Source organism: Phyllobates terribilis, unplaced genomic scaffold, assembly GCF_046119375.1.
Source record: "Phyllobates terribilis strain yellow unplaced genomic scaffold, ASM4611937v1 Scaffold_33__1_contigs__length_13283291, whole genome shotgun sequence".
NCBI classification, from domain to species: Eukaryota; Metazoa; Chordata; class Amphibia; order Anura; family Dendrobatidae; genus Phyllobates; species Phyllobates terribilis.
The window spans coordinates 2,477,737-2,621,915 of record NW_027362793.1 but is presented as its reverse complement, the minus strand read 5'-3'; the positions used below and the strand labels follow the sequence as shown (position 1 = coordinate 2,621,915).

At 44.8% G+C, this 144,179-nt stretch overlaps 1 protein-coding gene across 1 annotated transcript; it reads left to right on the top strand.

The window, feature by feature from the left end:
* The first annotated feature begins 47,181 nt into the window (after positions 1 to 47,181).
* LOC141180567 (olfactory receptor 2K2-like) lies at positions 47,182 to 102,724 on the top strand. Its single transcript, XM_073660665.1, has 6 exons — positions 47,182 to 47,216; positions 47,368 to 47,434; positions 58,162 to 58,359; positions 59,261 to 59,531; positions 67,576 to 67,649; positions 101,798 to 102,724. Exons 1-6 carry the CDS (start codon positions 47,182 to 47,184, stop codon positions 102,722 to 102,724), a joined length of 1,572 nt encoding a protein of 523 aa, XP_073516766.1.
* Positions 102,725 to 144,179: the final 41,455 nt, after the last annotated feature.

The following is a 144,179-nucleotide window of genomic DNA, read 5'->3' as shown; positions in this document are numbered from 1 at the left end:
TTGGTTAACAGCAAATTAAATTGGAGTGCCCAGTGTCAGGCAGCAGCTGCGAAGGCAAATAGAGTCATGGCATGCATCAGAAGAGGAATAGGGGCATATGATGAGAACATTGTTCTTCCTTTGTATAAAGCGCTGGTAAGGCCGCACTTAGAATATTGTGCACAGTTCTGGGCTCCGGTGCTCAGGAAAGACATATTGGAGCTAGAGAGGGTACAAAGGAGGGCAACTAAGGTAATAAAGGGAATGGAGGGACTAGAATACCCAGAGAGGTTGTCAAAATTAGGCCTATTTACGTTGGAAAAGAGAAGGCTTAGGGGAGACCTCATAAACATGTATAAATACATCAGGGGGCAGTACAGAGATCTCTCTCATGACCTGTTTATACCAAGGATGGTGACAAAGACGAGGGGGCACACTATGCGTCTTGAGGAAAGGAAGTTCCTGCACCAGCATAGAAGGGGATTCTTTACGGTCAGAGCCGTGAGACTCTGGAACTCTCTGGGAGGGGAAGTGGTGATATCCAACTCACTTAATGAGTTCAAGAGAGGCCTGGACGCCTTTCTTGAGAACAATAAAATTACATCTTATGCTTAGTGATAGTTAATTAATCCAGGGATTTAATCTGACTGCCAGATTGGAGTCGGGAAGTGAATTTTTCTTCAATGATGTAAATTGGCCTATACCGCATGTTTTTTTTTTGCCTTCCCCTGGATCAACGCTGCGGAATAGCTGCAGTGCAGAAGAAATAGGCTGAGCTGAATGGACGCTTGTCTTTTTTCGGCCTCATAAACTATAAGCTATATATGTAAAGGATGTTGAAAAGGCCGAACTTTTTAATTCCTATTTAGCATCTGTTTTCTCTCAGAAATAAAATGTAACATCAACTGATCTTCACTGTCCTATTAAAGGAATTGAAGAATCCAAGTTATCTGCAAACAGAGAGATTGTGAGGGAATATTTAACTAATATAAATGAGTTCAAGTCTCCAGGTCCAGATGAATTACACCCTAGAGTACTGAAGGAGATCGTAGAAGAAATTTTAGAACAACTCTCCATAATCTTTGAAAATTCTTGGAGATCAGGGAGAAGTACCAGAAGACTTGAGAAGAGCAAATGTTGTTCCTATCTTCACAAAGGGGGAGAAGGTGGACCAAGGGAACTATAGGCCGGTGAGTCTGACTTCTATACCAGGAAAGATCATTGAACAAATTATTAAACCACATGTATGTAAGTACCTGGATAAGAATGAAGTGATTAACCAAAGTCAGCAGCATGGGTTTGCAACTAACAAGTCATGTCAGACTAACTTAATTACCTTCTATGACAGAATCATTGACTGGGTGGATCAGGGAAATGCTCTAGATATAGTATATCTTGACTTCAGCAAAGCATTTGACAAAGTATCTCACACCATCCTTATTGAAAAAATTAATAAGTATGGAATGGACAAGGCAACTGTAAGGTGGATTCATAACTGTCTTAGTGATCGGACTCAAAGAGTGGTAGTAAATGGTTTCACATCCTGTTGGATGAATGTCTCAAGTGGGGTACCACAGGGCTCTGTCCTGAGACCTGTATTGTTCAACATCTTTATCAATGATTTAGATGAAGGAATTGAGGGTAAACTGATTAAATTTGCTGATGACTCAAATCTAGGAGGGATAGCTAATATTAGAGAAGAGACAGAGAGGATTCAAAAAGACCTAAATAAACTGGAGAAGTGGGCTGTAACTAACAGAATGATTTTTAACAGGGAAAAATGCAAAGTACTACATCTGGGCAATAAAAATGAAAAAAGCATATACAAAATGGGAGGAATAGAGCTAAGCAACAGTACATGTGAAAAAGACTTAGGTATACTAATAGATCATAGACTGAACATGAGTCAACAGTGTGATGCAGCAGCAAAAAAGGCAACTACAATTCTGGGATGTATTAACAGAAGCATACAGTCTAGATCACGTGAAGTCATTATCGGACTTTACTCCTCTTTGGTCAGACCTCATCTGGAATACTGCGTCCAGTTTTGGGCACCACATTTTAAAAAAGACATCGACAAACTGGAGAAAGTTCAGAGAAGAGCGACCAGAATGGTGACCGGTCTGCAAACCATGTCCTATGAGGAACGGGTACAGGATTTGGGAATGTTTAGTTTGCACAAAAGAAGACTGAGAGGAGCCTTAATAGCTGTCTACAAATATATCAAGGGCTGTCACATTGTAGAAGGATTATCTTTATTCTCATTTGCACAAGGAAACACTAGAAGCAATGGGATGAAACTGAATGGGAGGAGACACAGATTAGATATTGGAAAAAAGTTTTTGACAGTTAGGGTGATCAATGAGTGGAACAGGTGGCCACGAGAGGTGGTGAGTTCCCCTTCAATGGACATTTTCAAACAGAGGCTGGACAGATATCTGTCTGAGATGATTTAGTGAATCCTGCTTTGAGCAGGGGGTTGGACCAGATGACCCAGGAGGTCCCATTCAACTCTACCATTCTATGATTCTATGATTCTATGATATATGTCCCCATCCTGATATATATGCCCCCCATCCAGATATACATAAATATGCCCTCCAATCTAGATATATAAGGCCCCCAATACAGGTATATATGGCCCCCATCCTAATTCTGGTATGCATGGCCCCCTCACCCCTATCCTGTTATGCATGGCCCCCTCAATGCCATCCTGGTATACATGGCCCCCATCCTAATCCTGTTATGCATCCCCTCCCCCATTCCCATCCTGGTATATATGGCCCCATCATCCCCATCCTGGTATATATGGCCCCCTCATCCCCATCCTGGTATACATGGTCCCTTCATCCCCTTCCTGATATGCATGGACCCTTCATCCCCATCCTGGTATGCATGGCCCCCTCCTCCCCATCGTGGTATGCATTGTCCCCTAATCCCCATCCTGATATGCATAGCCCCCATCCCCATCCAGGTATCTATGGCCCCCATCCCCATCCTGGTAATCATGGCTCCCCACCACTGCACACATGAAAAAAAGTAAAGGATTCTACTCACCTCTCCTCTGCTCCAGCGCTGCGTCCTGTACTGCTGCCAGCAGCAGCTGATCTCAGCCTGTAAGAAGTGCACAACGTCACTGCCATGCACCCTCACAAGCTGAGGTCAGCTGATGGGATATTCACTCCTCTCAACACCGGGACTATGGGCGTGAGGAGGAGTGAATATTCATTTTCTTTAATAGCGCACAGTGTTAGCAGCTGCCATGGCTCCTGCAGCGGCTCAGCGAACACGGTTGCCAGCTGCTAAAGAGAATGAATATTCACTCTTCCCCATGCCAATGGGAGTGGAGAGGAGTGAACATTCATTCTCTCTAATAGCAGGCACAAAGGATTGCCCTGCAGAAGAAATTTGGCGGCTGCTGCTGACAGTGTAGGCTATTAAAGAAAATGAATGTTCACTCCTCTCCATTCCTATGGGCATGGAGTGGAGTGAAAATTCATTATCTTTAGCAGTGGGCACACGTGGTAGCGGCAGCAGCCAGCTACTGCCTGTGCACCGCTCCTCTGCAGCCGCAACCCCACCCCACCACCACATTTTACAGCTGGAATGTATTATCCGGACCTTAAGACGCACCCCCCTCTTCCCTCCAAAATTTGAGAGGAAAAAAGTGTGCCTTATAGTCCAAAAAATACGGTAAGTGTTACACCCAATACTGCGTGTTCCCTGAGTTATGCGTGGTGGCTCCTGAAAATGGAGGCCTGGTGAAAGAGAAGGCTTGCAGAGTAAAAGTGATTGTGATGCACACCACACCTGGTAGCACATTGGGACTGGAACACACTTTTCCTGTAAAGTGCAAGGGCGTTGGTTGCAAAGTCCTACTCTGCTTATCACACCATCAACAGAGCGAGTGAACAGTTCCAAGGACCTTTATGAAATGCAAACTGAAAGGTCCATAAAACAATCTACAACACAGAGGATGAAAAAGTCCAGGAACACGGATACAGTTCAGTAATGGGATAAATGCCCCGGGAGATGAGAGTCAAAATCCTCCGCTTAGAGATTGATATGGCAGTGCAGCTCCAGAAACGTCTTCATATAGGCTCCTACAGCAGTATTTTACAGGGTAATCAGGGTTTTTCCAAGTATCTCTGGGGTGCTGGCCTTAACATCAGCATCTCACAAAAGATCTACCTTACTCATCGGAATGTCCTCCTCAGGCCCCCTTCAGATATGCAGGGGTAGGCAGGCAGTATGGATTGTTTTCAGGACCCCCAGAACTGGGAATGGTGCCTCAGAGATCAAGGCACTGCAAGGGGTGATTGGGGCATTTAAGGAGCAGAGGGGTCATGAATGGACAGTCAGGAAATGTCAGCAGGGGTTCATCAAGAGGCATGAACACATTCAGGCTGCAGATGGTGACTGAGCTAATTCATCTTACCTTTTGCTAGGTAATTAAGACTCTAGATAATCTGGGGAATACATCGACTAATCCAGAGCAACAAGACAACATTCCTAAATCAGTAAAATTATGAACATAGTCAGAATGATACCCCACACACCATATCACACCATCACATCTTCTCCCCCCTCTCCCTTTATGGAGCAGCAGCTAGTCCACGGCTATCGCCCTTGATCACTTTACAATCATATAGTTAACTTTCTTGGTTAAAAAAAAAACTAAAAAATCTTGATCAAGTACTGGGTACTGACCACCATTTTTACTTCTCTCAACTGAAAGTCTGGAGGTACATATTTTCTAATACTAGGATATTGATGACTAGAGTTGAACAAATCTCTCGAAATTTGACTCAGAGTCACTTAATTCAGAAAGAAAATTCCCTTCTTTCTTTGCTCTGGGCTTTTGGTCGTCATTGATGCCGTTGATTATATCCCAGGGGTCACGTAAGGCATTGTGCGGCACCTGGTTTTGGAGGATGTGACACACTTCATTGACGTGCATTTTGCCCCTATGCGATAGCTGAAAACTAGTCCTTGTCAGCTCCCACCATAAGCACAAAGTAAATGGACACTGGATGAGAAAAGAATGAAAAGAAGACTACCAGAAGAAAAATGGGGAGTGGGTCAGGATTGTGGAGGGCAGAATGGATGTGAGTTTATGAGTTTAATAGTTTAAAGTTTGCTTGCCCTCAAAATCTGAATTTTGGTGAAAATTTCATGGCAAATTTGATTATTTTAGAATCAATTTATTCATTTTAATTGACAATATTGCAGCTCCTGGGTATTCCACATCAGAATTTACCATGCACTGGCCTTTTAAAAGACAAGAGGCTTGCGTATAGGAATGGATAAGGACAGACCAGTGTCCTGCAAGAAGGTAGCAGTGAACAAGAGGAACATAGCAGCAGCTCAAAGAAGAACACTAATGGCAAAAAAGAGCTGTGTTGGCCATGGGAAGGACACTGAGATCCAGAGCAGATAATCCAGTGAACAATGACACTATAATAGGTTCCATCAAGATCAACAAAGCCTTTGTGGCGAAACACATCGGTCATTTTGTGTAAGGCAGTAATTTTTCTCTATGCTAGTTTTACTAGAATATGGTCATAGGAGATGTGTTATTGATGCATTTTGGACTTAACTTGATGGGGCTTGGTGTTTCCATCAGTTCTTTCTCATTGGTATTTCCATCAAGTTCTGCCAAGTTTTTGCTCCATTGGTGGGAGAAAAACTAAGCCCACAGCACTATTTTTCAACTTCAAATTTAGAAAATCCTTCATAAAAGCTGTGAAATGAACTCAGATGTTGATGTGATCATAGCTCTCTGGATATTTTCACCTACTCTTTGGATTTCTGTGGCCTCCAAAACTAAAAGAAAATCATGGAAATGAAATCAAAGGAAATGTGTCATCATGAATGCAACATCCCTGGCGGCGTGCTGGCATGGCTTACCATCTCCCACCATGCAAGACCACTAACTTACCTATCAGTCCAGGCTGCACACTTTGCTTCATTACTTGCTGTGTGCATGTCTCTTGTCTGAATGCTTAGGGTGGCGGCCCTGTTACTTCCTGATTCTTAAAGTTACAGTGTGTGCAGTCCTAATGTGTCCCCAGCCTATTGCTGTAAGTCACTGGATACTTAAACCCCCTCCACCCTGTAGGAGGTGCCTGAGATACACTTTCTTTCAGTGTGCTCTATGAAACTGAATTCCCAGGTCCTGTCCTGTATCTTGTCTGTTTCCGCCACCCTGGGGGCTGAGTACCCAGGCCCGTTACCTGTATCTGTGACTTCTAGTCTGTTTCTGCCACACTGGGGGCTGAGTACCCAGGCTCTTTCCTGTATCTTGTTCCAGGTTCAGTTCCTGTCTGAACTGTGTCCTAGCCCATTATAAGTTTGTCTCTATGTCTGATCCTTCCCTTTTCCTCCAGTGTCTGAACCTGCACCTAACTCCAACTCATTGTCTCTGTACTTCTGTTTGTGAGTTTTTTGTCCACTCGCTACTTCATTGCAAGCACTTTGTGTGTGTCTGGTTCTGCTTGTCCCATTTTCCTCCCCCCGTATCTACCTCCTGTGTTCTAGCTATCTTCCTGTGTTTCCCAGTCTGTTCCATGTGAACAGAGCCCTATCCTGTCTGCCAGCACCTGCGGCTCTGATCCACTCTGCTCTGCTCCTCTTGCCCACTGTACCTCCAGTTTATCTCTGCTCTGCTTTGCTTGTCCTCGGTGCCTGCGGTTCTGCTCTGCTCTGCTCCGCTTGTCTTCCGCGCCTGCGGTTCTGCTCTGCTCCACTTGTCCTCCGGGTCTGCAGTTCTGCTCTGCTCTACTTGTCCTCCATATCTGTGGTTCTGCTCTGCTCTGCTCCGCTTGTCTTCCGTGCCTGCAGTTCTGCTCTGCTCCACTTGTCCTCCGGGTCTGCGGTTTGGCTCTGCTCTGCTTGTCCTCCGCGTCTGTGGTTCTGCTCTGCTATGCTCCACTTGTCCTCCCTGCCTGCGGTTCTGCTCTGCTTTGCTTGTCCTCCGCGCCTGCTGTTCTGCTTTGCTTGTCCACCGCACCTGCGGCTCTGTTCCTTTATCACAGTGTGTACTGGTAACTTTCCAGCCTGTTTCCCTACCTGCCAGTACCCGATTGTCTGTATTATCGGCCTGTCTGCTTACCAGCCGTGCCTGCCAGTCCCCACCTGTCTGCATACCAGTCATGCCTGTCAGCACCCGCCTGTCTGCATACAAGCCGTGCCTGCCAGTACCCGCCTGTCTGCATACCAGCCGTGCCTGTTAGTCCCCAACTGTCTGCATACCAGTCGTGCCTGTCAGCACCTGTCTGTCTGCATACCAGCCAAACCTGCCCGATCCTGCATTCCCCGGTGTAGGTCAACAGGTGTGACCGGGGTCTGACCTGGAGTAGCACCTGGGCCACCTCCCATGTCTCTCCTCGGACCACAGAGTCGATTAAGCCGCCGTGTGTTTGTGGTCAGATCTGGAGAGGCCCCTAGTCATGCCCCTCAAGGCACTCCTTGGTTTGTGGCCCAGTGGGACCACTAACCACGCTCACGCCAGTCAGTCCGGGCCTGAGCGCAACAATGAAATGATTTATTATTTAAATCAAATTAGTGTTTAAAGGGGTTGTACACTATTCGCACAATGCGGTCTCAATCAGCATGTTTGCACTAGTAAAATAGCAACATCGACCGACACTGTTCCAGAGGTAACAGCCCAAGCTTTCCCGGAACGAGCGTGACATTGTTATGTCTAGTGAGTAGAGATGAGCGTTGTTCTACTCGAACTGTTCGCCAATCTCAAATTCGAGCTGTTTTGGGCGGTGTTCGAGCCGTTCGGCGAACACGAACAATTTGAGAAAAATTCGGCTGTTCGAGGTTATGTTCGATACCTGTTCGTGCACCAAAATCATAACTGGATTTTTTCTCAGTAATGATGAAAATTAATGTTAATACGCAGTTTGAGTGTACAGCAGGGTGGGGGGAGGGGCAGGGGATGGATCTCTGCAGGAACAATGAAGATCTCCATTTTTTTTTCTCTTTCCCGCATTTACAGTGGGGAGGTGCAATCTGTCAGCCTATCAGCAGCGCACACACGGAGCGAAGTGCTTTTTTTCACACAAGCAAGGGCATGTGTCATTGGCAGTGTATGTCACATGTCCTTGCCCTATAAGACCAAGCCATTTTCCCCGTCGCCACCATTTTCTCACTGCTGCAGCTGCGTGTTAGACGGCACCGCTGTTGCTGTGTGTGCTATACCTTGTTAATTTCAAGCCAATTTTCGCACAAATATACAGATAGCTTGGGAGTAGGGAATAGTTGTGATTGCAGTCCTTTTAAGGACTAGGTTACAGCATTTCCTACGACTTTTATCAGGGAGGTCTGTGCTCTTAAATAGATCGGTTGTGGGAGTAAAGACTAATTGTAATTGCAGTCCTTTTCAGGACTAGGTTACATGAGTTCCTATCAGTTTTTGCCAGGCAGGTCTGTGCCAGTGCTGTGCAAGTTTTTTTCACAGCATTTGGCTGAATCTAGCAAAGCTAATCCTTTTTGGCCTATTGCAGAGTGTGTTAGTCAGTGGAGTAGCCTATCTGTGTTGCAAGATATACCACCTGTGTATAGAATACCAATTTTTTTACTGCACCTAGTGAAGTAAAATCTTTTGGGCATAGCATCATTCTATTAGTCCATCTATACTGACCTCCATCAGGTTGCAAATTAAAACTAATTTTTATCTGCATCTACAGTACCTCTGAAAAAATATTTGGGCTTCTAGCAGTGTGTGGGACTTGTTCTATTAGTCCATCTATACTGACCTCCATCAGGTTGCAAACTGAATATATTTTTTTCTGCATCTACCTCTGAAAAAATATTGGGCTTCTAGCTGTGTGTGGGTCTTGTTCTATTAATCCATCTATACTGACCTCCATCAGGTTGCAAACTGAATATATTTTTTTCTGCATCTACCTCTGAAAAAATATTTGGCCTTCTAGTAGTGTGTCGGACTTTCTCTATAAGTCCATCTATACTTACCTCCATCAGGTTGCAAATTAAAACTAATTTTTATCTGCATCTACAGTACCTCTGAAAAAATATTTGGGCTTCTAGCAGTGTGTGGGACTTGTTCTATTAGTCCATCTATACTGACCTCCATCAGGTTGCAAACTGAATATATTTTTTTCTGCATCTACCTCTGAAAAAATATTGGGCTTCTAGCTGTGTGTGGGTCTTGTTCTATTAATCCATCTATACTGACCTCCATCAGGTTGTAAACTGAATATATTTTTTTCTGCATCTACCTCTGAAAAAATATTTGGCCTTCTAGTAGTGTGTCGGACTTTCTCTATTAGTCCATCTATACTGACCTCCATCAGGTTGCAAATTAAAACTAATTTTTATCTGCATCTACAGTACCTCTGAAAAAATATTTGGGCTTCTAGCAGTGTGTGGGACTTGTTCTATTAGTCCATCTATACTGACCTCCATCAGGTTGCAAACTGAATATAGTTTTTTCTGCATCTACCTCTGAAAAAATATTGGGCTTCTAGCTGTGTGTGGGTCTTGTTCTATTAATCCATCTATACTGACCTCCATCAGGTTGCAAACTGAATATATTTTTTTCTGCATCTACCTCTGAAAAAATATTTGGCCTTCTAGTAGTGTGTCGGACTTTCTCTATTAGTCCATCTATACTGACCTCCATCAGGTTGCAAATTAAAACTAATTTTTATCTGCATCTACAGTACCTCTGAAAAAATATTTGGGCTTCTAGCAGTGTGTGGGACTTGTTCTATTAGTCCATCTATACTGACCTCCATCAGGTTGCAAACTGAATATATTTTTTTCTGCATCTACCTCTGAAAAAATATTGGGCTTCTAGCTGTGTGTGGGTCTTGTTCTATTAATCCATCTATACTGACCTCCATCAGGTTGCAAACTGAATATATTTTTTTCTGCATCTACCTCTGAAAAAATATTTGGCCTTCTAGTAGTGTGTTGGACTTTCTCTATTAGTCCATCTATACTGACCTCCATCAGGTTGCAAATTAAAACTAATTTTTATCTGCATCTACAGTACCTCTGAAAAAATATTTGGGCTTCTAGCAGTGTGTGGGACTTGTTCTATTAGTCCATCTATACTGACCTCCATCAGGTTGCAAACTGAATATAGTTTTTTCTGCATCTACCTCTGAAAAAATATTGGGCTTCTAGCTGTGTGTGGGTCTTGTTCTATTAATCCATCTATACTGACCTCCATCAGGTTGGAAACTGAATATATTTTTTTCTGCATCTACCTCTGAAAAAATATTTGGCCTTCTAGTAGTGTGTCGGACTTTCTCTATTAGTCCATCTATACTGACCTCCATCAGGTTGCAAACTGAATATAATTTTTTTCTGCATCTAGCTCTGAAAAAATATTTGGCCTTCTAGTAGTGTGTCGGACTTTCTCTATTAGTCCATCTATACTGACCTCCATCAGGTTGCAAATTAAAACTAATTTTTATCTGCATCTACAGTACCTCTGAAAAAATATTTTGGCCTCTAGCAGTGTGTGGGACTTGTTCCATTAGTCCATCTATACTGACCTCCATCAGGTTGCAAACTGAATATAGTTTTTTCTGCATCTACCTCTGAAAAAATATTGGGCTTCTAGCTGTGTGTGGGTCTTGTTCTATTAATCCATCTATACTGACCTCCATCAGGTTGCAAACTGAATATATTTTTTTCTGCATCTACCTCTGAAAAAATATTTGGCCTTCTAGTAGTGTGTCGGACTTTCTCTATTAGTCCATCTATACTGACCTCCATCAGGTTGCAAACTGAATATAATTTTTTTCTGCATCTAGCTCTGAAAAAATATTTGGCCTTCTAGTAGTGTGTCGGACTTTCTCTATTAGTCCATCTATACTGACCTCCATCAGGTTGCAAATTAAAACTAATTTTTATCTGCATCTACAGTACCTCTGAAAAAATATTTGGGCTTCTAGCAGTGTGTGGGACTTGTTCTATTAGTCCATCTATACTGACCTCCATCAGGTTGCAAACTGAATATATTTTTTTCTGCATCTACCTCTGAAAAAATATTTGGCCTTCTAGTAGTGTGTCGGACTTTCTCTATTAGTCCATCTATACTGACCTCCATCAGGTTGCAAATTCAAAATAATTTTTTTCTGCATCTAACCCAGCCAATAGTTTTGGCCTAATACCACAGTTTGGCCACTCAGCTCTGCTCGGTTACCATCCATTGTTTTTTTGTGCAAACAACTCCAGAGTTGTGAATTAGTTAACCACCAAAATGAGTGGAAAAAGGCCTGCTGCTGGTGGAAAGGGGAATAGGCGTGTTGGGAAGGGGAAAAAAGGTTGTGTCCGTGGGGTAGGTGTTAAAGCAACAGTAACATCTGCAGAAGAAAGACCATCTTCCAGCCAAACTAAAATGTCTACTTCTTTTAGCGGACAATGTGATAAGATCCCTTTCTTACGGCCACGCCAATCGCTACAATTTCCAGATGAGGCACAAAAACAGCAGGTGCTTCAACGGATATCAAGTGCTCCTTTAAGTGGGCTCTCCTCCACATCAACTTCAACATCACAAATACTCCAGTCCTCAAAGGTGTCACCCAAATCGCACTTGCTTCCTCACAGCTCCCAATCTCCAGCTGCCCGTCTTAGTATGAGGTAGAACAGATGGTTGAGTCTGCAGAGCTGTTTACTTATACTATAGCCTGGGAATCAGAGGTCGACTCCAGCGCTTCTGTGAATCCAGACGAGGAAATGATCTGCACTGATGACCAGAATCTTTATGAGTCGGATCCAGGACCAGACGCAGAAGGTTCTGACCATAATGTAGACCCTCATTCCCAAACTGTAACTCCTGTTGGTGGAGACAATGAGGAAGACGATGATAAGACTCAAATACCTGATTGGAGCGACAACTTTAGTTTTTTGTCAGGGCAGGAACAGGTTGGCTCTGAGGACGACGGGTGTGATAACGCACAGGGTGATGATGATGAGGTCGGAGATCCCACTTACTGTCAACCCACAGTCAGCCAAGAGATGAGGTCAGCAGAGGAAGTGGAGGAAGATGCTAGTGACGACGAGGTCAGGTTGCGCCTTCCTGGACAGAGACGTAGTACTGGAAGCACGTCAACAACTGCATCCTCAAACACAACTCTGCCTCTCACCACAAGTCGTGGTGGCTCTTCAGGTCGCATGGGTGCTAAGCCTTGCATAGCCTGGGCATTTTTTCAGATCGATAAAGATGACCCAACTCGTGTTATCTGTAACATTTGTCAGCAAAAGCTAAGTAGAGGCCAAAAAATACATAGTTTGAGTACTTCATGCATGAACCGGCACATGGACATGAAGCATAAGTTGCAGTGGGAAGCTCAGTGTGCTACAATGCGGCCTAGCCGGCCGGGCCAACCACCGTCTGCCATATCTTGTGCATCCGCGGCCTCTTCATCCTCTGTGACTGGGGGGACAGCAGTCACACCTGTTTTGGGGCGCAGACCTGCCACCTCTTTACCCGCAACAGCCAGCGTGATTGGCAGGTCATCATTTTCTTTGGAGGTGGTAACACCAGCTGGTGTTGAGCGCTGTCCGACATCGATAGCACCACCTTTGGATGAAGGCAACCTAACATGTCCGCCTGCATCCTCCTCACAGACCGGCAGTTTGCCGGGGACACCCTTATCAACCCCGTCTAAGCACAATAGCCAGCCCTCGGTCCCTCAGATGTGGACAAGTAAAAGACCATTTCCTCCTAGCCATGAGAAAGCTAAGAGGTTGAATTTCACCATCTGCAAGCTCTTGGCTACAGAAATGCTGCCTTTCCGCCTGGTGGACACAGAGGATTTTCGAGACCTTATGTCCGTCGCAGTGCCCCAGTACCAGATGCCCAGTCGGCACTACTTCTCAAAGAAAGGTGTGCCTGCGCTCCACCAGCATGTCGCACACAACATCACCGCTTCTTTGAGAAACTCTGTGTGTGACAGGGTGCATTTCACCACAGACACTTGGACGAGTAGGCATGGACAGGGGCGTTACATGTCGCTGACTGGGCACTGGGTAACTATGGTGACAGCAGGACAAGGGGCTGCTGTCCAAGTCTTGCCGTCCCCACGAGTTGTGCGTCAATCCTCTTTATGTCAAAGTTCCTCCACTGCTTCTGCCTCCACAACCTCCTCTCAGTCTTCCACCTGCACCCAAAGCCTGTCTGGTCATGCCACAAGCTTTCTAACTGCGCAGAAGGGATCCTGCACACCTCCTTACTATGCTGGCAGTAGGGCTCAACGTCATCAGGCGGTTTTTACATTGAAATGTCTGGGAAATGTGAGTCACACAGCTGAGGAGTTGTGGTCAGCTCTGGAGAACCAATTTCATGAATGGTTGTCTCCACTGGACCTGAAACCAGGGAAGGCCGTGTGCGACAATGCTGCAAACCTGGGTGCGGCCCTTCGCCGGGGCAATGTCACACACGTGCCTTGTATGGCTCACGCGTTGAACCTGGTTGTCCAGCAATTTTTAGCCCACTATCCCAGACTAGATGGCCTTCTGCAGAGGGCACGGTCGCTGTGTGCTCACTTCCGCCGTTCGCATCCCGCAGCTCAGCGACTTACATCTCTACAGAAGTCGTTGGGCCTGCCACTTCACCGGCTAAAATGCGATGTGCCTACCCGGTGGAATTCAACTCTGCACATGTTGCAGCGACTGTGGCAGCACCGACAAGCCCTGGTGCAATATGTTCTGACGTATAGCCTGGGCCAACGAGATTCAGAGGTGGGGCAAATCACGCTGGAGGAGTGGTCTCAGATCAGGGACCTATGCACCCTTCTGCACAGTTTTGAAATGGCGACGAAGATGTTTAGTGCTGACGATGCCATTATCAGCATGACTATTCTGGTGATTTACATGCTGGAGCACATGTTAAACAGAATTCGGAGTCAGGTGGTGGCACAAGAGGAGGTGGAGGAAGTAGAGGAGGAGGAGTTGTATGCGGAAGGGCTAACATCTGCAAGGTCCAGAAGGTCGGCAGCACCAAGGCGGCAGGCATGTGAGGGTGGGGGAGATGGTTTTACCAGGGCGCATGGTAGCAGCCAAACTAGTGAGGAAGGAGCCCAGGAAGAAGTGGAGGACGAACTGATGGAAGACTCATCAGATGAGGGAGACCTTGATCACATTTCTGTTGTGCGAGGTTGGGGGGAGAGGACAGAGGAAGGAAGCATGATTGTTACCTCGCCACCAACACAACAGGGACTTGGTGCTCCTGGATGCGCAACACACATGAGTGCCTTCTTGCTGCACTACCTGCAACATGACCCTCGAATTGTGAGAATTAGAAATAATCCTGACTACTGGGTTGCCACACTGTTAGATCCCCGGTACAAAAGTAAATTTGCAGAAATTATTCCTGCCATAGAAAGGGATGCACGCATGCAGGAGTATCAGCAGAGACTGTTGCAGAATCTTACATGTGCTTTTCCACAAAATACCAGTGGTGCACGTAGTGAATCTCACAGTTCCAACTTGCCAACCGTGGGACCGTCAAGTGTTCAGCACTCAAACCGTAACAGAACCACAGTATCTGCTGGTAACATCAATTTTGCGGAATCATTTCACCACTTTTTTAGCCCATCTTTTGCAAGGCCACAGGAGACAAGAAGTCTGACACATAGTCAACGCCTAGAGACGATGGTACAGGAGTATCTCCAAGTAAACATTGAAGCCACGACTGTGTCACTGGACCCTTGCTCTTTTTGGGCTTCCAATCTGGATAAATGGCCGGAGCTAGCCACTTACGCCTTGGAGATCTTGTCATGCCCCGCAGCCAGCGTCCTGTCTGAACGTGTGTTCAGCGCTGCTGGTGGTGTGCTGACAGATAAGCGCACGCGGCTCTCCACTGATAATGTAGACAGACTCACGTTCATAAAGATGAACAAATCATGGATCCGAAATGACTTTTCTACCCCTGTGTCATCCTGGGGAGAGTAAAAGCTTGATGATTGGTTAAAATCACCCTACCAAACGTTTTAAGCTTTCAAATTACTAATCATGTTTATCTGTATCTTGACTGGAAAATAATTTGGGCTTTGTAGCAGTGTGCAGCACTGATCCTATTAGGCCATCTATAATAAGCTCCACCAGATTTAAAATTAAAAATAATTTTTAGCTGCATCTAGCCCGGAAAATAATTTTGGGGCTCCGAGATGCGCAAGACACATAAGTGCCTTCTTGCTGCACTACCTGCAGCATGACCCTCATATTGTCAGAATTCGAAGTAATCATGACTACTGGGTTGCCACACTCTTAGATCCCCCAAACTTTTCGATCAACCTTTTCATTTTAATAAAGACCAAAAAAATGGTCATTTTTGAAATTATAAGCATTAGCAGGTTGTTAGAAACTGAAATCAAACAGTTTTCAACTCAAAACTTTATTCTAGGTGATGTTACATTTTCACATAGGACCCCTTGTTCGAAAGGAGCTTCTGAACTCTCTCGTCCATTGAATTTTTCAGGTTTTGGATGGTTTCTGCTTCAATTGTTTTGCATGAGGACAGAATACCCTCCCAAAGCTGTTGCTTAGATGTGAACTGCCTCCCGCCATCATAGACACTCCTTTTAATGATGCTCCAAAGGTTCGGAATGGGGTAGAGGTCAGGGGAGCATGGGGGTCACACCATAAGTTTGTCCCCTTTTATGCCCATATCAGCCAGAGATGCAGATGTTTTATGTGCAGCATGAGATGGTGCATTATCATGCAGAAAAATGATCTTGCTGTGAAATACACGGTTCTTCTTCTTGAACCATGGCAGGAAGTGCTGTTTGAGAAAATCCACATGCATTATGGAGTTCATCTTTAGCGCCTTCAGGGATCCTAAAGGGGCCGACAATCTCTCTCCCCATGATTCCAGCCCAAAACATTACTCCACCTCCTCCTTGTTGGCGCTGTAGCCGTGTTTGCGTGGGGTGTCCATCAACCAGCCATCCTCCACTCCATCCATCTGGACCATCGAGCGCTGCACGGCACTCATCCGTGAACAAAACAGTTTTGAAATCAGTCTTCATGTAATGTTTGGCCCACTGGAGCCGTTTCTGCTTGTGTGAAGTGGATAGAGGAGGTCGACAGGATGGAGCATGCACAGCTGCAAACCTCTGAAGGACCCTGCATCTTGTTTTTCGGGGGACGTTGGAGGCACAAGCAGCTTCAAAAACTTGTCTGCTGCTATGACAAGGCTTTTTTGCCGCTGCTCTTTCAACCTGACGTAATTGCCTGTAGGAAAGAGTCCTCAATTTGCCCTTATCAGCACGCACACGTGTGTACTGTGAATCAGCTACATACTTCTTGATTGCCAAGACACTTCATCCTGATCATCGCACAATGTTGATTGTAGTCATGCCTTGACCTAAACACTCCACAATTTGTTGCTTCTCAGCAGCCGACACATCCTTTTTCTTTCCCATTTTGGCAGAAAATGTAGGCTGCTTAATAATGTGAGAGAGCCTTCTTAAGTAGTCTTGCCTTTCATTGGACACACCTGCCAAACTAATTAGCACAGGTGTCTGCAATTGCTTACAGTGATATAAAGAGCCCTGACACACATCACCATCAATGAGTTTAACTGACAAACAAACAAATTCTTCCATTATCACTCCTAAACACTTTTTGCATAATAATTTGGAACGCGGTGTACATGTGCTTTTCCACAAAACACCAGTGGTTTACGTAGTGAATCTTACAGTTCTAACTTGCCAACCGTGGTCTGTATGGAATTGTTCAATAAAGGGCCCAAAATTAAGATAACATAGATGGGAGAGGTCTCTATGAATAGGAATTCCTAAGTATTTGATATCTTGTGAGGGCCAGGCAAAGGGAAAGTTGGACTGGATGGAATCCTATATGGATTTGGGGAGGGAGACATCGAGGGCCTCAGACTTCGCTGCATTGATTTTAAAATTTGACCATGTAACAAAGTGATCTATTTCAGCCATAACAGCATGGATGGATATATGTGATTGAGTGATATATACTAGGACATCATCAGCAAATAGAGAGCACTTGTACTCGGTGCCTCCCACCTCAATCCACCTAATATTGGGGTTATGGCGAATTGATGAGTGTAGGTGCTCCGTCACTAGGATGTATAAGAGAGGGGACAGAGGACATCCCTGCCTTGTCCCATTGGTGATTGTGAAAGGTGATGAAAATGTTCTGACGCACCCCCTGGGCCTTGGGACACCCGGAGCCGGACCCTTTTTGGTGGATGCTGGTGGTTGTAGTCTTCGTGGCGGCGACCCGGTTCCGTGGCTCAGGGCGGTCAAACCAGTGGCGGAACTATTTATGTGGTTTTGATGTTTAAATGTCCGACTACGCCACCCGTGGATTTCGGTCAGAGTGAACCGCCGCTACAGGGCAGACCGCTGAGGCTGGTGTTGTGGGTGCAGCAGAGCGTAGCATAACTCCCCACGTGAGGAGTATAGCCTCAGGGCAGTGTATGCGGAGGATGGGGGTGATGGTGCAGGGCAGCAGCAGTAACGACACGTAGTCAGTGATGCAGTCCAGGGCCTTTACTCACAGTTCTTATTATCCAGACCACGTCTGCAGGTAACGGCTGCCCACGTCGTACTGTGCTCACCAGGTGAGGGGCTCAGACAACTCCCAGATAACTTTGGAGCACTTCACAGGACCCCCTTTGTGTGTCCTTTGTCTGGCCTTTCTTACCAACACTTCTGTCCGGCTGCCTCGGGCCTCCTCTTGGTAAACTTGGCGCCAGTTTCCCTGACCCTATGTGGTGCCTTCCTAGCGGGTGTAGCGAGGGGCTGCACCACATAAAATGTCAGAGCCTCCGGTTTCTAGCTGAGGGTCGTTTCCTGCCTCCACTAGTTCAGGGACCGGTCTCCCCCTTTGGCCTGACCCCTCCACGCAGGTGGATTCGGGCGTGCGGTGGCGACTCGCCCGTCCGCACCCCTGGGATCCCTTCATTCCTCGTTCCTGGAGCCTTCTCCGCTCCTCTTCCTTCCTTCTCCCTCTCCAGGCCTGGGCCTCTGTTACTAGGCCCGCCTCCGGAGCAGAGCTCATGCTGAGCCCCTGCTCCCTGCCACTTCTGCTCAGACTTCTCTGCACTGAACTAAGATGGTGCCCACCTTTTATACTCCCTTCTCAATGCACCCAGGAACTGCTTCCTCCTTGCTCCTGCACTACAGAGTTCCCCTTCCTCAGTGTTCCCTCCCCCCACTCCAGCCAGGGACAGGGACTGTCGTGCCCATCTCAGGGGCATATTGGTCACCCTGCCCCACGGCAATGTGGTGTAATGCATGCAGGTGTCGGGTCCTGATCCACACTCCATCCTTACCTGAGAGTGAGATATCACACCTCTGGGTGAGGTGCAATACGTCTGTAGCAACCGAGCCCTCAGGGTGCTACAGTTCCATTTATCTTCAGCCTAGGTGACGTATTGCGATACAGGGCCGTGATTTTGGCTATAAATGGGTCCCCTAGACCCCTACCCCAAGCTTTTTAAGAGAATCATATATGGCGTGCCAGGAGACTCTATGGAATGCTTTCTCAGCATCCAACGAGAGTATCTAATTACAAATTTTTAACTGCATCTAGCCGAGGAAATACTTTGTGCCTAGTAGCAGTGTCTGCTAGTCAGCGGATTATCCCGGCTGTTAAGCAAGCTACACCACCTGTAGTTTAGACACTTAATTTTTTCAAAGGAAATGCTTCGGGACCATGGGATACTCAGTGAAGAGCATCAGGAGGCACCCCAAGGCATAGGGGCTGGGACTGGCGGTAGGATGCCTTGCGGTGGACAGCCGAGCTCAATCCTTATAAAAGCTTTTTAACTGCAGCAGCTTTAGTGGACGCTACTGGAGCTGGAATTACGCGGCTGCTGGCATGAGACTCCAATAGATCCTTGTAAATGGATTTAAAGTGTATTCATTCAAATTAGAGAGACAATTTAAATTAAAAAGCTTAGAGCTGCCTCCACCACAGGGGGGCTCGCTCGACCCACCAGCGGACAGGCACCAGTATTGGGAGAGGGGGGCTGGCCATCAGGGTTCACCACGGCTCTGGCACAAACCCGGCGACACGGAGGTGGCACGGGCAGGAGCGGACTGGCCGTGTCGGCTTCTCACTTTTTGGATTTTAGAAGGGCATGACATGCCTATATCTGTGTCTCCCCCTCCTTTTACTCCTCCACCTCTTTTATTTTCGCATGACTATATGTACTTGTCACTTTTCCATGTGTTAGTTGTGTCTTCTGAGCAGTTTGTCAGCTTTTGGACACCTTTGAAGGTGTTTTCTATGTGTTTCTATGTGTTTTTGTTTGCCTGCCATTGGTTTTAACGGTGTTCGAAGGTGTTCGACGAACAGTTCGACGAACAGTTCGGCGAACACACGGGTGTTCGACGAACCGAACCGAACTCGAACACTACGGGGGTGGCTCAACACTACTAGTGAGGCCTGCGCCCAATAAGAACTGGCTTGATGTCTGATTCATCCGAAGGCGGGGAGAGTGTAGCCAGTACTGATTGGGCGTAGGGCTCACATGACATAAAAATTTTATGTGAGCCCCAGGAGAGCGAGTGCTGACACCACTGTTATGGTGCCGGCACCAGAGGTGACTATAGGTGTTGTTATTTTACTGTTACAAATATGCTGATTGAGACTGAGACGTGATTGTCCGAGTAGTGGACAACCCTTTAAAATATTGATATTCTTCCCCCAAAATTGTTTTTTTTTTTCAAGAAATTTCCACCATCTGAATTGTACATGAGACCTATATCAAGGAGTTAATGCAAAATAAAATGTCTTTGTTAATATCTAAAACAAAGATCTTAATTATATAATATTTCAGGACACTGGAGACAAGAATTCGGTGACATAATCATTGTATATTTTTCCTAGTAGTTAATTATAATTGTTTGATGATTAGGTCATAATTGTCCCAGCACAATATAAATCACCTGCGCAGATCTTTCTCACTCCAATGAAGAATTTTACATCCGGGAGAACCCTGTGTATACTGGTATGTTAACAAAACACTGGAATTTATATTATAATTTTATTTCATTAACTATTTATACAAGGGATCAGCTAAAACAGATTCTAAAAAATGAATTACTTGTATCAAATTTGGGATTTTATTAAATTTTAATGCAGAATATTATTAGGTCAGTTCTGTCTGTTGTAGGCATTTCCTGCAGTTGGTAATTGTTATAACTATTCATTTTTCATAATTTTTTTATTTGAATTTTTGAAGATTATATCTTAACAATAAAGCAAAATACTGAATATCTCAGGTCAATGTCTTCTTGGGATATTATCATGAATATAAAATGTAAGTAAATTTATTTCAAGCCTAAATGAGCAGCTAAAGTGTTCAAATGATGGAAGTAATGCTTGAAATATATTTATACAGAAAAACATATTTCCATATTTGAAGGAGCTTTTGGTTATATTTTACCATTTTTCTACCTTTTACTGTGCAGAAATGATGAGCTGAAAGCAATTGAAGAGCAGCACGGTGTATAGGAGAATGAATATCATAGCTTCATGATTAAGGACATTAAAAAATGTAATGCTTTAATTTTGCTTTAAAATAATTTCTAAATTTCTCATTTTATTTTAATTTTTTTTCAATTCTTTAATTCTGTCTTTTTAATTGTTTTCTTTTTTAGTGATATTGGCTGTATAATCCCAAATTATACAGTACTGTGCAAGTGTTTTAAGCAGGTGTGGAAAAAGTGTTGTCCTGCAAGGTAAGATATATTTTCAAAAATAGAAGTGTTAATAGTTTATTTTTATCAATTAATAAAATATAAAATGAATGAACAAAAGACAAATCTAAATCCCATCAATATTTGGTGAGAAAACCCTTCGCCGTCAAAGTAGCATCAGTTCTTCTAGGTACACTTTCACAAAATCAGAGATTTTGTAGAATTATATTCAGATTTATGAGTAACCAACTATACCAGACAGGTGATATTGAAATATAGTAATTAACTGAAACAGAGACAGCTGTGTAGGAAACTTAAAGCTAGGTAAGAAACAGACAACTCTGCTACAAAGATGAGGATGTGGAAGATAGCTTCATGTGACAGGTCAGACAACATGGCAAGACTGAGCACAGGAACAAGACACAAGGTAGTTGCACTACAGCAGCAATGTCTCTCCCATGCAATGAATTCAAAACAGACAGGAGCTTCAAGATGTACTGCTCACGGCCTTTTTAACTAAGCAACAAGAAATGAAAATCATTGGGGACCATAAAAGCTGTGGTTGGAAAAAGAAAACTTAGTCCAGCAGATGAAAGACACATCATGCTTACTTCCCTTAAAAATCAAAAGATGGCCAGCAGTGCCATCAGCTCAGAGGTGACAGCAACCAGTTGGACCATTCCTTCAGTATGGAAAAAAAGCAAAGCAACCCAACTATGCACAAAACATAGGAACTGGGGTGCAGAAAATTGGGAGTAGGTGCTCTGCACTGTTGAGTCAAATGTGAAATGCTTGACTGTAACAGAAGGCAGTTTGTTGCAGAAGGGCTGACCAGCGGCACAATAATGAGAGTCGGGAGGAACATTGACAAGCGGTGATGGGTCCTACAGATATGTGTCAGATTTTAGTAAATGGAGTTTGGGATTTGGTCAGGAATAATCGTGTCCTCAATGAAGAGAAATATAGGCAAGCAGGTGCTTATCCATCATGTAATACCATCAGGGAGGCGTCTGATAGGTTTTAAATTTATTCTGAAGCCAGAAAACAATCCACAACATCCAGCCAATGTCATTAAGAATGAGGAGTCCTGTTAGTGATGATCTGGCCCCACAAAGCCCTGATCTCACATTATCCAGTCTGTCTGGGATCACATGAAGAAACTGAAGGATCTGCACCAGCCTCATATATGGATGATCTGGGGTCAGTTCTTCAAAATGTTTAGAACATTCTCCTGCCGAGTTCTTTCAAAAACTATGTGCAAGTGACCCTATAATAATCAATGCTTTGATGCTGTTTGGAAGGTAATGGGTGGTCACCAAATATTTATATTTACATTTCTATTTTGTTCATACACTTTGCATTTTATTACCGTATTTTTGGAATATAGGACATACTTTTTTCCCAAAAAAAATTTGGGAGGAAAATGGGGGGTGCATCTTATGGTCCAAACGTAGCTTACATTGCGGTGGTTGTAGAGCAGGATTGCAGGAAGCAGGGTCCCTCCGTTCTCTCCATCAGGAATCCCGTGGCAGCAGAAGTGGTAAGATTCTACGTTGTAGGTGTCAGAGGAGAGGCAGCGCGGCATGTGCTGCTTTTCCGGTGGCCACAGCCATATTTCTGAAGCCATGATCTACAGGGAAATGGCCGCCCGAGCGGGCACATGTGCATACTGGTGTCAGAATTCCAGTTGTCCTTCTACAGTTTGACCACTAGTGGCTGCTATTGTTAACCTTAATAATTGTGCTGCGACCTCATTCCTTACCACTGGAGGCTGCTGTTGTGTTCTGCAATTGCCCTTTACTAAGATGGCAGATTCTGAATCTATGGGATCCATCTGTTTCCTGTTTGGGCCTACTTAAAGCCGCATGGATCTGTCAGTCATTGCTCTAGTATTGTGTCTAGCTGTTAGCCTAGTCTCCAGTCTCCAAGCTCCTGAACCTTCTTACTTAGATTGTTCTCACCTATCTACGGATTGTTCCCTACAACTCCTTTTGCTAACTACAAGAACTTCTACTAACGCTTGTTGTTCTGCTCATGCTCCTTCGGCCACTGGTTTCCAGCGGGACTATGCCACTATCGCAGCAGGATACTCAAGCAATGAGTGAGAGATTCATGCGGCTTTAAGTAGGCCCATACAGGAAACAAGATGGATCCCACAGATTTGGAATCTGCTATCTTAGTAAATGGCAATTGCAGAACACAACTGCAGCCTCCAGCGGTAAGGAGTGAGATTGCAGCACAATTACTATTTTGAACAATAGCAGCCGCAAATGGTCAAACCGTAGAAGGACAACTGATATTCTGACAACTGGGAACTCAGAAGCCATTTCCCTGAGGCCCACGGCTTCAGGAAGATGGCCACCGTGATCCCAGTCTCTGCATGCACCAACAGGAAGATGGCCGCAGTCGCTAGAAATAAGTGCATTCTGCTCTGCCTGACTGCCGACAGCCAGACACAGGCCCCACAGCATCTCACTGCATCTGCTGCTACTGCTGGGTTCCTGAGGAAGGGAACCTGCTTCCTGCCATCCCACTCGACCGCCTCCGCTGCTGGTGCACACCTTTCTCCCACCCAGGTTTCACAGCATTCCTCCACTTACGCCAACTTCCTGATGGACCATGCTTTCTGTGACCTACACTCCTCCAACCCATAGGAAAGATACCTATTTGCACTATAACATGGACCCCCATCTTATAACAAAAATATTTTTTTTCCTATTTTCCAGCGCAAAATTTTGGGTGCATCTTATGGTCCAGTGCGTCTTATAGTCCGAAAAACACGGTAATTGATATAAAGAAAGTAACACTTCTTAGTTTGAAAACATTCCTACCTTGCAGCATTTTTTTCACAGCTGCATAAAACTTTTTCAAAATATTGTATATTTTTCAAAACATCATACAAACTGTATAAATTGTTCTTCTATTACTTTTCTATTCTATATAGTATTGTTATATTGACTACGAGATTTATTGTATATTTTAGACGAAAAATATCACTAGTCCTGTGGACAACCCATCAACCAGATTGGTATGGTCTGATTCACTCTCAAAACTTCACACACTGAACAAAAATACAAATGCAACATTTTTGTTATTGCTCCCACCATTTTTCATGAGCTGAATTTAAAGATCTAAGACTTTTTCTATCTACACAAAAGGCCTCTTTCTCTCAAATATTGTTCACAAATTAGTCTAAATCTGTTTTAGTAAGATCTTCTTCTCCTTTACCGAGTTCATGCATCCACCTCACAGGTGTGAAATATCAAGATGCTGATTAGACACATGATTATTGCACAGGAATGCCTTAGGCTGCCACAATAAAAGACCACTCTAAAATGTGCAGTTTTACAGAAATGGGGGGATGAGGTCCTGCTGTACTTAAAAAGCACAGTCCTACACTTTGTACTTATACACATGACACAGAGTCTGTTAGGTGTCATTTTAATGTATGTCCCCATATAATCTAGCAGCATCTAGGTTTTACTATTATGTATTTATGCTATTCAACAATATTTGACAAATAAACATATTTGTTTTGGGTACAATATTCTCTAATGATTTGGCTTTTATTTATAAATTTTGATTTAAAAATGTTTCTATTATTGCCTGACTTTTTGCTTTTATTATTATATAGGTGATTCTATATTGAGATTTCTTTTGTGTGAACTAGTTTTATTAACTGTAGGTTTTAAGAAAAGTTATTAAGTAAAGACAGATAATTCTCTCTTTTAAAGCTATATTTGTCTTCACTTGTGTCACAGAAACTGTATGTATAATTGCTGAATTTGTATTAATTCATTTTAGTTTAATAGGACCTGTTAAATTGTAAAATTTGTCCATGTGTCACATGAGATTTTATGTAAAATAATTAATAACAAAATGAATACTTTCTCATCTCTTCAATAGACTCCTTTCAAAAAAAATAAAAATACAAATTTTAAAATGTAACCAAATGATTAAAACAAAATTAAAAAACCAAAGAAACCAAATGTTTATGCATGATTGATCAAACAGTAATCAATATAAATTAAATATTCTAAGTAGAATTTTTCGACTATTCTAAATAGAGCATATTTGCATTTTTAGTGATCAAATACAGAAAAAAGTCATATACTTTCTAATAGAGGGTATAAGAGAAAAACAACTAGTAATAATCACCAGATCACCTCTGACGACCAGTGGATCAACACCAACATTTCTATTGCTATTTTTTCAAGAATATCAAGAATATTAATATAACACTAATGAAAAATCAGACTTCTGTTAAATATTTTTATCTTTTGCCTTCTTTTGGAAAATCAAGTAATACACCAGTTATTTCTACTTTATTCTTCATCATATATTTGGAGTTCTCATCAATTCCTCCGTTATCACAGTCATATGTCTGGAAGTTCAATTACATAAGCCAATGTATCTCTTTATCTGTAATTTATCCATTGTAGACATATTTTATACATCGGTCACTGTTCCTAAATTACTGCACATGTTATTGTCTGGGAATCATGTTATTTCCTTCTCACAATGTTATACTCAGTTGTACTTTTTTGGAGCTGTGGGGACAGCGGAGGACATACTTCTATTCATTATGGCTTATGACCGATATGTTGCCATCTGCCTCCCGTTACATTATCATCAGATCCTAAGTCAGAGAAATTGCCTCCTGATAATTATTGGTATTTGGGCAGCCGCCTTTGTAAACTCATTAATTCTTATATTCTCACTTCTATACATGTCCTCCTGTCACTCCAACATCATCCATCAGTTCTTCTGTGATATTAAGTCACTAACACTGACTAGTTGCACAACCATGCAAATGTTTTTTGTAGTAATAGGCATGGAAATTTTGATATTGGTTTTTATCCCATTGACGGGCACTTTTATTTCTTACTTTAAAATTTTCTCCACCATCTTCAGAATGAAGTCAAAAGAAAGTCGAAAAAAGGCCTTCTCCACCTGCTCATCCCATGTCACCATCATCTCTATTTACTATGGGACAGGTATAGCAGAGTATCTGATTCCAGCTTATTCTGATATTTTGTATTCCTTCTTGAATTTAGTATTTGCCGCTGTAACCCCCACAATAAACCCAATCATATACAGCATGCAGAATTCCAATGTACAATCTGCATTGTTGAGGTTGGTGAGGTGATTAATTATGATGATGTATGTTTTAAAGGGTGCTCCGAAGTAACATTGTGTTACAATCTTACAAAAATCCTCATTCACCAAAACACAGATTTTTTTGTAATTTGTATCCACAGAGGTCCATCAAAATTGTGCCACTGGTCACTATTTTCCTGAATTGCAAAAGGCCATCAAATTGCTAAAAAAAAAATCCCTGTACCCACCTATCTAGCCCCTCTGTGCCACCTGTCTGGTCTTTGCCACATCTTCAGATAGTCTCTGCTTATGCTGAAATCCCCAAGCATCTCATGATCAGGGCCTGGGAGGTTTCTGCACAAGCACGCCAAAGGTCACAGCGCCATAATTCACTGTGTGCACCATGTCCATATTCAGGCATGCACAGAGCTCTTCTGGACAGAAGATGTGGCGGGGACCAGACGAGTGATGGTTAAAAGCGGAGCAGCCACAGAGGTGAGCGGTGTGGTGAGTATATGAATATTTGTTAGTTTTTACATATTACATTTATTATGCTCTAGGGTCTGGAGAGATCTCAGTGCATAATAAAGGATACTAAACTTGCAAATGACTACATCTCCACAAATCTAATTTCCCAGGCAAAATCATACAAATAGGCTATATAAAATTTTGCCTCATTAACTCATTTCTAATATCCGGGTGTGACGACACAGCATTTAATATTAATTATCCAGATGTCTATTTTAAGAAGGTGAAGACACATGGACATGAGTTTGAATGTTTTCCAGTAGGTCAAGAATCATAAAATCATAGACTATTGTGGAATCTTTGACTATTGAATTGTTGTTTCAGAATTGATGAATGGATGCTGCTTGCCTCCTATATCATCTGCTACAGGTTATTGTCTACTGTCTTTGCAAGACAGGGACGCAGCGTCATTGAACAACTGATGTTTGTAATTTGTTGATTGACCATTGTGTGGGTTGGTGTGGCTTGTTGACCTGAAGAGCAGAGGAGAACAAACTAAGCAGATTGATTTTATACTCAAACAATGTGAGTTAATCTCATCCCACCTACCCCCTGACCTGATGATGACTTGAACCACAGATGTGGATATAAAAGGGATTTTCTATCCTACTACTCTAATAGAGTGACTTGACAGAACACAGTTTGGACACCATGGCTCCATCAAGAGGGACACAGATTAGACATTCTGCAGGATGCCTGCCTTAAGGACCTTGACTCTAGCTGAAAGAATGCAGATCTGCTCCATTAAACATCACTGTACACATGGAGACATTTGGGGGAGCCAGGTTGGGACCTTCCAGCCCCCTGGCCCAATAGAGACATTTGGGGACATCAAGTTGGGACCCTCTAGTCACTTGGCCCCATGAACACATTTGGAAAAACCAGGTTGGGACCCTCTGGTCACCTGGCCCCATGGAGATGTTTGTGGATTCCAGGTTGGGACCTTCCAGTCACCTTGTCCCATGGAGACATTTTAGGAAGCCAGGCTGGGACCCCCTGGTCACCTAGCCCCATGGAGATGTTTGTAGAAACCATTTTGTGACCCTCCGGTCACCTTGTCATGTACCTCCATAGACTGTCAGCTTCCTAAGCTTGTCATTATCTCCTCTCTGTGGAAACCCATGAAAAGTGGGTTGCCACTGGTTGGGGTAGTTGTCCTTGGAAGCCCCGAAGTCACAGCTGCTCTAATTCAGACGAGTCAGCGGAAAGGTGAGACTCTGTAATTTGCACCATCTTGGGTATTTGCTGGGACTGTTCTGTATGTTTATTGTCTGTTTTTTGGTTCAAGAAAGTATTGTCACACTGTTTTACCCTGACCATGTGTTGTCTGATTAGTTTTATGTCCACAGGAAAGGAGAGCGGGCGTTTCAGTGGGATGAAATTATTCTATATCAAATATTACTTCAAAAATAATCATTCAATGGCGATTGCAAAATATGTCTCTAAATTTGTTCTAACACTAATTGTTACAAGTGTATTTTTTCCCAAATTGTACTAATTTCTCCCAAATATATGCACATGTATATGTGTATTGAAATGCATTCATTGTTGTGCCTTAGAAATTGCTGTGCCTTCAAAAAAAGTAGCTACACAAATGGAAAAATAACAGTTTTCAGCTTTGTCATTGCAGGTTGATAACACTCCAGCCCTATTTTCGCTTCATGTTCGCTCTTAGCTGGTCTTACCACCATCGCTTCCAATGAGTAGTAATATCATCAGCATTATGTACATAGTCGTGACTGAAACCGTGCCAGCGTCACCCCCATGACTGAAACTTGAACGTTTCCAAAAGGAATAAATTTAAATTCCTCCTTGCAGCGGGGCTCTAAGTGCTTGCACAGGGCAGGTTCAGAATGATATTAACCTGCAGATTAAACCCATATCTGCAGGTTAATAGCATTTTTTCACGCGCCAGGTTCCCTTTAATAGTCCTTGGAGCTGCACTTTTTTGCACAGAGACAGAAAATCCCACCATTACCAAATTAGAAGTTTGTATTTCGGGAAAATGGTGGATCAAGAACTGCTCATACAAATAGAAAAATTCATCATTAAAAATTTCAGTCACAAATAATCATGTTTCTTATAAAGTGATCAGTCCAGACAGATGAAAATGTATCCCTTTAGCCTGAACCCCTTGCATTTATTCAGAATATTGTCAGTAGTGGTCAATGCTATGACCATGTAAGAGTGGTGGACTGTACTATTTTGCTCCTTCCCCTGAAGACACCAATCATGCAGTGCTGTATATTATAATGTGAATAGTGTCATGTGATTTTTGATATGTTTTGTCATGTATAGTGTGGAACAGGTATTGAAGAATTAGGGAATAATGTAGTGAATATAGGGAAAGGTAGACTTAGGTAAGCATGATAAGTGTAATATGTTTAATGTATGTAAATGTTATGTGCTGTATAATGTTTGTGAAGGAGATCAGTCCAGTCACATGCTGTAGGAACAGAAACAGTTAAGGTTTGGGACTAGCCCATAGTGGGATGTGCAAGCACTAGTAAAAAGCGACTGCTACTGATAGCAGATCAGATAGAGAAGTACAGTAAACAAGGTCAAGTTTAGGTTGCAGTTGGCAAACATTTATCATTCACGGCAGTTGGAAGCACTACTGGAATCCTGAGAGGATATTTCTGCAACATCAGAAGCTCAAAGCTTGGTACAGGTACTACAAAGAGTGCCTTATCCTCTGGCGAACAGGGGACGATGGACGTTGAACCGCGTGAAGGGAAGGTAACTGATGCCGGGTGCACTGCGAGACTGGACGGGAAATCCTTGGAACCGACAGGAACAGTAAAAATAGTAATAGTCCAGGAAGAACAGATAGGAATGCTGAAGAGGCACTGTATTAAGGAAACAAGAAAAAAGTATTTTTCAGACTATAAGACACATCGGACCATAAGATGCATCTAAGTTTTAGAGGAAGAAAATAGGGAAAAAATATACAGTGAAAGATCCCCTGCAAACCATTATGAGTTCTAGACCAGTTATATGCTCATAATCAACTCGTTACCTGCATTAAAGACAGCTGTCTTACATAGTCACCTGTATAAAAGACTCCTGTCCACAGACTCAATTAATCAGTCAGACTCTAACCTCTACAACATGGGCAAGCCCAAAGAGCTTTCTAAGGATGTCAGGGACAACATAATAGACCTGCACAAAGCTGGAATAGGCTACAAAACAGTAAGTAAGACGCTGGGAGAAGGAGACAACTGTTGGTGCAATAGTAAGAAAATGGAAGAAATACAAAATGACTGTCAATTGACATCGATCTAGGGCACCATGCAAAATCTCACCTCGTGGGGTATCATTGATCATGAGGAAGGTGAGAGATCAGCCTAACACTACACGGGGCGAACTTGTAAATGATCTCAACTCAGCTGGGACTACAGTCACCAAGAAAACCACTGGTAACACATTATGCCTTAAAGAATTAAAATCCTGCAGTGTCCGCAAGGTCCTCCTGCTCAAGAAGGCACAAGTGCAGGCCCATATGAAGGTTGCCAATGAACATCTGTATGATTCTGTGAGTTATTGGGAGAAGGTGCTGTGGTCAGATGAGACAAAAATTGAGCTCTTTGGCATTAACTCAACTCACTGTGTTTGGAGGAAGAAGAAGGATGAGTAAAACCCTAAGAACATTTTCCCAACTGTGAAGCATGGTGGGGGAAACATTATACTTTGGGGGTCTTTTTCTGCAAAGGGTACATGATGACAGCAGCATACCAAAGTGAAGATGGATGGGGTCATGTATCGCAAGATTTTGACCAACTACCTCCTTCCCTCAGTAAGAGCATTGAAGATGGGTTGTGGCTGGGTCTTCCAGCAAGAGAATGAGCCAACACATACAGTCAAGGCAACAAAGGAGTAGCTCATAAAGAAGCACAGTAAGGTCATGGAGTGGTCTAGCCAGTCTCCAGACCTAAATCCAATAGAAAACGTATGGAGGGAGTTGAAGCTCCGAGATGCCAAGTAACAGCCTCAAAATCTTAATGATTTAGAGATCGGACCAAAATTCTTCTTGACATGGGCACAAACCTCATCATGAAATTCAAACAACGTCTGACTGCTGTGCTTGCAAACAAGGGTTTTGCAACCAAGAATTAAGTGTTGTTTGCCAGAGGAATCAAATACTTATTTCTCACTGGAAAATGCAGAAAAATATTATCTAATTTATACAATGTGATTTTCTTGATTTTTTTTTGGATATTCTATCTCTCAATGTTAAAATTATCCTATCCTTAAAATTATAGACTGTTCATGTCTTTGTCAGTGGGCAAACTTAAAGAGCAGCAAGGGATCAAATAATTATTTCCTTCACTGTAAGCAAAAATGTAGTCATGATACACTGTTATGGGGGGAGGTCTGCTGCTGACACTGTTATAGGGGTGATGTACCCCAATTCTAAACTAATATCCACCATCCTGATATACAGTACAGACCAAAAGTTTGCACACACCTTCTCATTTAAAGATTTGTCTGTATTTTCATGACTATGAAAATTGTACATTTTCACTGAAGGCATCAAAACTATGAATTAACAGGAATTATATTCTTAACAAAAAAGTGTGAAACTACTGAAAATATGTCTTATATTCTAGGTTCTTCAAAGTAGCCACCTTTTGCTTTGATGACTGCTTTGCACACTCTTGGCATTCTCTTGATAGTGTGTTGGAGTTCAAGTTGGGAATGCTACAACCCAGTCCCTTAATTAGTTGGGTTATAGCTGTATATTTTACATGGAGTTCCCATTGGATAGACAAAAAATGTATCCCCATTAATAATCATATCATACAAAAATGATCGCCACAATATAGTCCACAGGTGAGGCACCCAATTATTAGGCTTAAACCACTTTCAATCCTCACCCAGGTAAGTGTATTTTGTGATTCTAATAGCAGACGAGGTGCTTAAAGATATGTTATGGGTTTATTGTAGGACACGGGCCTATGCGGTAGCAGGCTGTACAGTGCAGATACGCTGCTACACATATCATGTGCCAGCCTGCCAAGCCGACACAGCTGATTGCCGCCGGTGAAAGATGATCACCTAGCTGCTGAACATCAAGCGGTCAGTGATATAGCATCATGGTGAGGGGTGGTCCGCATATGGCGGACAACTCCTTACACCTCTGATCCCGCTGCCTTCACATGTGGTCGGCGTGCCGAACTCGCGCAGGTGATTGCTGTGGCTTAAAGCACTCTGGCGGCTCTGATTAGTTAGAAGCACCATGGCTGTATACACTATTTTAGGGCTATTCCATAATTCCCTCCTAACACTCCCATTAAAACACAGGATAGAGTCCCTGATGCGAGTTTCACCGGTATACCGGCTTTTTCTAAATGCCAAAAGCACATATAGAGACTGATGATATCTTAAGGAAATTTAGGGACATGCAAATAAAACATATTCAGGCAACCTGGACAAAATTGAGTCTTGAACAATATCTGGAACAGGACTTAATCTCCAGGGGCTTACGTGTCCCTATTTTCCCTTCTTATGATCTTACTAAACCGGGTCTGAAAGAAAGATGGGAGACTTGCTTGACAGAATGCTCCCACGATCTAATGAAAATTCTCATTGAAGATAAGGTACATATCGTAGAAAAATTGGAGAGGGAACTTGAAGAAATCACCCCTATTGTGGATAAGATGGAAGGAAAACCAGATTTTGGAGATGGTTTTAAACAGACCTTGATATATATTGATAAAGCAGAAGCTAAGATTAAGACACGGAAAAGGAGAAAGAAAAAGGAGAAAGTATTTGAGGGATAAATCTGACCTTACTAAAGGACAGGTCTATATTTGGGGTAAAAAACAATCGCAAAGATTAACGAAATTTGGGACCAGGAAAGTAGATGATTTAAGAAGAGATTGGCCCGTGTCCTACAATAAACCCGTAACATATCATTAAGCACCTCATCTGCAATTATAATCACTTAATACACTTACCTGGGTGATGATTGATAGTGGTTTAAGCCTAATAATTGGGTGCCTCACTTGTGGGCTATATCGTGGCAATCACTTTTGCTATGATATGATTATGAATTTTAAATAATTATATATTCACACCTTCTTTCCCTTCTCTCCATTCCCCTTTCTGATATGATTTAATTGGTGGTGTACACCTGTGGATACAGGTCAGATGAGATTTGACTACACTTTAGGTCCCTTCATCCCCATCCTGATATGCATGGCCCCTTCATCCCCATCCTGGTATGCATTGTACCCTAATCCCCATCCTGGTATGCATAGCCCCCATCCCAATCCTGGTAATCATGTCTCCCCACCACTGCATACATGAAAAAAAATAAAGGAATCTACTCACCTCTCCTCTGCTCCAGCGCTGCGTCCTGTTCTGCTGCCAGCAGCAGCTGATCTCAGCCTGTAAGAAGCGCACAAAGTCACTGCCATGCACCCTCACAAGCTGAGTTCAGCTGCCGGGATATTCACTCCTCTCCACAGCTGGACTATGGGCGTGGGGAGGAGTGAATATTCATTTTCTTTAATAGCGCGCAGTGTCTGCCGCAGCCATGGCTCTTGCAGCGGCTCAGCGATCACATGCGCCAGCTGTAAAAGAGAATGAATATTCACTCCTCCCCCCGCCTATGGGAGTAGAGAGGAGTGAATATTCATTCTCTCTAATAGCGGGCACACAGGATCGCCAGGCAGCAGGAAGCCGGTGGCTGCTGCTGACAGTGTGGGCTATTAAAAAAACTGAATATTCCCTCCCCTCCACGCCCATGGCCATGGAGAGGAGTGAATATTCATTATCTTTATCAGTGGGTACACGTAGTAGCTGCAGCAGCCAGCTACTGCCTGCGCACTGCTCCTCTGCAGCCAAAACCCCCAACACTACCACCTTGTACAGCTGGAATGTATTATTCGGACTATAAGACGCACCCCCCTCTTTCCTCCAAAATTTTGGAGGAAAAAAGTGTGCCTTATAGTTCGAAAAATACGGTAAGTGTTGCTCCCAATACTGCGTGTCCCCTGAGTTATGTGTGGCAGCTCCTGGAGATGGAGGTCTGGAGAAAGGGAAGGCCTGCAGAGTAAAAATGAGTGTGATGCAACCCACACCTGGTAGCACATTGGAACTGAAACACAATTTTCCTGTAAAGTGCCAGGGCGTTTGTTACGGAGTCCTACTCTGGTATTACACCATCAACAGAGCGAGTGAACAGTCCCAAGGACCTTTATTAAATGCAAACTGAAAGGTCCATAAAGCAATCTACCACACAGAGGATGAAAGAGTCCAGGAACACGGATACAGTTCAGTAATGGGATAAATGCACCGGGAGATTAGAGTCACAATCCTCCTTTTAGAGATCGATATGGCAGTGCAGCTCCAGAAACGTCTTCATATAGGCTCCTCCAGCAGTATTTTACAGGGTAATCAGGGTTTTTCCAAGTATCTCTGGGGTGCTGGCCTTAACATCAGCATCTCACAAAAGATCTACCTTACTCATCGGAATGTCCTCCTCAGGCCCCCTTCAGATATAAAGGGGTAGGCAGACAGTTTGGATTGCTTTCAGGACCCCCATAACTGGGAATGGAGCCTCAGAGATCAAGGCACTACAGGGGGTGATTTTCGGCATTTGAGGAGCAGAGGGGTCATGAATGGACAGTCAGGAAATGTCAGCAGGGGTTCATCAAGAGGCATGAACACATTCAGGCTGCAGATGGTAACTGAGCTAATTCATCTGACCTTTTGCTAGGTAATAAAGACTCTAGATAATCTGGGGAATACATAGACTAATACAGAGCAACAAGACAACATTCCTAAAATCAGTAAAAATATGAACATAGACAGAATAATACCCCACACAGCATATCACACCATCACATTTCAGCTCGTCCACGGCTACCGCCCTCGGTCATTTTACAATCATATAGTTAACTTTCTGTTATGCTCATGCCCGGACTGTTTGGCGTGAGTGTGGTTAGAGGTCCCACTGGGCCACGAACCGAGGAGTGCCTGGAGGGGCATGACTAGGGGCCTCGCCAGATCCGACCACGGATGCACTGTGGCTTAATTGACTCCGTGGTCTGAGGAGGGACGAGGGAGGTGGCCCATGTGCTACTCCACGTCAGACCCTGGTCACACAGCTGTTGACCCACACCGGGAATGCAGGAACGGGCAGGTTTGGCTGGTATGCAGACTGGTGGATACTGGCAGGCACGGATGCTATACAGACAGGAGGGTACTGGCAGGTTGGTAAACAGGCTGGATAGGGACCAGTACAGACTGGGATACAGGAACAGAGCTGCAGGTGTGGAGGGCAAGCGGAGCAGAGCAGAGCCGCAGCTGCGGAGGACAAGCGGGGCAGGGCAGAGCAGAGCCACAGGTGTGGAGAAAAAGTGGAGGAGGGCAGATCAGAGCCGCAGGTGTGGAGGACAAGCAGAGCAGGGCAGAGCAGAGCCACAGGTGCGGAGGAAAAGCTTAGCAGGCAGAGCAAAGCAGAGCCGCAGGTGCGGAGAACAAGCGGAGCAGGGCACAGCAGAGCAGAGCCGCATGTTCGGAGGGCAAGCAGAGCAGGGTAGAGCAGAGCCGCAGGTGCGGAGGACAAGTGGAGCAGGGCAGAGCAGAGCTGCAGGTTCGGAGGGCAAACAGAGCAGGGTAGAGCAGAGCCGCAGGTGTGGAGGACAAGTGGAGCAGGGCACAGCAGAGCTTCAGGTGTGGAGAACAAGTGGAGCAGGGCAGAGCAGAGCCACAGGAGCAGAGGATAAGGGTAGCAGGGCAGAGCAGAGCTGCAGGTGCGGAGAACAAGCGGAGGAGGGCAAAGCAGAGCCACAGCTGTGGAGAACAAGCGGAGCAGGGCAGAGCCGCAGGTGCGAAGGACAAACAGAACAGGGTAGAGCAGAGACGCAGGTGCGGAGGAAAAGTGGAGCAGGGCAGAGCAGAGCCGCAGGTGCGGAGAATAAGCGGAGCAGGGCAGAGCAGAGCCACAGGTGCAGAGGGCAAACGGAGCATGGCAGAGGAGAGCAGAGCCACAGGTGCGGAGGGCAAGCAGAGCAGGGCAGAGCAGAGCCCCAGGAGCGGAGGACAAGTGGAGCAGGGCAGAGCAGAACCGCAGGTGCGGAGGACAAGCGGAGCAGGGCAGAACAGAGCCACACGTGCGGAGGACAAGGAGAGCAGGGCAGAGCAGAGCCACAGGTGCTGAGGAAAAGCGGAGCGGGGCAGAGCAGAACTGCAGGTACAGAGGACAAGCGGAGCAGGGCAGAGCAGAGCCGCAGGTGTGGGCAGACAGGACAGAGCTCTGTTCACATGGAACAGACAGGGAAACACAGGAAGATAGCTAGGGCACAGTAGGTAGATACGGAGGCAGGGAAACGGGACAAGCAGAACCAGATACACACAAGGTACTTGCTATGAAGTAGCGAGTGGACACAAAACTCACAAACAGAAGTACAGAGACAACGAGTAGGAGTTAGGTACTGGTTCAGACAATGCAGGAAAAGGGAAGGATTGGCCATAGAGACAAACAGGTAACGGGCTAGGACACAGTACAGACAAAAACTGACACAGGAAAGAGCTTGGGCATTCAGCCCCCAGAGGGGTGGAAATAGACTAGAAATAACAGATACAGGTAACGGGCCTGGGTACTCAGACCCCAGGCTGGCGGAAACAGACTAGATTCAAGACAGGATATGGCAACTCACAGATGCACAGAACACACTCTAAGAAAGTGTTGCTCAGGCACCTCCCACTGGGTGGAGGAACTTTAAGTATCCAGTGACTCACAGCAATAGGCTGGGGATGCATTAGGACTGAGCACACTGTAACTTTAAGAATCAGGAAGTGCCAGCGCCACCGCCTTAAACCAGCAGAGAAGAGACATGCACACAGCAGGTAGAGGAGCATAGTGTGCAGCCTGGACTGGTAGATAAGTTGGTGGTCTTGCATGGTGGGAGATGGTAAGTCATGCCAGCACGCCGCCAGCGATGTTGCAGTTCCCCCCCTTTACACCCCTTCCTCTTCAAGCCCGCAAGGATTTTCTGCAGAGAAATTGGAGGCCGATCCTTTTCAATGGACTCCCAAGACCTCTCTTCAAGAAGGCTACCTCTTCTGTCCACTAGAGGGATTGAGACAGGTCTCACCATTTTGGTGACTAGGATGCTTCCTCCTATTGAGCCATCCTCAGCATCAGATGAAGTGGCCGAAGTACCAGGAACAGGACATAGGAAAGTCTCCCTCCATTTGTTATTATTGGATAGCACCCCAAAGGATTCAAGGGACCACTGGGGATGCTCTACCGGGTTGGAGGGGTGCAGAGACTCGGGGGTAACCACCGCCTTGACGTACACTTTGTCAAGCTTACTGGATGAAGAGGGCAAAGTAGCAGGAACATGGTAAAGGAAATTCTCTCTCCATTTTTTAACATCAGGTAGCACCCCAGAGGATTCAAGAGACAACTGGGGGTCCTCCACCTGGTAAGAGGGGTGCAGAGACTTGGGGGTAGCCACCACCTTGATGGACTTATTGCCAGACTTATTAGAGATGGAAGATCCTTGCTTCGGGACAATCATCAGTCTGGTCTCCGAGATGACACGTCTACGAGGGGGGGGCGATACCTGAAGCCAGATCATTGGTACAATTGTCGAGACTGTGTGGGGACATTGCTTCTGCTTCTCTTCCTTCAAAGACTTCAGCGCACAGTGAGTCAGCGACTAGCAGATCTAGTGAAGATGAAGAAGACATTGCTGACTGTCCTGAAGGTATGGGGACTGGACACCCCTTGTACTTCAGCAGTCCCCCAGGAAACACCATGCAGGATCTCCAGACCTGAGCAGGCACTAGAGCTCTTGGCTCTGGACGACCTGTGAGTAAACCAGACAGCACCTGGAATGTGAACTTCTTCATGTGTAATGCACCAATCTGGAGCTTAATTTGTACAGACATATTTTGACTGTTTCTGAGTAGGGCTCGTCCTACCCCCGACAATGCCCAAGCTGGATTCTGGAGTTGTTGGACGGGGATCAGACACCGACTCTTCATGACTTTAAGCCCGAAACTTCTGTTTAATCTGATTCCTTCACTTGCCACAGAGACAGTCACAGTCATCTGTGGAGAGGAAACACTAACTCCAAGGGCAGCCTCTCGTACAGGCCTAATGTCTTGGGACTCTCCAACCTTTGCTGGACAAAGACCATCAGGGTGTTCCAAGCAATGGCAGGGGGTCCGCAATCCGATTTTATGACTGGGTTCCGGCCTCTGCTTTGACTGACGAACATGGTCAACGTTCATGGATTCTGTGCGGGTAACTGCCTCTACAGGCTGGGAAACAGGTGGTCTTTGGGAGGACAGAACCTGACGTGATAGTTTACCTCTACGTCTTGCTTGTCTGGACTGCCTCTTAAGGTTGGGAAGGGAAGTATTCTGCAGAGCATTGTCATCCTCTGTGGATTCTGCATGGGCAGCAGCCTTTTCAGGCTGGGGAACTGGTGGGCTATCTACACCCATCACCCATCTGGACTGCTCCAGGATATTGGGAAGGGAAGCTTTAACAGAAGATTCAGGGTTAGAGTCATCGAAGACCATTAGAAAGGCCACCAGGAAAGCCTGCAGGTCAGAGACAATAGGATCCCTTGCTTCCCATAGGGGGGTGATCCAATTCAAGGCATCACCCGCTAGATAGGATATCAGAAATGCAGAAATGTTACTTTAACCCAATCGGTGGGAAAATAGTGAGCATAGAATTTGAAATGCAGCATGCATTGCTCCACAAACGCACGGCAATGTTTTGGATGCCCATAGTAACGTGGTGGATCCGCAGGAATGAGTGCAGATAGCTCCATTTGGGCTGGTGCTTACATCGTCTGGACCTCAGCTTGGGAAAAAAAGCATTTCATTGTGCATGTATTTGCCAGACAAGGATTCAAATGTCTCAGAGAGTGAAGGGCCGGGGGACTTAACGGGGATCATGGCCTGAGCAAACTGTTACGCTCACGCCCAGACTGTTTGGCGTGAGTGTGGTTAGTGGTCCCACTGGGCCACAAACTAAGGAGTGCCTGGATGGTCATGACTAGGGGCATCTCCAGATTGGAACATGGACGCACGGCTGCTTAATAAACTCCGTGGTCTGAGGAGGGACTAGGGAGTTGGCCCAGGTGCTACTCCAGGTCAGACCCTGGTCACACAACTGTTGACCCACACCGAGGAATGCAGGAACAGGCAGGTTTGGCTGGAAATCAGACTGGCGGGTACTGTCAGGCATGGCTGGTATACAGACAGGTGGGTACTGGCAGGTATGTAAACAGGCTGGATAGGGACCAGTACAGACTGGGATACAGGAACAGAACCGCAGGTGCAGATGGCAAGCGGAGCAGGGCAAAGCAGAGCAGAGCCACAGGTGTGGAGGACAAGTGGAGCATGGCAGAGCAGAGCAGAGCCACAGGTGTGGAGGACAAGCAGAGAAGGGCAGAGCAGAGCCGCAGGTGTGGAGGGCAAGTGGAGCAGGGTAGAGCAGAGCAGAGCCACAGGTGTAAAGGGCAAGCAGAGCAGGGCAGAGCCGAGCCGCAAGTGCGGAGGACAAACAGAGCAGGGTAGAGCAGATCAGAGCTGCAAGTGCAGAGGACAAGCGAAGCAGGGCAGAGCAGAGCCGCAGGTGCGGACAGAAAGGACAGGGCTCTGTTCACATGGAACAGACAGGGAAACACAGGAAGATAGCTAGGACACAGGAGGTAGATATGGAGGAAGGGAAACGGGACAAGCAGAACCAGATACACACAAGGTACTTGCTATGAAATAGCGAGTGGACACAAAACTCACTAACAGAAGTACAGAGACAACGAGTAGGAGTTAGGTACTGGTTCAGACACTGCAGGAAAAGGGAAGGATTGGACATAGAGACAAACAGGTAATGGGCTAGGACACAATACAGACAGCAACTGACATAGGAACGAGACACAGGAACAAGCCTGGGTATTCAGCCCCCAGGGTGGCAGAAATAGACTACAGTAGAAGTTATAGATACAGGTAACAGGCCTGGGTACCTAGCCCCCAGGGTGGCGGAAAAAGACAAGATTCAGGACTGGACCTGGCAACTCACAGTTGCACAGAACACACTGTAATAAAGTGTTGCTCAGGCACCTCCCACTGGGTGGAGGAACTTTAAGTATCCAGTGACTCGCAGCAATAGGCTGGGGATGCAATAGGACTGCGCACACTGTAACTTTAAGAATCAGGAAGTGCCAGCGTCGCCACCCTAAGCCAGCAGACAAGAGACATGCACACAGCAGGTAGAGGAGCATAGTGTGCAGCCTGGACTTGTAGGTAAGTTGGCGGTCTTGCATGGTGGGAGTTGGTAAGCCATAACAGCATGCCGCCGGGGATGTTACACTTTCTTGGTGTCCAAAAAAAGTTCTAAAAAATCTTGATCAAAAACTGGATACTGACCACCATTTTTACTTTTCTCAAGTGAAAGTCTGGAGGTACATATTTTCTAATACTAGGATACTGATCACTAGAGTTGAACAAATCTCTAAAAATTTGACTCAAAGTCACATAATTCAGAAAGTAAATTCCCTTCTCCCTTTGCTCGGGGCTTTTCGTCGTCATTGATGCCGTTGATTAAATCCCATGGGTTATGTAAGCTACTGTGCACCACCTGGTTTTGGGGGATGCGACACACTTCATTGACGTGCATTTTGCCCGTATGTGATAGTTGAAAACTAGTCCATGTCAGCTCCCGCCATAAGCACAAAGTAAATGGACACTGGATGAGAGAAGAATGAAAAGGACACTACCAGAAGAAAAAGGGGAAGAGGGTCAGGTTTGTGGAGGGCATAATAGAAGTGAGTATATGAGTTTAATAGTTTAAAGCTTTACTTGCCCTCAGAATCTGAATTTTGGTGAAAATTTCAGAGCAAATTTGATTATTTTATAATCAATTTATTCATTTTAATTGATGATGTGTCAGCCCCTGGGCATTTCACATCAGCATTTACCATGCACTGGCCTTTTAAAAGGCCAGAGGTTTGCGTATAGTCTTGGATAAGGACAGACCACTGCCCTGCAAAAAGGTAGCAGTAGGCCAAGAGGAACATAGCAGCAGCTCAAAGAAGAACACCAATGGCAAAAAAGAGCTGTGGTGGCCCTGGCAAGGACACTGAGATCCAGAGCAGATAATCCAGTGAACAATGCCACTATAATAGGTTCCATCAAGATCAACAAAGCCTTTGTGGCGAAACACATTGGTCATTTGGTGTAAGGCAGTAATTTTTCTCTATGCTAGTTTTACTAGAATATGATCATAGGACATGTGTTATTGATTCATTTTGGACTTAACTTGATGGGGCTTGGTATTTCCATCAGTTTTTTGTCATTGGTATTTCCATCAAGTTCTGCCAAGTTTTTTGCTGTTTTGATGGAAAAAAAAACTAAGCTCACAGCACTATTTTTCAACTTCAAATTTAGAGAATCTTGGATGAAGGCTCTGAAATGAACTCAGATGTAGATGTGATCATAGCATAGCATAGAATATTTTCACCTAATGTTTGGCTTTCTGTGGCCTCCAAAACTCAAAGAAAATCATGGAAATCAAATCAAAGGGAATGTGTCATCATAAAATGAATTATTGTTTAAATCAAATTATTGTTTAAAGGGGTTGTACACTATTCGCACTATGCGGTCTCAATCAGCATGTTTGCACTAGTAAAATAACAATATCAATACTCACCTCTGGCACCAGCGCCATTCCAGCGGTATCGACCCTATCTTACCCGGAGCTCATGTGACATTGTTATGTCTTGTGAGGCCTGCGCCCAACCAGTGCTGCCTTGATGTCTGATTCATCCGAAGGCGAGGAGAATAAGGCCAGCTCTGATTGGGTATAGGGTTCACATGACCTATGAATCTTTCATGAACCCCAGGAGAGCGAGTGCTGACTTAGGCGTGCAAAAATGCCGTCGACCACAGTTTTTTGAACCTCTAAAAAGAAGGACACTGCTAAACAGAGGCCAGATGAAGTCCAGAGTAACTCTGCAGCCTCATTATAGTGAATAGATCCCTCGTGGGTTTCATCTGAATCATGTCACTCTGAGATTTAGATGGAAACGCGATGTAAGTGATTAATGTAGGGCGATGGATAAATGTGATGCCAAACATTATGTAAAATGTTCCTAACAAAAACTTCAACTCAGTCCACAAACAAAGCAAGTCCCCACTCATGTCCGTCATGTGTTATCAGAAATATAAGTGGTTTCCTTGTTACTGGTAACACAAAGGCACTGGCAAAACGCTATGGCTCATTGTCCCGAAAATAAATCCAGCGAATTCTGCACTCCCAAATCCAAATGCCCCCTCTCTTCTGATCCTCACAGTGTGCCTAAACAGCAGTTTGTGTCCACATTTGGCATTCGGTAGTGATGAGAGTCCACCTAATTTATGGGTGCGTGTCTCCAGAAGCATGAGCTGGGTACAACGTACTGGTGACTACAACATAATGGGCACTACAATGGTAGTTTGCAGTTTTCACTCAACAACATACACTATTGATTTTTTGTGGACGACACACATGGAGTCAAAATCGTCACTACACCTGTAGATAAATTCCCAAAGGGGTATAATTTCCAAAATTGGGTCACTTGAGGGAGGATTCTGCTCTTTTAGCCCTTGCGGCTCTGTATATGGAGTCCGCAAACTATTCTAGAAAAATCTGCACTCCAGGAGGCAAATAGTGATCTGTTCCTCCCAAATCTCGCCATGTGGCTAAAGAGTACTGTACAGCCATATATGGGGTATTTTCTACATTCAGCAGAATTGTGGGACAAATCTTGGTGCCATTTTAACCCATTTTTCCTTGTGAATATGTAAAATCTGTGGCTAAAACTACATTTTTGTGGTAAAAAACGTAATTAATTTTTCTTCACTGGCCAATGACGTGCACCCAAAAGTAGTTTTCCCAACATAAGGTGTATCTGCGTACTCAGGAGAATTTTCACAACAAATTTTGGGGTCCATTTTCTCCTGATACCCTTGTGATAAGGCAACATTCGGGGCTAATAAAACATTTTTGATGGAAAAATGTGAATTTTTCATTTTCACAACTCAACATTATAAACATCTGTGAAGCACCTGGGGGTTCAAGGTGTATATTGCACATCAAGATAAGTTGCCTGAGGGTTCTATTTTCCAGGATTGTGTCACTTCTGGGAGGTTTCCATTTCCACTGGGTAGGCACATCAGGGGTTCTCCAAATGTGACAATGCGTCCGCTGAGGATTCCCACAAATCTTGCATTCAAAAGGTCAAAATAGAGTTACTTTCTTTCTGAGCCCTGCTGTGTGCCAAAACAGTAGTTTTCCCCCACATATGGGGTATATGTGTACTCAGGAGAAATTGCACAACAAATTTTGTGGTGTAATTTCCCCTGTTACCCTTGTGAAAATGCAAAATTTGGGGCTAAAAAGTCTGTGTTCCAAAACGTCACTCCTTCCTTTGTGAGCCCTGATGTGCACCCAAACAGTAGTTTACCCAAAATAAGGTGTATCTGCATACTCAGGAGAAATTTCACAACAAATTTTGGGGTCCATTTTCTCCTGATTCCCTTGGAAAATGCAACATTTGGGGCAAAACATTTTTTGTTGGAAAAATTTGATTTTTTTATTTTCACAGCTCAACATTATAAACTTCTGTGAAGTACCTGGGGGTTCAAGCTGTTCACCACACATCTAAATAAGTTCCCTGAGGGGTATAGTTTCCAGAATGGTGTCACTTGTGGGGGTTTTCTACTGTGTAGGCACATCAGTGGCTCTCCAAACGTGATATGGCATACCCTAATTATTCAAGCAAATTTTACGTTCAAAAAGTCAAATGGCGCTCCTTCCCTTCTGAGCCCTGACATGCACCCAAACAGTGGTTTTCTCTCACATATGGGGAATCAGTGTGCTCAATACAAATTGAACAACACATTTTTGGGTCCATTTTTTCCTGTTAACATTGTGAAAGTAAAAACAATTGGGTCTAAAATAACATTTTTGAGAAAAAATGTTCATTTTTTTCCTTCCACATTCCATTAATCCCTGTGAAGCACCTGAAAAGTTAATAAACTTTTTTAAATGTGATTTTGAGCACCTTGAGGGGTGCAGTTTTTAGAATTTTGAGAATTTTCTGTCATATAGACAACTTAAAGTCAATTAATATGTGATGCGGCCCATAAAGAAAGTGGTTTTGCAAATTTTGTTGGAAAAATTTGAAATTCCTGGTCAACTTTTAACCCTTATAACTGTTTCAAAAATTGTGCTGATGTAAAGTAGACATTTGGGAAATGTTATGTATTAACTATTTTGTGTGACATAACTCTGGTTTAAGGGCATAAAAATGAAAAGTTTGAAAATTGCTAAATTTACATTTTTTTTCACAAATAAATGCAAGTCATATTAAACAATTTTTACCACTATCATAAAGTACAGTATGTCACAAAAAAACAATCTCAGAATCAGTAGGATCCGTTGAAGCTTTCCAGAGTTATTACCCCATAAACTGACACTGGTTAGAATTGTAAAGTTTCGCTTGGTCTTGAAGGCATAAACAGGCTTTGGGGTGAAGGGACTAAAAATTGCTGTGCCATAAAAAGAATAACTACACAGATGCAAAAATAAAATACTTTTCAGATTTGTCAGTACATGTTCATATACATTCCAGCCCTTTTTTCTCTTCATGCTCGCCATTAGCTGGTCTTACCACCATCGCTTCCTATGAGAAGCAATATGATCAGCATTAGAATCGGCTGTCAGTCAGTGCCAGGATCTGCGACTGTAACTGCACTTCCAGCACTGACTGACAGCTGACTCTAATACCGATTCTGCTGTCAGTTATGCCAGGGGCGCGGTTGCAGCCACCTCTCTCTATACACAGAGCCATGACTGAAACTGCACCGGTACCACTCCCATGATGGTGAGCCTTTGCTCTGGACTTTTGGTGTGCACCGATGCCACTGGTTAGTTCCCAGGGTTCATGTGAGGCATCATGCACCACATGTTTTTTTTGGGATGCTGCGTACTTCACTGCCTTGCATCTTGCTCCTACTTAAGCATTGAAATCTAGTCACTGGTAGCTCTCTTTATTAGAGTCAATGTACATTTGATAGGGAGAACAATGAAAAGGACCCAATCAAAATAAAAAAGGGAAAGCGGGACACTTTGTGGAGGGCAGTGTACAGGTGAGTATATAAGTTAAACACTTTATTTGAAGCACCACTCCATCATGGAGTGGTGCAACTAATCTAAGTTCTCTGCACTCATTCTTATACTTAAAAGCCACTGTCTTCATCTTTTATCGCTACCGCTCTGGTTGGTCTTCTGCACATTGTGACGTGCAGGATTTCTCCAGTTATAAGGAAGTCACAACTCTATATAAATCTATGAGGCTAGAACAAGGTTCTCGCAGACTTAAATTGAGAGATTGTGACCGTTACGTCTGACTTACAGTCAATCAGAAGTTGCAGTTCCATGATGGCAGTGCGGGACCGGAGTAGCGCCAATAAAAGTTGAAGACAGTGGCTGGTGAGTATCATACTAGGGTCAGGGAACTTAGATTAGTTGCACGATTCCAGAACTGAAATTAAAAAAAAAAATTGTGTTGTTCTTTAAAGCCTTCACTGCCCTCACAGTCTGAATTTTGGGGGAAATTTGTAGCAAATTAGTATCAATTCATTCAAATTTATTGATGACTTGTGCTCAGGACACCATTGACAATCAACTGGTAACAGTTTCAGCAGAGATCGAATGTAAATATTTTACAGGGTATGATACCACTACTCCATTACACTAACTAGTGGCATTCTTGGGTATTTGACATCAGCATTTGTAATGCCGTGATGCACTACTCTGCCATAGGTCATGCAACATGTGGTGTGCGGACATTAAAACTTCACTATGGCAGGGACAAAAATAAAAGAAAATGAAGTTTGTGACGCCAGGGTGCACTTAATTAACTTCTGTTTCCTGGTAGTGTGGTGATATATAATGCACTCCAGTAGTCCAGAAAAACAGAGAGGACAATGAGGCTGTTGATAAACTTTACTTGTTGCATGAAAACACAGGTACATCCAGACAAATGATGATTCAGCAGAGATTCAATTCCAATGCAGCAAGCACAGTTACTTCCTAGTATAGTAATGCAGACACATAAATGGTGCAGTGATTCCTGAGTACCAGCTCCTGCTTATATGCACAGTCTATCACACGGCTGATTGCAGCTGAGGCTGCGGTGTCTCATACACAGGAGCTCTGAGCTTCCTACCTGCTCCTTCAGCTTCCAGGCAAAGACAACAACACAATATTTATTCTTCTCTCTGGGTGTTAAGCTGAGACCTGGTCATGTGCTATAACCATGTGACCTTATTGCCATATATTGAAAGCAGGGCTGAATTGTTAACTCTTAGCAACCTCCTGATAGCAGAACATAATAAGTGCATCACTTTATGCATATATAAGCCACTTCTAAATACTGAATCATCCTGTACATTATCTGCAAAGGGAAATGCACACATTGTGCAAACATAATGAGGTAGCTGCTAGCTCTGCTACATCTTAAAGGCACATACACAACAACTTTGCAGCATTACACATTTACCATGGACTGGTCTTTTAAAAGGCCAGAAGTTTGTGTAGACGTGTGGATAGGGACAGACCACTGTACTGCAAGACAGGCCAAAAGGGACATAGCAGCAGCTCAAAGAAGAACACCAATGGCAAAAAAAGAGCTGTGGTGGCCATGAGGAGGACACTGAGATCCAGGGCGGATAAGCCAGTAAACCATGGCACTTATAATAAGGTCCATCAAGATCATTGAAACCTTAGAGGCGAAACATATATTGGGTGCGGTCGGTCATTTGGTGTAAAGCAGTAATTTTTCTCTATACTAGTTTTACTTTCCAGTCAAAAGCACCACAGCAATAGGAATATGGTCACAGGAGATGAGATATTGATGAATTTTGAACTTAAATTGATGGGACTTGGCAATTCCACCACATCTTTTGTCATTAGTATTTCCATCAAGTTTTTTGTAATTAGTATTTCCACCAAGTTCTGCCAAGTTTTTCTGTTTTAATAAGAAAAATATCCAAGCCCACAGCATTATTTTTCAGCCTCAGTTTTGGAGAATCTTTGATGGAGGCTCTGAATTGTACTCGGATGTAGATGTGATCATAGCACTCTGAATATTTTCATCAAATCTTGGACTTTCTGTGGCCTCCAAGACTCAAAGCAAATCATGAAAACTAAATCAAAGGAAATCTGTCATCGGAAAATGGCCTATTGTTTAAATCAATTGTATTGTTTAAATATTGATATTCTCCCCAAACTATTTTTTTCATTAAATATTCATCATCTGAGCTGTACATGAGAACTAAGTTTTGATGCAAAGAAAATATTTACTAAGATCTAAAATATAGATCTTAATTATATAATATTTCAGGACACAGGAGACAAGAATTCGGTGACATAATCATTGTATATTGTTACTTAAGGTTAATTATAAATCTGTGATGATTAGGCCATAATTGTCCCAGCACAATATAAATCACCTGCACAGATCTTTCTCACTCCAGTGAAGGATTTTACATCCGGACAATCCCTGTGTTACTATACTGGTATGTTAACAAGACATTGGAATTTTTGTTATAATTTTATTTCATGAACTATTATACTACAGGGGTCAGCTAAAAAAAACTAAAAAAAAATTACTTGTATAAAATTTGAGATTTTCTTACATTTTAATGCAGAATATTTTTATGTTAGTTCTGTATGTTGTAGACTTTTCCTGTAGTTGAATGTTGGTTATTGTTGTAACTATTTATTTTTAATTTTTTTTATTTGCAATTGTGAATTTTGAAAATGATATCTGAATAAAGCAAAAAAGCTGAATTTCTCAGGTCAACAGCAATGTCTTCTTGGGATATTATCATAATTATACAAATGTAAGTAAATTAATTGTACGTCTAAATGATCAGCTAAAGTGTGCAAATGATGGAAATAATGCATGAAATATATTTATACAGAAAAACATATTTCCATATTAGAAGGAGTTTCTGGTTATATTTTACCATTTTTCTACCTGTTACTGTGCAGAAATTATGAGCTGAAAGCAATTCAAGATCAATATGGTGTAAATGAGAACGAATATCAGAACATCATGGTCTGGAAAATTACAAAAACTTACAGATTGAATTTTGCTTTTTAATAATTTTTACATTTTTCATTTTATTTTAATAATTTTTTACATTTTGTCTTTTTAATAGTTATCTTTTTTAGTTATATTGGCTGGATAAACCCAAATTATACAGTACTGTGCAAGTGTTTTAAGCAGGTGTGGAAAAAGTGTTGTCCTGCAAGGTAAGACATGCTTTCAAAAATAGAAGTGTTAATAGTTTATTTTTATCAATTAATAAAGTATAAAATGAATGAACAAAAGAGAAATCTAATTCAATCAACATTTGGTGAGAAAACTCTTTGCCTTCAAAGCAGCATCAGTTCTTCTAGGTACATTTTCACCAAGTCTGGGATTTTGTAGGAATACATTCATGTGTATGAGTAACCAACTATACCAGACAGGTGATATTGATCATCAATTTTATTTGTATGTTGAAATATAGTAACTAACTGCAACAGAGACAGCTGTGTAGAAGACTTAAAACTGGGTGAGGAACAGATAAACTCTGCTACAAAGGTGAGAATGTAGAAGATATCTTCATGTCACCAGTCATACACTATGGCAAGACTGTGCACAGCAACAAGACACAAGGTAGTTATACTGCATCATCAGCAAGGTCTCCCCATGTAAAGATTTCAAAGCAGACTGAGGTTTCAAGATGTTTTTTATTCAAGCTCTTTTTACATTAGCAACAAAAAATGGACAATATTGGTGACTCTAGACACAGTTATCGGTCAAGGAAACTTACAACGGATGAAGAACACATCATGCTTACTTCTCTTCAAAATCAGAAGATGGCCAGCAGTGCCATCAGCTCAGAACTGGCAAAAACAAGTGGGACCCAGCTAAAACCCTAGAAATCTGACCAGAATTTCTCTTCATGGAAGATTTGCATCCAAAATCCACATCTTCGATCTAGAAAAAAAAAGCGAAGCGACTCAATTATGCAAAAGACATAAGAACTGGGGTGCAAAAATTAAATTGGGAGACCAGGTGAGTCAAAATGTGAAATGTTTGACTGTAACAGGTGGCAGTTTGCTGCCGAAGGGCTGAAGAGTGGAACAATAATGAGGGTCTGGAGGAGCAGTGAAGCTCAGTGTAGAGTACTGCAAGTTTCTGGCTGCATTTTTGCACATGGAGTTGGGGATTTGGTCATGATTATTGTTGTCCCCAATGCTAAGAAATACAGGCAGAATCTTATCTATCATGTGATACCATCAGGGTGGCCTCTGATTGGCTTCAAATTTAATCTGCAACCGCACAACGATCCCAAACATCCAGCCAATGTAATTAAGAATGAGGAGTCCCGGAAGTGATGATCCGGCTCCACAGAGCCCTGATCTCACAACATCCAGTCTGTCTGGGATCACATGAAGACACAGAAGGATCTGCACAAGCCTCATACACAGAAGATCTGGGGTCAGCTCTCCAAGATGTTTGAAACAACCTCCTGCCGAGTTCTTCAAAAATCAATCTTTGCAAGTGTACTTAGAAGAGTCAATGCTTTAATGCTGTTGGGAGGGTAATGGGCGGTCACCAAATATTAGTATGATTTAAATTTCTCTTTTGTTCATTCACTTTGCATTCCATTAATTGATAAAAAGAAACTAACACTTCTTTATTTGAAAGCATTTTTTACCTTGCAGCATTTGTTCACATCTGCATAACACTTTTTCACAGTACTGTTTATTTTACAAAACATTACACAAATGATATAAATTGTGTTCTATTACATTTCTATATTATACAGTATTGTTATTTTACTACAAGATTTACTATATATTTTAGATGAAAAAAAATAGCCGGTCCTGAGGACAAGCCATCAACATCACATCGGTAGGGCCTGATTCACTCATAAAAATGTTATTCATACATCTATCAATTGCAAATATAAGCATTTATATTATTATTATTTATTATTATTATTATAGCGCCATTTATTCCATGGCGCTTTACATGTGAAAAGGGGTATACATAGCAAAAACAAGTACAATATTCTTGAACACAGTGTGACAGCGACTGGTACAGGAGGAGCGAGGACCCTGCCCGCAAGGTCTCACAATCTACAAGGGATGGGTGAGGATACATTAGGTGAGGATAGAGCTGGTCATGCAGCGGTAGTTACTGCAGGTTGTAGGCTTGTCGGAAGAGGTGGGTCTTCAGACTCCTTTTGAAGGTTTCCACGGTCAACGAGAGTCTGATGTGTTGGAATAGAGAGTTCCAGAGTAGGGGGGAAGCATGTGAGAAATCTTGTATATAAATACAATTATATAAAGTGAGAGAGAATTTAATTCAGTTTGCATTTTGCTAGATATATGGACTCATAAAATATTATATATTAAAATAATATTACATGCAATTTGAACAACTATTAATTCTAAAATTGATTTTCTCTTGTCATCACACCTAGACTAGGTCATATGGTCAATGTATTGATGGAAACATGGATGTAACATCCGTCTCTCTACACTTTTTACAGGTATAAAATCCGGCTCTTTGCTAAACCTTCATCCCATGAAGTTTGGATCCATGGTACTCCTCTTTCCCCTCTTTCTGAATAATGTGATATTTACTCTCAAAACGTTTGAAAAATTGTTTCATCCATAGGAACTGGAATCATCAAGTCTGCGTTTAATTCCTTGTATAATTTTCCCTTCCTACACTAAATATGTGAATTACCCTTTTTAGCACAAAAAATGGCAGAAACATTGTACAAAACAAGCACTTTTACCTGTCATGTCCCTCATTTAGACTGTAAGCTATTGGGAGCAGGGACCTTCTTCCCTTTGTTTGAAATTATTATTTTGCTTGTTACTCTTCAATGTCTGATTTTGACCTCTGGAATAATCTACAACTGCAGTCAATAATTTGGATTATTAGCAAAATTTAGAAACATTCTGCAATTTGCAATAAACCAATGATAGAAGAACAATATAAGTAGCTCAATAATGCATATGACAATATCTTTGGTGACATGGAGGCCATTGTCAATAAATAAGGGGCTAATATTCCTCAGGAACACTGAAAGAAGATGGTGTCTGGATATACATCCTGTCTGTAGCAGGTCATAACAGCCAGATAGGACAGCAGGTCACAACAGCCAGAGAGACTCTTCAAAGTACTAAAGATTCTCCTCTTATTCTGAGACTGCAGTTATCAGTAAAAGTGGCAATTTGTGCTAAATTTGGAAAAAAACTCTTGTTATTTTTAACTGTGTTGTGTAAATTGTTCTTCTTTTATTGGTTTGCTGCAATTTATTTTACTGTAAGTCAATAGGAGGTGGATGTGCATTACCCGGCTGCGGCCACTATCAGAAGACGAAGCAGCTCCACAATTGAGCATCTCCTGCCGCCGCTGCTGACACCAAGAATAGCTGATCGGTTGGGGTGGCCGGTGACAAATCCCCGTCAATCAGACATTGATGACCTATCCTAAAGATAGTTCATTAATGATAAAGTAGTGGACAACCTCTTTAATAGAACTGGGTCCATAGTTGGGGTATTAGCTAATAAACCTTTATGTATTGCTTGTAGATAATTGGATCTTCACCAATAACCCCTTGATTACCTGGAATAACCTAGAGTAGGTTTTAAACTATTTTCATCATGCTAAGACAATATACAACATATTACACTAAGATCATTTACTGATTATTAACCCCTTCACATCAGAGCCTGTTTTCACCTTCATGATCAGACCAAATTTTACAATTCTGACCATTGTAATTTTATGAGGTAATTAATCTGGAAAGCTTCAACAGATCCCACTCACTGATTCTGAGATTAATGTTTCATGACATATTGTACTTCTTCATAGTGGTAAAATTTGGCAAACATTTAGAAAATGCTGCAATTTTCAAACTTTTCATTTTTAGGCCTTTATAACAGAGCGTTATCTCACTCAAAATAGTTCATAAATAACATTTTATAGATGTTTAATTTACATCAGCAAAACTTTTGAAACTTTTTTTTTGTTAGGAAGTTATAACGGTTAATAGTTGACCAGTGATTTCTCATTGAAGTGACTTTGAGGGGTTTATATGACAGAAAATACTCAAAAGTGACATCATTCTAAAAACTGCATTCAAGAAGTTTATTAACCCTTCAGGTGCTTCACAGGAATTAATGGAATGTGGAAGGAAAATATGAACATTTAACTTTTTTCACAAAAATGTTACTTTAGACCCATTTTTTTACTTTTATAAGGGTAACAGGTAAAAATAGACCCCAAAATTTGTTGTGCAATTTCTCCTGAGCATGCCGATACCCCATATGTGGGGGAAAATCACTGTTTGGATGCACAGCAGGGCTTCGAAGGGAAGGAGCGCCATTTGGTTTTTCAATGTCAAATTTGCTGGAATAATTAGCGGACACCATGTCACGTTTGAAGAGCCCCTGATGTGCCTAAACAGTGGAAACTCCCCCAAAATTGACACAATTCTGGAAAATAGACCATCAGGGAACTTATATAGATGTGTGGTGAGCACCTTGAACCCCCAGATGTTTCACAGAAGTTTATAATACTGAGCTGTGAAAATAAAAAAATAACATTTTCACAAAAAATGTGTTCTAGCCCTAAATTTTGCAATTTAACAAGAGTAACAGGAGAAATTGCACCATACAATTTGCTGTGTAATTTCTCCTGAGTACGCTAATACCCCATATGTGGGGTAAAACTACTGTTTGGGCACATGGCAGGGCTCCTAAGGGAAGTAGTGCCATTTAACTTTTTGAATGTAAAATTTGCTTGAATAATTAGCGGATGCCATGTCACATTTGAAGAGCCCCTGATGTGCCTAAACAGTAGAAACCCCCCACTCCTCAGAGAACTTATCTAGATGTTTGGTGAGCACCTTTAACTCCCAAGTACTTCAGAAAAGTTTATAACGCTGAGTTGGGAAAATAAAGAAATCACATTTTTCTTCAAAAATGTTTTTTTGGCCCAAATTTTGCATTTTCACTAGCGTAACAAGAAAAATTGCACCATACAATTTGTTGGACAATTACTCCTGAATACACCAATACCCAATATGTGGGAAAACAATACTGTTTTGGCACACAGCAGGGCTCGGAAGTGAAGGAGTGCCATTTCACTTTTTCAATGTAAAATTTGCTGGAATAATTAGCAGATGCCATGTCTCATTTGAAGAGCCCCTGATGTGCATAAACAGTAGAACCTCCCCACAAGTGATACCATTATGGAAACTAGACCTCTCAAGGAACTTATCTAGATGTGTGGCTTCACAGAAATGTATACAATTGAGCAGTGAAAATAAAAAAAATATAACATTTTCCCACAAAAATGTTTTTAGCCTCAAATTTTTTATTTTCACAAGGGTAACAGCAGAAAGTGGACCCAAAATGTGTTGTGAATTATCTCCTGAGTACGCCAATACCCCATATGTGGTCAAAAACTACTTTTGATTCACAGTGCAAAGCTCAAAAGAGGAGCGCCATATTGGAGTTCAGATTTTGCTGGACTGGTTTGAGGGTGCCAGAAAAGCAGAACCCCCCCATAAGAGACCCCATTTTACAAACTACATCTCTCAATGAATTCATCTAGGGGTGCAGTGATCATATTGACACCACAGGTATGTCACAGATTTTTATACCACTGGGCAGAGAAGAAACAAATAATTAAACTTGTACCACCAAAATTTTGTTTTAGCCCCAGATTTTACATTTTCACACTGCAAAATGGGTAAAAAGGCACCAAAATTTGTCCCACAATTTCTGCTGAATGTTGAAATACCCTATATGTGGCTGTACAGTACTGCTTAGCCACACAGTGAGACTCGGGAGTGATGGAGCGTTATTTGCCTCTAGGAGCACAGATTTTCCTAGAATAATATGCAGACTCCATATACAGAGCGCCTAAGTATTAGAACAGCAGAATCCCCCCTCAAGTGACCCCATTTTGAAACCTACATCACTTTGGGAATTTATCTACAAGTGTAGTGACAATTTTGAGTCCATGTGTGTTTTCTAGAAATAAGCAGCAGCGGATGATGCTGAGTGAATATTGCAAACTGCCGTTGTTGTGCCCAGTACATTGTAGTAACCAGTACATTATAGTGCCCAGCTCGTGCTTCTGAATTAATTAGGGCTTTCATTGCTACAGAAATGCCAAATATGTGGATGCTAACTGAGGTTTAGGTACACTCGGGCTCAGAAGGGAGGGATGTCATTTGGATTTGAGAGCGTTGAATTTGCTGGATTTCTTTTGGGAGGCAAGGAGCCATTTTTGCTTTTCCAGAGCCTTTGTACTAGCAGTGACGTGGAAGTCCCCTATATTTCAGATAACAGTGGAGACTTGCTTTTTTTGTGGATTGAGTTGAAGCTTTTGTTTGGACCATTTTACTTAACATTTTGGATCACATTTATCCTCCGCTCTACACTGAACCCTTATATTGGGGTTTCCATCTAAATCTCCGAGTGATGGGACTCAGATAAAATCCCCGATGGTTCCATTCCATATAATGAGGCAGTAGAGTTACTTTGGACTCCGTCTGCCCTCTGTTCAGAGGCTCCTTTTTTTGTCAGAGGTGCACAAAACTATGGCTGACTGCACTTTTATGCACATCTAAAAAGATGGACACCACCGGATTACAGGTCAGATGTCATCCACAGTGCCTCCATCTGCCTCATTATAGGGAATCTTCTGCCGGAGGTTCAGTCTGAATCATGTATTTTGAAGACTTACATGGAAACCCTGGTGTAAACGCTCAGCGTACAGTGGACGATGAATGTGAGCTAAGCCTTTCTGTGATCGTAATTGATAAGGCAGCTTTATTCTTTGGGTCAGTACAATTACAGCGATATCACATTTATATTGTTTTTTTATGTTTTGGCGCTTTTACACAATAAAAACTATTCTATAGGAAAAATAATTATTTTTGCATCTCTTTATTCTGAGAGCTATAACATTTTTATTTTTCTGCTGATGGAGCTGTATGGCAGTTTGTTTTTTGCAAGACAAGATGACATTTTCAGCGGTACCATTTTTATTTATATTCGTCTTTTTGATCGCGTTTTATTCCACTTTTTGTTCATCGATATAATTATAAAGCATTGTTTTTTTATTTTTTTTATGGTGTTCACTAAAGGGGTTAACTAGTGGGATAGTTTTATAGGTTGGGCTCGTTCTCGATGCGGCAATATTAAATATGGTACTCATTGTTTATGTGGCTTTTTTTCATAAAAATATTTATTTATGGGTACAATATATATATATTTTTTATTATTATTATTACAAAAAAATTCACTTTTTATACTTTTTCTTACTCTTTTACTTTGTCTCACTATGGGACTTTCACTTTTTGTAGGCTGATCCCTTGTGTAGTAAAGGAATGAAGGAGCATTCCTATACTATACAAACTGTCAGCGCTGCACTGACAGACACACTTGTTAGATCATGCACTAAGCATGATTTACCATGTTTGAAAGCTCTGGTGACCCCGATGTCATCATGACAACATCGGGTCACCATAGCAACAATTGGCGCCTCAACGATGATGTAGAGGGGGCTCCAATCCAAGGGTAGAGGGGGCTTTCTCCCTCTGTCTGCTCTGTAAATGATGCAATCAATTTTGATAGCAGAATTTATGGGGTTAAAGTGCCGGGAGCAGTGCGGCACCGCTCTTGACACTGAGTGCCTGGTGTCAGCTGTCAGAATCAGCTGACACCCGGCGGCGATCGCAAAATTGCCTGGATGTATCCATATGTCCAAGGTTGGTAAGTACCTACCAACCTAAATGTATGAATACGTCAAAGGTCGTGAAGGGGTTACAAGGATTGTTTGGTGATAGCAAGTTATCAGCAATCCACAGCATAATTGATAACTTATTGACTAGTAGATATCCAACCATCAGGACCTGCACCAGTTGTCAGAATGGGAATTTTTTTAATCACTGACAAGGCAATTTTATCCTATTAGAATGAAATAGTAGGTTGGATGCGCGACTGTAGCACTTGGCAGCCCAATAGGGGATGAATGGAGATTCGGTCAAGCATACTGTTTAATAAGTTATCACTGGACAACACATTTAAGATCATATATTACATTATTAATCTTTAGTATTTTGTGTGTTTTTTTAGACTACTCACCAAATTCTATATTATAATGGGACTTTCCAATGGTTTTATATTTTGGCATTTTCTGAACAGACAAAGGATAAACTATTTATTTCTATTTTCTTCTTCTTGATATATTTGGTCGGAGTCCTTCTCAATTCTTCCATTATCACAGTCATATGTCTGGAAGTTCAGTTACATAAACCAATGTATCTCTTTATCTGTAATTTATCCATTGTAGACATATTTTATTTATCGGTCACAGTTCCTAAATTATTACACATTTTATTGTCCGGGAATCACTTTGTTTCCTTTGCACAATGTTATACTCAGTTGCACTTTTTCTCAGTTGTGGCGACAGCCGAGGAAATTCTCCTCTTCATTATGGCTTATGACCGATATGTTGCTATCTGCCTCCCCTTACATTATCATCAGATCTTAAGTCAGAGAAATTGCCTCCTGATAACTATTGGGATTTGGGCAGCCGCCTTTTTAAACTCTTTACTGTTTGTAACCTTAACTATATACATGTCCTCCTGTCACTCCAACATCATCCACCAGTTTTTCTGTGATGTTAAGTCATTAACAAAGACCACATGCACAACCACTGAAATTTTTATTTTAGCAACAGTTAGCGAAATTTTGATATTGGTGATCATTCCATTGATAGGCACTGTTATTTCTTATGTTAACATTTTCTCAAGTATCTTTCAATTAAAATCGAAAGAAAGCCGAAAAAAGGCCTCCTCCACCTGCTCATCCCATGTCACCATCATTTCGGTTTATTATGGGGCATGCTTAGCAGGGTATCTTATTCCTTCATCTGATGTTCTAGATTTAGTCTTCAATGTGATATATACAAGTATCATACCCATGATAAATCCTATCATATACAGTCTACAGAATTCCAATGTACAATCTGCATTGTTGGGGTTGGTTAGGTAATTAATGAAGTGTGCAAAAAAAAACACATTATTTTTTACAATGTGTACACTTTGTGAGGTAGATACATTCATGAGGTTTCAATTTCTAGATTGAGGAGATTTTTCTTTTGGGTTTAAAAAAGTATATGGCTTGTCCATCTCCCAATGCAGGAAGCACACTTTCTGTGACATACAAGCCTTGGTTTCAAGATTTTGGTCTATAAGCAAAATTAGCACTGGTGGGTTTTATTATTGCCCTCCTTGTTTTCAGTGTTCAAAAAATAAAAAAAAACTGTTCTTAAAGTGTTGTTGCTGCAGTATATCTTATATCAATCAATTTGAAGTCACACTGAGTGACTATAAAGTTACAGCAGTTCCCTATATATCATGATTCCGGTTGTCCTTCTACAGTTTGACCACTAGTGGCTTCTATTGTTCACCTTAATAATTGTGATGCAAGACCACTCCTTACCACTGGAGCCTGCTGTTTTGTTCTGCAATTACCTTTTACTAAGATGTCAGATTCTGAACCTGTGGAATCCATCTTGTTTCCTGTTTTGGCTGGATCTCTCACTCATTGCTACAGTATTGTTGTCTATCTGTTAGTCTATTTCCAGTCTCCAACTCCTGAACTTTCTTACCCAGACTGTTCTGGGACAAAGACTGCAGTCGCAGTTGAAATGTGCTGCATCTTCTCTCTGTTCTCTGTGCGTTTGTTTTTTGGCTTACATGCATTTGCTTCTATAGCCCTTGTGCCTTGCTATTTTTAGCATTTTTTTCAATAAAATACCAAAAATGTTTACTTTTTATGGAGTCTGGTACTGTTTTTCTTCTATTCTTTGTTTTCATGTATCTCCAGATTGTTTTCCTACAACTCCCTGCTATCTCCAAGGACTTCTATTACCGCTTGCTGTTCCTGCTTGTGCCGGCCACTGGATTCCAGCAGTGCTACACCAGTATCATAACAGGTTACTCAAATCTACCATCATGTAAGCCCCCGAGGAATGAAAATTGGAGGTTCATGTAACTAAGACGAACTGTTTGCTTACCAACATCTATGCAGACATGAAAACACTAAAAACAAAATACACGGGATTTAAAACTCAGACAACTAGTGATGAGCGAGTATGTTCGGTTAATCCTTTAGACGAGTATACTTGGGCAAGTACCAAGTATCTTCAGCATGCTCGGTGATATGTTTGAATCACTCCCGTGTGCATGATTTGCGACTGTTTGACAGCTTTAATACATGTGAGGAATGCGAAAGAAACAAGCATTCCTCACATGTATTAAAGCTGTCAAACAGTAGCAAATCATGCACACGGAAGTGATTCAAACATATCACCGAGTACACTGAAGATACTCGGTACTCGCCCGAGTATACTTGCCAAAAGGGTTAACCGAACATGCTCATCACTACAGACAACCCATAATGTTCAAATTTTTGGACAAGCTACACAGGATCTACAGAATATTGTACAAGATCTAAGCAATAACAGTGCACAGTAGTCTGAGCAAATCCTTCAATTACAAAATCAACATATAGTTCCAGCCATTCCACCCACCCTTCCACTCTCACCTTTCAGGTTTGGTGGAGACTGTGACAAGTTTTGTGGATTCATCAACCAGTGAAGTCTGTACTTTGGTGCACACCTTGCTCACTTCCATACTAACAGATAAAAAGTATTGTGTATCATTGTGTATCATTATGCTACAGACAAATAAAGCTTTAGCTTGGGCCAGCCCCCTTATTGAAACTCATGACGATCGACTTAATGATCTGGAGGCCTTCCTAGAAGCCGTGAGCCAGGTGTTTGATGACCCTAATTGTTGTGCAACAGCTTCAGATACACTGATGGCACAGCATCAGGGTAAGAGCTCTATTGCAGAATATGCCACAGAATTCAGAGAGTGGGTGATTGATACTGAATGGAATAATGCTGCAAAATTATCTTTTTTTTTAAGAACGGACTCTTCAGTGCACTTAAAGATGAACTAGTCGGTGCCGATGCTCCCACGATTTGTGATGACTTCATTCACCATTGTATTTTTATAGACAAACAATTATCAAAGAGAAAATTGGAAAATTGAAATTCAAACTGGGTCCGTAAGACTAACCTTTATCCATCTGCTTCAGCGACCAGTCCCAGGGACTTTGAGGTAAAGAGTCCTCATGTATCTGAAACTGAACCCATAAAATTGCTGAGAGAAAAGAATAGAGACTTCTGGAAAATCAGTGCTTTTATTGTGGCAAATCTGACCACTTTCTCATCAATTGTCCTTTTCGACTACGTAAAACAGTGGAAGCGGTAGCAAATCCCAACTTTTCTGATGAAGAATCAGTCTTGTCTGAACCAGCTCCTCCAGTGAATGCTGTCATCCACTCAATTTCTTCTATTGCACCCAACATTAAAAAAGAAAATAAGGACTCTCATTGCTTCATTTCTATCAAGATTCAAGTGGATTCTCAATGGATTTCCACATGTGCCATGGTTGATTCATGACGGAGCAAATGGAAATTTCATGGACATCTCTTTCGCAAAAAAGAACACGGGGTAGAAATTCAAAACAGATTTTCATTTATTATTATGGAAACTGTTGATGGATCTCCATTAAATTCAGGACCAGTGAATCAAGAGACTGAACCCTTAGAGATAGTTATGGAACCTAATCACAATGAGGTTTTATGCTTCTTACTAAACTCATCTCCACATTTTCCAATAAACCGGGGGTTGACATGGCTACAGACTCAAAATCCCACAATCAATTGGGAAACCAAAGATGTCTCTTTCCACCTGCTGTTCCCATCCCCACAGGCTTTGCCAAATGAAGAGGTTATAGAGGATCCTGAACAATCTTCTAAACTACCATCTATATATAGGGAATTTGCTGATGTATGTGACAAGAAAAATGCCAACAAACTCCCTCCTCATCAGCCATATGATTGTCCAATTGATTTATTGCCAGGAGCAGCAATACCCTTTGGAAGCATTTGCCCACTGGCAGAGCATAAAGTAAAAGCAATCAAGGAATACATCGATGAAAATTTAGCTAACGGGTTTATTCGTCCATCTTCATCACCAGCAGGTGCGCCTATATTTTTTGTCAAAAAAAAGATGATTCCTTGAGTCCTTCCATTGATTACAGAAAATTGAATAAAATTACTGTAAAGAATCGTTATCTTCTGCCTTTGATCCCTGAGTTGCTGGACAGAGTTCATCATGTAAAGTTTTTCACACACAACTAGATCTTCAACGGGCATATAACTTGGTTCGTGTTAGACCAGGTGATGAATGGAAAACGGCATTCAGATCACGTTATGGACAATATGAATACTTAGTCATGTCATCTGTAGAGATGAGCGGTGTTCGACTCGAACTGTTCGCCAATCTGAAATTCGAGCTGTTTTGGGCGGTGTTCGAGCCGTTCGGCGAACACGAACAATTTGAAAAAAATTTGGCTGTTCAAGGTTTTGTTCGATAACTGTTCGTGCACCAAAATCATAACTGGATTTTTTCTCAGTAATGCTGAAAATTAATGTTAATACGCAGTTTGAGTGTACAGTGGGGCGGGGGGAGGGGCAGGGGATGGATCTCTGCAGGAATAATGAAGATCTCCATTTTTTTTTCTATTTCCCGCATTTACAGTGGGAAGGTGCAATCTGTCAGCCTATCAGCAGTGCACACACGGAGCGAACTGCTTTTTTTCACACAAGCAAGGGCATGTGTCATTGGCAGTGTATGTCACATGTCCTTGCCCTATAAGACCCAGCCATTTTCCCCGTCACCACCATTTTCTCACTGCTGTAGCTGCATGTTAGACAGCACCGCTGTTGCTGTGTGCGCTATACTTTGTTAATTTCAAGCCAATTTTCGCACAAATCTACAGATAGCTTGGGAGTAGGGAAGAGTTGTGATTGCAGCCCTTTTAAGGACTAGGTTACATCATTTCCTACGACTTTTATCAGGCAGGTCTGAGCTCTTAAATAGATATGTTGGGAGTAAAGACTAATTGTAATTGCAGTTCTTTTCAGGGATAGATTACATTAGTTCCTATCACTTTTATCAGGCAGGTCTGTGCTCTTAAACAGATAGGTTGGGAGTAAAGACTAATTGTAATTGCAGTCCTTTTGAGGGCTAGGTTACATCAGTTCCTATCACTTTTTGCCAGCCAGGTCTGTGCCAGTGCTGTGCAAGTTTTTGTCACAGCATTTGGCTAAATCTAGCAAAGCAAATCCATTTTGGCCTCTTGCAGTGTGTGTTAGTCAGTGGAGTAGCCTATCCGTGTTGCAAGCTACACCACTTGTGTATAGAATACAATTTTTTTACTGCACCTAGTGAAGTAAAACCTTTTGGGCATAGCATCAACAGATGGTTGAGTCTGCAGTGCTGTTTACTCATACTATAGCCTGGGAATCGGAGGTCGGCTCCAGAGCTTCTGTGAATCCAGACGAGGAAATGATCTGCACTGATGCCAGAATCTTTATGAGTCGGATCCAGGACCAGACGCAGAAGGTTCTGACCATTACGTAGACCCTGGTTCCCAAACTGTAACTCCTGTTGGTGGAGACAATTATGAAGACGATGATGAGACACAAATACCTGATTGGAGCTACAACTTTAGTTTTTTGTCAGGGCAGGAAGAGGTTGGCTCTGAGGACGTTGGGTGTGATAACACACAGGGTGATGATTAAGAGGTTGGAGATCCTACTAACTGTCAACCCACAGTCAGCCAGTCGATGAGGTCAGCAGAGGAGGTGGAGGAGGATGCTAGTGACAAAGAGTTCAGGTTGCGCCTTCCTGGACAGAGACGTAGTACTGGAAGCACGTCAACAACTGCATCCTCAAACACAACTCTGCCTCTGACCACAAGTCGTGGTGGCTCTTCAGGTCGCATGGGTGCTAAGCCTTGCATAGCCTGGGCATTTTTTCAGATCGATAAAGATGACCCAAGTCGTGTTATCTGTAACATTTGTCAGCAAAAGCTAAGTAGAGGCCAAAAAATACATAGTTTGAGTACTTCATGCATGAACCGGCACATGGATATGAAGCATAAGTTGCAGTGGGAAGCTCACTGTGCTACAATGCGACCTAGCGGGCAGGGCCAACCTCTGCCACATCTTGTGCATCCTCTGTTACTGGGGGGACAGCAGTCACACCTGTTTTGGGACGCAGACCTGCCACCTCTTTACCCGCAACAGCCAGCGTGATTGGCATGTCATCATTTTCATTGGAGGTGGAAACACCAGCTGGTGTTCAGCGCTGTCCGACATCGATAGCACCACCTTTGGATCAAGGCAACCTAACATGTCTGCCTGCATCTTCCTCACAGACCGGCAGTTTGCCGTGGGCACCCTTCTCAACCCCATCTAACCACAACAGCCAGCCCTCGGTCCCTCAGATGTGGACAAGTAAAAGACCATTTCCTCCTAGCCATGAGAAAGCTAAGAGGTTGAATTTCACCATCTGCAAGCTCTTGGCTACAGAAATGCTGCCTTTCTGCCTGGTGGACACAGAGGATTTTCGAGACCTTATGTCCTTCGCAGTGCCCCAGTACCAGATGCTTAGTCGGCACTACTTCTCAAAGAAAGGTGTGCCTGCACTCCACCAGCATGTCTCACACAACATCACCGCTTCTTTGAGAAACTCTGTGTGTGACAGGGTGCATTTCACCACAAAAACTTGGACGAGTAGGCATGGACAGGGGCATTACCTGTCGCTGACTGGGCATTGGGTAACTATGGTGACAGCAGGACAAGGGGCTGCTGTCCAAGTCTTGCCGTCCCCACGAATTGTGCGTCAATCCTCTTTATCTCGAAGTTCCTCCACTGCTTCTGCCTCTTCAACCTCCTCTCGGTCCTCCACCTGCACCCAAAGTCTGTCTGGTCATGCCACAAGCTTTCTAACTGCGCAGAAGGGATCCTGCACACCTCCTTACTATGCTGGCAGCAGGGCTCAATGTCATCAGGCGGTTTTTACTTTGAAAAATCTGGGAAATGTGAGTCACACAGCTGAGTAGTTTTGGTCAGCTCTGGAGAACCAGTTTCATGAATGGTTGTCTCCACTGGACCTGAAACCAGGGAAGGCCGTGTGCGACAATGCTGCAAACCAGGGTGCGGCCCTTCGCCGGGGAAACGTCACACACGTGCCTTGTATGGCTCATGTGTTGAACCTGGTTGTCCAGCAATTTTTAGCCCACTATCCTGGACTAGATGGCCTTCTGCAGAGGGCACGGTCGCTGTGTGCTCACTTCCACCATTCGCATCCCGCAGCTCAGCGTCTTACATCTCTACAGAAGTCGTTGGGCCTGCCACTTCACCGGCTAAAATGCGATGTGCCTACCAGGTGGAATTCAACTCTGCACATGTTGCAGCAGCTGTGGCAGCACCGAAAAGCCCTGTTGAAATACGTAGTGATGTATAGCCTGGCCAACGAGATCCAGAGGTGGGGCAAATCACGCTGGAGGAGTGGTCTTAGATCAGGGACCTATGCACCCTTCTGCACAGTTTTGAAATGGCGACGAAGATGTTTAGTGCTGACGATGCTTTATCAGCATGACTATTCCGGTGATTTACATGCTGGAGCACATGTTAAACAGAATTCGGAGTCAGGTGGTGGCACAAGAAGAGGTGGAGGAAGTAGTGAAGGAGGAGTTGTATGCGGAAGGGCTAACATCTGCAAGGTCCAGACGGTCGGCAGCTCCAAGGCGGCAGTCATGTGAGGGTGGGGGAGATGGTTTTACCAGGGCACATGGTAGCAGCCAAACTATTGAGGAAGGTGCAGGAGCCCAGGAAGAAGTGGAGGACTAACTGATGGAAGACTCATCAGATGAAGGAGACCTTGATCACATTTCTCTTGTGCGAGGTTGGGGGAAGAGGGAAGAGGAAGGAAGCATGATTGTTACCTCGCCACCAACACAACAGGGACTTTGTGCTCCTGGATGCGCAAGACACATGAGTGCCTTCTTTCTGCATTACCTGCAACATGACCCTCGAATTGTGAGAATTAGAAATAATTCTGACTACTTGGTTGCCACACTGTTAGATCCCCGGTAGAAAAGTAAATTTGCTGAAATTATTCCTGCCATAGAAAGAGATGCACGCATGCAGAAGTATCAGCAGAGACAGTTGAAGAATCTTACATGTGCTTTTCCCCAAAACATTAGTGGTGCACGTAGTGAATCTCACAGTTCCAACTTGCCAACCGTGGGACTGTCGAGTGTTCAGCACTCAAAAAGTAACAGAAACACAGTATCTGCTGGTAACATCAATTTTGCAGAATCATTTCACCACTTTTTTAGCCCATCCTTTGCAAGGCCACAGGACACAAGAAGTCTGACACATAGTCAACGCAGAGAGACAATGGTTAGTAGTATCTGCAAGTAAACATTGAAGCCATGACTGTGTCACTGGACCCTTGATCTTTTTAGGCTTCCAATCTGGATGAATGGCCGGAGCTCGCCACTTACACCTTGGAGATCTTGTCATGCCCCGCAGCCAGCATTCTGTCTGAACGTGTGTTCAGCGCTGCTGGTGGTGTGCTGACAGATAAGCGCACGCGGCTCTCCACTGATAATGTGGAGACTCACGTTCATAAAGATGAACAAATCATGGATCTGAAATGACTTTTGTACCCCTGTGTCATCCTGGGGAGAGTAAAAGCTTGATGATTTGTTAAAATCACATCACCAACCGTTTTTAAGCTTTCAAATTACTAATCATGTTTATCTGTTTCTTGGCTGGAAAATAATTTGGGCCTTGTAGCAGTGTGCAGTACAGATTCTATTAGGTCATCTATACTAAACTCCACCAGATTTAAAATTACTATTCATGTTTATCTGTATCTTGGCTGGAAAATAATTTGGGCCTTGTAGCAGTTTGCTGTACTGATTCTATTTGGCCATCTATACTAAGCTCCACCAGCTTTCAAATTAATAATAATTTTTAGCTGCAACTAGCCCGGAAAATAATTTTGGGACTCCTAGATGCGCAAGACACATGAGAGCCTTCTTGCTGCACTACCTGCAACATGACCCTCAGATTGTCAGAATTCGAAATAATTCTGAGTACTGGGTTGCCACACTCTTAGATCCCCCACACTCTTCGATCAACAATTTAATTTTAATAAAGAACAAAAAAATGGTCATTTTTGAAATTATAAGCATTAGCAGGTTATTAGAAACTGAAATCAAGCAGTTTTCAACTCAAAACTTTATTCTAGGTGATGTTATATTTGCACATAGGACCCCTTGTTCGAAAGGAGCTTCTGAAATCTCTCGTATATTGAATTTGTCAGGTTTTGGATGGTTTTCGCATGAGGACAGAATACCCTCCCAGAGCTGTTGCTTATATGTAAACTGCCTCCCGCCATCATAGACACTCCTTTTGATGATGCTCCAGAGGTTCTCAATGGGGTTGAGGTCAGGGGAGCATGGGGGTCACACGATAAGTTTGTCCCCTTTTATGCCCATATCAGCCAGAAATGCAGATGTGTTATGTTCAGCATGAGACGGTGCATTATCATGCTTGAAAATGATCTTGCTGCGGAATACGCGGTTCTTCTTCTTGAACGATGGCAGGTAGTGCTGTTTGAGAAACTTCACATACATTATGGAGCTCATATTTACCCCTTCAGGGATCCTAAAGGGGCTGACAATCTCTCTCCCCATGATTCCAGCCCAAAACATTACTTCACCTCCTCCTTGTTGGCGCCGTAGCTGTGTTTGCATGGGGTGTCCACCAACCAGCCATCCTCCACTCCATCCATCTGGACCATCGAGCTTTGCACGGCACTCATCGGTGAACAAAACAGTTTTGAAGTCAGTCTTCATGTATTGTTTGGCCCACTGGAGCCATTTCTGCTAGTGTACAGTGGATAGAGGAGGTCGACAAGATGGCTTACGCACAGCTGCAAACCTCTGAAAGACCCTGCATCTTGTTGTTCGGGGGACGTTGGAGGCACCAGCTGCTTCAAAAACTTGTCTGATGCTATGACAAGGCTTTTTTGCCGCTGCTCTTTTAACCTGATGTAATTGCCAGTAGGAAAGAGTCCTCAATTTTCCCTTATCGGCACGCACACGTGTATACTGTGAATCAGCTACATACTTCTTGATTGCGCGATGATCAGGATGAAGTGTCTTGGCAATGTTGATTGTAGTCATGCCTTGACCTAAACACTCCACAATTTGTTGCTTCTCAGCAGCCGACACATCCTTTTTCTTTCCCATTTTGGCAGAAAATGTAGGCTGCTTAATAATGTGGGACAGCCTACTTAAATAGTCTTGCCTTTCATTGGACACACCTGCCAAACTAATTAGCACAGGTGTCTGCAATTGCTTACAGTGATATAAAGAGCCCTGACACACATCACCATTAATGAGTTTAACTGACAAACAAAAAAATTCTTACCTTATCACTCCTAAACACTTTTTGCATAATAATTTGGAACACAGTGTACATGTGCTTTTCCACAAAACACCAGTGGTTCACATAGTGAATCTTACAGTTTTAACTTGCCAATCATGGTCTGTATGGAGTTGTTCAATAAAGAGCCCAAAATTAAGATAACATAGACGGGAGAGGTCTCTATGAATACAAATTCCTAAGTATTTGATACCCTGTGAGGGCCAGGCAAAGGGAAAGTTGGACTGGATGGAATCCTGTATGGATTTGGGGAGGGAGACATCGAGGGCCTCAGACTTAGTTGCATTGATTTTAAAATTTGACCATGTAACAAAGTGATCTATTTCAGCCATAACAGCAAGAATTGATAAATGTGATTGAGTGATATATACTAGGACATCATCAGCAAATGCAGAGCACTTGTACTCAGTGCCTCCCACCTCAATCCACCTAATATTGGGGTTATGGCGAATTGATGAGAGCAGGTGCTCCGTCACTAGGATGTATAAGAGAGGGGACAGAGGACATTCCTGCCTTGTCCCATTGGTGATTATGAAAGGTGATGAAAATGTTCCATTTATCTACAGCCTAGGTGACGTATTGCGATACAGGGTCGTGATTTTGGCTATAAAAGGGTCCCCTAGACCCCTACCCCAAGCATTTTAAGAGAATAATATATGGCGAGCCAGGAGACTCTATGGAATGCTTTCTCAGCGTCCAAAGAGAGTATCTAATTACAAATTTTTAACTGCATCTAGCCCAGGAAATACTTTGTGCCTAGTAGCAGTGTCTGCTAGTCAGCGGATTATCCCAGCTGTTAAGCAAGCTACACCTCCTGTAGTTTGGACACATAATTTTTTCAAAGGAAATGGTTCGGGCCCCCGGGATACTCAGTGAAGAGCATCGGGGAGGCACCCCAAGGCATAGGGGCTGGGACTGGCGGTAGGACGCCTTGCGGTGGACCGCCAAGCTCGATCCTTCTAAAAGCATTTTAGCTGCAGCAGCTTTAGTGGACGCTACTGGAGATGGAATTACCGCGGCTGCTGGCATGAGACTTGCCCTTCAATAGATCCTTGTAAAAGGATTTAAAGTGTACTCATTCAAATTAGAGAGACAATTTAAATTAAAAAGCTTAGACCTGCCTCCACCGCAGGGGGGCTCGATCGTCCCACCAGCGGACAGGCACCAGTATTGGGAGAGGGGGGCTGGCCATCAGGGTCCACCGTGGCTCTGGCACAAACCCGGCGACACGGAGGCGGCACCGGCAGGAACGGACTGGTCATGTCGGCTTCGCACTTTTTTGTTTTAAGAAGGGCATGACATGCCTATATCTTTTTCTCCCCCTCCTTTTACTCCTCCACCTCTTTTCTTTTTGCATGACTATATGTACTTGTCACTTTTCCATGTGTTAGTTGTGTCTTCTGAGCAGTTTGTCAGCTTTTGGACACGTTTGAAGGTGTTTTCTATGTGTTCCTATGTGTTTTTGTTTGCCTGCCATTGGTTTTAACCGTGTTCGAAGGTGTTCGACGAACAGTTTGACGAACAGTTCGGCGAACATACGGATGTTCGATGATCCGAACCGAACTCGAACACTACGGGGGTGGCTCAACACTAGTCATCTGGACTTTGCAATGATCCTGCAACATTTCATTAATGACATTTTCAGAGACTTACTTCATAAATTTTTAGCCATTTATCTGGATGATATACTAATCTTTTCTAATTCTGCAGAAGAACATCAGAATCATGTGAAAACTGTGCTAGAGGATCTAAGCACCCACAATTCTATTTTAAATTGGAAAAATGTGAGTTCCATCAAGCAGAGATCCAGTTCTTGGGCTATATAATCTCTATTCAAGGATTGCAAATGGACATTAGCAAGATTCAAGCTATCATTGAGTGGCCAATGCCAAAAAGTATGAAAGACGTCCAATGATTTGTGTGCATTGATAATTTTTAAAGATGTTTCATTAAGAAATTTTCAAGTATAATTGCTCCAATCACCAAATTAACAAAGAAAAACATATAATTTGTCTGGTCTCCTCAAGCACAAGATGCTTTTTCTTGCCTGAGGACGAAGTTCGCCACAGCTCCTATCCTGATTCATCCTAATCCTGAACATGCATTTATTGTAGAAGTGGATACTTCAGATGGTGCAGTAGGTTCCATATCACAAAGAGCAGGAACAAAAGATTTGCTACATCCTTGTGCCTATTTCTCCCTAAGTTTAACCATGTCAGAAAATAAATATGATGTATGGAACAAAGAGCTCTTAGATATCATTGCTGCTTTCAAGGAATGGAGACATCATCTAGAATGAGCAACTCAACAAATTGTTGTTCTAATGACCATCGTAACCTTGAATTTATCAGGTCTTCCAAATGTTTGTCCCCCCATCAAGCTTGATGGAGTCTTTTCCTTAACCGATTCAACTTTGTTATCTTTTATAGACCTGGCTCCTGTAATGGTTTGGCTGATGCTTTATCCAGGATGTTTTCCAAAGATTCTTCTACGGTAGCACCACTAACTTCATGGGGGTGATTCATAACAAACAATTGCTGAAAGACATACGGGGAGCATACGAGACAGACTCAATTCTTCTGCATCCACCAGATAAGATATCTGTTATCTTTCAAAATAAAATATGGACTCATAATCATTGCATCTATGTTCCAGAAACTGTGAGACTAAATGTATTAAATCTGATACATAACTCCAAGTTAGCAGGTCACAAAGGAATTAAAAAAACACAAGAATTTCTCCCTCGCTTCTTTTTGGTGGACCAATTGCCAAAAAGATGTTAAACAATATGTATCTTCCTGTAACACCTGTGCCATGTTTAAAACTCTCCACACATCACCAGTGGGATTATTACAGCCTCATCTCGTCATAAAAGTATTTACATCGATTTTTCTGGCTAACACGGTACCACAATATAACTTTGTATTGTACATCGTTAAAATAGGTCAAAAGATACATAAAAATTATTGCAGCATGGATCCTATTTTCTTTCATAAACTGGCCTACATAGCTGTCAGATTTTATCAGCAACAGATACATTCACATTAGTACACCCAATACCACAGCTGCAGCCAGTGTATTTATTATTGCTAAAGAGATTCCTACTGCATAATAAAAGAGCTGCATAGCCACCCTGTTACCAAGTGATAAATTAGTCACCATTAGTTATAATTAGATATGCAATATGTAGATATAATCTTGCAGTAATAATACCAATAAAGATGATGGCAAAAGATGCATAGACTATGAAATATAGGTATACTAAACCCAGGACGCGACACTCATCCGACGCGCGTTTCGCCGTATGCTTTGCATATCTAGTTATACCTAATAGTGACTAATTTATCACTTGAGCACAATGCACTTTATTAATGTGACTATTTATTACCAATTTTTGGACTTTATATAATATTTAATATCCATTATTCAACACCTCTATTGCATGATTGTACTTGCCTTACCTGTTGGTGGCTTATTTTGTATTAATTGATGTTTTGATTACTATGTATACAGTCCTAGGTACCAATTTGTTGGTCACTCTTTCCCCTTTTGTCCACATGTTCATTATCTTAAATTAATACAATTTGATATATAATCCCTGTTTATATTGTTGTAAAGTGTCAGATTTTTGGTGAATATATTGAGGGAGACAGAACGGTTATCTATTTAATTTATGTTAATTGCAGAGCTTTCAAATTCGCAAAACCTGTGAATTTCAGAAATTTTTACTCAAAATCAAACCTCTTGGAATCAATCTGCTCATCTCTACTTAGGTAGAAAAACTAAAAATTCAAAAAATCACGATACACATGAGAATAGGAGAAAAATAATCTGTCCTGCGAAGGAAATGTATTAAGTATATCACCATGTATATATATATATATATACTGTATATACAGTACAGACCAAAAGTTTGGACACACCTTCTAATTTAAAGATTTTTCTGTATTTTCATGACTTTGAAAATTGTACATTCACACTGAAGGCATCAAAACTATGAATTAATACATGTGGAATTATATACTTAACAAAAAAGTGTGAAACAACTGAAAATATGTCTAATATTCTAGGTTCTTCAAAGTAGCCACCTTTTGCTTTGATGACTGCTTTGCACACTCTTGGCATTCTCTTGATGAGATTCAAGAGGTAGTCACCGGAAATGGTTTTCACTTCACAGGTGTGCCCTGTCAGGTTTAATAAGTGGGATTTCTTGCCTTATAAATGGGATTGGGACCATCAGTTGTGTTGTGCAGAAGTCTGGTGGATACACAGCTGATAGTCCTACTGAATAGACTGTTAGAATTTGTATTATGGCAAGAAAAAAGCAGTTAAGTAAAGAAAAACGAGTGGCTATTATTACTTTAAGAAATGAAGGTCAGTCAGTGCGAAAAATCGGGAAAACTTTGAAAGTGTCCCCAAGTGCAGTTGCAAAAACCATCAAGCACTACAAAGAAACTTGCTCACATGAGGACCGCCCTAGGAAAGGAAGACCAAGAGTCACCTCTGCTTCTGAGGATAAGTTTATCCGAGTCCACCAGCCTCAGAAATCGCAGGTTAACAGCAGCTCAGATTAGAGACCAGGTCAATGCCACACAGAGTTCTAGCAGCAGAAAAATCACTACAACAACAGTTAAGAGGAGACTTTGTGCAGCAGGCCTTCTTAGTAAAATAGCTGCTAGGAAACCACTGCTAAGCACAGGCAACAACCAGAAGAGACTTGTTTGGGCTAAAGAACACAAGGAATGGACATTAGACCAGTGGAAATCTGTGCTTTGGTCTGATGAGTCCAAATTTGAGATCTTTGGTTCCAACCACCGTGTCTTTATGCGATGCAGAAAAGGTGAACGGATGGACTCTACATGCCTGGTTCCCACCGTGAAGCATGGAGGAGAAGGTGTGATGGTGTGGGGGTGCTTTGCTGGTGACACTGTTGGGTATTTATTAAAAATTGAAGGCACACTGAACAATCATGGCTACTACAGCATCTTGCAGTGGCATGCTATTCCATCCAGTTTGCGTTTAGTTGGACCATCATTTATTTTTCAACAGGACAATGACCTCAAACACACCTCCAGGCTGTGTAAGGGCTATTTGACCAAGCAGGAGAGTGATGGGGTGCTACGCCAGATGACCTGACCTCCACAGTCACCAGATCTGAACCCAATCGAGATGGTTTGGGGTGAGCTGGACCGCAGAGTGAAGGCAAAAGGGCCAACAAGTGGTAAGCATCTCTGGGAACTCTTTCAAGATTGTTGGAAGACCATTTCCGGTGACTACCTCTTGAAGCTCATCAAGAGAATGCCAAGAGTGTGCAAAGCAGTCATCAAAGCAAAAGGTGGCTACTTTGAAGAACCTAGAATATAAGATATATTTTCAGTTGTTTCACAATTTTTTGTTAAGTATATAATTCCCCATGTGTTAATTCATAGTTTTGATGCCTTCAGTGTGAATGTACAATTTTCAAAGTCATGAAAATACAGAAAAATCTTTAAATGAGAAGGTGTGTCCAAACCTTTGGTCTGTACTGTATGTATATATAAAATCCAAAAAATAATGGAGGCAGCACACCATATAGCCCATATGGCGACTAGTGATGGGCGAGCACTAAAATGCTCGGGTGCTCTATGCTCAGGTCGAGCACATTGGAATACTCAGGTGCTCAACCCGAGCAATGAACCCAATGTAAGTCTATGGGAAACTTGAGCATTTTTTAGATGGCTTCCCCCAGCGGTCTACAGAGGACCTAAAAATTGCCAAAATCGATAGGAACACTGCTCAAATGACATGGGAACAGCATGGGGAAGACCCCTGGAAGCATTTCTGACTCCGAAATCACTGCTGTCAACAAAGTTGTCAAAGTATTATGCCACTTTTACGGACTCACAATAAAACATACAAAAACAAAACTAAGATGGAATTTCCTTGGAAATATGTTAACGAACATCCTTCCAGGGTAATGCCTTCTATGTAAGGCAAAATAAACATACAAACATGGTCCTCCACACCTTGGGCTATGTTCACACATAGCGTTTTTCATGCGTTTTTGCACTTTTGCATTGCTTTCAACCAAGACAAATGCATTCACTGGGAAATGTCATTTGAACATTTTACAACCTTATCTGGCCATGTGGTGTGTGACACATCATCAGACACATCCTGTTTCATTTATGATGGAGGGACTCTGAAAGTCACAAAGTCTATTTTTATAGGGGACATCAGGCGGCCCTTACCATTCTTAAAGGGCCAGCAGTCGGCCCTCGCTATTGCTAGAGAGCCATCAGCCGGCTATGCTTTGTTGTTCCCATTATTAACAAGTGGGTCTGCTATACTGTTATTGCGTATGCAGTGACTGCAAGGGCTGCCAAAAAATTGGAGGCACTCCAATGCCCATTGCTAGAGACATAGAGGTCAGAGAGCCTCCTAAAAACAATGTTCCCATTATTAGGAAGTGGGTCTCCCATAGTGTTTGCCTATGCAGTAAATGCAAAAGCTGCCAAAAATTTGGAGGCACTCCAATGCCCCTTGGAAGAGACATAGAGGGCCTCATGAAAACAATGTTCCCATTATTAGGAAGTGGGTCTCCCATAGTGTTTGCCTATACAGTGAATGCAAAAGCCGCCAAAAATTGGAGGAACTCCAATTCTCCTTGCAAGACACGTAGAGGAGGTGATATGGTAGATATGATGGTGAAAGATATGGTTATGGAGGATGAGGATAAGGAGGAGGACAAGATCAAATATACAAAATCAGGAAGCGTATACCCATGTGTGGGAGTGAAGTGGTGCATGGAAATAGACCTCCCGAAAGAAGACACTAGATTTGAGTTTATGTTACGCTAAGCTGCTATCATTCGGTGGTGTTAAGAAGTCTGGCCCAATCCAGCCCTTGTTCATTTTTATAAGAGTCAGCCTTTTCAGTTGACAGGCGGATGCGCTTATCAGTTATAATTCCACCAGCGGCACTAAAAACCCGCTCTCATAAAATGCTAGCGGCAGGGCAATCCAGGACTTCCAAGGCGTAGAGAGCCAGTTCATGCCACGTATCCAGCTTGGATATGCAATAATAATAGGGCACACAGGAATCACGGAGGACGTTGGTACGGGTGGCAAGGTACTCCCTCACCATCTTTCCAAACTTTGCACTCCTTGTGAGAGTACACCGCACATCAGGGCCTGTGCGATGGGGTGGACTGAGAAAACTGTCCCAGAATTTTGACAGTGTTCCCCTGCCTCTGCTGGATTGGAGTTGTGTCTCTCTCGCCTGTACTCCTTGGTTGTCCAATGAACAGTGACCTCTGCTGCCAGCGTTTTCAGATGGGAATTACTTTAAAAATTCCGCAACAAGGGCCTTCTGGTACTGCTCCATTTTACTAGACCTGTCCTCCTCGGGAATAAGAGATAGAAAGTTCTATTTGTAGCATGGGTCTAGAAGTGTTACCAACTAGTAATGACTGTCACCCAATATTTTGAGAATGCGAGGGTCATGGGAAAGGCAGCTTAACATAAACTCAGCCATGCATGCCAGACTGCTAACAGGCTAGACTTCCATGTCCTCACCAAGAGGACAACTGACCATGCTCTCCTCCTCCTTCTCCTCCTCCCTGTCCTCAGGCCATGCACGCTGAACAGATGGTATGACAGTTGTACTACAGGTAGTACCGTCTATAGTGCATGAAACTAGCTCTTGTTCTTCCTCCTCCTCCTTCTCTTCCTCATTGTCACCCAATCCACTTTGGGATGAGATGAGGTTTGGCTGTGTCTATTCACCCTGTACAGTTCCTTGCTCCATCATTCTCCGCCTGTAATGCATCCTCTTTGATTGTGAGCAGAGAGCATTTCAGTAGACAAAGAAGTGGGATAATGACACCAATTATAGCGTCATCGCAATCTTGGTGGCGTCCTCAAAGTTTTGGAGGATGGTACATATGTCTGACATCCATGTTCACTCCTGAGGTCTTATGTTTGGAGTCTGAACTGAATACCGATGGCCTTGTTGTTGCTGGTACTCAACAACTGCCTTCTTCTGCTCACAAATCCTTCCCAACATCTGCAATGTAGAGTTCCAACACATGGGGATATCACACACCTGTCGGTGAGCCGGAAGCTGCAAATGCTGCTGAAATACGTCAAGGGCGGAGGCAGCTGTGGCTGACTTTCTAAAATGGGCACACAGGCGGCATACTTTCACAAGCAGATCTGCCAGCTCCAGGTAGGTTTTGAGAAACCGCTGAGCAGTTAAGCACATTGGCCAGGCATGAGAAACTGCTGAGCGGTTAAGCACAATGGCCAGGCATGGTATGTGTGTGAGCTCATCTCGCCTCAGAGCCGCCATAAGGTTCCGGTCATTGTCAAAAATGACCATGCCTGGCTGTAGGTTTAGCGGTGTCAGCCACACATCTGCCTGCTCTTTCAAAGCTGTCCACAACTCTTCAGCATTGTGCGGTTTGTCACCTAAGCATATTAGCTTCAGCACAGCCTGTTGCCGCTTGGCTGAGGCAGTGCTGCAGTGCTTCCAGCTTGTGACTGATGTGGCCATTTCGGAGATGGAGGCTGAAGAGGAGAAGGAGGAGAAGGATGAGGTGCAGGAGCTATAGACTGTGGGGAAAACACTGATTGACCTAGGGCCCACAATCCTCGGCGTCGGCAGGACATGTTCCGTCCCAAGGTCCAACTGGGTCTCGGCTTCCACTATGTTAACCCAGTGTGCCGTCAGCGAGATGTACCATCCCTTCCCACGTTTTTAGGTGGATTTTCCCAGTAACTGCATTGCTAATGTTGTGGGATACGTGCTTGTGTAATGCCGGGATGGCACACAGGGAGAAATAGTGGTGACTGAGGACCGAGTACCGAGGTATGGACGCTGCCATCAGGTTTTGTAAAGTTTCCGTCTCCACGAGCCTAAAAGGCAACATTTCGAGTGCAAGCAGTCGTGAAATGTGTGAATTTAGTAGTGTGGCCTGTGGGGCGTTGGCTGCGTAGTTGCACTTGCGTTCCAAGGACTGGGGTAGGGACAACTGAATGCTGCGCTGGGATAAGGACGTGGACTTGCTTGCTGATGGTGCTAGTAGAGAGTGTACAATGACAGTTGCAGTGCAGGAGGCATCTTTGCATGCGCTATGGACAGGGGATTGGCTTGCACGCACAACAGCTGAAGAAGCAGTGGTGCCACCCGCAAACACAGTTCCTGGATGCTGGGGTTCGGCCCGCTTAGTACGGTGCTTTGCTGCCATGTGCCTGATCATGCTCGTGGTGGTCAGGCTGGTAGTTTTGCTACCCCTGCTGATGCTGGCCTGGCAGGTGGTGCAAATGGCCTTTTTGGGGCTATGGGCAGAGTCTTTAAAAAACAACCAGACTCGGGAAGACCTAACAGTTGTACTAGCAACTTCCGTCGTGTTGGTGTTACGGGGAACGGTTGCCCGCATTCTGTCTGCAGCCACCACACTGCTTCTTCCTGCCTGTTGTGTTGCTCTGCCTCCCTCCCCCTGTGTGCTGCTGTCTAGTGTTGAGCCACCCCCGTAGTGTTCGAGTTCGGTTCGGTTCGTCGAACACCCGTGTGTTCGCCGAACTGTTCGTCGAACTGTTCGTCGAACACCTTCGAACACCGTTAAAACCAATGGCAGGCAAACAAAAACACATAGAAACACATAGAAAACACCTTCAAAGGTGTCCAAAAGCTGACAAACTGCTCAGAAGACATAACTAACACATGGAAAAGTGACAAGAACATATAGTCATGCGAAAATAAAAGAGGTGGAGGAGTAAAAGGAGGGGGAGACACAGATATAGGCATGTCATGCCCTTCTAAAATCCAAAAAGTGAGAAGCCGACACGGCCAGTCCGCTCCTGCCCGTGCCACCTCCGTGTCGCCGGGTTTGTGCCAGAGCCGCGGTGAACCCTGACGGCCAGCCCCACTCTCCCAATACTGGTGCCTGTCCGCTGGTGGGTCGAGCGAGCCCCCCTGTGGTGGAGGCAGCTCTAAGCTTTTTAATTTAAATTGTCTCTCTAATTTGAATGAATACACTTTAAATCCATTTACAAGGATCTATTGGAGGGCAAGTCTCATGCCAGCAGCCGCGGTAATTCCAGCTCCAGTAGCGTCCACTAAAGCTGCTGCAGTTAAAAAGCTTTTATAAGGATCGAGCTCGGCTGTCCACCGCAAGGCATCCTACTGCCAGTCCCAGCCCCTATGCCTTGGGGTGCCTCCTGATGCTCTTCACTAAGTATCCCATGGTCCTGAAGCATTTCCTTTGAAAAAATTAAGTGTCTAAACTACAGGTGGTGCAGCTTGCTTAACAGCCGGGATAATCCGCTCACTAGCAGACACTGCTACTAGGCACAAAGTATTTCCTGGGCTAGATGCAGTTAAAAATTTGTAATTAGATACTCTCGTTGGATGCTGAGAATGCATTCCATAGAGTCTCCTGGCATGCCATATATGATTCTCTTAAAAAGCTTGGGGTAGGGGTCTAGGGGACCCTTTTATAGCCAAAATCACGGCCCTGTATCGCAATACGTCACCTAGGCTGAAGATAAATGGAACTGTAGCACCCTGAGGGCTCGGTTGCTACAGACGTATTGCACCTCACCCAGAGGTGTGATATCTCACTCTCAGGTAAGGATGGAGTGTGGATCAGGACCCGACACCTGCATGCATTACACCACATTGCCGTGGGGCAGGGCGACCAATATGCCCCTGAGATGGGCACGACAGTCCCTGTCCCTGGCTGGAGTGGGGGGAGGGAACACTGAGGAAGGGGAACCCTGTAGTGCAGGAGCAGGGAGGAAGCAGTTCCTGGGTGCATTGAGAAGGGAGTATAAAAGGTGGGCACCATCTTAGTTCAGTGCAGAGAAGTCTGAGCAGAAGTGGCAGGGAGCAGGGGCTCTGCATGAGCTCTGCTCCGGAGGCGGGCCTAGTAACAGAGGCCCAGGCCTGGAAGAGGGAAAAGAAAGGAAGAGGAGCGGAGAAGGCTCCAGGAATGAGGAATGAAGGGATCCCAGGGGTGCGGACGGGCGAGTCGCCACCGCACGCCCGAATCCACCTGCATGGAGGGGTCAGGCCAAAGGGGGAGACCGGTCCCCGAACTAGTGGAGGCAGGAAACGACCCTCAGCTAGAAACCGGAGGCTCTGACATTTTATGTGGCGCAGCCCCTCGCTACACCCGCTAGGAAGGCACCACATAGGGTCAGGGAAACTGGCGCCAAGTTTACCAAGAGGAGGCCCGAGGCAGCCGGACAGAAGTGTTGGTAAGAAAGGCCAGACAAAGGACACACAAAGGGGGTCCTGTGAAGTGCTCCAAAGTTATCTGGGAGTTGTCTGAGCCCCTCACCTGGTGAGCACAGTACGACGTGGGCAGCCGTTACCTGCAGACGTGGTCTGGATAATAAGAACTGTGAGTAAAGGCCCTGAACTGCATCACTGACTCCGTGTCGTTACTGCTGCTGCCCTGCACCATCACCCCCATCCTCCGCATACACTGCCCTGAGGCTATACTCCTCCCGTGGGGAGTTATGCTACGCTCTGCTGCACCCACAACACCAGCCTCAGTGGTCTGCCCTGTAGCGGCGGTTCACTCTGACCGCAATCCACGGGTGGCGTAGTCGGACATTTAAACATGAAAACCACATAAATAGTTCCGCCACTGGTTTGACCGCCCTGAGCCACGGAACTGGGTCGCCGCCACGAAGACTACAACCACCAGCATCCACCAAAAAGGGTCCGGCTCCGGGTGTCCCAAGGCCCAGGGGGTGCGTCAGAACATTTTCATCACCTTTCACAATCACCAATGGGACAAGGCAGTGATGTCCTCTGTCCCCTCTCTTATACATCCTAGTGACGGAGCACCTGCTCTCATCAATTCGCCATAACCCCAATATTAGGTGGATTGAGGTGGGAGGCACCGAGTACAAGTGCTCTCTATTTGCTGATGATGTCCTAGTATATATCACTCAATCACATATATCCATCCATGCTGTTACGGCTGAAATAGATCACTTTGTTACATGGTAAAATTTTAAAATCAATGCAGCGAAGTCTGAGGCCCTCGATGTCTCCCTCCCCAAATCCCTATATGATTCCATCCAGTTCAACTTTCCCTTTGCCTGGCCCTCACAGGGTATCAAATACTTAGGAATTCCTATTCATAGAGACCTCTCCCATCTATGTTATCTTAATTTTTGGCCCTTTATTGAACAACTCCATACAGACCACGGTTGGCAAGTTAGAACTGTAAGATTCACTACGTGAACCACTGGTGTTTTGTGGAAAAGCACATGTGCACTGCGTTCCAAATTATTATACAAAAAGTGTTTAGGAGTGATAAGGGAAGAATTTGTTTGTTTGTCAGTTAAACTCATTGATGGTGATGTGTGTCAGGGCTCTTTATATCACTGTAAGCAATTGCAGACACCTGTGCTAATTAGTTTGGCAGGTGTGTCCAATGAAAGGCAAGACTACTTAAGAAGGCTCTCTCACATTATTAAGCAGCCTACATTTTCTGCCAAAATGGGAAAGAAAAAGGATGTGTCGGCTGCTGAGAAGCAACAAATTATGGAGTGTTTAGGTCAAGGCATGACTACAATCATCATTGTGCGATGATCAGGATGAAGTGTCTTGGCAATCAAGAAGTATGTAGCTGATTCACAGTACACACGTGTGCGTGCTGATAAGGGCAAATTGAGGACTCTTTCCTACAGGCAATTACGTCAGGTTGAAAGAGCAGTGGCAAAAAAGCCTTGTCATAGCAGCAGACAAGTTTTTGAAGCTGCTTGTGCCTCCAACGTCCCCCGAACAACAAGATGCAGGGTCCTTCAGAGGTTTGCAGCTGTGCATGCGCCATCCTGTCGACCTCCTCTATCCACTTCACACAAGCAGAAACGGCTCCAGTGGGCCAAACATTACATGAAGACTGATTTCAAAACTGTTTTGTTCACGGATGAGTGCCGTGCAGCGCTCGATGGTCCAGATGGATGGAGTGGAGGATGGCTGGTTGATGGACACCCCACGCAAACACGGCTACAGCGCCAACAAGGAGGAGGTGGAGTAATGTTTTGGGCTGGAATCATGGGGAGAGAGATTGTCGGCCCATTTAGGATCCCTGAAGGCGCTAAAGATGAACTCCATAATGTATGTGGATTTTCTCAAACAGCACTTCCTGCCAAGGTTCAAGAAGAAGAACCGTGTATTTCACAGCAAGATCATTTTTCTGCATGATAATGCACCATCTCATGCTGCACATAAAACATCTGCATTTCTGGCTGATATGGGCATAAAAGGGGACAAACTTATGGTGTGACCCCCATGCTCCCCTGACCTCTACCCCATTCAGAACCTTTGGAGCATCATTAAAAGGAGTGTCTATGATGGCGGGAGGCAGTTCACATCTAAGCAACAGCTCTGGGAGGGTATTCTGTCCTCATGCAAAACAATTGAAGCAGAAACCATCCAAAACCTGACAAATTCAATGGACGAGAGAGTTCAGAAGCTCCTTTCGAACAAGGGGTCCTATGTGAAAATGTAACATCACCTAGAATAAAGTTTTGAGTTGAAAACTGTTTGATTTCAGTTTCTAACAACCTGCTAATGCTTATAATTTCAAAAATGACCATTTTTTTGGTCTTTATTAAAATGAAAAGGTTGATCGAAAAGTTTGGGGGATCTAAGAGTGTGGCAACCCAGTAGTCATGATTACTTCGAATTCTGACAATATGAGGGTCATGCTGCAGGTAGTGCAGCAAGAAGGCACTAATGTGCCTTGCGCATCTCGGAGCCCCAAAATTATTTTCCGGGCTAGATGCAGCTAAAAATTATTTTTAATTTTAAATCTGGTGAAGCTTTAGTATAGATGGCCTAATAGGATCAGTGCTGCACACTGCTACAAAGCCCAAATTATTTTCCAGTCAAGATACAGATAAACATGATTAGTAATTTGAAAGCTTAAAACGGTTGGTAGGGTTATTTTAACCAATCATCAAGCTTTTACTCTCCCCAGGATGACACAGGGGTAGAAAAGTCGTTTCGGATCCATGATTTGTTCATCTTTATGAACGTGAGTCTGTCTACATTATCAGTGGAGAGCCGCGTGCGCTTATCTGTCAGCACACTACCAGCAGCGCTGAACACACGTTCAGACAGAACGCTGGCTGCGGGGCATGACAAGATCTCCAAGGCATAAGTGGCTAGCTCCGGCCATTTATCCAGATTGGAAGCCCAAAAAGAGCAAGGGTCCAGTGACACAGTCGTGGCTTCAATGTTTACTTGGAGATACTCCTGTACCATCGTCTCTAGGCGTTGACTATGTGTCAGACTTCTTGTCTCCTGTGGCCTTGCAAAGGATGGGCTAAAAAAGTGGTGAAATGATTCCGCAAAATTGATGTTACCAGCAGATACTGTGGTTCTGTTACGGTTTGAGTGCTGAACACTTGACGGTCCCACGGTTGGCAAGTTGGAACTGTGAGATTCACTACGTGCACCACTGGTATTTTGTGGAAAAGCACATGTAAGATTCTGCAACAGTCTCTGCTGATACTCCTGCATGCGTGCATCCCTTTCTATGGCAGGAATAATTTCTGCAAATTTACTTTTGTACCGGGGATCTAACAGTGTGGCAACCCAGTAGTCAGGATTATTTCTAATTCTCACAGATCGAGGGTCATGTTGCAGGTAGTGCAGCAAGAAGGCACTCATGTGTGTTGCGCATCCAGGAGCACCAAGTCCCTGTTGTGTTGGTGGCGAGGTAACAATCATGCTTCCTTCCTCTGTACTCTCCCCCCAACCTCGCACAACAGAAATGTGATCAAGGTCTCCCTCATCTGATGAGTCTTCCATCAGTTCGTCCTCCACTTCTTCCTGGGCTCGTGCACCTTCCTCACTAGTTTGGCTGCTACCATGCGCCCTGGTAAAACCATCTCCCCCACCCTCACATGCCTGCCGCCTTGGTGCTGCCGACCGTCTGGACCTTGCAGATGTTAGCCCTTCCGCATACAACTCCTCCTCCTCTACTTCCTCCACCTCCTCTTGTGCCACCACCTGACTCCGAATTCTGTTTAACATGTGCTCCAGCATGTAAATCACCGGAATAGTCATGCTGATAATGGCATCGTCAGCACTAAACATCTTCGTCGCCATTTCAAAACTGTGCAGAAGGGTGCATAGGTCCCTGATCTGAGACCACTCCTCCAGCGTGATTTGCCCCACCTCTGAATCTCGTTGGCCCAGGCTATACGTCAGAACGTATTGCACCAGGGCTTGTCGGTGCTGCCACAGTCGCTGCAACATGTGCAGAGTTGAATTCCACCGGGTAGGCACATCGCATTTTAGCCGGTGAAGTGGCAGGCCCAACGACTTCTGTAGAGATGTAAGTCGCTGAGCTGCGGGATGCGAACGGCGGAAGTGAGCACACAGCGACCGTGCCCTCTGCAGAAGGCCATCTAGTCTGGGATAGTGGGCTAAAAATTGCTGGACAACCAGGTTCAACACGTGAGCCATACAAGGCACGTGTGTGACATTGCCCCGGCGAAGGGCCGCACCCAGGTTTGCAGCATTGTCGCACACGGCCTTCCCTGGTTTCAGGTCCAGTGGAGACAACCATTCATGAAATTGGTTCTCCAGAGCTGACCACAACTCCTCAGCTGTGTGACTCACATTTCCCAGACATTTCAATGTAAAAACCGCCTGATGACGTTGAGCCCTACTGCCAGCATAGTAAGGAGGTGTGCAGGATCCCTTCTGCGCAGTTAGAAAGCTTGTGGCATGACCAGACAGGCTTTGGGTGCAGGTGGAAGACCGAGAGGAGGTTGAGGAGGCAGAAGCAGTGGAGGAACTTTGACATAAAGAGGATTGACGCACAACTCGTGGGGACGGCAAGACTTGGACAGCAGCCCCTTGTCCTGCTGTCACCATAGTTACCCAGTGCCCAGTCAGCGACATGTAACGCCCCTGTCCATGCCTACTCGTCCAAGTGTCTGTGGTGAAATGCACCCTGTCACACACAGAGTTTCTCAAAGAAGCGGTGATGTTGTGTGCGACATGCTGGTGGAGCGCAGGCACACCTTTCTTTGAGAAGTAGTGCCGACTGGGCATCTGGTACTGGGGCACTGCGACGGACATAAGGTCTCGAAAATCCTCTGTGTCCACCAGGCGGAAAGGCAGCATTTCTGTAGCCAAGAGCTTGCAGATGGTGAAATTCAACCTCTTAGCTTTCTCATGGCTAGGAGGAAATGGTCTTTTACTTGTCCACATCTGAGGGACCGAGGGCTGGCTATTGTGCTTAGACGGGGTTGATAAGGGTGTCCCCGGCAAACTGCCGGTCTGTGAGGAAGATGCAGGCGGACATGTTAGGTTGCCTTGATCCAAAGGTGGTGCTATCGATGTCGGACAGCGCTCAACACCAGCTGGTGTTACCACCTCCAAAGAAAATGATGACCTGCCAATCACGCTGGCTGATGCGGGTAAAGAGGTGGCAGGTCTGCGCCCCAAAACAGGTGTGACTGCTGTCCCCCCAGTCACAGAGGATGAAGAGGCCGCGGATGCACAAGATATGGCAGACGGTGATTGGCCCGGCCGGCTAGGCCGCATTGTAGCACACTGAGCTTCCCACTGCAACTTATGCTTCATGTCCATGTGCCGGTTCATGCATGAAGTACTCAAACTATGTATTTTTTGGCCTCTACTTAGCTTTTGCTGACAAATGTTACAGATAACACGAGTTGGGTCATCTTTATCGATCTGAAAAAATGCCCAGGCTATGCAAGGCTTAGCACCCATGCGACCTGAAGAGCCACCACGACTTGTGGTGAGAGGCAGAGTTGTGTTTGAGGATTCAGTTGTTGACGTGCTTCCAGTACTACGTCTCTGTCCAGGAAGGCGCAACCTGACCTCGTCGTCACTAGCATCTTCCTCCACCTCCTCTGCTGACCTCATCTCTTGGCTGACTGTGGGTTGACAGTAAGTGGGATCTCCGACCTCATCATCATCACCCTGTGCGTTATCACACCCATCGTCCTCAGAGCCAACCTGTTCCTGCCCTGACAAAAAACTAAAGTTGTCGCTCCAATCAGGTATTTGAGTCTTATCATCGTCTTCCTCATTGTCTCCACCAACAGGAGTTACAGTTTGGGAATGAGGGTCTACATTATGGTCAGAACCTTCTGCGTCTGGTCCTGGATCCAACTCATAAAGATTCTGGGCATCAGTGCAGATCATTTCCTCGTCTGGATTCACAGAAGCGCTGGAGTCGACCTCTGATTCCCAGGCTATAGTATGAGTAAACAGCTCTGCAGACTCAACCATCTGTTCTACCTCATACTCAGATGGGCAGCTGGAGATTTGGGAGCTGTGAGGAAGCAAGTGCGATTTGGGTGACACCTTTGAGGACTAGAGTATTTGTGATGTTGAAGTTGATGTGGAGGAGAGCCCACTTAAAGGAGCACTTGATATCCGTTGAAGCACCTGCTGTTTTTGTGCCTCATCTGGAATTTGTAGCGATTGGCGTGGCCGTAAGAAAGGGATCTTATCACATTGTCCGCTAAAAGAAGTAGACATTTTAGTTTGGCTGGAAGATGGTCTTTCTTCTGCAGATGTTACTGTTGCTTTAACACCTACCCCACGGACACAACCTTTTTTCCCCTTCCCAACACGCCTATTCCCCTTTCCACCAGCAGCAGGCCTTTTTCCACTCATTTTGGTGGTTAACTAATTCACAACTCTGGAGTTGTTTGCACAAAAAAACAATGGATGGTAACCGAGCAGAGCTGAGTGGCCAAACTGTGGTATTAGGCCAAAACTATTGGCTGGGTTAGATGCAGAAAAAAATTATTTTGAATTTGCAACCTGATGGAGGTCAGTATAGATGGACTAATACAAATAGTCCCACACACTGCTAGAAGCCCAAATATTTTTTCAGAGGTACTGTAGATGCAGATAAAAATTATTTTTAATTTGCAACCTGATGGAGGTCAGTATAGATGGACTAATAGACCAAGTCCCAAACACTGCTAGAAGCCCAAATATTTTTTCAGAGCTAGATGCAGAAAAAAAATATTTTTAATTTGCAACCTGATGGAGGTCAGTACAGATGGACTAATAGACCAAGTCCCACACACCGCTAGAAGCCCAACTATTTTTTCAGAGCTAGATGCAGAAAAAAATTATATTCAATTTGCAACCTGCTGGAGGTCAGTATAGAAGGACTAATAGAACAAGTCCCACACACTGCTAGAAGCCCAAATATTTTTTCAGAGCTAAATGAAGAAAATAATTATTTTTAATTTGCAACCTGATGGAGGTCAGTATAGATGGACTAATAGACCAAGTCCCACACACTGCTAGAAGCCCAAATATTTTTTCAGAGCTAGATGCAGAAAAAAATTATTTTTAATTTGCAACCTGATGGAGGTCAGTAAAGATGGACTAATAGACCAAGTCCCACACACCGCTAGAAGCCCAAATATTTTTTCAGAGCTAGATGCAGAAAAAAATTATTTTTAATTTGCAACCTGATGGAGGTCAGTATAGATGGACTAACAGACCAAGTCCCACACACTGCTAGAAGCCCAAATATTTTTTCAGAGCTAGATGCAGAAAAAAATTATTTTTAACTTGCAACCTGATGGAGGTCAGTATAGATGGACTAATAGACCAAGTCCCACACACCGCTAGAAGCCCAAATATTTTTTCAGAGCTAGATGCAGAAAAAAATTATTTTTAATTTGCAACCTGATGGAGGTCAGTATAGATGGACTAATAGACCAAGTCCCACACACTGCTAGAAGCCCAAATATTTTTTCAGAGCTAGTTGCAGAAAAAAATTATTTTTAATTTGCAACCTGATGGAGGTCAGTATAGATGAACTAATAGACCAAGTCCCACACACCGCTAGAAGCCCAAATATTTTTTCAGAGCTAGATGCAGAAAAAAATTATATTCAATTTGCAACCTGCTGGAGGTCAGTATAGAAGGACTAATAGAACAAGTACCACACACTGCTAGAAGCCCAAATATTTTTTCAGAGCTAAATGAAGAAAAAAATTATTTTTAATTTGCAACCTGATGGAGGTCAGTATAGATGGACTAATAGACCAAGTCCCACAAACTGCTAGAAGCCCAAATATTTTTTCAGAGCTAGATGCAGAAAAAAATTATTTTTAATTTGCAACCTGATGGAGGTCAGTATAGATGGACTAATAGACCAAGTCCCACACACCGCTAGAAGCCCAAATATTTTTTCAGAGCTAGATGCAGAATAAAATTATATTCAATTTGCAACCTGCTGGAGGTCAGTATAGAAGGACTAATAGAACAAGTCCCACACACTGCTAGAAGCCCAAATATTTTTTCAGAGCTAAATGAAGAAAAAAATTATTTTTAATTTGCAACCTGATGGAGGTCAGTATAGATGGACTAATAGACCAAGTCCCACACACTGCTAGAAGCCCAAATATTTTTTCAGAGCTAGATTAAGAAAAAAATTATATTCAGTTTGCAACCTGATGGAGGTCAGTATAGATGGACTAATAGAATGATGCTATGCCCAAAAGATTTTACTTCACTAGGTGCAGTAAAAAAATTTTTTATTCTATACACAGGTGTTATATCTTGCAACACAGATAGGCTACTCCACTGACTAACACACTCTGCAATAGGCCAAAAAGGATTAGCTTTGCTAGATTCAGCCAAATGCTGTGAAAAAAACTTGCACAGCACTGGCACAGACCTGCCTGGCAAAAACTGATAGGAACTCATGTAACCTAGTCCTGAAAAGGACTCCAATTACAATTAGTCTTTACTCCCACAAACTATCTATTTAAGAACACAGACCTCCCTGATAAAAGTCGTAGGAAATGCTGTAACCTAGTCCTTAAAAGGACTGCAATCACAACTATTCCCTACTCCCAAGCTATCTGTATATTTGTGCGAAAATTGGCTTGAAATTAACAAGGTATAGTGCACACAGCAACAGCGGTGCCGTCTAACACGCAGCTGCAGCAGTGAGAAAATGGTGGCGACGGGGAAAATGGCTTGGTCTTATAGGGCAAGGACATGTGACATACACTGCCAATGACACATGCCCTTGCTTGTGTGAAAAAAAGCACTTCGCTCCGTGTGTGCGCTGCTGATAGGCTGACAGATTGCACCTCCCCACTGCAAATGCGGGAAAGAGAAAAAAAAATGGAGATCTTCATTGTTCCTGCTGAGATCCATCCCCTGCCCCTCCCCCCACCCCGCTGTACACTCAAACTGCGTATTAACATTAATTTTCATCATTACTGAGAAAAAATCCAGCTATGATTTTGGTGCACGAACAGTTATCGAACATAACCTCGAACAGCCGAATTTTTCTCAAATTGTTCGTGTTCGCCGAACGGCTCGAACACCGCCCAAAACAGCTCGAATTTGAGATTGGCGAACAGTTCGAGTAGAACAACGCTCATCTCTACTGCTGTCCTCACTCTGTATGTCCCCCTGCCAGGTTGGGTCAGTTACTATATTATGCACCACCTCGTCTTCCACATCAGCACCCTGTTCCTCCTCCTGACTTTCTGGCAATTGTGTTTCATCATCGTCCACCTCTTGTGACAGTTTCACACCGTCGCCTTCATGTGACCGTGGCTGCTCAAATATTTGGGCATGGCTACATACAATCTTCTCTTGCCCCGCTTCAAGTGGACCGGGCGAGAGGCCTGAAATCTATAATTGGAAAAGTGAACAGCTCTTCGGATTGTCCAAGTGTGGGATCAATTGTCTCCAGGCACTCAGCATGGTGGGAGGAAGGAGGTTCAGGGTGAGGAATACGCAGTCCATACTCACGGCTACTGAGACTTGACAGTGTGGAAAACAGGGTGGTGGCGGCTAAGTTACTGGAAGTTTTATCTGCCATCCAATCAATAACCTTTTCACACTGCTCTGTGTTCAATAGTGGTGTTCTGCAGTCCCCTATTAATTGGCACAGGAAGGTCAAGAGACAAAATGTGGGTGTTTGTTGTGGCACAATTTCAGCTAGCCCACGGTCTCAGCCTCTGCAAGCACCATCGCCATCACGTCCAGTTCCCCATCCCTTGCCTTGCCCCTTGTAAATGGAGGACAATATTTTCCACGTTCATTACAAATGGCTGAATTTGGAGAAAACTTATATGTGATAAGTGTGATGGAAAACCACTCTTTTAAATACCTGGCCTGTAGGTAACTATTTTTAACAGCGAACTGGTGTCAATAAGTTCGCTAACACACAGCAACAAAATTTAAATGGAGGCCAGAACTGGCAGAATTTTGAATGCACTAAATATGTGATCCATGTGACGGACAAACCACAGTTTTAAATAATTGGCCTGTAGGTAACTATTTTTAGCAGTGAACTGGTGTCAATAAGTTCACTGACACACTGCAACAAAATTTAAATGGAGGCCAGAACTGGCAGAATTTTGAATGCACTTATATGTGATCCATGTGACAGACAAACCACAATTTTAAATAGATGGATTTTTAGTGCTGTAATATGGAAAGGATCTGGCTGTATTCTGCAGTGTTAACAAGCAAATGGAGCAGAAAAACAGTGTTCTCTGGATTTCTTTTTAAGCAAATTATCAGGATTAAGATCCAAAAAAAATTATTCCTGGCCCCTGATACCTAGGGCTATTTCTAGAAATATCTGTAAAAGCACCAGCAGCAGACAGAACTGGAATGGACCCTGTCGCTATATGCACTGCAGTCTGCCACATACACTGCCTGCCTGCCTAGCACTGATATCTATGCAGCTGAATTAGTCCTCAGAAGGACTGTTAGTTGAGATGGATATGTGTAGAGTATGTTGTGGTATACCTACACTAACTAATAAACAAGCAAATCTCTCCCTAGCTCAGCAGCACCTCTCCCTACACTCCCCGATTCCGGAGTAGACTGTGATGAGCATGGCGGCGCCAGGTCTGATATAGACCTGATGACGCTGTGCGGCCAGCCAATCACTGTAATGACACAACCAGCATGGCTGTGGCATTACAGTGTGTGGCAGACAATCCCTGCATGTTCATTGGCTCTGTAAAGAGCACCAAACATGCAGGGAGGGGACCCGAGCTCCTGCCGAGCAACCTCGGAAATACTCGGCGAGCTCCGAGCATCTCGAGCAGTGAGATGCTCAGTCGAGCACCGAGCAGTAATGAGCATGCTTGCTCATAACTAATGGCGATGTTTCGGTTCAAAACTGTGAACCTTTTTTTAAGGCTTGAAAAAGATTCACACTTTTGAACTGAAACATCACCATATGGGCTATTAAATAGCACTTATTTTTCATCTTTTTATGGTGTGCTTCCTCCATTATTTTTTTGATTATATTGAAAGATTGGTATATACCTGGGAGGCTTGGCATTCTGTTATGCTGGTGCTGCTTTTGTCTTTTTCTTTTTTATATATATATATATATATATATATATATATATATAAATATATTTCAAAATGGTAATAAAAAGAGAAAAAAAAAATATATATATACAGTACAGACCAAAAGTTTGGACACACCTTCTCATTTAAAGATTTTTCTGTATTTTCATGACTATGAAAATTGTACATTCACACTGAAGGCATCAAAACTATGAATTAACACATGTGGAATTATATACGTAACTAAAAAGTGTGCCGGTTTACGAAATCTATCAGCCGATTTCTTGTAACGTTCCTGAGCTGAGGTCAAAGATTCCTTCAGAACCTCCAGATTTTGCCTCATCGCAGTCAGCCTCTCCTCTACAGCTGGAACCGGAGCATTAATTGGAGACCTAGGTAAGATACTCGGATGGTAACCCAGATTGGCAAAGAAAGGTGTGAACTTAGTGGAGGCACTCTGAGAATTGTTACATGAGAATTCAGCTAATGGAAGTAACTCCAACCAATCATCCTGAAGATGGCTGACATAGCATCGTAGATATTGTTCCAAGGTCTGGTTGGTATGCTCGGTTTGACCGTTCGTCTGGGGGTGATAAGCGGAAAAAATACAGACATTAATATTGAGTGCAGAGCAAAACTCCTTCCAGAATCTTGAGGTAAACTGCACTCCACTGTCAGAGATGATTTCATCCGGGACCCCATGCAGCCGAAAAACATTCTGTATAACCAAGTTCACTGTATCCTTAGCTGAGGGAAGACTGGGTCAAGGAACAAAATGAGCAGCTTTAGTCAGGCGATCCACTACCACCAGGATTGTATTCATGCCACCTGATATAGGCAGCTCCACAATGAAGTCCATTGAGATAGACCCCCATGGGCGGGACGGAACAGGTAATGGTTGAAGAAGACCCATAGGTGACATACGAGGAGTCTTATAACGAGCACATACCTCGCAAGAGAGAACATAGTCCTTAGTATCCTTCAGGCAAGTCGGCCACCAGTAAAATTGGCTTAGGAACTCTTGTGTCTTCTGTACCCCCCTGTGACCAGCCACCTTGGAGTCATGGACCAACTTGAGGATCTGCAGACGAACGGCCTCAGGGACGTAGATACGTCGATTCCTGAACCACATGCCTCCCTTAAGGACAAGATTAATATCAACAGGTGGATTGGCCAGAAATACATCACGATCATAGGCCTCCTTTTACTCCTTCCACAAGTCCTGATCATGGATAACTCCGATGAAGTTGGCATCGGATAGAATGGTCTTGGACGGGGCTCCAGGTACGGAATCCGCAGCATGGATTCGGGATAAAGCATCAGCCTTCCCATTGCGAGAACTTGGACAGTACGAAATAGCAAAATTAAATTGATTTAAAAATAAGTTCCAACGAGCCTGACGAGGAGAAAGACATCTAGCGGATCTGAGAAACTCCAAATTCGATAGTCAGTCAGCACTACGATCTGTTGTGTGGCTCCTTGCAGATGATGCCTCCATTCTTTGAAAGCTACAATAATAGCTAGCAGTTCCCACATCATAGTTTTTCTCAGCTGAAGTAAGTCTACGGGAAAAGAAAGCACAAGGGTGTAGCAGAGTCTTCTCTCCAGTTCTTTGGGAGAGAATGGCCCCTAAAGCAATATCTGAAGCGTCCACCTCCACAATGAAAGGAAGTGCTGGGTCTGGGTGGATCAACAGCAGTGCTGAGGTGAAACAAACCTTAAGTCGATCAAAAGCCTATTGAGCCTGTGATGACCACTTAATGGGCTTTTCCTTCTTTGTCAAGGAAGTAATGGGACGGACAATGTCAGAAAAATTTCTAATAAAACGTCTATAGATATTTGCAAAACCAATAAAACGTTGGACCTCTTTAACGTTCCTGGGTACTGGCCAGTCAAGGATTGCTTGAATCTTACCAGATTCAATGTTCAGACCCTGAGGAGAGATGACATAACCTAAAAACTGTATCTCAGAATGATGGAACTTACACTTCTCTGGCTTAATATGCAGATGGTTCTCTTTCAGACGTTTCAAAACAGTTTTGACATGTTCTTCATGTTCCTGTAGAGAGTCAGAAAAAATTAAAATATCGTCCAAATAAATCACCACAAACTGATCCAATAAATCTCTAAAAATGTCATTAGCCAGATGTTGAAAAGTCGCAGGGGCATTGCAAAGCCCAAAGGGCATCACCAGATATTCAAAGTGTCCATACCGGCAACTGAATGCTGTCTTCCATTCATCACCGGAACGAATACGCACCAAATTATAAGCCCCACGAAGATCTAGTTTAGAGAACACCTTGGCATGGCGGACTCTTTCCAATAATTCCGGAATTAAAGGCAAAGGATAACGATTCTGTATGGTTACCTTATTGAGTTCCCGATAGTCAATACATGGTCTTAGGGTCCCATCCTTCTTTTTTACAAAAAATATAGGCGCCCCCGCTGGTGAGGAAGAAGGACGTATAAAGCCTTTGGCCAGATATTCATCAATATACTCCTTCAAGGCTTGAAGTTCAGGTGCTGCTAAAGGATATATGTTGCTAAAAGGAATAGCCGCCTCAGGAAGCAGCTCAATGGGACAGTCATAATGCCTATGTGGAGGAAGCTGATCTGCTTTCTTCTTGTCACAGATGTCAGAGAATGCTTTATACGCTGAAGGTAAAGTGAATACCTGTACAGTAGATTTTGTATCCGTGGACTCAGGGACAGCTTCAGTTATCGCTGGGTTGCTCCTAGTCGGAAAAATAATCTCCTTGGTCTCCCAGTTGATAGTCGGGTTCTGAGAACGCAACCAAGGGATGCCTAAAATCACAGGGAAATGAGGAGAAGAAATTAACAAGAAAGAAAGTTGCTCCTGATGATTAGGCTCCAACAAAATCTTAAGAGGTACAGTCTCCTGATCCACAGGCCCGGAGATTAAAGGTGACCCATACACTGTTTCCATGGTAATTGGAGAGGCTCTTCGCTGTATCTCAATACCATGTTTTTGGGCAAATGTAATGTCCATAAAGTTGCCCCCTGCGCCAGAGTCAATCATAGCAAAACTGGAAATCCACTGCCCTGAACACAGGATCTTAATAGGGAGTGAACAGTGAGAGTTCTTTTCCTTCAACTCTTTGGGAGTTGTAGTCAGAGAGAGAGAATGGAATACAGCATTTAATGGCAGGCTACATTCTGTGATGTTAGATTCATCATCAGTGTTATCATACTCTCCTACCGCTGCTAACACCTTGTTAGGCCGCTTGGGACAGTTGATTAGAAAGTGGTCAGATTGGCCGCAGTAGAAACATAGCCTCTCTCGCAGGCGGTGCTCCCGGCGCTCATTACTCTCACGCCTCTGCACAGAATCAATTTGCATGGGTGCTTCTTCTACCTCCCGAGATGTTTTACCTGCAGGCTCTTTGGGAGGAAGGGAAAAATTAGACATAGGTTTGAATACAGCCAATTTCTCCTGCCTACGTTCAGTAAGGCGTATGACTATGCATACACAATGCTGTATAAACATTTCTAGCTCTTGTGGTGACTCAGAGCGGGCCAATTCATCTTTTACAATGCTAGACAGACCTCTCTTAAAAATAGGTAATTGTGCATAACTGTCCCAGTTGGTTTCTACCGCTAATCTCGTAAATTCAGTAGCATATTCCATAACAGAACATTTACCCTGGCGTAAAGCAGACTCAGCGGTAGCACGGCGGTTAGGGTTATCAAACATTAATGCCATAGCGGCTAAGAAATCATCCAAATTATTTAACCGTGGGTCACGAGACTCGATCATCGGATTCGCCCAGGCGAGTGCTCATGAGGTCAGCAACATAATTACACACAATACCTTAGATCTATCAGTAAGGAAGCGGTCAGCATGTACATCAAAATATAGCATACACTGATTCAAAAAGCCACGAAATTTGTCACGTTCACCATTAAATCTGAATGGAGGCAACTTAGGTGGGCTAGCTGGTGGCGGTATCCCAGAAGGTAAAGTCACTTGTGCCGCCATTTGAGTACTAATGTCCTGGAAAGCCCGTCTGTACTGGGAGTCCAAGCCCGCAAGTTTGTTTTCCTGGTCCGAAATTCGGGTATTTAAATCCTGTAAAGTTTGTCCAAATGCTTGTTCATTACGTTCAATGCCTCCAAGTTTCTTTTGCAGACCTTCCACCTCCTTCTGAAGAGATCTAATTACGGAATACACCTGCTCTAATTTGCTTTCTGCAGACATTGTTCCAGCAGACTCCTTATTTTTTGGCTAGAGTATCCTGTAATAATTATAATGGATACCACAGGAGTCTTTTGCGTGGAACAAAGATACAACAGAACACAACTTATAGGTGTCAAAGTGTATATTATAAACTCATGGAGTTTTAAACAAGTGCAGATGAAAGCACAAAGTCCATAAACACTCAGGGGAAAATGCAATTAGCAGAGCAGTTTGTAAAGCACTGTTCACACTAGAGGATGCTAGAAAACAAGGAAGTCTTTATCAAGTCCAAAAAATATATATTATATAATCCAGGGAGGCCTGGGTAGGAAGTCCCAGATAATGCAGCAGAGTCTCGTGCTCTAAATGTAATCAGCAAAGCAATCTGTAAAGCACAATTCACACTAGAGGATGCTAGAAAGCAAGGAAGTCCTTATCAAGTCCATGCAAGGAAGTCCATACAATATTTAGATATTCCATTGAGGCCTGGGTAGGAAGTCCCTGATAGTGCAGCACAGTCCCGTGCTCTGCAGCTATCTAAAGCAGGTGAGTCAGAGCAGAAACCAGATTACTTGTTAGCAGAATGCAGGTGAAGACTGAGGCTCAGAGGTAGCAGCAGGAGCATCCAGGAGAAGGAGGAATACTGGTAACAACTGAATGCAGCAGAGTCTCTGAGAGCAGGTAACAGAAGATCCAAACTAGTCTGCAGGGCAGAGAAGGAAACTAGGAAACCACCTGGAGCAGATCACAGGCAGAATACTCTAGCACTGATTAGAGGCTGGGGTGGAGTTACAAAGCAGGAAGACAAGGGGCACATGAGACAAAAGACACCATCTTGAAAGAGGCCAAAATGTAATTAAAAATATTTGCAGTCCTGACAGCCATTTCTAAAGCTTTGTGACACCAGCAAACCACAATGAGAGCCATTATCCACAAATGGCAAAAACATGGAACAGTGGTGAACCTTCCTAGGGGTGGCCAGCTGACCAAAATTACCCCAAGAGTGCAGCGACGACTCTTCCAAGAGGTCACAAAAGACCCCACAACATCCTCCAAACAACTACAGTCCTCACTTGCCTCAGTTAAGGTCAGTGGTCATAACTGCACCATAAGAAAGAGACTGGGCAAAAATGGCATGCATGGCAGAGATCCAACATAAAGGCTAGTCTTAGTTTTGCCAGAAAGCATTTTGATGACTGCCAAGACTTTTGGGAGAATACTCTGTGGACTGATGAGACAAAAATTGAACTTTTGGGAATGTGTATGTCCCATTACATCTGGCGTAGAAGTAACACACCATTCAGAAAAGGAACATCATACCAACAGTAAAATATGGTGATGGTAATGTTCCGGTCTGGGACTGTTTTGCTGCTTGAGGACCTGGAAGACTTGCTGTGGTAAATGGAACCATGAATTCTGCTGTCTATCAAAAAATCCTGGAGGAGAATGTCCAGCCATCTGTTCGTGACCTCAACCTGAAGCGCACTTGGGTAATGGAGCAGGACAATGATCCAAAACACACCAGCAAACCCACCTCTGAGTGGCTTAAGAAAAACAAAATTAAGACTTTGGAGTGGCCTAGTCAAATTCCAGACCTTAATCTGATTGAGTTGCTGTGGCATGATCTTAAAAAGGTGGTTCATTCTCGAAAACCCTCCAATGTGGCTGAATTACAACAATTTTGCAAAGATGAGTCACCAAAATTCCTGCAGAGCGTTGTTAAAGACTCTTTACCAGTTAGCGCAAATGCTTGATTGCAGTTGCTGCTGCTAAGGGTGGACCAGCAAGTTATTAGGTTAAGAGGGCATTCACTTTTTCAAATAGCGCCCTGTAGGTTTAGATTTATTTTTCCCTTAATAATAAAGACCTTAATTTTAAAACTGCATTTTGTGTTTACTAGTGTTATCTTAGTCTAATATTTAAATTTGTTTTGTCATCAGAAACATTTAAGTGTGACAAACATGCAAAGGAATAAGAAATCAAGAAGGGGGCAAACACTTTTTCTGACCTCTGTGTATATACATATATATGTACATAGACATACAGTTAGGTCCATATATATTTGGACAGAGACAACATTTTTCTAATTTTGGTTCTAGACATTACCACAATGAATTTTAAACAAAACAATTCAGATGCAGTTGAAGTTCAGACTTTCAGCTTTCATTTGAGGGTATCCACATTAAAATTGGATGAAGGGTTTAGGAGTTTCAGCTCCTTAACATGTGACACCCTGTTTTTAAAGGGACCAAAAGTAAATGGACAATTGATTCCATGGCTATTTCATGGACAGGTGTGGGCAATCCCTTCGTTATGTCATTCTCAATTAAGCAGATAAAAGGCCTGGAGGTGTGGTGCTTGCATTTGGAAGGTTTTGCTGTGAAGTAAACATGCGGTCAAAGGAGCTCTCCATGCAGGTGAAACAAGCCATCCTTAAGCTGCAAAAACAGAAAAAAAAACATCCGAGAAATTGCTACAATATTAGGAGTGGCAAAATCTACAGTTTGGTACATCCTGAGAAAGAAAGAAAACACTGGTGAACTCATCAATGCGAAAAGACCTGGGCGCCAGACAACAGTGGTGGATGATCACAGAATAATCTCCATGGTGAAGAGAAACCCCTTCACAACAGCCAACCAAGTGCACAACACTCTCCAGGAGATAGGCATATCAATATCCAAATCTACCATAAAGAGAAGACTGCATGAAAGTAAATACAGAGGGTTCACTGCACGGTGCAAGCCACTCAAAAGCATCAAGAATAAAAAGGCTAGTCTGGACTTTGCTAAAAATCATCTAAAAAAGCCATCACAGTTCTGGAAGAACATTCTTTGGACAGATGAAACCAAGATCAACCTCTACCAGAATGATGGAAAGAGAAAAGTATGGTGAAGGTGTGGTACAGCTCATGATCCAAAGCATACCACATCATCTGTAAAACATGGCGGAGGCAGTGTGATGGCTTGGGCATGCATGGCTGCCAGTGGCACTGGGTCACTAGTGTTTATTGATGATGTGACACAGGACAGAAGCAGCCAAATGAATTCTGATGTATTCAGAGCCATACTGTGTGCTCAGATCCAGCCAAATGCAGCCAAACTGATTGGTCGTCATTTCATACTACAGATGGACAATGACCCAAAACATAAAGCCAAAGCAACCCAGGAGTTTATTAAAGCAAAGAAGTGGAATATTCTTGAATGGCCAAGTCAGTCACCTGATCTCAACCCAATTGAGCATGCATTTCACTTGTTAAAGACTAAACTTCAGACATAAAGGCCCACAAACAAACAGCAACTGAAAACCACCACAGTGAAGGCCTGGCAGAGCATCAAAAAGGAGGAAACACAGCGTCTGGTGATGTCCATAAGTTCAAGACTTCAGGCAGTCATTGCCAACAAAGGGTTTTCAACCAAGTACTAGAAATGAACATTTTATTAACAATTATATAATCTGTCCAATTACTTTTGGTCCCTTTAAAAACAGGATGGCACATGTTAAGTAGCTGAAACTCCTAAACATTCATCCAATTTTAATGTGGATACCCTCAAATGAAAGCTGAATGTCTGAACTTCAACTGCATCTGAGTTGTTTTGTTTAAAATTCATTGTGGTAATGTCTAGAACCAAAATTAGAAAAATGTTGTCTCTGTACAAATATATATGGACCTAACTGTATGTATATATACAGTCACGGCCGAAGGTATTGGCACCCTTGTAGGTGCTCCAGAAAATGAAGTATTTCTCCCAGAAAATTATTGCAATAACATATGTTTTGATATACACATTTTTTTTCCTTTGTGTGTATTGGAACACACAAAAAACAGAGAAAAAATGCAAATTGGACATAATTTCACACAAAACCCCAAAAATGGGCTGGACAAAATTGTTGGCACCCTCAACTTAATATTGGGTTGCACACCCTTTGGAATAAATAACTGCAATCAATCACTTCCAATAACCATCTACAAGCTTCTTACATCTCTCAACAGGAATTTTGTACCACTTTTCTTTTGCAAACTTCTCCAGGTCTCTAATATTTGAAGGTGCCTTCTCCCAACAGCAATTTTAAGATCTCTCCACAGGTGATCAATGGGAATTATATCCGGACTCATTGATGGCCACTTCAATACTCTCCAGCGCGTTGTTTACATGTATTTCTGGGGGCTTCTTGAAGTATGTTTGAGGTAATTGTTCTGCTGGAAGACCCATGACCTAGGATGCAAACCCAGCTTTTTGACACTAGGCACTACATTGCAACCCAAAATCCATTGGTAATCTTTAGATTTCATGATGCCTTGCACACATTCAAGGCACCCAGTGACAGAGGAAGCAGAAAAACCCCAAAACATCTTTGACCCTCCACCATATTTTACTGTAGGTATTGTGTTCTTTTCTTTGTAGGCCTCTTTCTGTTTTTGGTAAACAGTAGAATGATCTTGGTCTCATCTGTCCACAAGTCTCTTTTCCAGAAGGATTTTGGCTTACTCATGTATATTTTGGCAAACTATAGTCTAGCTTTTTTATGTCTCTGTGTCAGCGGTGGGGTCCTCGTGGGTCTAATGCCATAGCGTTTCATTTCATTCAAATGACGACAGATAGTTCGCACTGACACTGATGCACCCTGAGCCTGCAGGACAGCTTGAATTTCTTTGAACTTGATTTGGGCTGCTTATCCACCATATGGATTATTCTGCGTTGCAAATTTTCATCAATTTTTCTCTGTCGTGCATATCCAGGAGGATTAGCTACAGTACCATGGGTTGTAAAATTCTTCACTATGTTGCGCACCATGGACAACAGAGCATCAAGATTTCTGGAGATGGACTTGAGATTGTTGATACTTTTCAACAATTTTGGTTCTCAAGTCCTCAGACAGTTCTCTTGTTACGGGTCCGGGTGGTGGAACCTCTGTGCCGAGGTGCAAGGAGGGACCCAGAGGGGCATGACTAAATATCCACCCGAACCGACCCTGGTCGTACGGCAGCTAACGACACCGTGACCAGGGAGGATCCGGGCAGAGGGACCAGGTGCTACTCTGGGGATGACCTTGTAAGAGAGCAGGTGGCTCCCACGGGTCAGAGGGCTGGGACTGACTGGTATGGTGGATGGACACAGCAAGCAGGCGGAAGTCTCTGGTAGCTGACAGGAGGTCACAGTTCGAGAAAGCAGGGCAAGTAGCAGTCTTTATTTTTACCAGGAAGGTGGTCACAGCAAGTGACGGCAGGGTCTCCAGGCAGGCTGGCAGAAAGCAAGCAGGTGCTCCCAGGTGAGCGGACAGACAGACGAGGCGGGTAACTGACAGGTAACTGGTGGGCGCTCCCAGGTGAGTGGGCTGACGGACACAGCAGGTAACAGGCTGGTAACTGGTGGACGCTCCCAGCTGAGCGGGCTGATGGACACAGCAGGTAACAGGCAGGTAACTGGTGGACGCTCCCAGGTGAGCAGGCAGACAGACGAGACAGGTAACAGGCAGGTAGCTGGTGGATGCTCCCAGGTGAGCGGTCTGACAGACGAGACAGGTAACAGGCAGGTAACTGGTGGATGCTCCCAGGTGAGCGGTCTGACAGACGAGGCAGGTAACAGGCAGGTAATTAGCGGATAACAGGCTGGCAGGCAGGACGAGAAGTCAGGCTAGCAGGGGAACCTGAGGGCTGAAGCACAGGTAAGACACAGTGCAAACAACTTTGCTCGGGCACCTCCATTTTGGAGGAGGTGCCTTAAATGTGGGAAGTCTTCTGGCCATTGGCCGGGGACTCTTTAGGAAGATGCGCGCTGTCCCTTTAAGAGGGGGGGAGTGCGCGCGCGCATGCCCTAAGCACTCTGCTGGAGGAGCAAGGCGCGCCGGCCACAGCAGGGAACGGAGCGCAGGGAGAAGCCGCGCCAGGAGCCCAGGGGCGGGAGAGACGGTGTCCCTGTCTGACATGGGGCAGGGACGCCGCTTCACCAACAGAGACAGGAGTGCTGGAGGGACCCACGCGAGAAGGTCACGGAAGATGTCATTGACCAACTCTTGAAAGATGGCGGGAGAATTACAGAGGCCGAAGGGCATTACGAGATATTCATAGTGGCCATCCCGGGTGTTGAATTCCGTCTTCCATTCATCCCCCTGGCGGATACGGACCAAGTTATACGCCCCACGGAGATCCAGCTTGGTGAAGATTCTGGCACCCCTCAGACGGTCAAATAATTCAGAAATGAGCGGAAGGGGGTATTTATTCTTCACCGTGATCTGGTTAAGACCTCTATAGTCTATACAGGGACGGAGTGAGCCATCCTTCTTTTTAACGAAGAAGAAGCCTGCTCCCACCGGGGAGGTAGATTTCCGGATAAATCCCCGGGCCAGATTTTCCTCGATATATTCAGACATGGCCCGGGTCTCGGCAGCGGACAACGGGTAAATACGCCCATGGGGTGGAGTAGCGCCGGGTTCCAGGTCGATTGGGCAATCGTATGGTCTATGGGGAGGTAATGTCTCTGCTTCTTTCTTGTTGAAAACATCAGCATAAGACCAATAAGGAGCCAGTAGGCCGGGTAGATTGGCGGGAGTAGGAGAAGGATGAGCAGGATGAACAGGAACTAAACAAGTCTTATGACAGTCCTGCCCCCAGCGAAGGACCTCTCCGGTCTGCCAATTCAGCATGGGTGCATGTCTCAGGAGCCAAGGAAGGCCTAACAAAAGGGTGTGAGAGAGTCCAGGTAGAACATGGAAGAAGATCCTCTCAGAGTGCAGCATTCCCACCTGCAGAGTCATGGGTTCGGTGATGAGTTGGATGGTTAGTGGTAAGAGCCCTCCATCCACGGAGACGACAGATAAGGGTTCAGCCAAAGGTTTAGTGGGAATGCGGTATTTCTCTAACAGGGACTGGGAAATGAGGTTTCCGGCAGCTCCAGAATCGAGTTGAGCTAGTTCAAAGTAGCGGTTCTCCCCGCAGATGACAGAGACCGACAGCATTAGAGATGGAGGGGGTTTACTTTTGTCTAGGACGACCTCTCTGAGCGATCCTAGACACTGGCGTTTCCCGGCCTCTCCGGGCAGGAACGGATCCGGTGCTCCTTACTGCCACCGTAGAAACAGCTCCCCTCGGCACGGCGTGACTCTTGACGGGTTTTGACCATCTTGGTCTGGTCGAGCTGCATGGGCTCTGGCGAGTGAGCCCGGGGAGTTACAGAGGAAGAGACGGGTCTCTGGAAAGTAGGAGCAAGGCGGGGAAACCTCCTCACACGGGTGACCTCTTTGCTACTCTCCTGGAACCGGATGTCAATCCGGGTGGAAAGTGTTACTAAGTCATCCAGGGAGGTAGGAATGTCCTGACTGGCGAGTTCATCTTTAATCCGGCTGGATAGGCCTTCCCAGAAGGGAACAAGACAGTTAAAACAGCACTTTCAGCATGCTGTTTGAGAGAAAGGAAGCAAAATAAGAAAATGGAGTATACTTCAAAGATTCATAACTATGCAATGGCTGATCAATAACTAAACATGAATAAAAGTTTAGTTATTATTTAAATATTTAGATATCCCCTCTTTGAAATTTCTAGAATTTTTTTCGTATTTTCTTTAAAATACTAAATATTAGCAAGTATCTTAAAAGATTGCTCAGCAAAAAAGCTCTGATGATCTCAGAGAAACCTGTTACATATGGAGAATAATACAAAGTACCATATTCTGTGCTTTTCATGGCAAATGTCATGATTATATTAAATTAATATTGCAGGTCTCAATTTTCAAAATCTTTATATTAATACAAACATAATGTACAAACACTGTATGGTTAACAAAATCTATTTCTTATCCCAAATGTGTTACAATAATTATTTTTGTCCGTTATTGTAATGGGAGAATTGACTGAAAAATTCTAATTCCGGAATTATTGGTAATTGTCCATGGAGAGAAAGTGACATCAGGTGTTAAACCATTGTGAATATAAAATCTGCCCATAACACTAGGAAAATTATCAATTAGGCTGCCGCAAGCCAGAGGTAAGATGAGCTGATGCCCGCGAGTCTTCTACCACTTCAGTCAAGAATCGAAAAATTTGAAAAATTATTAACGTGTGGAGGAAATTATATCTCATCTCAACAGTATTTTTATTGCAATCAAGTGATAAGGCATCTGCCATGATCTGATAATAACCATAAGTACCATGATTCCCACTAGAGCTGCCAGGAATGGTGACCTTATTTTCAGTAAAGGTTTTTCTTAGACTTTTGAAAAATGTTTTTCTTAACATTGCACCAGAAAGAAAGAAGGGAAAGAGTTAAAATGTAACTGTAGAGATCTTCTTCTTAAAGACTTTCTATTTTACCCATATGTCCACTTTTTATGGTTTCTTCTGGGTTCTTCTCTGGACCTTAAAAATAGTTCCACAAACTATTAAAAAATGTAATAATATTTTTAGTGGCCTTAAGAGGAAGGGATAAAAGTTGTTGGCTTCATTGAAGTGAACTCCAGGATGAATATTTCCTATCTATACTAAAAGGGTTTATAGTTTCAGAATATCAATTTTTAACATGGTTTCCAAGGACTCTGCTTGTAGTATGAAGAGGTACCTTCTTCTTCATTTCCGGGGTTTGTAAACCTATCCAGGACATGTGGTGATTAGACATCTGTAGGGCACATTACAAGACACGGCTGTGATACATTTTACTGCAGGTAACACATGCAATGATACAGGTCATACATAACCCATAAACTCATACTGGGTCAAGTAGGAGAAGTAGGAAAGTTGGTCTTTAAAGCCTCAAAATTAAAATGCTGATATTCTACGTTCATCTTGAAGTCAATCATCTTCACTGGAGAAACCACATAAAAAATAACGAGGTGGCTCCATGACTAAGAGTGGGCTAGTATAGAAATGCATCAGCAAGCTATAGTTTACGTGGCTTTTCCAATAGAAGATTGATTTTCATGCAGAACATCAAGTGCTGGCAATTGCTTTCTCTTCGATTGTCCAGTTTTGATGACTATTCCTATACTTGGAAATTAATGAAGAAAAATCCCAGTTAATGGCTTTAAGCTGAATTGTTCAAATTTTTCCCAAATTTTCCATCAACTGACTTTTCAATCAACGACAGTGAACAAAACTCTTTTTTAACTATTATTTTGCCCAGGGTAGGTGTCAGTATGAGGCAGATCTGGACAGATACCAGGGTCATCTAGGTTTGTAGAGCCTTTTGCAGACTGAGTAAGTATGCTTAATGATTTAGAACCAGCGGTAAGATAGACAATTGGTCCATTGTTACATAAGGGCCCATAGTCACCAACAGTCTACACTGGATATCTTGTCTCTGAAGGCTCTTGTAGATAATAAGCGAAAAATTCTAAAAATGCACAATAACATTTTAGGACCCCTTCTACTCGTGTTTTTCAGTGTAATGTCATCATGATGGAGAATTTCACATATAATTTCTTTATTTTGACGTTTACCACACATGAGGACAATAAGCCTTTTTTATCTTTTTTCTTTGTTCTGGTTTATCTCATTGGAGTACTTGCTAATTCGTCCACCATTCTGGTAGTATATAGAGATCAACGCTTACACACCCCTATGTATCTATTCCTATGTAATTTATCCATCGTCGACCTTTGCTATACAACCACCACAGCTCCTAATTTGGTTCACATGTTCCTGAGTTGTGACTACACCTTATCTTTCACCCAATGCTTCATCCAGATGTACTTCTTCCTACATGTGGCTACTACGGAGGACCTACTGCTCTTCATTATGGTTTATGATCGATATGTCGCCATCTGTAAACCTCTACATTATCATCGTATGCTGAATAAGAAGAACTGTATCCTGCTCATGATAGTTGCATGGGTTATTGGTTGTTTAAATTCAGCTTTCGCAACCTTAACATCATCCAAGATCTGTCTGTATACTAATACAGTCCCTCAATTCTTCTGTGAATTCAAAGCATTTGCTAAAATCTCCTGTCCCAATGCTGGGTTCCAGCTGTTCACCTACATGGAAGCTGTACTTTTTGGCTTTGGCCCCTTTTTGTGTAGTATATTATCTTATATTAAGGTCATCATTGTTATCTTACATATTAAATCTAGTGATGGGAGAAGAAAGGCTTTCTCCACCTGCTCGTCCCACCTCATAGTCCTCAGCATGTTCTATGGCACATGGATGTCCGTGTATATAATGCCACCATTAAAAGATCCCCGGGTCTTCGAACTGACCCTTTCTATTCTGTATTCCACCATTACTCCCATGTTAAACCCTTTAATATACAGTGTAAGGAATAAAGATGTAAAGAGGGCTCTACTGAAAATGGTGGGGATCAAAGTCTGAGGAGAGCAAAGTCATATACCGCTAAGTTTAGCTTAATGTAACACTTGATGGTTGGAATTTTTTTTACCATTTACCATCAATTTCTGGGAATTCCTCTGTCTTTGATGAATGATTATGTTTTATATGTGTTATTTATTAAATTTAATAAAGGCCATTCTAAAAAGATTATGTAATTGTCATCAAAATAAAAGGTTGTCACATTGAGAGAAGGTGACATGCAAGAGAGATACTTGCCTCTGTGGCAAAGGTTATACAAATGCCTTTAGGTTATGTTAATTTCTGTGTTTTATTGCACTTTGAATAGTACCACTAGATACCACTTTAGTACCAAAGAATATATAAAGTGGCTGCGAGCAGGAAGAAGTGAGTGTGGGGGAAACCACATGGAGTCTTTGAAGATTAGACCTTGAGACTGGTGGGAATGCACTCAAACCAATAGACTTGGAAAACTTATGGTGCTCCTAGTTCAGTTAGGACCCAATCTAAAGTCTGAGAGCTCGAGACTGTGCTAAATTCTCTGTTGTTGAGGCAGATAATAGGGCCACCAGGTATGACTGACTGATCAAAGAGTACAAGGTATAAAGGCAAGCAGTGTAAAACTACAAGGTGACTTGGATCTTGTTAAATAATTTTTACTAAGAAAATGTATGAATGTATAATACTAGATTATTTTGCACTGAGTAACACATTTTAACCTCGGCAAGAGGTCTTTGTCAGGTTCAACCGGATATTTTTTAAAATCTCCTTTACATCTACTGTTCATGTATAAGAACAGTATACGGGCTCTTTTATTTTAAAAAAGTAATGCTAGATAGGGATGAGCGGACCCAAACTTTTGTCCAAAGTTGGGTTCAGGTAGCAGAACTGTACCCGAACTTGGACAGTTGTCTCTTTTTCTCTCTCTGCAATGGACTTCCCCCGGAAAGTCGAACATTACAATGGACTTCAGGGGAAAATCCGTGTTTGGTGTTTACCACTGGACAGTAACAGTCCAGTACGAGCGCCGAACTTTTAAGCTCGTGTCTGCTCATCCCTACTGCTGGATTTTCCTTTGATTTCTCCTCATAAAGAGTTACTAAAAGTTAGTTAAAGAGTTATAAGTATCCCGAAATGCTGCCATTGACATTGCGAAAAAAATAAGTCCTCATACAGCTACAAATACAAAAAAATGAAAATACAATGGCTCCCGGAATGTGACAATTAAAAAAAAATGCTTTGTCCTAAAGGCCTAAAATTGGCAAAGGCCAAGACATAAAAAAGTTCATAAACATTTACCAAGAGCAACGATATACCAATGGAAATATAATGACTGATTTATCATAATGCATATGTAGGAAGTTTATAATGTTTAGGAAGTTTACAACATGTAGGGGGCTTATAAAATGTAGAGAGTTTATAAAATGTAGAAAATTTATAAAAGCAAATCAAGAACACAGATGATTCTAGAAACTGAAAGGGAGGATCCCCTGGAGTCAAACCACATCCTGAGGGTGTAGTTAGACAGCCGTATAAATCGGAGCGAGATCGGAAAGCAGTGCACGGACTGGCCGGTGACTCTCCCTAAGTCCACTTCGTGCACTGGGTTCCAACCTTGCTCAGATTTGTACAGCCATCTGACTGCACCCTAATATCTTGAACAAATGTTGGGCAACTGTAGAGCCAAGGTTCATAAAAGAGAAACCAGAACTTTAATTCAGACTAATGATGCTGAAAGGGTTAATTTTACCCCAGTGAGATAGTCATTTGCCTCAATGTTAGATTTTGAGGCTCAGAAAAACCATGTGCCATTGTCAAGCGAGCACATGAGGTATTCAATCAAAGAAAATGAGTTCTGTACAATGAGCAAGCACAAAGCCTACAGTCCTTTCTTTTTTGTTGAGAATACTATCGCTGGCCACTCCTACCTGGGCATGTTAAAGAAATGGCTTATGCCACAGAGAGAGGAAGATCTGCCAAACGTAGTCTATCAGCAGGATGGTGCACCCCCACATTTCCATTGGATGTTCTCCGATACCTGAATGAAACGTCACCAGAACATTGGATAGGCTGCGCTGGAGACGATTAATCACCAATGTTGTACTGGCCTCCACACTCATCATCAAGGGCTCAGTGTTCTCCTCCTCAGCAACAGGATATGAACAACCTGAGACAGCGCAGCACTGAAACAGTAGAGCGATTAACAAAGGATATGCCGCCATGTGTCTGGACAGAACTGGACTGTTTCCTTCACCAGTGTTCCCCAACTTCAGTCCTCATCATTCACCAATAGATCATGTTTTTAGGATTTTTAAAAAAATTCTCTTGAATTCCTATTGTTAGAGTGCGAAGTTCTTCTATTACATATTGTTACGTATTGGGCCCCCACGTGTGCACCATTTTACAGGCATGTCTATTACTATTACCAATGGAAATCACTAGGAATGTAGTAAAGTGCATTAAAGGAGGATTCTTAAAGGATGTGTCAGAGATGAGAAAAGGTTGCCATCTGCTGGCCAGAAGAAATAAAGTGTAACAAGTTATGCCAGAAGAGTTGGAGGGGGAAGAGATTCAGATGCTTCACCTGATCAGGTGACCTCCAGGAAGGATTTCCTGGATATAAAAGCCCAGCGAGCCAAGACGCAGGGAGATTTGGCGCCAGGCTGCAGAGTGGAGAAGACGTGTTCCAGAGGGACTGCAGATCCCAGCGTGGCAGGCCCCAGCCAGAGGCCTGCACTGCATCAGAGTCAGAAGCCGACTGAGAAGTTCTGGACTCCTCACAGGAGCACACTGAGCCCTGCACATGTGGCTGAGAGTCAGGACCTGCGCCCCACACAGAGTAAATTCCTGGGACCCGATGCTGCCTGCCAAGAGCTGAGGTCTGGATCCCTGCACCCCAAGCGTGAGAGACTACCGTCGATGGTCAAGCCGAGAAGAGCTGAGAGAGGACTGCGACAGGAGAGACGCACCAGCAACATGAATCGCGCAAGTGAACAGGGCCGTCACTTCCAATTTCAACTCACGTTACCAGGGACAGTTGGGATTAGGATTTCAGGTTGCGAGGGGGCCATTTTGTGTATGGGAGGCTAATCAGGAGTTGATCGACTTTATCTGGAAGAGACTTGCGGCCTAGCGGAAATAACGGATGACCCCCGCTAGAGCCATGCAAAGAGAACTCACTTGGTGACTCCCATGACTGGATGCATCACATTTATGCAGAGAACTTGACCCTTATTCACTGAATCTGTTTCCCATTGTTATTCCAAGAGGTTGTTTATTATCCCTGTTACTAACCCCCTTGCATAATACTTGTTATACATATAAAGTATTTTTAGCAATCCCTGACTGTTTCCGCCTTGTGTCTCTGTGCATTCCATCCAGGCACCTGTTTTACATTTGGTGTAGTCGGCAGGATGCAACATTCAGATACAGAGATGACGGCCGAGTCCAGCAGGGGACATATATCCTTGGGGGCGATGCTCAGCCACCTACCTAAGTTTACAGGGAGCAGCTCGTCGCTGTGGGACTGGGCAGAAAGACTGAGAAGTATGCTATGCATGTATCCCCTGACCACTCTCGCACAGGCTGAACTGGCCCTCCTAACCCTTGATGGAGAGAATCAGCAGACTATGATGTACCGCTCACCTGGGGACCGCGATAACGTGGAGAAAGTGATAAAAATGTTAGATGACATGCACGGTAAGACCACAGGCCTGGGACACTTATGTCTGCGGCTGTTTCAGCGGGTCGAAGGGGAAAATGAGACCATAAACCAATATGTTAATGCATTACAAGAAGAGATGGCCCATATCATCAAGAAGGCTCGAGATGAGAACCGAGGACTAGGGCCATTAGACAAAGTGTTATGGGACCAACTGATTGCTGACCTGAAGGACCCCTCCCTGAGATTAATTCTAAAGGAGTGACTGCATATGAGTCCTGATCTGGGCTTCCTGGAGGTCGGGGCCGAAGCCAGGGTCCTGGAGAAAGAGGTTCCTGTTCTCGAGGCCACAGTCCGGAGCTCTGAAGTGACTACTCCTGAATTAACCCACAAAGAACCCGCCTGGGTACTGGAGATATGTCAAGAGATCCGGGATATCCGAGGTGAGCTGCACTATATTAAGGGGACCGCCACGACCCTCTCATTGACAGACCGCACAGCCCCACGTGGATGGAGGTCAGAGCAAGAGAAGTGTTCCTACCGTACATCACGTCATATACCCAGCCCATCAGAGGAGCGAGGGCCAGAGTGTTCGACCTGTGGAGATAAAGGACATATCTCCAAAGAATGTCCAAATCGAGAAAGGAGAAGATGAGGGCAGCCATTAAACTAAGGCGCCCCACGGTCGTGGAGCATACCGTAGGGTTCTGAGATTCAGAGAGTGGAAGGGAGAGTTTTGAGGACATTGTCTCCGAGAGGCCCATCATCTGGGCTGAATTTAATGGGTGACGGATTCGTTGTTTAATGGACACAAGGTCTCAGGTGACCACTATGCCTGAGGCGTATTTCCAAAATCATTTCCCTGAAGTTGCTCGCTCCTGGAAAGAACCCACTGTCTGACTGGTGGCTGCTAATCAATTATCTATTCCAGTAGCGGGACTAGTATGGATGACTGTCCGGGCATGCGGAAAGGATCTTGGTTGAAAAGGGATAGTTTTGACCACGGGGTCTGGAGGCGGAAGGCCTATTGTGTCTTTGGGCATGAATGAGCTGAAGGAGGTCAGACAGTTTTTAGCCGAGGGCCCCAACAAAAACAATTGGACCCGCACCACTCGTAATCCAGCCAGCAAGAAAATATTCCAACATCTCATACGAGTCAACCAAATTCAGAATCTGCCCGCTGCCTCCCAGTATCTCGGTAAAGTATCGATACCGCCCGAAGCCACATTGACACTGCCAGTGGGACAGACTTTACTCACTATACAAGTACTGGCACATGTATCCCTAGAGGGGGTGGATGTTCAGGTTGAGACAATAGAGGGAGAGGAGGCGCCCTCCAGACTCTTGATTGCTCGCGCCCTAGCCACCATGCTTAAGGGGCGGGTGCCCGTACGCTGCCTCAACCTAAGCGGAGCAAGTTTATAGTTATCGCCCCGACAAGAGGTGGCTCGAGTTTGTATAATGCCGGAGGACCTCACCAGAGCTGACACTATAGGACTGACACCTGTGAAAGGAGAACCGTGGACTCTAGAGGTGTCACTCAACAGTCAAGAGAATGGAGAGAACCACTGGCTGGACGCCATCTCTTAGAGAAAATGGAGGCTAACCTCACTGAGTTCTCAGCAGGCCAAGTCAGGCAGGTTTAGCAGTTACTACAGTGGTATCAGGGAGTATTTGCGCAGCATGAAGATGACCCAGGACATTTAGCTGTACCCAGGAAATTCAGCACAAAATACCTACAGGGAGTGCTGCTTCCATTCAAGAGAGGTATCGACAGATCCCACCTCAGATGTATCAGGAGTAGTGATGAGCGAGCATGCTTGCTACTGCTCAGTGCTCACCCGAGCATCTCACTGCTCGAGATGCTCAGCGCTCGCCGAGTATTTCCGGGGTAGCTCGGCAGGAGCTCGGGTCCCCTCCCTGCATGTTTGGCACTCTTTAGAGTGCCAATCAACATGCAAGGATTGCCTGCCACTCAATGTAATGCCGCAGCCATGGTGGTTGTGGCAGTACAGTGATTGGATGGCCGCACAGCATCATCAGGTCAATATCAGACCTTTCGCCGCTGAGCTCGTCACAGTCACTCCAGAATCAGGCAGAGTAGGTAGAGGTGCTGCTGTATTAGGGAGAGATTTGTCTGTGTATTAGGTAGTGTAGGGAGAAAAAACGTACATTACACATATCCATCTTAACAAACAGTCCTTTTGAGGACTAACTAATCCATCTGCAGAGATCTCAGGCAGGCAGGGTATATAGGCAGGCAGTGTATATAGCAGACTGCAGTGCATATAGAACAAGAGGCTCCATTCAAATTCTGCCTTCTGCTGCTGTTAGATATTTCTATACAAAGGCCCTGGTCTCAGGGGCCAGGAATACTTTTTTTGGATCTTAATCCTCATTATTTGCTTAAAAAGCAATCCAGAGAACACCGTTTTTCTGCGCCATTTGCTTGTTGGCACTGCAGAATACAGCCAGGTACTTTCCATATTACAGCGCTAGAAATCCAGCTATTTAAAACTCTGTTTTCTCCGTTAAACGGCTCACATATATGTTGTCAGAAAATACTGCCATTTCTGGCCTCCATTAAAAATTTCCTTCAGTGTGTCAGTGAAGCAATTCACACCAGTTTGCTGTTCAGTTTGCTGTTTAAAATACTTACCTACAGGCCAGGTATTTAAAACTCTGTTTTCTCCGTCACACGGACCACATATAAGTTCGCTCCAAACTCAGTAATTTGTAGTGAGCGTGGAAGATACTGTACTCCATTTAAAATGGGCAAGGCACGTGGCAAGGGATGGTGATGGTACATGCAGAGGTCGAGGACAAGGCCGTGGGCAAGCTGAAATTGTGCCACAACAAACACCCACATCTTCTCGCTTGACCTTCCTGTCCTAATTCCTAGGTGACCAGAGCACACCACTATTGAACCCAGAGCAGTGTCAAAAGGTTGTTGGTTGGAAAGCGGATAATGCTTCCAGTCACTTAGCCACCACCACCACCACCACCACCCTGTCTTCCACACGGTCAAGTCTCAGTAGCCGAGAGTCTGGACCAAATATTCCTCACCCTGATCCTCCTTCCTCCCACCATGCCGAGTGCCCGGAGACAACTGATCCCACACTTGGACACTCTGAAGAGCTGTTCAATTTTCCATTTATAGTTTCGGGCCCATCGCCCGGTCCACTTGAAGCGGAGCAAGAGGAGATCGCGTTTAGCGATGCCCAGATATTTAAGTAGCCACGGTCACATGAAGGCGACGGTGGGAATGTGTTACAAGAGGTGGACGATAATGAGACACAATTGCCACAAAGTCAGGAGGAGGACCAGGGTGCAGAAGTGGAAGACGAGGTGGTGGATGATATAGTAACTGACCCAACCTGGCAGGAGGACATGCAGAGCGAGGACAGCAGCACACAGGGGGAGGGAGGCAGAGCACCCCAACAGGCAGGAAGAATTAGTGTGGTGGCCGCACACAGAAGGCAGGCAACCATTCCTTGTAACACCAACACAAAGGAATTTGCCAGTACAACTGTTAGGTCTTCCCGAGTCTGGTTGTTTTTTAAAGACTCTGTCGATAACCCCAAAAAGGCCATTTGCACCACATGCCAGGCCAGCATCAGCAGGGGTGGCAAAACGACCAGCCTAACCACCACCAGCATGATCAGGCACATGGCAGCAAAGCACCCGTCTTTGTGGGCCGAACCCCAGTGTCCAGGAACAGTGTCTGCAGGTGGCACCATTGCTTCTTCCGCTATTGTGCATGCAAGCCAATCCCCTGTCCATGGTGCATGCGAAGATGCCTCCTGCCCTTCACCTGTCATTGCGTACTCTCAAGTAGCAGCATCAGGAAGCACGTCCATGTCCTTGTTCCAGTTCAGCGTTCAGTTGTCGATACTCCAGTCCTTGGAACGCAAGCGCAAATATGCAGCCAACGCCCCACAGGTCACACTACTAAATTCTCCCATTTCACGACTGCTTGCGCTTGAAATGTTGCCGTTTAGGCTCGTGGAGACGGAAGCATTCGGCAACCTGATGGTGGCGCCGTCCCTCGGTACTCGGTCCCCAGTCGCCACTATTTCTCCCGGTGTGCAGTCCCCACATTACACAAGCACGTGTCCCAAAACATTAGCCTTGCCCTCAACAACGTAGTTATCGGGAAAGTCCACATAACCACGGACACGTGGACAAGTGCTTGTGGGCAGGGACGGTGCATCTCGCTGACAGCACACCAAGTTAACATAGTGTAGGCCGGGACCCAGTCAGGCCTTGAGACGGAACACGTCCTCCCGATGCCAAGGATTGCGGGCCCTAGGTCAAGCAGGGTTGCCACCATGGTCTACAGCTGCTACACCTCATCCTCCTCAGCCTGCTCCTCCTCTTCAGCCTCCATCTCCGAAATGACCACATCAGTCACAAGCTGGAAACACTGCAGCACTGCCTCGGCCAAGCGGCAACAGGCTGTGCTGAAGCTAATATGCTTAGGTGACAAACCGCACAATGCTGAATAGTTGTGGACAGCTCTGAAAGAGCAGGCAGACCTGTGGCTCACACCGCTGAACCTATAGCCAGGCATGGTCGTCCGTGACAATGGCCAGAACCTGGTGGCGGCTCTGAGGCGAGGCGAGCTCACACACGTACCATGCCTGGCCCATGTACTTAATCTCGTGGTTCAGCGGTTTCTCAAATCCTACCCGGAGCTGCCAGATCTGCTTGTTAAAGTACGCTGCCTGTCTGCCCATTTTCGAAAGTCAGCTACAGCTTCTGCCGCCCTTGCCATGTTTCAGCAGCGTTTGTAGCTTCCAGCTCACAGACTGGTGTGTGATGTCCCCACGTGTTGGAACTCTACACTGCAGATGTTGGGAAGGATTTGCAAGCAGAAGAGGACAGTTGCTGAGTACCAGCATCAACAAGGCTGTCGGTATTCAGTTCAGACTCCACACATAAGACCTCAGGAGTAGTCATGGATGTCAGACATATGTACCATCCTCCAAAGCTTTGGGGACTCCACCAAGATGGTGAGCGGCGATGACGCCATAATTAGCATCACCATCCCGCTTCTCTGTCTACTGAAACGCTCTCTGCTAACAATCAAAGAGCATGCATTGCAGGCGGAGCACGATGAGATGGAGCAAGGAACCATACAGGGTGATTACACACAGCCCAGCCTCATCTCATCCCAACGTGGATTGGGTGACAATGAGGAAGAGGAGGTGGAGGAGGAAGGACAGGAGCTAGTTTCATGCGCTATAGACGGTAATACCTGCACAGCTGTCATACCGTCTGTTCAGCATGGATGGTCAAAGGACAGAGAGGAGGAGGAGGAGAGCATGGTCAGTCATCCTCTTGGTGAGGACACGGAAGTCTTGCCTGTTAGTAGTCTGGCACGCATGGCTGAGTTTATGTTATGCTGCCTTTCCCATGACCCTCGCGTTATCAACATTTTGGATGACAGTCATTACTGGTTGGTGACACTTCTAGATCCACGCTACAAGGAGAAATTTATATCTCTTATTCCTGAGGTGGACAGGTCTACAAAAATGGGGCTGTACCAGAAGGCCCTTGTTGCAGAACTATTAAAAAAATTCCCATCTGAAAATGCTGGCGGCAGAGGGCACACTTCGTTGGACAGCCAAGGAGTACAGGCGAGAGAGACAAAACTTCAATCCAGCAGAGGCAGGGAACAATGTCAAAGTTCTGGAAGAGTTTTCTCAGCCCCTCCCATCGCACAGGCCCTGAGGCGCGGGGTACTCTCACAAGGAGTGCAAAGTTTGGGAAGAAGTTGAGGGAGTACCTTGCCGACCGTACCTACGTCCTCCGTGATTCCTCTGTGCCTTATAATTATTGGGTATCCAAGCTGGATACGTGGAATGAACTGACTCTCTATGCCTTGGAGGTCCTGGCCTGCCCTGCCGCCAGCGTTTTATCCGAGCGGGTATTTAGTGCCGCTGGTGGAATTATAACTGATAAATGCATCCGCCTGTCAACTGAATATGCTGACATGCTGACTCTTATAAAAATGAACAAGGGCTGGATTGCGCCAGACTACTCAACACCACCGAATGATAGCAGCGTAATATAAACTCAAATCCAGTGTCTTTTCTTGGGAGGTGTATTCCCATGTACCTTTTCACACCCAGACATGGGTATATGCTTCCTGATTTTGGCTATTTGCTCTTGTCCTCCTAGTTCTCCTCATCCTCCACCACCATATCACCAGGGTGACCATGGTCTGTGATGCAACACCCACATCATTTTTTAAAAGAGTGTTTATGATGCCCGTAAAAAAAAAAAAAATTATACAGTATGTTCATGTATACCCCCCAGGGGTAAATGTTTGTCAGCCCATACACCTAGTGCTTGGGAATTACAAGTATAGGAGGCCTGCTCCTTTCTAATGGGAACATTTTTTTTATGAGGCCCTCCTCCACGTCTCTTCCAAGGAGCATTGGAGTGCCTCCAAATTTTTGGCAACCCTTGCATTCACTGCATAGGCCAACACTATGGGAGACCCACTTCCTAATAATGGGAACAGTGTTTTGAGGAGGCCCTCTTACCTCCATGTCTCTTCCAAGGGGCATTGAAGTGCCTCTAAATTTTTGGCAGCCCTTGCATTCACTGAATAGGCCAACACTATGCGAGACTCTCTCCTTTCTAATTGGAATTTGTCGTTACTGTGGCGCTGCTCTATGTCTCTTTAAATTGTTAGTGGGATTTTTCCTAAATTTGGTTAGCCATTGGACTCACTGCATACCCTATCACTGTATAGCAGACCCTCTCCTTTCTAATGGGAACATGTCGTACTTGTTACTGTGGCTCTGCTCTATGTGTCTTTAAATTCTTAGTGGGGTTCTTCCTAAATTTGGTCAGCCGTTGGACTCACTGCATAACTTATCACTGTATAGCGCTACTCTCTCCTTTCTAATGGGAATTTGTCGTTACTGTGGCCCTGCTCTATGTGTCTTTAATTTCTTAGTGGGGTTTTTCTTAAATTTGGTCAGCCGTTGGACTCACTGCATACCCTATAATTGTATAGCAGACCCTCTCCTTTCTAATAGGAACATGTCGTACTTGTTACTGTGGCCCTGCTCTATGTGTCTTTAAATTCTTAGTGGGGTTTTTCCTAAATTTGGTCAGCCATTGGACTCACTGCATACCCTATAACTGTATAGCAGACCCTCTCCTTTCTAATGAGAACATGTCGTACTTGTTACTGTGGCCCTGCTCTATGTGTCTTTCAGAGTCCCTCCATCATCAATGAAACAGGATTAGTGTTGATCGAGCACTAAAATGCTCGGGTGCTCGAAGCTCGGGCCGAGCTCGTCGTGATACTCAGGTGCTTGACCCGAGTAACGAGCCCAATGTTAGTCTATGGAAGAACCGAGCATTTTTGCGGCGGCACCCCGGGCAGTCTTTTAAAAGCCTAACAAGTGCCCAAAACAATAGTGACAGTGCTCAAATGACATGGGGACAGCATGGGGATCACCCCAGGAAGCATCTCTGACCCCCAGGTCACTGCTGTCAACAACGTGGTCAGAGGTATTAAGCCACTTTTACGGGCTCACAATAAAATGTTCAAAAACGAAACTGAAACTTTTTTCCTGTGAAATATGATAAGGAATTTCTTTTCCAGGGTAAAGACTTGTGTATAAGGTAAAATAAATAACCAAAAACAAAAATACTCCTCCACACCTTGGGCTATGTTCACAAGTAGCATTTTTTATCTGTTTTTGCACTTTTGTATTGCTTTCAACTGTGACAAATGCTTTCACTGGGAAATGTAATTTTAACATTTTACAACCTTATCTGGCCATGTGCTGTGTGACACATGCATAAAGTGCTGAAAAGACATGGGAAAGCATGGGGAATACCCCTGGAAGCATCTCTGACACCCAGGTCACTGTCTAAAAGTGTGCCCATCATAAGTGATCCTTGCCGCATCAGAAGATGCAGACTTGCAACTATCCCCGTGCAAGTTCTAGTCCCAGGGCAGTGTACAATTGTACCTCCCCCATTCCTTGCAATACAAGCGCAAGTATTTTGCCTGCCACCCACCCACACCCAGGCTGCAATACTATACTGCTTGCTTGCTTGCACTTGAAATTGGGCCTTTTAGGCATGTGGAGGCGGAATCTGGCCACCACGCCATGGCTGCGTCGGCAGCCTGGTATCCATACTCAGTCCCCAGCCGCCCGGTGGCCGGATGTCCCTGCTTGCTCCCCAGCCTCCAGGGGGAGGCCTGGTGTCCCTACTCGGTCCCCAGCCACCCCTGTGTGTCCCGGTAACCTTTCCCACACTTTTCGTAGACTGGCCTGCTTTAGGGCAGCATTGGCCGAGCCCACCAGACAACCAGACTCCTGCGGAGGGCACTGGCTTCTCCATCAGGGGAGTTGAGAGTGCCAAGGTGAGGAGCATGATGAGGATGATAGAAGTTAGCATCTGCTTTGTTTTGCTGGAATGCAAGCGCATTTATGTAGTAGCGGCTAGGCCTGAGGTGGTCAGCGTTTTGGCGCATATCCCACCTCCTCCGAGGATTGCTGGATGTTTTCCTGCTACTATCCAAGTTCTATGACTCCCGTTAAAACAAAGCTTCAGGTGATAAATGATGGATGAGGTGGTGGCAAAGGAGAAAGAGCAGGAGGAACAGGGACCATTCACATCAATATCATGTCAGTCAACCAGATATGTCTTGTAGGATATGTTTCTGTAACAAAAGGAGCGGTTCGGCTACACAGTTATAGGGCATACAGTGAGTGCAATGCCTACCAAAAATTTCAAGGCACTCCAATGCCCCTTGGAAATGACATGGAGGTCAGAGGGCCTTAACTAAACCTTTTTTTCCATTTATAGCAACTGGGTCTCCTGAGCACTGTTGGCCTAAGCAGTGAATGGAAGGCTTTCCAAAAATTATGAGGAACTGCAATGCCCCTTACAAGAGCCATGCAGTACAGCATATTACAAACATAAGTCCCATTATTGGGGAGTGGGTCTCCCATAGGATTTGCTTATGCCTTCCAAGAAAAAGCTTCCAAAAATTAGGACGGAGCAACTTGCAATGCCCCTTGCAAGAGCCATGCAGTTCAGCATATTACAAACATAAGTCCCATTATTGGGGAGTGGGTCTCCCATAGGATTTGCTTATGCCATCCAAGCAAAAGCTGACAAAAATAAGGACGGAGCAACTTGCAATGCTGGCACCCTGGTGGTATAGTGGTGGTGGAGGCTGAGGATAAGGAGAAGAACATAAAACAGCCGAAATGAGGAAGCGTATACCCATGTGTGGGTGTGAAGCGGTGCATGTGAATACACCTCCCGAAAAAAAACAGTGGATTTGACTTTATGTTACTCTGCTGTCATTTGGTGATGATGAGAAGTCTGGCCCAATCCAGCCCTTGTTCATTTTGATAAGCGTCAGCTTGTCAGCATTGTCAATTGACAGGCGAGTGCACTTATCTTTTATAATTCCCCCAGCGGCACTAAAAACACGCTCCGATAACACGCTAGCGGCAGGGCAGACCAGGACCTCCAAGGCGTACAGAGCGAGTTCATTCCAAGTGTCCAGCTTGGATACCCAATAATTAAAAGGCACAGAGGAATCACGGAGGACACTGGTACGGTCGGCAAGTTACTCCCTCACCATCTTTTGAAACTTTCCACTCCTTGTGAGAGTACCCCGCGCCTCAGGGCCTATAAGCTGGGCGGGTGTCAGAAATCTGCCCCAGAACATTGACCGTGTTCCCCTGCCTCTGCTGGATTGGAGTTGCATCTCTCTCGCCTGTACGCCTTGGTTGGGCAACGAACTGTGACCTCTGCCGCTAGCGTGTTCAGATGGGAATTTTTTTAAGAGTTCTGCAGCAAGGGCCTTCTGGTACTGCCCCATTTTTGTAGACCTCTCCACCTCAGGAATAAGAGAGTGAAAGTTCTCCTTGTAGAGGGGGTCTAAAGGTGTCACCAACCAGTAATGACTGTCACCCAACATTTTGACAACGCGCGGGTCACGGTAAAGGCAGTGTAACATAAAGTCAGCCATGCGTGCCAGACTGGTAACTGGCAAGATTTCCGTGTCCTCACCAAGATGACGACTGACCATGCTCTCCTCCTCCTCCTCCTCCTACCCCCTGTCCTCAGGCCACCCACGCTAAACCGACGGTATGACACTTGTACAGGTACTACCGTCTACAGCGCATGATAGCAGCTCTTGTTCTTCCTCCTCCTCCTCCTCTCCATCATTGTCCCCCAATGCATGTTGGGATGAGATGAGGCTGGGCTGTGTGTAATCGCCCACTACGGCTTCTTGATCCATCTCATCATACTCTGGCTGCAATGCCTCCTCTTTATTTCTCTGCAGAGAGCGTTGAAAAAGACAGACAAGTGGGATGCTGACACTAATGATGGCGTCATCGCCACTCACCATCTTGGTGGCCTCCTCAAAGTTTGTCAGGATGGTACATATGTCAGACATCCAGGTCCACTCCTGAGGTCTTATGTGTGGAGTCTGACCTGAATATCGATGGCCTTGTTGCATCTGGTACTCCACAACTGCTCTCTTCTGCTCACAAATCCTTTGCAACATGTGGAGGGTAGAGTTCCAACGTGTGGGGACATCACACACCAGTCAGTGTGCCGGAAGCTGCAAACGCTGCTGCAACACAGCAAGGGTGGTGGAAGTTGTAGCCGACTTGCGAAAATGAGCTGACAGGCGGCGTACTTTCACGAGCAGATCTGGCAACTCGGGGTACGATTTAAGAAACCGCTGAACCACGAGGTTAAGCACATGAGCCAGGCATGGTACGTGTGTGATCTCACCTTGCCTCAGAGCCGCCACCAGGTTAAGGCCATTGTCACACACGACCATGCCGGGATGTAGGTTGAGCGGTCTCAGCCACAGATCTGCCTGCTCTTTCACAGCTGTCCACAACTCACAAGCAGTGTGAGGTTTATCACCTAAGCTATTGAGTTTCAGCACAGCCTGTTGCCGCTTGGCAGAGGCAGTACTGCAGTGCTTCCAGCTTGTGACTGATGTGGTGATATCTGAGATCGAGGCTGAACATGAGGAGGAGGAGGAGGAGGATGATGCGCAGGAGCTATACACTGTGGGGGCAACTATGACTGACATAGGGCCCGCAATCCTCGGTGTGGGGAGGACGTGTTCCGGCCCACGGTCCGACTGGGTCCCAGCTTCCACTATGTTTACCCAGTGTGCCGTCAGAGAGATGTACCTTCCCTGGCAACAAGCACTTGTCCACGTGCCCGTTGTCAGGTGGACTCTTCCAGTAACTGCATTGTTGAGGGCACGGCAGATGCTTTGGGACACGTTCTTGTGTAGTGCAGGGATGGCACACCAGGCAAAATAGTGTCGGCTGGGGACCGGGTACCGAGGGACTGCCACCGCCATAAAATTTTGGAAGGATTCCATCTCCACCAGCCTAAAATGCAGCATTTCCAACGCAAGCAGTCGTGAAATGTGCGAATTTAGGACTGTGGCCTGTGAGGTGTTAGCTGCGAATTTCCGCATTCGTTCAAAGGTCTGGTATATGGACAACTGAACGCTGCGGTGGGACGTGGACATGGACGTTGATGCTGTTTCTTGAGAAACTGCCATAACAAGTGAAGACTGAGAGGAGGGGGCATCTTTACATGCAGTATGGACAGAGGATTGCCTTCTACACACAACAGGGGGTTCTATTGCCGCACAACAGTGGAAGAAGCAGTGGTGACACCTGCTGACACTGGTCGTGGACCCTGGGTTTCGCCCCACAATGTCGGGTGCTTTGCTGCCATGTGCCTGATCATGATGGTGGTGGTCAGGCTGGTAGTTTTGTCACCCCTGCTGATGCTGGCATGGCAGGTGGAACATATGGCCTTTTTGGGGTTATCAGCAGAGTCTTTAAAAAAATTCCAGACTCTGGAAGACCTACCGCTTGTACTGGCAACGTCCCTCGTGTTGGTGTTACGGGGAACGGTTGCCCGCCTTCTGTCTGCGGCCACCACACTGCTTCTTCCTGCCTGTTGGGGTGCTCTGCCTCCCTCCCCCTGTGTGCTGCTGTCCTCACTCTGCATGTCCTCCTGCCAGGTTGGGTCAGTTACTATATCATCCACCACATCGTCTTCCACTTCTGCACCCTGGTCCTCCTCCTGACTTTGTGGCAATTGTGTCTCATTATCGTCCACGTCTTGTAACACTTTCCCACCGTCGCCTTCATGTGACCGTGGCTGTTCAAATATTTGGGCATCGCTACATGGGATCTCCTCTTCCACCACTTCAAGAGTATCAGGCGAGGGGCACAAATATGGAAATGGACCAGTGAACAGTTCTTCAGAGTGTCCAAGTGTGGGATCAATTGCTGTCTGACGACGCTCGGCATGGTGGGAGGAAGGAGCATCAGGGTGAGGAGGAGTATGCAGTCAAGATTCACGGCTACTAAGAGTTGACTGTGTGGAAGACAGACTAGAGGTGGTGGTGCCCAGGTAACTGGAAGTATTATCTGCTATCCAATTAATAACCTGTTCACACTGATCAGTTCTCAATACTGGTGTTGTTCTGTGCTTTCCTAGTTATTCGGTCAAGAAGTGGGAGCGAGAAGATGTGGCTGTTGGTTGTGGCACATTTTCACCTTGGCCACGGCCCCGTCCTCTGCACGAACCATCACCAGAACGTCCACTTCCACGTCCCTTGCCACGCGCCTTGCCCATTGTAAAGGAAGTAAAATAGCTTACACTTGCACTATCAATGGAAAAAGGGTAATAAAAAGTAGATTAGAACCGTTGAAGAGGAAAACCACAGTTCTATTTCTCTGGCCTACACCCGACTCTTTTAAACAATCTGAACTATCAGGGAGAAACTATTACTGTTTTTCTTTACTTAAAAAATACCAAAATCTGAATAATAGAGATTTTTTACCGTGGGATGGCAAAACCACAGTTATTGTTTACTGGGGTATACCAGACTTTTTTAAATAGATATAATTGCGGCTGAACAGTGAGCGACACACTCAAACTGTGTTTTTTTAGATACCAAAGGCCCAAAACTGGATAGTACAGAGATTTGACCCGTGGAACTGCAAAACCACACTGGGATTTGTCAGGCCTACACCAGACTATTTTCAACAGATATATTTTTGTGTCAGAACAGTCAGGAGACGCTACTGTTTTTCTTTACGTAAAATGTACCAAAACCTGAATAATAGAGATTTTTTACCGTGGGATGGCAAAACCACAGTTATTGTTTACTCGGGTATACCAGACTTTTTTAAATAGATATAATTGCGGCTGAACAGTGAGCGACACACTCAAACTGTGTTTTTTTAGATACCAAAGGCCCAAAAATGGATAGTACAGAGATTTGTACCGTGGAACTGCAAAACCACACTGGGGTTTGTCGGGTCTACACCAGACTATTTTCAACAGATATATTTTTGTGTCACAACAGTCAGGAGACACTACTGTTTTTCTTTACGGAAAAAATACCAAAACCTGAATAATAGAGATTTTTTACCGTGGGATGGCAAAACCACAGTTATTGTTTACTGGGGTATACCAGACTTTTTTAAATAGATATAATTGCGGCTGAACAGTGAGCGACACACTCAAACTGTGGTTTTTTAGATACCAAAGGCCCAAAACTGGATAGTACAGAGATTTGACCCGTGGAACTGCAAAACCACACTGGGATTTGTCGGGCCTACACCAGACTATTTTCAACAGATATATTTTTGTGTCACAACAGTCAGGAGACACTACTGTTTTTCTTTACGGAAAATATACCAAAACCTGAATAATAGAGATTTTTTACCATGGGATGGCAAAACCACAGTTATTGTTTACTGGGGTATACCAGACTTTTTTAAATAGATATAATTGCGGCTGAACAGTGAGCGACACACTCAAACTGTGGTTTTTTAGATACCAAAGGCCCAAAACTGGATAGTACAGAGATTTGACCCGTGGAACTGCAAAACCACACTGGGATTTGTCCGGCCTACACCAGACTATTTTCAACAGATATATTTTTGTGTCACAACAGTCAGGAGACACTACTGTTTTTCTTTACGGAAAATATACCAAAACCTGAATAATAGAGATTTTTTTACCGTGGGATGGCAAAACCACAGTTATTGTTTACTGTGGTATACCAGACTTTTTTAAATAGATATAATTGCGGCTGAACAGTGAGCGACACACTCAAACTGTGATTTTTTAGATACCAAAGGCCCAAAAGTGGATAATACAGAGGTTTGAACCGTGGAAGTGCAAAACAACACTTCTGTTTATCTAGCCTACACCTGACTATTTTTAACAGATATATTTGTGTCTGAGAAATCAGAAATAGAGATGAGCGTTGTTCTACTCGAACTGTTCGCCAATCTCAAATTCGAGCTGTTTTGGGCGGTGTTCGAGCCGGTCGGCGAACACGAACAATTTGAGAAAAATTCGGCTGTTCGAGGTTATGTTCGATAACTGTTCGTGCACCAAAATCATAACTGGATTTTTTCTCAGTAATGATGAAAATTAATGTTAATACGCAGTTTGAGTGTACAGCGGGGCGGGGGGAGGGGCAGGGGATGGATCTCTGCAGGAACAATGAAGATCTCCATTTTTTTTTCTCTTTCCCGCATTTGCAGTGGGGAGGTGCAATCTGTCAGCCTATCAGCAGCGCACACACGGAGCGAAGTGCTTTTTTTCACACAAGCAAGGGCATGTGTGATTGGCAGTGTATGTCACATGTCCTTGCCCTATAAGACCAAGCCATTTTCCCCGTCGCCACCATTTTCTCACTGCTGCAGCTGCGTGTTAGACGGCACCGCTGTTGCTGTGTGCGATATACCTTGTTAATTTCAAGCCAATTTTCTCACAAATATAGAGATAGCTTGGGAGTAGGGAATAGTTGTGATTGCAGTCCTTTTAAGGACTAGGTTACAGAATTTCCTACGACTTTTATCAGGCAGGTCTGTGCTCTTAAATAGATAGATTGTGGGAGTAAAGACTAATTGTAATTGGAGTCCTTTTCAGGACTAGGTTACATCAGTTCCTATCAGTTTTTGCCAGGCAGGTCTGTGCCAGTGCTGTGCAAGTTTTTTTCACAGCATTTGGCTGAATCTAGCAAAGCTAATCCTTTTTGGCCTATTGCAGAGTGTGTTAGTCAGTGGAGTAGCCTATCTGTGTTGCAAGATATACCACCTGTGTATAGAATACCAATTTTTTTACTGCACCTAGTGAAGTAAAATCTTTTGGGCAAAGCATCATTCTATTAGTCCATCTATACTGACCTCCATCAGGTTGCAAACTGAATATAATTTTTTTCTGCATCTAGCTCTGAAAAAATATTTGGGCTTCTAGCGGTGTGTGGGACTTGGTCTATTAGTCCATCTATACTGACCTCCATCAGGTTGCAAATTAAAAATAATTTTTTTCTGCATCTAGCTCTGAAAAAATATTTGGGCTTCTAGCAGTGTGTGGGACTTGGTCTATTAGTCCATCTATACTGACCTCCATCAGGTTGCAAATTAAAAATAATTTTTTTCTTCATTTATCTATGAAAAAATATTTGGGCTTCTAGCAGCGTGTGGGACTTGTTCTATTAGTCCATCTATACTGACCTCCATCAGGTTGCAAATTAAAAATAATTTTTTTCTGCATCTAGCTCTGAAAAAATATTTGGGCTTCTAGCAGTGTGTGGGACTTGGTCTATTAGTCCATCTATACTGACCTCCATCAGGTTGCAAATTAAAAATATTTTTTTTCTGCATCTAGCTCTGAAAAAATATTTGGGCTTCTAGCAGTGTGTGGGACTTGGTCTATTAGTCCATCTATACTGACCTCCATCAGGTTGCAAATTGAATAAAAAATTTTTCTGCATCTAGCTCTGAAAAAATATTTGGGCTTCTAGCGGTGTGTGGGACTTGGTCTATTAGTCCATCTATACTGACCTCCATCAGGTTGCAAATTAAAAATAATTTTTTTCTGCATCTAGCTCTGAAAAAATATTTGGGCTTCTAGCAGTGTGTGGGACTTGGTCTATTAGTCCATCTATACTGACCTCCATCAGGTTGCAAATTGAATAAAAAAAATTTCTGCATCTAGCTCTGAAAAAATATTTGGGCTTCTAGCGGTGTGTGGGACTTGGTCTATTAGTCCATCTATACTGACCTCCATCAGGTTGCAAATTAAAAATAATTTTTTTCTGCATCTAGCTCTGAAAAAATATTTGGGCTTCTAGCAGTGTGTGGGACTTGGTCTATTAGTCCATCTATACTGACCTCCATCAGGTTGCAAATTGAATAAAAAAAATTTCTGCATCTAGCTCTGAAAAAATATTTGGGCTTCTAGCGGTGTGTGGGACTTGGTCTATTAGTCCATCTATACTGACCTCCATCAGGTTGCAAATTAAAAATAATTTTTTTCTGCATCTAGCTCTGAAAAAATATTTGGGCTTCTAGCAGTGTGTGGGACTTGGTCTATTAGTCCATCTATACTGACCTCCATCAGGTTGCAAATTGAATAAAAAAAATTTCTGCATCTAGCTCTGAAAAAATATTTGGGCTTCTAGCGGTGTGTGGGACTTGGTCTATTAGTCCATCTATACTGACCTCCATCAGGTTGCAAATTAAAAATAATTTTTTTCTGCATCTAACCCAGCCAATAGTTTTGGCCTAATACCACAGTTTGGCCTCTCAGCTCTGCTCGGTTACCATCCATTGTTTTTTTGTGCAAACAACTCCAGAGTTGTGAATTAGTTAACCACCAAAATGAGTGGAAAAAGGCCTGCTGCTGGTGGAAAGGGGAATAGGCGTGTTGGGAAGGGGAAAAAAGGTTGTGTCCGTGGGGTAGGTGCAGAAGAAAGACCATCTTCCAGCCAAACTAAAATGTCTACTTCTTTTAGCGGACAATGTGATAAGATCCCTTTCTTACGGCCACGCCAATCGCTACAAATTCCAGATGAGGCACAAAAACAGCAGGTGCTTCAACGGATATCAAGTGCTCCTTTAAGTGGGCTCTCCTCCACATCAACTTCAACATCACAAATACTCCAGTCCTCAAAGGTGTCACCCAAATCGCACTTGCTTCCTCACAGCTCCCAAATCTCCAGCTGCCCGTCTGAGTATGAGGTAGAACAGATGGTTGAGTCTGCAGAGCTGTTTACTCATACTATAGCCTGGGAATCAGAGGTCGACTCCAGCGCTTCTGTGAATCCAGACGAGGAAATGATCTGCACTGATGCCCAGAATCTTTATGAGTCGGATCCAGGACCAGACGCAGAAGGTTCTGACCATAATGTAGACCCTCATTCCCAAACTGTAACTCCTGTTGGTGGAGACAATGAGGAAGACGATGATAAGACTCAAATACCTGATTGGAGCGACAACTTTAGTTTTTTGTCAGGGCAGGAACAGGTTGGCTCTGAGGACGACGGGTGTGATAACGCACAGGGTGATGATGATGAGGTCGGAGATCCCACTTACTGTCAACCCACAGTCAGCCAAGAGATGAGGTCAGCAGAGGAGGTGGAGGAAGATGCTAGGGACGACGAGGTCAGGTTGCGCCTTCCTGGACAGAGACGTAGTACTGGAAGCACGTCAACAACTGCATCCTCAAACACAACTCTGCCTCTCACCACAAGTCGTGGTGGCTCTTCAGGTCGCATGGGTGCTAAGCCTTGCATAGCCTGGGCATTTTTTCAGATCGATAAAGATGACCCAACTCGTGTTATCTGTAACATTTGTCAGCAAAAGCTAAGTAGAGGCCAAAAAATACATAGTTTGAGTACTTCATGCATGAACCGGCACATGGACATGAAGCATAAGTTGCAGTGGGAAGCTCAGTGTGCTACAATGCGTTCTAGCCGGCCGGGCCAACCACCGTCTGCCATATCTTGTGCATCCGCGGCCTCTTCATCCTCTGTGACTGGGGGGACAGCAGTCACACCTGTTTTGGGGCGCAGACCTGCCACCTCTTTACCCGCAACAGCCAGCGTGATTGGCAGGTCATCATTTTCTTTGGAGGTGGTAACACCAGCTGGTGTTGAGCGCTGTCCGACATCGATAGCACCACCTTTGGATGAAGGCAACCTAACATGTCCGCCTGCATCTTCCTCACAGACCGGCAGTTTGCCGGGGACACCCTTATCAACCCCGTCTAAGCACAATAGCCAGCCCTCGGTCCCTCAGATGTGGACAAGTAAAAGACCATTTCCTCCTAGCCATGAGAAAGCTAAGAGGTTGAATTTCACCATCTGCAAGCTCTTGGCTACAGAAATGCTGCCTTTCCGCCTGGTGGACACAGAGGATTTTCGAGACCTTATGTCCGTCGCAGTGCCCCAGTACCAGATGCCCAGTCGGCACTACTTCTCAAAGAAAGGTGTGCCTGCGCTCCACCAGCATGTCGCACACAACATCACCGCTTCTTTGAGAAACTCTGTGTGTGACAGGGTGCATTTCACCACAGACACTTGGACGAGTAGGCATGGACAGGGGCGTTACATGTCGCTGACTGGGCACTGGGTAACTATGGTGACAGCAGGACAAGGGGCTGCTGTCCAAGTCTTGCCGTCCCCACGAGTTGTGCGTCAATCCTCTTTATGTCATTTTTCCTCCACTGCTTCTGCCTCCTCAACCTCCTCTCGGTCTTCCACCTGCACCCAAAGCCTGTCTGGTCATGCCACAAGCTTTCTAACTGCGCAGAAGGGATCCTGCACACCTCCTTACTATGCTGGCAGTAGGGCTCAACGTCATCAGGCGGTTTTTACATTGAAATGTCTGGGAAATGTGAGTCACACAGCTGAGGAGTTGTGGTCAGCTCTGGAGAACCAATTTCATGAATGGTTGTCTCCACTGGACCTGAAACCAGGGAAGGCCGTGTGCGACAATGCTGCAAACCTGGGTGCGGCCCTTCGCCGGGGCAATGTCACACACGTGCCTTGTATGGCTCACATGTTGAACCTGGTTGTCCAGCAATTTTTAGCCCACTATCCAAGACTAGATGGCCTTCTGCAGAGGGCACGGTCGCTGTGTGCTCACTTCCGCCGTTCGAATCCCGTAGCTCAGCGACTTACATCTCTACAGAAGTCGTTGGGCCTGCCACTTCACCGGCTAAAATGCGATGTGCCTACCCGGTGGAATTCAACTCTGCACATGTTGCAGCGACTGTGGCAGCACCGACAAGCCCTGGTGCAATACGTTCTGACGTATAGCCTGGGCCAACGAGATTCAGAGGTGGGGCAAATCACGCTGGAGGAGTGGTCTCAGATCAGGGACCTATGCACCCTTCTGCACAGTTTTGAAATGGCGACGAAGATGTTTAGTGCTGACGATGCCATTATCAGCATGACTATTCCGGTGATTTACATGCTGGAGCACATGTTAAACAGAATTCGGAGTCAGGTGGTGGCACAAGAGGAGGTGGAGGAAGTAGAGGAGGAGGAGTTGTATGCGGAAGGGCTAACATCTGCAAGGTCCAGAAGGTCGGCAGCACCAAGGCGGCAGACATGTGAGGGTGGGGGAGATGGTTTAACCAGAGCGCATGGTAGCAGCCAAACTAGTGAGGAAGGTGCAGGAGCCCAGGAAGAAGTGGAGGACGAACTGATGGAAGACTCATCAGATGAGGGAGACCTTGATCACATTTCTGTTGTGCGAGGTTGGGGGGAGAGGACAGAGGAAGGAAGCATGATTGTTACCTCGCCACCAACACAACAGGGACTTGGTGCTCCTGGATGCGCAACACACATGAGTGCCTTCTTGCTGCACTACCTGCAACATGACCCTCGAATTGTGAGAATTAGAAATAATCCTGACTACTGGGTTGCCACACTGTTAGATCCCCGGTACAAAAGTAAATTTGCAGAAATTATTCCTGCCATAGAAAGGGATGCACGCATGCAGGAGTATCAGCAGAGACTGTTGCAGAATCTTACATGTGCTTTTCCACAAAATACCAGTGGTGCACGTAGTGAATCTCACAGTTCCAACTTGCCAACCGTGGGACCGTCAAGTGTTCAGCACTCAAACCGTAACAGAACCACAGTATCTGCTGGTAACATCAATTTTGCGGAATCATTTCACCACTTTTTTAGCCCATCCTTTGCAAGGCCACAGGAGACAAGAAGTCTGACACATAGTCAACGCCTAGAGACGATGGTACAGGAGTATCTCCAAGTAAACATTGAAGCCACGACTGTGTCACTGGACCCTTGCTCTTTTTGGGCTTCCAATCTGGATAAATGGCCGGAGCTAGCCACTTACGCCTTGGAGATCTTGTCATGCCCCGCAGCCAGCGTTCTGTCTGAACGTGTGTTCAGCGCTGCTGGTGGTGTGCTGACAGATAAGCGCACGCGGCTCTCCACTGATAATGTAGACAGACTCACGTTCATAAAGATGAACAAATCATGGATCCGAAACGACTTTTCTACCCCTGTGTCATCCTGGGGAGAGTAAAAGCTTGATGATTGGTTAAAATCACCCTACCAACCGTTTTAAGCTTTCAAATTACTAATCATGTTTATCTGTATCTTGACTGGAAAATAATTTGGGCTTTGTAGCAGTGTGCAGCACTGATCCTATTAGGCCATCTATAATGAGCTTCACCAGATTTAAAATTAAAAATAATTTTTAGCTGCATCTAGCCCGGAAAATAATTTTGGGGCTCCGAGATGCGCAAGACACATAAGTGCCTTCTTGCTGCACTACCTGCAGCATGACCCTCATATTGTCAGAATTCGAAGTAATCATGACTACTGGGTTGCCACACTCTTAGATCCCCCAAACTTTTCGATCAACCTTTTCATTTTAATAAAGACCAAAAAAATGGTCATTTTTGAAATTATAAGCATTAGCAGGTTGTTAGAAACTGAAATCAAACAGTTTTCAACTCAAAACTTTATTCTAGGTGATGTTACATTTTCACATAGGACCCCTTGTTCGAAAGGAGCTTCTGAACTCTCTCGTCCATTGAATTTGTCAGGTTTTGGATGGTTTCTGCTTCAATTGTTTTGCATGAGGACAGAATACCCTCCCAGAGCTGTTGCTTAGATGTGAACTGCCTCCCGCCATCATAGACACTCCTTTTAATGATGCTCCAAAGGTTCTGAATGGGGTAGAGGTCAGGGGAGCATGGGGGTCACACCATAAGTTTGTCCCCTTTTATGCCCATATCAGCCAGAGATGCAGATGTTTTATGTGCAGCATGAGATGGTGCATTATCATGCAGAAAAATGATCTTGCTGTGAAATACACGGTTCTTCTTCTTGAACCATGGCAGGAAGTGCTGTTTGAGAAAATCCACATACATTATGGAGTTCATCCTTAGCACCTTCAGGGATCCTAAAGGGGCCGACAATCTCTCTCCCCATGATTCCAGCCCAAAACATTACTCCACCTCCTCCTTGTTGGCGCTGTAGCCGTGTTTGCGTGGGGTGTCCATCAACCAGCCATCCTCCACTCAATTCATCTGGACCATCGAGCGCTGCACGGCACTCATCCGTGAACAAAACAGTTTTGAAATCAGTCTTCATGTAATGTTTGGCCCACTGGAGCCGTTTCTGCTTGTGTGAAGTGGATAGAGGAGGTCGACAGGATGGCGTATGCACAGCTGCAAACCTCTGAAGGACCCTGCATCTTGTTGTTCGGGGGACGTTGGAGGCACAAGCAGCTTCAAAAACTTGTCTGCTGCTATGACAAGGCTTTTTTGCCGCTGCTCTTTCAACCTGACGTAATTGCCTGTAGGAAAGAGTCCTCAATTTTCCCTTATCAGCACGCACACGTGTGTACTGTGAATCAGCTACATACTTCTTGATTGCCAAGACACTTCATCCTGATCATCGCACAATGTTGATTGTAGTCATGCCTTGACCTAAACACTCCACAATTTGTTGCTTCTCAGCAGCCGACACATCCTTTTTCTTTCCCATTTTGGCAGAAAATGTAGGCTGCTTAATAATGTGAGAGAGCCTTCTTAAGTAGTCTTGCCTTTCATTGGACACACCTGCCAAACTAATTAGCACAGGTGTCTGCAATTGCTTACAGTGATATAAAGAGCCCTGACACACATCACCATCAATGAGTTTAACTGACAAACAAACAAATTCTTGCCTTATCACTCCTAAACACTTTTTGCATAATAATTTGGAACACGGTGTACATGTGCTTTTCCACAAAACACCAGTGGTTCACGTAGTGAATCTTACAGTTCTAACTTGCCAACCGTGGTCTGTATGGAATTGTTCAATAAAGGGCCCAAAATTAAGATAACATAGATGGGAGAGGTCTCTATGAATAGGAATTCCTAAGTATTTGATACCCTGTGAGGGCCAGGCAAAGGGAAAGTTGGACTGGATGGAATCCTATATGGATTTAGGGAGGGAGACATTGAGGGCCTCAGACTTCGCTGCATTGATTTTAAAATTTTACCATGTAACAAAGTGATCTATTTCAGCCATAACAGCAGGGATGGATATATGTGATTGAGTGATATATACTAGGACATCATCAGCAAATAGAGAGCACTTGTACTCGGTGCCTCCCACCTCAATCCACCTAATATTGGGGTTATGGCGAATTGATGAGAGCAGGTGCTCCGTCACTAGGATGTATAAGAGAGGGGACAGAGGACATCCCTGCCTTGTCCCATTGGTGATTGTGAAAGGTGATGAAAATGTTCTGACGCACCCCCTGGGCCTTGGGACACCCGGAGCCGGACCCTTTTTGGTGGATGCTGGTGGTTGTAGTCTTCGTGGTGGCGATCCGGTTCCGTGGCTCAGGGCGGTCAAACCAGTGGCGGAACTATTTATGTGGTTTTGATGTTTAAATGTCCGACTACGCCACCCGTGGATTGCGGTCAGAGTGAACCGCCGCTACAGGGCAGACCGCTAAGGCTGGTGTTGTGGGTGCAGCAGAGCGTAGCATAACTCCCCACGGGAGGAGTATAGCCTCAGGGCAGTGTATGCGGAGGATGGGGGTGATGGTGCAGGGCAGCAGCAGTAACGACACGGAGTCAGTGATGCAGTTCAGGGCCTTTACTCACAGTTCTTATTATCCAGACCACGTCTGCAGGTAACGGCTGCCCACGTCGTACTGTGCTCACCAGGTGAGGGGCTCAGACAACTCCCAGATAACTTTGGAGCGCTTCACAGGACCCCCTTTGTGTGTCCTTTGTCTGGCCTTTCTTACCAACACTTCTGTCCGGCTGCCTCGGGCCTCCTCTTGGTAAACTTGGCGCCAGTTTCCCTGACCCTATGTGGTGCCTTTCTAGCGGGTGGAGCAAGGGGCTGCGCCACATAAAATGTCAGAGCCTCCAGTTTCTAGCTGAGGGTCGTTTCCTGCCTCCACTAGTTCGGGGACCGGTCTCCCCCTTTGGCCTGACCCCTCCACGCAGGTGGATTCGGGCGTGCGGTGGCGACTCGCCCGTCCGCACCCCTGGGATCCCTTCATTCCTCGTTCCTGGAGCCTTCTCCGCTCCTCTTCCTTCCTTCTCCCTCTTGCAGGCCTGGGCCTCTGTTACTAGGCCCGCCTCCGGAGCAGAGCTCATGCAGAGCCCCTGCTCCCTGCCACTTCTGCTCAGACTTCTCTGCACTGAACTAAGATGGTGCCCACCTTTTATACTCCCTTCTCAATGCACCCAGGAACTGCTTCCTCCCTGCTCCTGCACTGCAGGGTTCCCCTTCCTCAGTGTTCCCTCCCCCCACTCCAGCCAGGGACAGGGACTGTCGTGCCCATCTCAGGGGCATATTGGTCGCCCTGCCCCACGGCAATGTGGTGTAATGCATGCAGGTGTCGGGTCCTGATCCACACTCCATCCTTATCTGAGAGTGAGATATCACACCTCTGGGTGAGGTGCAATACGTCTGTAGCAACCGAGCCCTCGGTGCTACAGTTCCATTTATCTTCAGCCTAGGTGACGTATTGTGATACAGGGCCGTGATTTTGGCTATAAAAGGGTCCCCTAGACCCCTACCCCAAGCTTTTTAAGAGAATCATATATGGCGTGCCAGGAGACTCTATGGAATGCTTTCTCAGCATCCAACGAGAGTATCTACTTACAAATTTTTAACTGCATCTAGCCCAGGAAATACTTTGTGCCTAGTAGCAGTGTCTGCTAGTCAGCGGATTATCCCGGCTGTTAAGCAAGCTACACCACCTGTAGTTTGGACACTTAATTTTTTCAAAGGAAATGCTTCGGGACCACGGGATACTTAGTGAAGAGCATCAGGAGGCACCCCAAGGCATAGGGGCTGGGACTGGCACTAGGATGCCTTGCGGTGGACAGCCGAGCTCGATCCTTATAAAAGCTTTTTAACTGCAGCAGCTTTAGTGGATGCTACTGGAGCTGGAATTACGCGGCTGCTGGCATGAGACTTGCCCTCCAATAGATCCTTGTAAATGGATTTAAAGTGTATTCATTCAAATTAGAGGGACAATTTAAATTAAAAAGCTTAGAGCTGCCTCCACCACAGGGGGGCTCTCTCGACCCACCAGCGGACAGGCACCAGTATTGGGAGAGGGGGGCTGGCCGTCAGGGTTCACCGCGGCTCTGGCACAAACCCGGCGACACGGAGGTGGCACGGGCAGGAGCGGACTGGCCGTCTCGGCTTCTCACTTTTTGGATTTTAGAAGGGCATGACATGCCTATATCTGTGTCTCCCCCTCCTTTTACTCCTCCACCTCTTTTCTTTTCGCATGACTATATGTACTTGTCACTTTTCCATGTGTTAGTTGTGTCTTCTGAGCAGTTTGTCAGCTTTTGGACACCTTTGAAGGTGTTTTCTATGTGTTTCTATGTGTTTTTGTTTGCCTGCCATTGGTTTTAACGGTGTTCGAAGGTGTTCGACGAACAGTTCGACGAACAGTTCGGCGAACACACGGGTGTTCGACGAACCGAACCGAACTCGAACACTACGGGGGTGGCTCAACACTAATCAGAAACACGCTTTTTTTTTGGGGGTGGGGGACTCCAAAAGGTTAATAAGACGGGTATTTGTACATTGTGAAGGAGGAAAAAAAAAAGAGAATTTAGATGAAAAAAAAGGATTTTTCCTGTCCCCTGAAACCTGGAGCTAAGTTCAGCAATTTCAGCAACAGGAGCAGCACACAGGACTGTAATGCAGCGTTAGCTGGTATAACCACTCCTTCTCCTATACAGACTGCCTGCCTGATATCTGGGATGGATATTAGTCCTCAGAAAGACTGTTTGTTTGATCTGGCAGCCTTTACAGACCCTACACTAACTATTTCGCAGTTTATATCTCTCCCTAAATCAGCAGCGCTGTCCCTATACTGTCTGATCCGGAGCGACTGTGTCCAAGATGGCGGCGCCCGGTTTTAAATACTCGGGGTGACGCTGTGCAGCCAGCCAATAACTGTAATGCCCACAACCAACATGGCTGCGGCATTACAGTGACTGGCTGGCAATCCCTGCATGTTCATTGGCTCTGTAAAGAGCTCCAAACAAGCAGGGCGGAGACCCGAGCTCCCGCCCCAGTAACCCGGAAATGCTGGGTGCTCGCCAAACATCCCGAGTAGCGTGATGCTCGGGTGAGTACCGAGCTGTGTCGAGCATGTTCGCTCAAGACTAAACAGGATATGTCTGATGATGTGTCACACACCACATGGCCAGATAAGGTTTTAAAATGTTAAAATGACATTTCACGGTGAATGCATTTGCCTTAAAAAATAACGTAAAAAAAACAGTAGGATCTTTCTTTAGTATAAAAACAGAGTCGCCAATGTAACCTCATTGTAATTACATTGTTCAGCTCCTTCACCTCCTCCTCCATCTCCGAAATGACCACATCGGTCACAAGCTGAAAGCGCTGCCTTGGCCAAGAGGCAGCAGACTGTGCTGAAGATAGCATGCTTAATGCTTAGGTGACAAACCGCCCAGCGCTGCAGAGTTCTTGAAAGTTGTAACACAGCAGCTTGATCTGTGGCTCTTACGGCTGAACATACAGCCAGGCATGGTCGTGTGTGACAATGGGCAGAACCTGGTGACAGAGAAATGACAGCCGGAGTAGATATGGTTTCCCTCTATGCCAGTCCTTTCACCGAGCTAAAGAAAATGGCTGTGGTAAAATACAACTCCCACTGAGAAGCTGTTTCAGATTGAAAAACATTGTGCCCACCAGAGGATTTGATTCTGAGGGCTCACCTTTCTCCCCCAATCAAGATCCCCATAGCAGCTGCAAAGTTAGCGCTATCATGAACTCTCCTGATGTAGAAGCCAGGGCACACCAGAGGATTCTCTGGTGGGACCGTCTAACCCTGCCAATAAGCAGTCCTGGCTAAGAAAAGTGTGTGGGAAGGTTCCCGGACACCCTATGGCTGCTTTTTTACTGAGGTGGAAACCCACGCAAACATGGGGAGAACATACAAAGTGCTTGCAGATGTTGTCCTTGCTGGGATTTGAACCCAGGATTCCAGTGCTGCAAGGCTTCAGTGCTAACCACTGATCCAATGTGCTGCCGTTCACCCTCTAATATCTAACAGGCTGGAGAAACTTGCACCTTCTGCCACTCTGTCTTCAGCTCCTTTGTGAGAAATTAATGTATTTGTGCAGCCACTCAGTCTACCAAATAAAATTCCTGAGAAGGAAATTGAGATGGCTTCGCTACTGTTTCTGGGGCCAGTGCTAATACCATGGTGTCGTACTATAGTTTACTGGAAATATTCCAGGCTGGTAGGAGGCAAGCAAATTCCCACAGAAAAGTACCAGCAGTAATGTTCAGGGACCTGCGCTTGTAGAAGGCGGAGACAACATCGGGAGAAATAGTGATGGCTGGGGACCGAGTATGGACACGAGGCATGAGGCATGAGGTTGTGAAAAGCTTCCGGCTCCATGAGCCTAAAAGGCCACATTTCAAGTGCAAGCAGCTGCCCAGAAATCTGGCAGTTTAGTATTGCAGCCTGTGGGTGGGTGGCTTGCTGCATACTTGCGCTTGCATTCCAAGAAACAAAAAGTTAAGCAGATGGTGGCCTCTATCATCATCATGGCCTCACCTCGGCACTATGAACTCTCCTGAAGGAGAAGCCAGGGCCCACTGGAGGAGTCTCCGGTTTTCTGGTGGGTCTGTCCAAGCCTGCCAAGAAGCAGCCCTGGCTAAGAAAAGTGTGGGGGAAGGTTCCCGGACACTCTATGGCTGTTTTTTAAATGTGGATCGGACGTGCTTATGCATGTTATTTCTCAAACCGGATTGCAGATCAGGCCACTGCCCAATTCTGTAGTCATAAAATTAAATGCGCAAAGAAAGATGTTTGTGTGTCAAAGCACCACCGAGAAGTGAAAGTTGATGTTGGACTAGCTGCCGTTGCTTCTGCAACAAGCTGCTTTGAGGACTTCCTGGAAGAAATGACACCCAGAGTAGATACGATTTCCCTCTATGCCAGTCCTTTCACCGAGCTAAAGAATATGGCTGTGGTGAAATACAACTCTCAGCAAATAAAGCTGTGGACTGGCTCCGTACCGTCCCTTGCCACATTCACCTGTCCACGTGTTTGTGGTTAGGCAGTCCTTCCCAGTAAGTGCACTGGGGAGGGCATGGGTAATGTTGTGGGTCCCGTGCTTGTGTAAGGCGGAGACGATACCGGGAGAAACAGTGGCGGCTGGGGACCAAGTATGGACACCCGGCCGCCGCCGGCATGAGGTTATGCAAAGCTTCTGCCTCCACGAGCCTAAAAGGCCACATTTCAAGTGAAAGCAGCTTTAGAGGACTTCCTGGGAGAATGACAGCTGGGTAGATATGGTTTCCCAAGTCCTTTCACCAAGCTAAAGAATATGGCTGTGGTGAAATACAACTCAGCAAAAAAAGCTGTGGACTGACTCCATACCATCCCTGGCCACATTCACCTGTCCACGTGTTTGTGGTTAGGTGGTCCTTCCCAGTAAGTGCACTGGGGAGGGCACGGGTAATGTTGGGGGACCTGTGCTTGTGGAAGGCGGTGACACCCGGAGAAACAGTGGCGGCTGGGGACCGAGTATGGACATCCGAGCCTAAAAGGCCACATTTCAAGTGCAATCAGCTGTCAAAAATTTGGCAGTATAGTATTGCAGCCTGTGGGTTGGTGGGTGGCTGGCTGCATACTTGCGCTTGCATTCCAAGGAATGGGGTAGGGACAACTGAATGCTGCACTGGGACAAGAACGTGGACGGTGATTGTTGCAAGTCTGCAATGACAGCTGCATGGCGGGAGGCATCTTCGCATGCGCCAAGGATCACTTATGATGGGCACACTTTTAGGCAGTGACCTGGGAGTCAGAGATGCTTCCAGAGGTCTTCTCCATGCTGTTCCCATGTCTTTTCAGCACTGTATGCATGTGTCTGATGATGTGTCACACACCACATGGCCAGATAAGGTTGTAAAATGTTAAAATGAAATTTCCTGGTGAATGCATTTGTCTTGGTTGAAATGCAAAAGTGCAAAAACGCATCAAAAACGCTACGTGTGAACATAGCCCAAGGTGTGGAGGAGTATTTTTGTTTTTGGTTATTGATTTTGCCTTATATACATGTCATTACCCTGGAAAGGATGTTCCTTAACTTATTTCCCAGGAAAATCCATTTTGGTTTAGTTTTTGTATGTTTTATTGTGAGTCCATAAAAGTGGCGTAATAGTCTGACAACATTGTTGACAGCAGTGATCTGGGAGTTAGAGATACTTCCAGGGGTCTTCCTCATGCTGTTCCCATGTCATTTGAGCACTGTTCCCATCGATTTGGGCAATTTTTAGGCCCTCTGCAGACCGCCGGGATGAGCCGCCTGAAAAATGCTCGAGTTTCCCATAGACTTACATTGGGCTCCTTTCTCGGGTCGAGCACCCGAGTATTCCAATGTGCTCGACCCGAGCAATGACTACCCGAGCATTTTAGTGCTTGCTCATCACTAATCAGGAGGTGAAAGAACGGTTGGCTCACATGTTGCGGAACTGCGTGATACACGAGTGTCAGAGCCCCTGGCCAGCCCCTATCGTGTTGGTCCAGAGGAAGGACGGTATCTTAAGATTTTGTGTAGACTACCAGAAACTTAATGCATGCACTGTGCGGGACTCTTATTCTTTGCCCAGGATTGAAGAATCTCTATCAGCACTGGGAAGCGCCAAATTCTTCTCTTCCCTCGACCTGGCTAGTGGCTATTGGCAAGTCCCGGTAGCTGAAAAGGACCTCCCGAAGACAGCTTTTGTTCTCCCTATGGGCTTGTTTGATTTTAACCTGATGCCGTACTGGTTCACAAATGCGCCAGGGACATTCCAAAGACTGATGGAAAGATGCCTGGGAGATCTTAACTTTGAAGCCACTTTGATATACTTAGATGATATAATTATATATTCTGGAACATTTGAAGACCATCTCCGTCGACTGGCACAAGTGTTAAAGCGACTTCAGAGACATGGATTTAAGAGCAAGCCTCGCAAGTGTCATTTATTCAAGCGGGAGACTGAATATCTGGGACACACTGTGTCCAGTGCAGGAGTGCATCCCACTGCAGAGAAAATAGCTGCAGTACAGAGGTGGTCCACACCCACCAACCTGAGGGAACTGAGGGCATTTCTGGGGCTCGCCAGATACTACCGCCGATTCGTGAAAGCCTTTGCTAAGATTGCGGTACCGCTCAATGAGCTACTGAGAGGAACGGCGGGGGGAGCCAAGCGACAACCTGTTCAGTGGGGCTGACGACAAGAGGAAGACTTCCGAGCATTAAAGGTGGCCCTAATGGATGCTCCAATTCTGGCCTACGCTGATTTTTCACGGCCCTTCGTGTTGTAAACTGACGGAAGTTTGCATGGTCTGGGAGTAGTAGTGTTGGCACAAGTACAGGAAGGAAGAGAGCGGGTGATCACGTCTGCCAGTCGGCCATTGCGGGATACAGAGTAGAACACAGACAACTACAGTTCATTCAAACTGGAGTTACTGGCATTGGTTTGGGCCATGACCGAGAAATTTTCGGAGTACTTGTCGAGATCAGAAGTACAAGTGCGGACAGACAACAACCCATTGGCCCACCTGGAGAATGCGAAGCTGGGCGCGTTGGAACAGCAGTGGGTGGCAAGGATGTCTTAGTACCAGTACAAGATCGCCTATCGGTCTAAGGCTCTGAACACGCATGCTGACGTCTTGTCCAGAGTCACCCAAGCAGGGCCAAAGAGGTACATAGATGAAGAGCTTGAAGGTGACGAGATCTCGGATTTCAGTTGATTTGCCGCTGCTGTAGTAGACGCCCAGGAGTCCGGAGAAGAGCCTAGACCCACTCAAATACTAGGATGATCAAAAGAGGAGTGGATACATCTACAGCAGTCTGATTCAGAACTGGCGAAAGTGAGAGAATGGGTCGCCCTGGGGGAAAAGCCCAATCAGGAGGCATGGGCTGCTTCGCTCCCAACTACCCTGCAAATCTTTGGCCAGTGGGAAAGGCTCTTCCTGAGGGATGGCTTGTTATGCCGAAGGATCCAACTTCCTCGAGAGTTCGACGTTACCTGGCAAGTACTGGTTCCAGAAGCACTAGTGGTACGGCTGGCCCAAGAAGCTCCTGAGAGGGGCTCTCACTTTGGTGTGGAGAAGACCTTATGGTGGTTACAATGACTGGTGTACTGGCCTCAACTGTGGCAGGAAGTTGAGGGAGTTTGCTGAAAATCTCACCAGTGTGAGCTAAGTAAGCCCCCCGGAGCAGAGGGCTCCTGTTCAGACCATCTGAACTTCGATGCCCTTGGAGGTCTTGATGATCGACTATCTGATGATTGGAATGTCATACAATGGCTATGGGTACTGCTTGGTGATGACTGACCATTTCACCAAGTTCGCAGTGGTGACTCCTGCTCGGGACCAGCCGCAGAACTATGGCTAAGGCCATCTGCCAAGATTTCATTCAAATATATGGATGCCCGATGTGAATACATTCCGACCAGGGGGCCAGCTTCCAGGGGTGAGTGATGGATGAGCTTTAACGTATCTATGAAATCGATAAATCCTAGACAATGCCATATCACCCCCAGGGGAATGGGGCCTGTGAACGCTTCAACCTGACCCTGTTGCAGATGGTGCGAACTCTGGAAGAAGCCAAGAAGATAAAGTGGCCCAAATTTGTTTCTGAGCTGGTGTGGGTGTATAATTATCGAGTTCATGCAACTACTGGCTACACCCCTTACATGCTGCTGTTTGGGAGGAATGGACGAGAAATCACCGAACTGGAGCTAGAATCAGAAGACCCCTGCTCGGGCAGCAGCCCAAGTACCTGGATTTAGGAGCACAGACGCCAACTTCACACTGTGAGGAGTAGTGTTGAGCCACCCCCGTAGTGTTCGAGATCGGTTCGGTTCGTCGAACACCCGTGTGTTCGCCGAACTGTTCGTCGAACTGTTCGTCGAACACCTTCGAACACCGTTAAAACCAATGGCAGGCAAACAAAAACACATAGAAACACATAGAAAACACCTTCAAAGGTGTCCAAAAGCTGACAAACTGCTCAGAAGACACAACTAACACATGGAAAAGTGACAAGTGCATATAGTCATGTGAAAAGAAAAGAGGTGGAGGAGTAAAAGGAGGGGGAGACACAGATATAGGCATGTCATGCCCTTCTAAAATCCAAAAAGTGAGAAGCCGACACGTTCAGTCCGCTCCTGCCCGTGCCACCTCCGTGTCGCCGGGTTTGTGCCAGAGCCGCGGTGAACCCTGACGGCCAGCCCCCCTCTCCCAATACTGGTGCCTGTCCGCTGGTGGGTCGAGCGAGCTCCCTGTGGTGGAGGCAGCTCTAAGCTTATTAATTTAAATTGTCTCTCTAATTTGAATGAATACACTTTAAATCCATTTACAAGGATCTATTGGAGGGCAAGTCTCATGCCAGCAGCCGCGTAATTCCAGCTCCAGTAGCGTCCACTAAAGCTGCTGCAGTTAAAAAGCTTTTATAAGGATCGAGCTCGGCTGTCCACCGCAAGGAACCCTACTGCCAGTCCCAGCCCCTATGCCTTGGGGTGCCTCCTGATGCTCTTCACTGAGTATCCCGTGGTCCCGAAACATTTCCTTTGAAAAAATTAAGTGTCCAAACTACAGGTGGTGTAGCTTGCCTAACAGCCGGGATAATCCGCTGACTAGCAGACACTGCTACTAGGCACAAAGTATTTCCTGGGCTAGATGCAGTTAAAAATTTGTAATTAGATACTCTCGTTGGATGCTGAGAAAGCATTCCATAGAGTCTCCTGGCACGCCATAAATGATTCTCTTAAAAAGCTTGGGGTAGGGGTCTAGGGGACCCTTTTATAGCCAAAATCACGGCCCTGTATCACAATACGTCAACTAGGCTGAAGATAAATGGAACTGTAGCACCCTGAGGGCTCGGTTGCTACAGAGATATTGCACCTCACCCAGAGGTGTGATATCTCACTCTCAGGTAAGGATGGAGTGTGGATCAGGACCCCGTCACGTGCATGCATTACAACACATTGCCGTGGGGCAGGGCGACCAATATGCCCCTGAGATGGGCACGACAGTCACTGACCCTGGCTGGAGTGGGGGGAGGGAACACTGAGGAAGGGGAACCCTGTAGTGCAGGAGCAGGGAGGAAGCAGTTCCTGGGTGCATTGATAAGGGAGTATAAATGGTGGGCACCATATTAGTTCAGTGCAGAGAAGTCTGAGCAGAAGTGACAGGGAGCAGGGGCTCTGCATGAGCTCTGCTCCGGAGGCGGGCCTAGTAACACAGGCCCCGGCCTGGAAGAGGGAGAAGGAAGGAAGAGGAGCGGAGAAGGCTCCAGGAACGAGGAACGAAGGGATCCCAGGGTTGCGGATGGGCGAGTCGCCACCGCACGCCCGAATCCACCTGCGTAGAGGGGTCAGGCCAAGGGGGGAGTCCCTGAAACTAGTGGAGGCGGGAAACGACCCTCAGCTAGAAACCGGAGGCTGTGACATTTTATGTGGCGCAGCCCCTCGCTACACCCGCTAGGAAGGCACCACATAGGGTCAGGGAAACTGGTGCCAAGTTTACCAAGAGGAGGCCCGAGGCAGCCGGACAGAAGCGTTGGTAAGAAAGGCCAGACAAAGGACACACAAAGGGGGTCCTGTGAAGCGCTCCAAAGTTATCTGGGAGTTGTCTGAGCCCCTCACCTGGTGAGCATAGTACGACGTGGGCAGCCGTTACCTGCAGACGTGGTCTGGATAATAAGAACTGTGAGTAAAGGCCCTGGACTGCATCACTGACTCCATGTCGTTACTGCTGCTGCCCTGCACCATCACCCCCATCCTCCGCATACACTGCCCTGAGGCTATACTCCTCCCGTGGGGAGTTATGCTACTCTCTGCTGCACCCACAACACCAGCCTCAGCGGTCTGCCCTGCAGCGGCGGTTCACTCTGACCGCAATCCACGGGTGGCGTAGTCGTACATTTAAACATCAAAACCACATAAATAGTTTCGCCACTGGTTTGACCACCCTGAGCCACGGAACCGGGTCGCCGTCACGAAGACTACAACCACCAGCATCCACCAAAAAGGGTCCGGCTCCGGGTGTCCCAAGGCCCAGGGGGTGCGTCTGAACATTTTCATCACCTTTCACAATCACCAATGGGACAAGGCAGGGATGTCCTCTGTCCCCTCTCTTATACATCCTAGTGACGGAGCACCTGCTCTCATCAATTCGCCATAACCCCAATTTTAGGTGGATTGAGGTGGGAGGCACCGAGTACAAGTGCTCTCTATTTGCTGATGATGTCCTAGTATATATCACTCAATCACATATATCCATCCATGCTGTTATGGCTGAAATAGATCACTTTGTTACATGGTCAAATTTTAAAATCAATGCAGCGAAGTCTGAGGCCCTCGATGTCTCCCTCCCCAAATCCATATAGGATTCCATCCAGTCCAACTTTCCCTTTGCCTGGCCCTCACAGGGTATCAAATACTTAGGAATTCGTATTCATAGAGACCTCTCCCATCTATGTTATCTTAATTTTGGGCCCTTTATTGAACAACTCCATACAGACCACGGTTGGCAAGTTAGAACTGTAAGATTCACTACGTGAACCACTGGAGTTTTGTGGAAAAGCACATGTACACTGTGTTCCAAATTATTATGCAAAAAGTGTTTAGGAGTGATAAGGGAAGAATTTGTTTGTTTGTCAGTTAAACTCATTGATGGTGATGTGTGTCAGGGCTCTTTATATCACTGTAAGCAATTGCAGACACCTGTGCTAATTAGTTTGGCAGGTGTGTCCAATGAAAGGCAAGACTACTTAAGAAGGCTGGCTCACATTATTAAGCAGCCTACATTTTCTGCCAAAATGGGAAAGAAAAAGGATGTGTCGGCTGCTGAGAAGCAACAAATTGTGGAGTGTTTAGGTCAAGGCATGACTACAATCAACATTGTGCGATGATCAGGATGAAGTGTCTTGGCAATCAAGAAGTATGTAGCTGATTCACAGTACACACGTGTGCGTGCTGATAAGGGCAAATTGAGGACTCTTTCCTACAGGCAATTACGTCAGGTTAAAAGAGCAGCGGCAAAAAAGCCTTGTCATAGCAGCAGACAAGTTTTTGAAGCTGCTGGTGCCTCCAACGTCCCCCGAACAACAAGATGCAGGGTCCTTCAGAGGTTTGCAGCTGTGCATACGCCATCCTGTCGACCTCCTCTATCCACTTCACACAAGCAGAAACGGCTCGAGTGGGCCAAACATTACATGAAGACTGATTTCAAAACTGTTTTGTTCACGGATGAGTGCCGTGCAGCGCTCGATGGTCCAGGTGGATGGAGTGGAGGATGGCTGGTTGATGGACACCCCACGCAAACACGGCTACAGCGCCAACAAGGAGGAGGTGGAGTAATGTTTTGGGCTGGAATCATGGGGAGAGAGATTGTCGGCCCCTTTAGGATCCCTGAAGGCGCTAAAGATGAACTCCATAATGTATGTGGATTTTCTCAAACAGCACCTCCTACCATGCTTCAAGAAGAAAAACCGTGTATTTCACAGCAAGATAATTTTTTTGCATGATAATGCACCATCTCATGCTGCACATAAAACATCTGCATCTCTGGCTGATATGGGCATAAAAGGGGACAAACTTATGGTGTGACCCCTATGCTCCCCTGACCTCTACCCCATTCAGAACCTCTGGAGCATCATCAAAAGGAGTGTCTATGATGGCGGGAGGCAGTTCACATCTAAACAACAGCTCTGGGAGGGTATTCTGTCCTCATGCAAAACAATTGAAGCAGAAATCATCCAAAACCTGACAAATTCAATGGACGAGAGAGTTCAGAAGCTCCTTTCGAACAAGGGGTCCTATGTGAAAATGTAACATCACCTAGATTAAAGTTTTGAGTTGAAAACTGTTTTATTTCAGTTTCCAATAACCTGCTAATGCTTATAATTTCAAAAATGACCATTTTTTTGGTCTTTATTAAAATGAAAAGGTTGATCGAAAAGTTGGGGGATCTAAGAGTGTGGCAACCCAGTAGTCATGATTACTTCGAATTCTGACAATATGAGGGTCATGTTGCAGGTAGTGCAGCAAGAAGGCACTTTTGTGTCTTGCGCATCTCGGAGCCCCAAAATTATTTTCCGGGCTACATGCAGCTAAAAATTGTTATTAATTTTAAATCTGGTGGAGCTTAGTATAGATGGCCTAATAGGATCAGTGCTGAACACTGCTACAAAGCCCAAATTATTTTCCAGTCAAGATACAGATAAACATGATTAGTAATTTTAAATCTGGTGGAGCTTATTATAGATGGCCTAGTAGAATCAGTGCTGCACACTGCTACAAAGCCCAAATTATTTTCCAGCCAAGATACAGATAAACATGATTAGTAATTTGAAAGCTTAAAACGGTTGGTAGGGTGATTTTAACCAATCATCAAGCTTTTACTCTCCCCAGGATGACACAGGGGTAGAAAAGTCGTTTCGGATCCATAATTTGTTCATCTTTATGAACTTGAGTCTGTCTACATTATCAGTGGAGAGCCGCGAGCGCTTATCTGTCAGCACACCACCAGCAGCGCTGAACACACGTTCAGACAGAACTCTGGCTGCGGGGCATGACAAGATCTCCAAGACGTAAGTGGCTAGCTCCGGCCATTTATCCAGATTGGAAGCCCAAAAAGAGCAAGGGTCCAGTGACACAGTCATGGCTTCAATGTTTACTTGGAGATACTCCTGTACCATCATCTCTATGAGTTGACTATGTGTCAGACTTCTTGTCTCCTGTGGCCTTGCAAAGGATGGGCTAAAAAAGTGGTGAAATGATTCCGCAAAATTGATGTTACCAGCAGATACTGTGGTTCTGTTACGGTTTGAGTGCTGAACACTTGACGGTCCCACGCTTGGCAAGTTGGAACTGTGCGATTCACTACGTGCACCACTGGTGTTTTGTGGAAAAGCACATGTAAGATTCTGCAACAGTCTCTGCTGATACTTCTGCATGCGTGCATCCCTTTCTATGGCAGGAATAATTTCTGCAAATTTACTTTTGTACCGGGGATCTAACAGTGTGGCAACCCAGTAGTCAGGATTATTTCTAATTCTCACAATTCGAGGGTCATGTTGCAGGTAGTGCAGCAAGAAGGCACTCATGTGTGTTGCGCATCCAGGAGCACCAAGTACCTGTTGTGTTGGTGGCGAGGTAACAATCATGCTTCCTTCCTCTGTCCTCTCCCCCCAACCTCGCACAACAGAAATGTGATCAAGGTCTCCCTCATCTGATGAGTCTTCCATCAGTTCGTCCTCCACTTCTTCCTGGGCTCCTGCACCTTCCTCACTAGTTTGGCTGCTACCATGCGCCCTGGTAAAACCATCACCCCCGCCCTCACATGCCTGCCGCCTTGGTGCTGCCGACCGTCTGGACCTTGCAGATGTTAGCCCTTCCGCATACAACTCCTCCTCCTCTATTTCCTCCACCTCCTCTTGTGCCACCACCTGACTCCGAATTCTGTTTAACATGTGCTCCAGCATGTAAATCACCGGAATAGTCATGCTGATAATGGCATCGTCAGCACTAAACATCTTCGTCGCCATTTCAAAACTGTGCAGAAGGATGCATAGGTCCCTGATCTGAGACCACTCCTCCAGCGTGATTTGCCCCACCTCTGGATCTCGTTGGCCCAGGCTATACGTCAGAACGTATTGCACCAGGGCTTGTCGGTGCTGCCACAGTCGCTGCAACATGTGCAGAGTTGAATTCCACCGGGTAGGCACATTGCATTTTAGCCGGTGAAGTGGCAGGCCCAACGACTTCTGTAGAGATGTAAGTCGCTGAGCTGCGGGATGCGAACGGCGGAAGTGAGCACACAGCGACCGTGCCCTCTGCAGAAGGCCATCTAGTCTGGGATAGTGGGATAAAAATTGCTGGACAACCAGGTTCAACACGTGAGCCATACAAGGCACGTGTGTGACATTGCCCCGGCGAAGGGCCGCACCCAGGTTTCCAGCATTGTCGCACACGGCCTTCCCTGGTTTCAGGTCCAGTGGAGACAACCATTCATGAAATTGGTTCTCCAGAGCTGACCACAACTCCTCAGCTGTGTGACTCACATTTCCCAGACATTTCAAAGCAAAAACCGCCTTGAGCCCTACTGCCAGCATAGTAAGGAGGTGTGCAGGATCCCTTCTGCGCAGTTAGAAAGCTTGTGGCATGACCAGACCGAGAGGATGTTGAGGAGGCAGAAGCATTGGATGAACTTTGACATAAAGAGGATTGACGCACAACTCGTGGGGACGGCAAGACTTGGACAGCAGCCCCTTGTCCTGCTGTCACCATAGTTACCCAGTGCCCAGTCAGCGACATGTAACGCCCCTGTCCATGCCTACTCGTCAAAATGTCTGTGGTGAAATGCACCCTGTCACACACAGAGTTTCTCAAAGAAG

Excerpts from the sequence above, each read along its gene's own strand:
- LOC141180567 (XM_073660665.1), top strand. The coding sequence starts at position 47,182 with ATGTCTTCTTGGGATATTATCATAATTATACAAAT. Across the intron at positions 47,217-47,367 it reads ATTATCATAATTATACAAAT|AAATTATGAGCTGAAAGCAA; the intron begins GTAAGTAAATTA and ends GTTACTGTGCAG. Across the intron at positions 59,532-67,575 it reads TCCATCTTCATCACCAGCAG|AAGAACATCAGAATCATGTG; the intron begins GTGCGCCTATAT and ends CTAATTCTGCAG.